Source organism: Phoxinus phoxinus, assembly GCF_949152265.1.
Source record: "Phoxinus phoxinus genome assembly, chromosome: 16".
Classification (NCBI taxonomy): domain Eukaryota; kingdom Metazoa; phylum Chordata; class Actinopteri; order Cypriniformes; family Leuciscidae; genus Phoxinus; species Phoxinus phoxinus.
In genome coordinates this window covers 16,439,691-16,555,942 of record NC_136891.1, presented here as the reverse complement: position 1 = coordinate 16,555,942, position 116,252 = coordinate 16,439,691, and the positions used below count along the sequence as shown (strand labels likewise).

Below are 116,252 nucleotides of genomic sequence, written 5' to 3'. Positions count from 1 at the left end.
GTAAAGTACTTATTTAACTATTTTTAAAAAAGGCTTATACAGAGAGATTTGTGAGATAGTATGCATAGATTCACAATGCACTTAAACAAAATACTGTAACTTCTACATAAAGGCATATTTGCTTTGGGGTCTTCAGCTCTTTTCAGGACAACATTTCTGTAAAATTTCAAAGGCATTTAATCATAATCATCACACATCACTGCAGTATCGCTGTGCACCCCAGGGGTCGCCAAATCACTTTCAATGATCGGACTTTCATTTCTCTAGTGGTCAAATCATTATGGCACATGCACATAGCTTAATACACGTTTAAATCTAAAAATAATGTCCATAATGTTAAACATGAATAAAGACATTAATCCATCGAGACTTATGATTTGTCCTACTCAATCAACAACAACATCAACATCACTTGAATGATGTTCATTTTAAATTCAAGAACATGGTTTCAGTGAAGCAAATGATTACAGAAAGGGAAATAATGTTCCATTATGCTGACATTAGTTAACTACATTAACATTAACTAACGGTGAAAAGACTTCTAAAGCATTTACTGTCTTAATCTTAGGTAATGTTAATTCCAAAATTTACTACATTATTACAGTAAAATCAAAAGTTGCATCAGCTAATATTATTTAATGGACCTGAGCTGACATAAACTAACAATGAACAGTTGTGTTTTAATTAACTTATGTTAACAAATATTAATAAATACTGTAACATCATTGTTATGATGTTAGTTAATGCATTCATTAAAATGTGTGATTTACTTCTAAAGAATAATCTCCTTTTACTTTGTGTTGCACAACACTTGTCATGTGTGTTTCACATTTAAAACAATTATATCAAACATTATTTTGAAAATTAGTGCAAGCAAGGTAATTTTTTTTGTTAAGAAAACTAAAATGAAAAGAAAGCAACATCAGACTGTTACATCTGTATTATTGGTACAAAGATCAACAAAGAGCAGTATTGTGTTATGAAATTCATGCTATTCATGACGGGAAATGTCCTCCGTCTGATTTCCATCTAATTGTCAAGTCAATCACCCTTATTAATAATAAGGGTCCACTTTTATTATTTTTATTATATTGCTGCACTGGCTGATATATATTAGATGGCATAACAGCAGAAAAGTCAAAACACTTATCTGATTTCCTCCCCAAAATGTTTTTTTTTTATGTTGTTAAAATCATAATTTCTATGACTTTTCACTACAAACACATATTTTACATAAATGCTAATGTTGTATCTAGATTTGAATAATTTCTACTTTTAGATATCATAATCATGATTTAAAAATTCTCTGATATAATATAAGGTCTATACTCGAACGAATACCGTATATATTTTTAAGATTTAAAACATCATGAAAGCACCAGGAACCAAAATACACATATTTCTGTAGTTGCCTTTTAATTAGGAAGAGTATAAAACAACACTCAAAAATATACTTTGCTTTAACATATATACATTTTACACATTTTATAATTGTCCATGTTGTTACCAAATGTGCATAGCTTGTAGCAAATCTTAGTAAAAGTGGGTAGCCAGTCCCATTTCACACGACAAATATGAAAACATGAAAAAATAAATATTATGGCCATGAATTAAAGGTACAGTTCACCCCGAAAAGTTGTCATTACTCACCCAAACTTGCTTATTTGTTCCAAACCTGTATGAGTTTCTTTCTTCTGTTAAACACACAAAATATATTTTGAAGAATGTTGGTAACCAGACAGTTTGATGGACCACATTCACTTCCATGGTGTTTTTTTTTTTTTCCTACAATGGTTGTCAATGGCTACCGTCAACTATCTGGTTAGCAACATCCTTCAAAATATCTTATTTTGTGTTCAACAGAAGAAAGACAATTATATAGGTTCGGGTGAACTATCCCTTTAAGAATTAGTACCCATGACTTTGTGGCCATGTTTTGTTCAGTTGTTCCACTTGTTCAGTTCTACTAATTTATTCCCTCATTTTAGTTAAATTGTGGCAATGCTGTACTAATTAATTCCCTCAGTTTTGTTAAATACTGACCATGATTTAACAAAAACAACAGAACGAATTACTACAATGTGACCACGATTTAACTAAAATGAGGAATTGAATTAAGTCATGGGAACGAATTCTTAATTCGTGGCCACAATATCCAGTTTCCCCCCCTTATTTCATGTGCAGGGCTCCGTACTTCAAGACAAAGTTCCTGTAAACTATTTTAAAGCTCCACAAAAGCTTTTTCGAGTTGAGGTGGGATGGCAAACTTGGCAACATCTGTTTGCTAATACTGGCTCAGTATAGAGAGTTGTGCTGAATGAAGTGCATGATGGAGTAGATAAACTTCTCACTTCTGTCTCACAGTGACGATCAGGGGTGGGAATCACAGGGTACCTCACGATATGATACACGATGCATGACTCACGATAATGATAATATCATGATACAGCAATTTTGCGATCATCAGTATATTGCTAGACAATACTTAATGATGCACGATATCGGTCTATAAAAACAAAATGCCTGTGAAAAGGTTGAGTGCAGGTTTTTTTCTCTTTATTCAAGTACAAACTGTTAGAAAACAGCACAAAAAGTTTTTCAGACTGTAAATTAAATTGGAAATTTTAAGTAAATTAAACATTTTATGCTTGTACTTTTTATAAGCTTAAACTTTTCTTTGTGTGTAAACTGACAAATTTAACTTGACTCGACTTGTTTTACATGGGTACATTTTAAAATTTCCCAACCTCTTATTTATTTCAACCTGGGAACACGATGACAACACTGGGAATAGTGTTGTCCAAGGTATCGACTTGGGTATTTTAAAATTTGAAAAATGTGACAATATCAGCATTTCCCCCTAGCATTTTGAGCACTGTTGAGCATTATTCTTAAGCACCTCTGATTGGCCATTGTGTTCATGTGCTCAACATATATGTCTCTGATTGGCTACGTTTATCAACACTTCCAAAACATGTTGTAAATAGACATCTTTGACGCTCTTCACCGAGCACTTACACAGATACACACAGGAGCGTTTGAAAGCAGGTGTCGATCAGTGGATCCCTAATATATCCACTGACAGACAGATCCACTAATAGACGCCTGCTTTCAAACGCTCCCGTGTGTTTCTGTGTAATTGCTCGGTGAAGAGCGTCAAAGATGTCTATTTACATCATGTTTGTCCCAGCAATGGTATAAAAACAGAAGTGCATCTAGACTTTTGACTTAAACGTAGTTTGGGCATTTATTATTTTACTTACACTGCTGTCCACCATTAAAAAACCTCTTTATCTTAGGCTTGTTAACTTATGTTCAACTTTCACTCATTCATCTGTTGAGCGCCGATATAACGATATATCGCCCTAGCGATATTTTGTCCCACCCCTACTAGTGATGATGCCTGTGAGAAGGAGCCATGTACCGTCCACACTGATGATGCCTCATTTAGATGCACTGCTGCTGCAAACAGGGATATTCCTCCAAAGTATTGGTGTCAACACATGTGGCGTATTGCGCCACAGAAATAGTCGGTCAGCACTGTGTTTGAGAGCAGGAGGAGTACAGCCAGAGCAGGATGAAGCTGTCTATGAGGAGGATGCAGTAAAGGCATCGCTGCGTGTGCAAACTCTGCGCCCTCTGGAAGCGCGTCAACAGCACGGCCAGCAGGACAAAGAAAGTGGCTATATTCAAAATGAGGAAAAGGCGAATGTACGAGGTGGTGCTAAACACATCATCACTCTCTGCCGTAGCCCCCACCCGCACTTCTTTGAATTTCCGGCCCTTTACAAAGCCCACTTTTCTGCCCTTTCGTAAATCACTGTAATCAATGAAAGCCCTGGAGTCCCCGTCCGCCTCCTCTGTAAGCTCTTCATAGACGCGCTTCATCGTCCGCTGCCTCTCCTTCTTCTCACTCGCCTCAATCTGAGCAAAGATGTCTGGAAGGCTGTCAGAAAGGCTTGCCTTCTTGCCTCCCTTCCCCTTCCCCTGCTTCTTAGAAAGGGAAAACATCTTCTCAATAGTCCCTGGTGCCTTCCTCTTGTCTGAGGACTTTAGGAGCCGCTCAGCAGTTTTGTGGAAACGGTCCGTGTTAAGAACCCGTGAAAGGATGTGCCTTTCCAGCTGTTGGAAGACTGGTTTGACATGCTGAAGATTGTCCTCCACAACATTAACATACTCCTCTACTTCCTCCAAGGGATGCACGTTTACTCCTGTTGTCCTTTCAAACTCCACTTCCTTTTGGTCCATCAACACCACGGCCAGGGGTTTGGCAGGAACCTCATCTGTGAGCAGACAGATGTTGTAGGTGTGATCCCTGGTGGCCAGATAGATGTCTAGTCTCTCTGAGTCTCCATGCACGCTGAAACTCTGCACATCCATTCCGGACCCGAAGAAGACGTAGGCCACTCTGCTGATCGGGTACCTCAGTGGCAAAGTCACATTCACATAGTTTGAACCATTATACGGGTATCCCCGGGGGTAGCTCCTATATCCCACTATTGCCTGCTCACTGCCACCCGTATCATCCAACCAGAACATCTTGTATGTTTCATTTCCATGTCTGATCAGAGCACCGTGAACTCCATCGACTTGGGTTTTCTGGAAGGGCAGGTCAGTGTTGTGGAAGAAGGCGCTCATGCTGTGTGTCGAGCTTCCTAAATGCAGATGAATGTGGTCCACCACCAGCAGAAGCTCAGGATGAAGCAGGAGTAAGTTCCTCTGAAAGTTCTTGATCTTCAGCTCGGGGTTGTAAGCTGCATGACCCTCCCCGCGAATAAACACCATGCCCTGCCGCTCCAGAGCTGCCTCCACCTGACCTTGGCAGTCTGCTGCCTGACCGTGCTTATACTTCAGCCATTTTGAGTTGCAAACTTCAGTAACTTGGCCTTCCCATGGTGCAAAGCAGCTCTCCGACACGGCAGGCCCGAACATGACGGCATTGTTGAGAGAGGTGTATTTGGGTCCATACAAAGCCTCTGTGATAAACGGGACTCCATTCGGAGCAAAGGTAAAGGAGTTCTGGTCCGGGTGCTCATGGCCCGCATTAAAGTTTCGCCACCCTTTGATCCAGTCTTTGTATTTGTTTTGGTGAACAATGTCGAAAATAGCACGTCCGCCAAGCTTCCCTGACTTAAAGGACAGAAATGTGTGATTTCTCCCAGCAGGAAGGGCACTTCCATAGGTCACCACTCCCCAGTCTTCGAAATAATGCAGACGGGATGTACCATAATCAGGAGGGGGGGTGGGTTGCAGACTGGCATCATACCTATACAGTGAGAGAGGCACATTTTAAACAACAATACACAAATTTCTAGTTCTTGGACAATCAGAACATTTTTCAGTTTGGTTTCAGCTCCACCTTTTCTCAACAAGTGGGATTTCAATCCCAAAAAACTAGGGATTTTTGTATTTGTAAAAGTAGTAGAAATTATATTTTGATATATTTAATTTTTGTATATATATTTTGCATAAATTATAGTTACTACAGTATATAATAGTGTAATGTAACAAACATTTGTATGGCAAGGAAAGCTTCTAAAGAAAGTCAAAGTACTTAAAAACGAAAGTATAACATCTATGAAATTTTGCAACATTGATGTTTCATTGATCAACATCGTGAGTTTCATAACTAATGGCTTCCCACAACCATGTTTAACTGGGAAAAATAATACAATCAAAATAAAAGCTTTAATCCTCTTTGAGGATTACATACACAGTATTATTTGATACCAATCTTTCATTTGAAAGCCACGTTTCTAGCATCTGTAAAACTGCATTCTTCCATCTTAAAATTATATCTAAATTACGACATATGCTTTAAATTAAAAATGTGGAACACTTAGTTCATGCATTCATGACATCAAGGCTAGATTATTGTAATGCTCTACTGGGTGGTTGCCCTGCACGCTTAATAAAGAAAGTACAGCTGGTTCAAAATGCAGCAGCTCGAGTTCTTACCAGAACCAGGAAGTATGACCATATTAGCCCCGTTCTGTCAACACTGCATTGGCTGCCTATTAAACATTGTATACGTTTTTTTATTATTGCTGATTACTTACAAAGCACTAAATGGTTTAGCTCCGCCCGCAGTACTTGAGCGAGCTCTTAACGTCTATTGCGATCTCAAAACTCTGGCCAGTTAATAATACCTAGAATATCAAAATCGACTGCTGGCGGTAGATCCTTTTCGTATTTAGCACCAAAACTTTGGAACAATCTTCCTAACATTGTCCGGGAAGCAGACACACTCTGTCAGTTCAAATCTAGACTACAAACACATCTCTTTTACCTGCCGTTCATATAGAACATTATACATATTATATTATTCAAATCAGTTAAATGATTATTAGGCTGCATAGATTTGGTCAGCCGGAACACTTCCTATAACACCCGATGTACTCGTTACATCATAAGAAGAATGGCATCTATGCTAATGTTAGTCTTTCTGTTTATTCTGAGCTTTACTGAAGTCAGCCGGATCTGGGCCGTATCCAGACCAGATGGTGGACCTGCGCCTGGACACGACAACAACGCATCCCTGAAGTGCCATCCTCATCAGCCCTGTGAAGGCCTCATTGACACGATAGCCATCGGCACTGATCCTCAACAAACTCGTCTCCATACCGGCGTGATGACTCCGACCTCCAACCAGATGGAACTAGATAAATATTCGGAATGTTCTGATCCAATCTGACTTCTGACCTGTAATGCTGCCCGAATCATAATCATACACTGTTCACTCATTGGCCAGAGGAGAACTGGCCCCCGACTGAGCCTGGTTTCTCCCAAGGTTTTTTTCTCCATTTTGTCACTGATGGAGTTTTGGTTCTTTGCCACTGTTTGCCTTGGATTTTGGCTTGCTTAGTTGGGGACATTTATTATTCAACAATATTATTGATCTGCCTTACTTAAGGTGGACGATTACACAATTTTCTTCTAGAAACTTTGTTGTATTATTTTTATGTTATTATTGTGAAGCTGATTTGATACAATCTGTATTGTAAAAAGCGCTATATAAATAAAGGTGACTATTCAAAACTAAAATCTGGAGGAATATTTAGAAAAAAGCTCTGTGCTCAGGAACACAAGTCTTACCAGAGGAACTCAGTGTGCAGTGTGCACCAGCGCTGACCCTTCCCCGCCTGTCCTGGGCCCTCCAGAACACGATTCTGTCTGATCACCTCAGCCAGCCAATTCCCACTGCCATTTCGCATGACGTACCGATCCAAAAACACCAGCTGACTCTCTGGCCCATAGAACCAGTTATAGTTGGAATCTGCGATTGCAACAGTTCTCTGAAAACCTGCAGGAGCAGAAAATCATACACTGAATCATTTAAAGCATAAAGGTCAACTAAAATCTCAAGTATTTGTTCATACTGATACATACCGCACAATAAGTAGAAGTAAACAGTTTTTAATGAACAAGGTTGGGTGAAGATTAAAGAAAGAGCAGCAGTTTACTGTCAAAAGGGATATTAAACCTAGCAACCACTAGAAAATATTTAGCCAGAAGGAATCACTTATGTGTAAAAGAACGACAGAAGTGAGCACTGTCTTCAACTAATGAGAGTTTGTTAGTATTTTCACCAGTTTGTTATGGATTCCACAGAAAACCAAAACCCTTGTTACATTGATATAAACACAGAAACGACTAAGAAGAGGCCATATGGTCTTGACAGTACTGCATCTGTGTGGATTCTCAGAACGACTGAGAGGGTGTATTGTGGCTTCTCCGTCTCCTAATTTTTTGCTTAAGGATTTGGTTTTCCGCTACAATAAAATGGCTTTTGGCAGGCGTTTGCAAACTGTCCAAACCTGACTTGTCTGTAGACACACACAAACAGCTTGACGGCTGTTAGCTCTTTGATGTGCACAGAGAGCTATTGTTGCAGTTACAGTTCATGGCCTGAGCTTTGGTTTGGCTTTGGCCAGGTTACCTGGTCATGGCTTTAAAGGGTTAGTTCACACAAAAAATTATCGCATAATTATCTCACTTTCAAGCCATCCTAGGTGTATGACTTTCTTCTTTCAGCCAAACACAATTGGAGTTATATAAAAAAATATCCTGGCTCTTCCAAGCTTTATAATTGGAGTGGATAGTAAAAAAAAGCGCATCCATCCATCATAAAAGTAATCCATACAACTCCAGGGGTTAATAAAGGCCTTTTTGTAAGAAAAATATCCATATTTTTTAATTTATAAACTATAATCACTGGCTTTTGGTAACAGCCATACTCAAGTCTAGTTCCGGCAGAAAATAGACCTCTGACCCGACGATGACGTATTGACGAATGGAAAAGCGCAGAGGATAGAGAAAAACAAAACACCGGTCACGAGTTAGAAGTCTAAAATGATCATTTTTAAAGAGAAATGTGCGAGGAGCTTGAGTTTGTTACTCAATTAGTTTGAATCGCGAGAGGCATCTACTCTCACCCAATTTTACAATACTCCTACATGCGTCGGGTCAGAGGTCACTCGTCATGCGTCGGGTCAGAGGTCACTCGTCGGTTCAGAGGTCACTTGTCATGCGTCGGGTCAGAGGTCACTCGTCATGCGTCGGATCAGAGGTCACTCATCCGCCGGAACTCGACTTAAGTACAGCCTTTACCAGAAGCCAGTGATTATAGTTTATAAAGTTATGAATGTGGATATTTTTCTTACACAAACCCATCGGCCACTTTAGAAGGCCTTTATTAACCCCTGGAGTCAAATGGATTACTTTTATGATGGATGGATGCACTTTTTTGGGCTTCAAGTCAGTTACTATTCACTCCCAATATAAAGCTTGGAAGAGCCAGGACATTTTTTAATAAAACTCTGATTGTGATCGGCTGAAAGAAGAAAGTCACATACACTAATTTTCATTTTTGGGTGAACTAACCCTTTAAGTTGAGACCAAGCAACTCATGTGTAAAAGGAGTACATTGCTTTGACTGGCATGGGAAAAGCACTTTATTACCACAATTGTAAGCTATTAACATTTGTAAAGGGGGTCATATCCTGAAAACTTTTTAAATGTACTATGGAGACATACTGTGACTTTTAAAACTGAAGATGCATTTATTGAAACCAAGCTGCGAATTTGTCAAAATGTAATGCAGGCTTTGCAAAGAGGCTGTTATTGAAAAATGGGGCAGCACAAAATAAACTGGACCCAACAGCAAACCCGCAGCCCACATAAAGTAAGCATTGTTACTTCAAAAGGGCGTTTATATACTGTGGGTGCTGTAGGAAGGTACAACAGTCAGCAGCAAAAAAAACTCTAAGGGTCAGAGAGAGGGTGAAAAATGATTATCAAATAAAATAAAATGTTTCCGATATGAACCTGTAAATGTTGTGCTTATCCTACACAGAACAGAGCAAGGCCTTACCAGGCAACAATGTCCTGTAGAGAAAGGCAAAGTGTTTGTGCAGCCAGGGATGACTGAAGTGGCCGATGTCAAAGTGCCTCTGCACCAAATACATGTACTGAAAGAGGGAACGAGTGGTGTACGTCCCATAGGCCACACCCTCATACAGTGAACCATCCGTCACATCTTGGAGAAGCACCATGGACTTTTCCATGATGGCAAGAGCCTGTTTTGTCCAGAGGTATGCCTCCTGGAGGTATCCTGAAATATACAGAAACATGGCAAATATTACATAGAGAAGAATTTGTTGTGATTAGAAGGCAGTTTCCTGAAGTGGCTGACCTTATTGCATATGTATGCATTTGTAGGAGTTTCTCTTTCAGACGGAAACTTTATGGGAGGAGAGTATTTAAATGAATCATGCAAGGTGATTTACTAAGGTTTGTGCTATAGTTAGCCATTGCGCTAGCCATTATTTACCACCCAAAAAGGAATGTCCTAAACCAGATGCTAATTTGCGCTGCTCTTGGTAGATTGTGTTGGTCATTATGGAAATGATCCGACTGAATCTGTGTACTTTAATTAGGCCTAGATCCCGCGGACAACTTCCCACTCCCATTTGCGCTTTTTTGGAATTGCGCTCTCATGCTAATTTGCCCTGTTTAGTAAATCTGGCCCTTAGTATTAGATAGTAAATGCATTTTTGTTCAGGATTATTTGACAACTTTTGAATGGTAGTGTAATTAGTTTTTAGTGGAAGAATGGTAGTTTTATTATACCATTTTCCCTTACATTGCTTGTCCCAACCTGTTCCCTAGTGAACTTAGTTTTGCAACCCTTTACTACCTACCTATTCTGCCATGTTTTAATTAATTATTATTATTTTATAAATTCTGTCTAATACATTTTTGTTTATTGGTAAAAACAAAAAAAGTTTTAAAATGTATTTACAAATTTTAGTAACAAGTCAAAATCATAGCTTTGCGGACAGTGCTCTGTTATATAAAATATACTGGAAACGTATACTTATACTTAAACTTCCACATCTTAATTAGTAATGAACCATAAAACAGACACAAAACCGTCCATAATTGTTTATCATCAACATCAGTCAAAACAGGACTAAACAATTGAATTCCTTAAATGGCGTAAAGGAAAACAGCGCTCATGTTTATAGAGTGCTGCTCTGCAATAACCCTGGAATAACCCTGTTTTCTAATGTGCACGTAAATGGGCTTGTGTCAGCAGAAAGCAGTTCTTTGCTGTTATAGCCAGCTCATTTCAGCATGTAGAGATCATACGGAAACCACACTGAGTTGTGTTTGGTGGTATAAATTATGAATTGAACAGTTTATATTTTTAACTCTGAGAAGCAGAAGGCAAAAAGCAAACCTTAGTAAACCTTCCTGTACTAATATGAGCTAAACTCTCAGTTAGCTCTCTTAATTTCAGGAAAATGTTTCAAATTTACCCCCAGCTCCTTTGCCCGCATGCCTGGGTGAGTCTGAGAAGAACCACATAAATATTTAGACCACAACTCATCAGTTTGAGTAATACTGCCACACCACAGGTTTCCTGGAACACAGTAGGTCCACCGACAAACAGCTACTGTATCTAAGTTACTCTTACACACACACACACACACACACACACACACACACACACACACACACACACACACACACACACACACACACACACACACACACACACACACACACACACACACACACACACACACACACACACACACACACACACACACACGACCACACACACCGGTTTACAATCAAGCAGGAATTACCCTCAGTGAACAACAACATTTACACAAACATGATATCACCTACTCTGTGGACTGCAGAAACCCAACAGCACATGAGCTGGAGTTATCAAATCTGTCTGCACCATATTAAGCAAACATTCACAGTAGAAAACACACTTCATTCCACAAAGCCCTTTTTCTGTTCGACTAAATAACTTCTTTAGTTGCTTTGGCATTTTTTAAATTGACAGTCTTTGCCATGATTGGCAGTCTTTTTCTAGTACAAACAGTCTATCAAGCACATAGTATGCTCTTATGTTCCAATTTTAGCCCTGCGATTTTTAGCTCAATGAAGGTACGGTTGAGAACGGGTGTGTTTGGAGAGTCAGACATCACACTACTGGTGCTATTTTTGCTGTTTGTGTACTGTGCACATTTGACAAAATATGCAGTATACAACCAGAGTACACAGCTGTGCCACACAGCACATGCACTTGCTCTTGATCTTGAATTTTAATTTTGGGTAAACTATTTCAGTAATAATCCATCTTTTCAAAGTTCTGTTACCACTATTAACATGGTCTACACAAAACTACATGTGTTATGGGCTGGATTTAGACTGATTCCGAGTGTTGTTGACATTATCTTCTCTAGTACAAAATAAATTAATTTAGCAAAATGTTTTCGGACACTAACATTGCATGTTTTTTATAATTAAATGAAAATGTATTATAGTTTAAATTTAAATTAAATACAGTTAAAGTGTTTTTTTTCATCCACGTATTAGTAGAACTTAAGTACATCTTTATATGTAATTTCATAATTCAGTTGTCTTTGAAATATGGTCAAAGTGTACTTCTGAATGTAAAGTTAAATTTATTTCTACTTTGTATATAATTGAATGTACTGACAAGCATTTACGGTAAAGTTAAATATACTTTGTCATTTCTATTGAAATTGATATCAATGGGACTATATGTAATAATTTTCATGTATTAATCGAGAGTTGCTTTTTATTGCCAATAAGCAGTTTGTAATTCAACTTAAACAAGACCTTCCCCGACTTCCTTGGTTGTCTATAAAAGCCTGTGGACTGATTTTATGTGAAGGACTTGGGACGTTTTGTGACGTTTACACACGCTCCCGAAAGCTTCTCTTCCGTTCAATGACACATGAAACAAATGCTTATACAATGTTCAGGGAAAATGCCAAAAGAGCCATTCTGTACTGTAATGTCAATTTGTCATGCAAAGAAAAGGGATTTGTTTAAGCTATCGTCTCACATAGCCTGATCCATAGTCTATAGTCTCAAATTTTCTTTATAATCAAATAATCAAAACAGTGTCATTTTAATGACCTCATCTGTCAACATGATGACGATAAATGGCAGAGATTTTGCAAACATATCTACATCGTTATGATCAGATGCTTGTTTAACTGCTGTTTTCTCACCACTGTCATTTTGTTGTGTGTTTATTTTGTTATTGAGAGCACAGCACATATTGATATATTAATCTAAACGTTGCTCTCAGCAGTGTGGACGGCGTCGGGATGTTCGTTAACACTATATTGCTGCAAAGGTATTTCCGACTTATTTTTACTTAAGCAAAGGACAAAAAAAAAAAAAACGTAGCCGTGAATATATCTGGGCCTTGCATCACCCTCAGTCTCTTTTGTGTTACGTATGCACGAGTGTGATCACGAGCAATAAGTTGCTGCCTGCAGTTCCATTAACGGCCACCAGTGTCGCTAATAACTTGTATAATTTCAATCAAGTACTTTTCTATGTGTTCGATGTTAGTCAACATCAAAACATGTGTACTTCTTTAAAGCAAAAAAGATAGATGACATCTTGTTCATGACAAAAAGATATTAAAACAATTATTTAAAAACGTTTAACTCTTAAAGGATAATTCCGGTATTTAGCACTTTGAGTCTATTTTCTAGTTTGTTTTGGATGAGCTAGAGTGGTGCACACAGAAATTTTGACGATGGGTCCTCCTGTCTCGACTTTTTGACTCTTTTAGAATCACTGCTTCAGAGTGGCTGCCTTAAAACAACCCTTAACCGTTGTTTTCAAAACTGTGCAACTCACCGAGTGGTTAGTGGTGTTCGTTGATGTTCCAAAACAAGTAGCGTAGCGAAATACAGTTTCTGTCATGTTTTATTTGGCATTTTGTAAAATCCCATTGATTTCTGTTGGAGGACTCATTGCTCGTTGATATTACTGCGCTACCAGAAACGGAAAAGGGGGCGGTTTACATTTGGTTGTAGTCTTTTCGCTCGGTTCTCCGTCTCTCAGAAGGCTAGCGTGAGCAGAGCAACTGTGCTCCCGGAGTAGCGAAATAAATAAATAATAAAGCGAAATTTTTATGTCTATGCGCTAGACACCGAGTTCCGTACAACGTCCTTGTACGGCAAAGTGGTTGTCGCCATCAAGTGGTCGGGAGTGTGCTAACGCTTCAGACTCAAATATCGAGCGGAAGTTTATACGCGGTTGTGAGGTATCTGAAAAAAATAGTTCCACTATAGCAAATAACACGGATTGAAATCATACATTGTGCCGATATATTTGTTTATAATCATCAACGAACACCACTAACCACTCGGTGAGTTGCAAAGTTTTAAAAACTAACGTTAAGGGTTGTTTTAAGGACATGTTTGTGCATGCCGGTAGACAGCCACTCTGAAGCGGTCAAAGGCGATTCTAAAAGAGTCAAAAAGTCGACACAGATTTTGGAATGATTCTAAAAGTAGAATACAAGTTCACACAAATGCATCAAATGCTCATTTTTCACGAAGGTGACTCTTCCACCCTCTTCATTTAACCCATTTAATGACTCAAAGAAAACCCAAGCTCAAGTAATATCATTCTCAGAAGTAAAAAGTAATCTCAAAGGTGTCTTCTTGAAAGCTGTAATGGTGTCAGTAGATCAGGTGAAGCTCATTCCACTACAGTAGAAATGAGAGAGAGAGACTTTATACCTTGTTGTGATGAAACCACCAGACGGTGGTAGAAAACAGATGCTTAGGAGTGTGGTGAGGTTGGGGAATGCCGTTCAAGTGGAACCCCGCATGGCCAAAATCATAGCCTTGTATTTTATATGAATAGCTACAGATGAAGCGAGACCAAAAGAGTGTGATGTGGGACGTTTTTGCTTGACTGAAGATTAGACGTGCCATATTCTGATGTTCTAAAGTGTGAAACTGCAAAACCAGGCAGCCATCAAAAAGTGCCAAGTGAAGTTTAAATGGCAAATTAATAATAATAATAAAACACTACAGCCAAATTCATGACTGTTCCAACTAGTGCAATGTATAACTGATGGGTTGGTTGGGATTACAAGGAGTTCTGTATACACAAAGTTAATTTTCTGAGATAGTTAACAAAAAAAAATCTGTCATCATTTGCTTCCCATTATATCGTTCCAAACCGATAAGACCTCCATTTATCTTCGGAACACAAATGAAGAAATGTTTATATTTGTGTCTATCCACTGTGTCACGGAACGCTCGACAACGCCTCCTCCTGGTTTCACTAGATCGCTCTCTCCTGCATATTAAGGACTGCATTTCCCATTATCCACTCCTGCTCATTATCTCCTTATTAACCTCCTCATCATATCATTGTTATCACCTGTGTACCCTCAGCTCCTCTTTATCTGGACTGCGCTGTTCATTATTCATTTGTGAAGTCTTGTTTTACCCAAACTCTGTCTCTAGCTTTTTCCCGTGTTTGCTCTTGTATTTTTGACTTGGACTCTGATCTCGTTTTTGAACCTAAGCTGCCAGCCCCTGACTCACGCCTGTTTGACCATTCTTGGATTACCCTTACCTTTGTGCTGTTTTGAGTTTTATGTCTGCTTATCTCTGCTGGCTTACCTGTGTTAATAAAATACTGCAGATGGATCCGACTGCCTCAGCCTCTTCGTCACACACTGAAAGCCCACACAACTAAAACTTTGTGTTTGACACATACAAGGTACAAAAATAATTAGGTAAAAGTAATCCATACATGTCTATATGTACTTACTGATGTATCAAAATTCTTACATGGACCTTCAATGGACAAAAGGAAGCCTAATGGGTTTGGAACAACATGAGGGTGAGTCAATGATTATTTTCATTTTCATTTTTGGATGAACTAACCCTTAAAGGCACCGTTCCTTCATCAGGGCCGATCTCCACAAACCCACATCATTTACTCTGTATCAATGATGTTATTTTATACAGAATCTTCTGCTATGAAATGGAGCAGCTTGGGATGGGAATACTGGGAAGAACGGGGTAGATATTTGGACAGATATGAGAGAAGCTGTTTCAAAAAGGCAAAATGACATATACTTTCAGGGCCAGAAACTACAGATTATGTTATGAATAGCTGCAGGGGAGGAATAAAGACAGAGAGAAACACAAAAGAGCAAGAGAGTGAGGGGGAAATATCAGTTCTGAAATACTGGAGTCATGTGGTGAACTGCTTCGCTGGAGAAATAATTAGGAAGGCTTAAGTTCAGCTCTGCAGAATGACCCTGAGCAGCCTTAAATTCCAGGCAGGAATGCTGAGCGAGGGGGCAGACCCTTCCTCAGAAGACTGCACTTTCTCCAAAAAACATATGTCAGTTTACTTGGGAGTAACATATTGTCCACAGATTGAGAGCACAGAATTTATGTTTCACTTTGTATTAAAATGAAATATTCTAATTTAAGAAGTGCTGTTACAGGAATTTTTGGGGGTTCAAAAAAAGGTGAGTTCGCCTATGTTGTCAATTATTAGAGAACATAATTTTGACTAGCCTTGAGTTTATAAATCAAACAGGCTTACAGTGATGCAACTATATATTGGGCAAGACATTCTTGTCACAGGGGTTGTTTCCACAACACCGTTTTCAACTAAAAACTTTTTATGCGTTTTGGCCATTCATTTACACGACAACAGCGTTTTGGGAGCCTGAAAACGGAAAATGTTGGAAACGGGTTTCAAAATGCAAGTTTTTGAAAACGGTCTCCTCCGTGTAAACAACAAAAACGTGAATCTCTGAAGACAATGATGTCATGCACATGCGTATTACGTGTTCAGTCTGTAGTGTCTCATCGCCTGGCCTGGCAGCAGAAACAGCGCTTTTAGCCGTTTTCCCGGATCAGTGTGAAAGGGGATCGGTTTAAATATGGTGTCATCTGTAGGCCTACGTGGAAAACTCAAAGGAAAAACTTCTCAGTTTTAAGCATATCGTTGTCGTGTAAACGTACCCACTGTCACGTTCCGTTTGTTTTGTTTTCATTCATGGCATGTGTTCCCTTTGTTGTAATTTCCCGCCATGGATATGCATTTCCCCATGGACTCTAACACCATTCTTCACAGCTGTTCGTCGTTTTAGTTAATCATCACTGTGTATTTAAGTTCCTCCCTTTGTCCTGTTAATTTGTTGGTTGATGTCTGTGGACTAGCACACGGTTTAGTTTGTTGGCTTGTTATTCTAAATTTATAATAAATCTAATGTTCTTTTACAATCATCTTCATCTTCTGTGGATCTAAGCATTGCAATTCTAGGAATCATATTTCTGTTCAATTTAAAATTTGTTCTTGGCGATTCGTTCACACAGTTTTATATATACATATAAGCCCACACTGCAGAAAAGCCATTCACACTCAGATCTCTATCCATATACAACACTCACTTTTCACAATCCAATCCACAACCAATGGAAAAAATCCAGTCCAGCCCTGAGCCCCCACATTAGAACTGGACCAGTAAAAAAAAAATACAGTTTTCAACATGACTTGATGATCAATGTGAAAAAGTCTCACACATAATCCCATGCAAATGAATTCACACTGTCCGGACATACAACGCTAAAGAAATGTTAGACTCACCTTGGTTCATGACCACAAGACTGCCAGTCAAAAGAGCAACACAATTGGTGGGTTGGTGGTTGTGGAGGTACTGAAATCCCCAGCCGCGGTGGTAAGATTTCTCATACATGTAGCGTGAAGCGTTCCCGATCACTTGCAGGAAACGCTCCTGCTGAACTTTACTAAGGTACTCATATAGGAAGTCGTATGCCGTAGCGAAGCCAACCAGAGAGTGGGCTATAGGAACTTCATCCCACGGAGCATCTTTCACCATCCTGAAACAAAAGAGCCATCTTTAAGATTTCGAAACATACTCTCACTCAACATTAGCCAGAACAATATTTCTGTTTCTGTTTAGAGAGCTTAAAAGAACAGCATTTGCAGAGAGGAAATCTGCTCAAATATGCTAACTAAACAGAGATTTGTATTGCCAGTAGGGATTTTTACATTCATAGAGATTACAAATTTATTGTTATGTGAACTGACCAAAAAATATCCTGATGTTGATTATTTAAACTTTTATCAGAAGATCTGTTATTACTGGCTATATAGAAACTCTCTGACTGATTGTTAACTGAATTTTATTTTTTGTCAAGAAAAATACTGTAGGTTGGTTAACAGAAAATCTAATTAGCAAAAAAAGTATAAAAAAATAGAATTCATCCATTTGTTCTGTCGAAGAAGTACAGAATTCACATATGGGTCGGGGGTAGGATTTATATTTATTTTATTATCACATTATTTCTAAGAATCAATTGTAACACATTAAAAAGTGCCAGCCCTACATTTTTCCAGTTTATTTTTAGCCGATATGATCGTTTTTCCATGTAAAGTGGACAAAAAAAAAAAAAAAAAAAAAAAACATACAACTAATTTAATGAAAATAAACAAAATAGTGAGATAATTTAAGTATTTAAGTGTAATAATATATAAAATATATTTAGCATTTTACCAAACAAGACAACAGACATGAAATTCAGCTCAGAATGCAAATATCAGTGTAATATCTTTGATACCATCGCAATAACTTTTAATAGGCACTAATCGATTTAAAAAGAGCTGATTTAGATTAACAAATGTCCACATATATTATTAATGTCAACACTACAGTACATTTCTTCTTTCAACTGAGCGTTTAGGAGACAAGTGAGCTGTATTTCGATTGCTATTTAGCAGAGAAATGGCAGAAAAAATATATTTAAAAATTTGTATGGCCTGCAAGTTTCATGTGTTTACAGTAATGCAATTTGAGACGTTAAGTTACTTTGGTAAAAAACCGTCTGCTAGTAGCAAATATGTAACAGATTTTGGCTTTGACAAAGCAATGAAAGAGCAGTGGTGGCTGTAGATCTGAATCAGTGCTAGCTATACACCTACAATATGGAGTGTGTGCGTAATAACACAGACAATGTTATGAGTTCCAGAAGCTGGAGGTTTGTGTTGGGCTGGTCCTGGTTGGCCACTACATGCTGGCGGCAGTGTAAATGAGAGTGCAGAACCGCAGCAGTTAACCCCAACCAACCAACCATCCACAGCAACTTAAACAGAAACATCAGCACTCACTCTGAGAACACACTGGAGGAGGTGAGGAAAAACTGGCACTTTGAATACTTGGACTCACAAATGTGCACACATATAAATATGAAACCAAAATATAACTCCAAATATTCAAGCAACAGATAACTTAAATGTATGGGTTGTGCATATAACCTTGGTCCCCTGAATGAAGGAACGTGATGCTTCAGTAGCCACTATGGGAGCTTCGTTAAAGAGTGAATTATTTCACAGAATCATCTCACGTTTTAGACATAAAGCCTGATGAATGATTAAATGACTCACTCGTTTCTGTGACTCAAGATTTGCCCAATGACTGGAGCTAACTTATAATTAAGAATAAATGTCATCCATGAATATTCGCAAGTGTGAAGACTTTGTCTTAGCTAAATGATTTAAGACACCTGGAGATGCATCCTAACCTACTGTAGTTAGAGCCATTTTGCAATTCTTGTTATGTAAGGTGGAAGCAGCACACTTTCCAAAAAAAAAGAACGAATGTGTTGGAATTAAATGATGACAGAGGAATCTGGGTCAATATGATTCATAGTTCAAGTTAATCCATAATTTTTTTTGCTAATATGGAATACACTGAAATTAGATATTGTGGGGACAGCAATAATTAAACCTTTGATAAATTTGATGGGCTAGGCCTACATGTCTTAGCTCTCAGAGGATTATGACAAGGGCTTAAACAACTAAAAATAAAATTTCTCTTTACAGAAATATGTTTTTTTTAAGCTTCTTTACATAAAGCTCTGACACCCTGCATTTTTTCTTTTAGGTCCTATTTTTGAGAATTTTTTCCCCCACATATACTGTAAGTTCAGCTCAAAATCTGCAGTTATTTTTTGGCCATCAAATAGGAACAGACTTATCTTAATAAATCAGTGACATAGAGCAAGTTATATAAATTCAAGTTTAGACACATCAGAGGCTGGTCTAACTGTCACTCACTGCATTAGAGGCTTTTGTGTTAGTAGCGTCAGAGGCAGGTTTGGCTGTGTCAACATTTTGGAGATATTATACAGGAAGGAATACGGTTGAAAAAGAAGCAAGTATTGTCAAGATAGAGTACTTAAGGTACAGTGACAATGAACACAGCAATCAGCAGTCCCGGTTCATGTAAACTCAAATCCCATGTTTCGAAAAAGAGAATCCTTGTGGCCTTAGAAACATGGAATGTGTTTAAATAACATGTTATAATAATAATAATGGTTTATGCTTATATATTAGAAATTGTGGCCATAAGTGACCTTACTTATTGCAGAGTGACAAACATGATTTGTGCTTATGCTGGATCTGGAATAGTTTCTGAACAATAACACATCCAATCAAGTGTAGGCCAATATAAAAGGTGTTTATTGTGTTTCATCTGGTTTTAAGAATAGCACACTTGGCTTTACTTGAAGATCTTGCAACACATCATTATAAAGCATAAGGAAAAATGTGTACCTTGAATGCAATGCAAGTCGGAAGCATCTGCCAAATGTATAAATCTAAATGTAAGGATACATCTGCAGAAAGTGACAAATGGCTTTATAGGAGAGGTTTGGCAGCAAATCCTTAACTACAGATTTGGAGAGTTTGGTGTGCATTTTATCAATTCATAACCACTCTCTCATTTAGAAAAAAGCTGGATTCATCAACATTAAAATGAAGATAATAACAAATTTGTGTATATGCACCTGTTTGAATCTGGTTTTCTAAGAACAAAAGTATGTATGTTCCTGGAACATATTGTCCAGTTGTCCAAATTGAAGTTCTAAGAAATTCAATATGCTTTTTATGTTTATACTTATGAAAACAAAATTGGTGTTTTGTGGCTTTTTCACTTAAATTTGTTTGTTTAAACTTAAAAATGTTGACCTAAGTGTTGTCTTAAATGACTTGAATACTCGAGTTTTCAAGTCTTGAAAATTTGAGTTTTCCAGGTTCAATCTAGGGAAATTCGAATGGAAAAGGTGTGTTCTGGGTTGTATTGTGAATATAGATGAAGGGAGAAGGCTCACAATACTGTGAATAAATACCTCCCAAAACCGTATCAGTTGTTGCTTAGGATCATATTAGTGCTCAGCCTTTACTAAAAAGATCTGAATGTTTTATATTAAAGCACCTTGGAGGTGTAACTGGTCATACTGGCATTTCACCAAGTGGGATTCGAACCAGCGTCAACTGGCATGGAAGGTGGGTGCTCACAAGAACGATAAAGACCATAGCCACTAGCGTCAATCACAAGTGAACCTCTTGAGGCCAGGGCAGTGAGGTTTACTTGCATAGCTCACACCCCTACACCTCACTCCCACCCGGGTCACGGCACCAATTTAACCCGTTCTACTTGCACCGCTCCGAGCGGGATTCAAACCTACTTGCTTTGAAGCAATCTATTGTATAAAGTGCTACATAAACAAACTTGACTTGACAAGCATGCAGGACATATTAAAACTAAATGCCACTCCAAGCCGTGTGGGTGGCGTCGGGATGTTTCCGCTGCTCAGGAATTTGTTATTAACTTATTTAGCTTTTAGTATGAATATGTTAGCCCTAAGGTTATGAATAAGCTGATGAAACAATGACAAAATTTGCGTTTAGGAGATATAAGCATTCAAAACTTACAGTCCCTCACTTCTGCTAAAATAGATAATGGATTTTGATGACATCACCGCGGACTTCTCATCACATCTTCTGTCCAATCAAATGCTCTCTAGAATATAAAGCGTCCCGCCCCTAATGTTATAAACACCACCTGGCCAAAGCGACCGTTGACATGTCACAGAGCAATATGGGTTGGAGATGCGTGTTCGGTTGCTCAAGCGCTCAAGTTTTATTTAATTTTCCAACTGTATGTTGGTTAAGAATGAAATGGCTAGAATTTATTCACACCTCTACTATTGAATCCAACGTATCATCAGCGCTCGGATTCACTTTCATAGTGCTGTCAAGTACGACTCGCAGTTTGGAGGTAAACTAAACGCTATTGGTTATTTGAAAAGATTCAATATGTCCTGCCTTAGCTTCCTATTTCAGTGGAAATTACGTCAACGCATCATACAAAGCGGTGCGTTCCAAGGCCTTTAAGAAGCACACCAAACACACAAGCTCAGACAAAAAATGTTTTACCAGTTGGGCTGCACAGCCATGCGCTCCATGTATTCCTTGGCTACATCCAGTGCACCGGCGCGGTGCGGGTACAGCATGCAGAACATAGAGAGCAGGCCTAAGTTGTTCCCATACACTTCATTCCAGCGGGCACTAAACTCGGCAGGGCTCCAGGGGGGCAGGTACTCCTCCGGTCGCTCCAGTATGGCCTCCCCAGCCTCCCGGATCTGTCGGGCCAAAGCCTTGTGCGTCCCCACTGCCGCCCGCTGCAGCTCCTCAACCTCCGCCTGGCCGAAGTACAGCATAGGGTGAGTTCCCTCGTAGTTCCCTCCAAGGAACGCAATGCCTCCGCTGGGGTCCACTTGAGCCAGAGCCGGGGATGCCAGAATCCACAGTGCACTTATAAAGAACACTGTTGGTGCACCACGGGTGTAAGTTCTCATTCTGGCATCAGAGAGTGAGAGACCACATCCCTTTGCTCCCTCTCAGCTGAGGAGACAGAAAGAGAGAGAGAGACGTTATTTTCCCTGCGTTACACTACAGGGTCTGAATGCCTGCAGTAATTAGACCCATCTGTAGGGCTGATCTCTCACTGGGTTTGTGCACTTTAAAAAAAAAACAGAGATGAAAGTTCACTATACTGTGTTTTTTTTCCGACAGGCTCAAGGAAACCCGCATGCCTGAAAGCTCCCAACATTCAGCACTTAGAAACACAATTAGTCAAAACTTTAAAGGTCAACATGTCTGTATGATAAGTGAGTAGAGTCTGAGGAAATGTAAACCACTGCTGTTCTTGAATCGCTTTCCTGAACACTCCTCCACAACCTTCCGTACATTGGCCAGACAAAACTCACGCCATCGAATTGAATCAATGATGTTGGTTGAAATGCTCAAACGAAGGGCTTGAGGATTGGCTGGTTATCAGGATCCAAGTATAAGCCTTGCTGGTAGATGCTGCACCCATTGATATATAGTACATAGATGTCTCATTAGCGTCTGTTTCTATGGGCCGGAATGCGAAAGTCTCACGCCATATTGGAACAGTCAAAGCCGGTCCGTGAACACTCAAGAGCAAATCTGCAACCGAAGTTAAACTCATGTATAATTATCTATATCTGCATTAGACTTTAGCAGATGATTTTGCTAACACAATACATTAAGATGAAGGAGTCAGCTAATACAACATTAAACATTACCATAGTTTAAAAACCTGTATTATTGAGTACATATAAAAAACACAAAACAACACATTCTCACCTGTGAAAGGTTATCCCTTTCCTTCGGGAATTTAAATCTCGGAGGTTTCACAAGCAGAAACTGCGCAATGTTGTGGCATCATTGATTCTTACATTGAGTGATGAAACGCTAACTGTTCCAAGATGGCGGGCGCACAGACATGGCATATGTATAGATGGCTGCACCATCTAGTTCTAAGAATCTTTTCCATCTTTCTCCATAAGAGTCCTGGAGGATCGAGTCCTAAAACCCGGAAACGAGTTAGCACACATTAATTTTTTAAGCTTTTATGCGTCTTAGAAAAGGTGCTTGCTAACAAGTGTCTAAATTGGACTACAGAGGTTGTCTGGGACATTATACATCATCACGCAGAACAGGTAAACTCATTTCAGTAGTTCACTTTTACAGCCTTGTTGTGTTTATTCTTGTGCTCTCGCAAACCATTCTAACTAAAGATTTCCAACTTGTAGATTTTAAATAAAGAATAGAAGATTTATCGGAAGTAGAATGTCTCCCAACAGACATTCTACTGACTATAAGTAACTTGGCAACAAGTCCACTTATTCTCCTAACCCAAACAAACCCTAACACCTAACCATAACCTAACAGTCTACTGACAGTCTACTTACCGTATACTCTAATGACAGTTAGTTGACATGTAGTTGAAAAGTTACTTATAGTTAGTAGAATGTCTAAAGTGGACTATCGAAATAAAAAGTGGAACCTCATGTTGGCCTGTGCACATTTTAATGTTTAACTATCTTGAAGCAATTTTCCTGTGGTTCCAGATTAATTATTCTTAAAATTAGTTAATTAGTCCATAAAAATAAAACATATCTGTGGGTGTCATTTGTTTGCCAAGCAATTGCTATTTTAATGTATGGGAATGCAAACCAATAGCTTTCTCCAGGAATCACAGACCTCCTTGGCTTGGACAAACAAAGCCACAGTGTTTACACTTTTGAGGAAGTCAACCTACGAATGGCTTACTTATAGCTGACTTGGCATACCAGCTGAGAAGGGGGAAAGTAAATTAAAGTTCATGGAACTGAATGACCTTCAACAGACGTTCAGTCCCATAGAATACTTACTATTTATTTGTTTTGATTAGCTGCTTTTAAGCCTGTTGTGCCTGAAAACACTTAGAACTCACTAATATTTAGCGAGTTCACCATAACCGCGTCTTTCCAACAGCTGAAATGTGAGCTCTCTGCTTCTCCTCCTGAATGACTAACACGCCGCTGGTCAAATGGAAAATTAGCTGGTCCAGTTTTATGGGGTGTCTAGACATGTGTCCAGCGCAGCCGGTATCTATTACTCTTGTCTTAAAACACACACACACACACACACACACACACACACACACACACACACACACACACACACACACACACACACACACACACACACACACACGTCTTTACTCCAAATTTTATCCTCCCGTTCTGTTGCTCAATATATGAGTGATCTAATCACAACTTTTGTGGTATCAAGAATGTATCACTTCCTTCAGTTAGCACTGTGCTTATTGGATTCCTGGTAACTCTTTAGAAAGCAAGGTGAAACCGCATAGGGCAAGTCACAGCAGTGGCCCTTGACCCCTTAACCTCTGCATTCCTGCTAAACACATGGTCAAACAACTAATACTTGCATTAGCTGTGTGTGAAGGATCTGAACACACACACGCACAAAGATGTAGAGAACAGGATTGTTTCAATCCAGTTTGACTCTTAAAGAGAAACACATTTGTAATGGACTTCTATAAATATACGATATAGAAATACACATCCTATGAGATATAGTGTATCTAACTATGTTCTACAGATGATCGAAATTCTGTATTTATTTCTATATTGTTAATTAAAACCCTTGGCCTTATTCATATAAAATAATGAAATTTCCAATGACTGGAAGTTACACTGACAATGGTCCTAAACTGAAAGATCTATGAAAAACATTAAGGCGCTTAAAAACTAAACTTGATTTAAATAAAGCAATTTAACATATAGCCGACTAATAACAAACTGTTGATTCTAACTTTAGCTGGGCAATAACTTTCTAGAGCTGAAATTACTTTAATTTCCTATAATCACTGTAAAGCTGCTTTAAAACAATCTATAGCCTACTAAAAGCGCTATAAAGGAAGGTGGCTTGGCTTGACTTGATTCCAGCGCTCTTTAGGCTAAACACATCGAAACTTCTATCAAATCGTAAGAAAAGTGGCATTGAGCTCCGTTACCTCTTAGATCCACTTGCGTTATCTTAGCCTTCCCAAAAAACGCCGAAGTCATGGGTCTCATGCCTGATGGAAAGCATCCGCTGGCCTGATATTGTTTGTCGTCAACAGCCTCGCAGAACCGCAATCATCTGCGCAGAAGAAAGTCAGCAAACCAGCGTCACATCTGCCGGAGGAGGAGCGGTTTGGAGGAGAGAGAGAGAGAGAGAGGGAGGGGAGATATTCATCATTTCCCCCCGTGGTTTTCTCTCTCTCTCTCTCTCTCTCTCTCTCTCTCTCTCTAGTAACACTTACACTTTCATTGCAGCCTGTATAATGCACTGTATGCACGCGCTTCTATCACAAAGTAATACAACCTTGAACAATTGTATTTGGTCATCAATCACTGTAACCACATCGTTGAATAAATACCCATGCATACAATGTGTAGCCTATTATAAGATATGGATACATTTATAATGAAGCAGGTTAACTACCTTAGTTAACATGACCTAAGAACAAATACTTCTTCAGCATTTATTAATCTTAGTTAATATTAATTCCAACATTTACTAATACGTTATTAAAATCAAATGTATTTGTTAACATTAGTTAATGCACTGTGAACTAACATAAACATACAATGAACTGTTTTTCTTTATTAACTAACATCAACAAAGATTAATAAATACTGTAACAAATGTATTGCTCATTGTTAGTTCGTGTTAGTAATAGCCTACATAAACTAATGTTAACTAATGAACCTTATTGTAAAGTTACACCAGATCATTTTGATTCTTTAACAGTTAGCCTTAGGCATCTCGTTTTAATAATATTTGAAATACTGCATGGAATATAGTTGTAGGCTACTTAAATTCTTTTTGTTACATGACCATTTACAAATGTAGGCAAAGACATGACATTTCCTTTTATGTAGTTTTTGTAAATGTGAACCCACAATCTTGATGTTAATTGTCAATTGATATTATCCATCCAGTCTACACTCAAAAAAATAAATTGTTGAATGAACATGATTTAATCGTATCACCCATTATGCATCTAAGCAAGATTTGAATATTTTATTTGAACACAATATTGGTTTGTAAATTGAACATGATTGTAATATGTCAATGCAACTTCTTTGCAACTAATTGAATCAACATGTTTGTATTGTGTTAGACGAATCAAATGTATTCTCATTCACTCAAAGCACAGGAAAGCAGAATCACCAAAGGAGAAAATCAAATTTTTAAGTCACCATTATGGAGATCAGTGTGTGTTTTAGTTGTGCTCTTCACCCTTAAATTATTAACTTTAAGATTTGTTTGACTGCTGTACATAAGTTATAACAGCCAGATGAACAAATAGGAATGGTGATCTGATGGTGTTGGTTGTGTATTAACATAACCATTATTTCACAATCATTTAGCCAGAATCACTGAACTCATATAGAGTCCAATTTATGAGTTAGGTTTAATTTATTAATTTTAGCTGCATAATAGGTTTAGCCTTTTCAATGAAATTAGCACGATCAAATCAATACAAATAAAAATATATATATACACATTTCTTTTTTGGGCACACACAGACATCAAGAATCAGTGTATGCATCTCAACAATGGTGACATTTATAAAGCATGTTGCAGTGCATTCTGTGTTGCACCAATCAAAACTCATTCATAGCTCCCATCATGCATTGCTGCATGAATAAATAATGAGCTTATGATCAGAGGTGATCTGTTTCTCACCATTGCTGAGATTCATACGTTAAATATTGATGTCTGTGTGTGCCTAAAAAAGAAATGTGTATATATATTTTTTATTTTTATTGATTTGATCGTTTAATTTCATTGATAAGGCTAAACATATTATGCAGCTAAAATTAATAAAATAAACCTAAATCATAAATTGGACTCTATATGAGTTCAGTGATTCAGGTTAAATGATTGTGAAATAATAGTTATGTTAATACACAACCAACACCATCAGATCACCGTTCCTATTTATTCATCTGGCTGTTATAACTTATGTACAGCAGCCAAACAAAACTTAAAGTTAATAATTTAAGGGTGAAGAGCCCAACTAAAACACACACTGATCTCCATAATGGTGACTTAAAAATTAGATTTTCTCCTTTGGTGATTCTGCTTTCCTGTGCTTTGAGTGAATGAAAATACATTTGATTAGTCTAACACAATACAAACATGTTGATTCAATTAGTTGCAAAGAAGTTGCATTGACATATTACAATCATGTTCAATTTACAAACCAATATTGTGTTCAAATAAAATATTCAAATCTTGCTTAGATGCATAATGGGTGATACGATTAAATCATGTTCATTCAACAATTTATTTTTTTGAGTGTATCAGCCTACAGAATAAAGCATTTCAGATGTTGTTAAATTAGATATTGCATAAAATATGCGATGGCATTCAGAAGATGCAATAACACACGAAATCTGTTAAACATTTGAATTTTTATTATATTTTATCTGCACATATGAACACTTTCCCTGCACTCGATAAACAGGCACTAGTGCTACTCACCACATACAGCAGAAGATACTTCTTTTTCATTTGAGAAAAGTAGGTCATGCTTATGATGAGGATTTCCACACTTCTGTACCCATGACAAAGTGTAACTCAAAACTCAGTTTTGGGCATCTCTGTCAAACTTTTGACATGCAGCACATTTTAACATTGTACCATCTGTACGTAAAACCCATTACATCCGAACACTGCAGAAACCTCATCAGAGCACTCGATATTAAAAAAATAAATACAAAACAAATACATCAATTCCACTTACAGTACATTGCGTTAAACAAATCATTATTAAAGCTCAGGGCCAGCACACACATGAAACAAATAACAGGCTTTAGGTGAGAGATGTGCCCTGACACATAAAATCACTAAATGGGCGGGTAAAGCTTGGCACCATTCAACATTGGTCCTGCGCAGGACAGAAATCGACTGTTTACACTGACTATCACCCAACAGCACAATATTTTTTTTACACAATGTTGCGATAACATTACATACACAGAAAAAAATATTCACCCTTCTTCATTCAATAACAAAGAAGACCTGAAACAAAAGGAAATTACAAGGAATAGTTCACCACTATCTTTACTCAACTTGTTCCAAACTGGTACAACTTTCTTCATTGGAACAAAATATTCCTAAAAAATACAAAATGTACATAGGACTTGCTTGCTTTATTTAAAATCTTCTGATTGATTAGTGTGAGGAACAGACCGAAACTTAAGTCGGTATTCACTGATTAACTTTCCAGTCAGTGATGTTAACTGGAGAACTGCTGTAACTGGAGTCCTTGAGCAACTTAATGGAGGGAAAATGATCAGTGAATGACAACTCAAATGTTCTTCTTGAGGCATCAGAAGCCCATGAGGCATATGGACTAGTTTTACTGTGCTTTTTATATTGAGCTTGACATATGTGGTCACTTTGAACCATATGGAAAGAGCTGTGTGAAGATTCTTCAGGAATCTCTTTATGTTCCAACAACAGCACAATGGTTTGGAACAACATGATGGCGACTAAATAACCTTTTTGTGGAACTATTCCTTTAATACTATTTTGGGGGTTGGAAGTATGAAGATCATTTTCTCATTTGAAACTTTTGCAGAATACAACAACTGGCCTAGATCTGAACCAATTACAGAACTTGTAGTTTACAACACTCAAAACATTAACCAATCACAAACGGAGCAAATAACTCATGGCTGTTTCTTGATTGCATGAATATTCAATATAATTTGTGCTTGCTTTCCAGCAGAAAGCATATACATCAGCTGCAGGAACAAATCCTCTGAGGTAACATTCCCTTCATAAAAACAAAACAGATCGAAAAACAAAACAGAAAATCACCCAGAGCTCATGGGAAAGCTTTGTTTTTTTTTTCTGTACACCATTACAATTAGTTTAATGGTAGTGAACGCACAACGCTGCATGAGACACAACACATTGTGACTTCCTCCTACATCCAATGATCAACGTATGGATATTCAGCATCTATACCGACACAATTGTGTAGACTGATTCAGGAAGGGGTGAGAAGATACACAGACAGTGCTCTAACATTCACACAGCTTTATCACTGATTGGACGAATGGATGGTCTAGCTCTGTGGTGAAGCTTGAGAACGTAACGGTGAAACAATCTCCCGGTCTATGCTGACAGGCGTGAGGGTTCAGGACGAGTTCTCTTCCCATTTCAGCAGCGAGTCTGGAGGTCTGGGGTAATAACCTGTCGTGACGGGCTTATCTGAAGAGAATCTCTGGAACTTAAAGTCTAGAGGAAGATCTGGAAGAGAGATTGAACAGGGGGTAGTTTTAAAGAGGGGACACCTTTTTTCCCTCCCGAAAGTCACACACCACTATAAAACTGCTCTCTTGTGGTATAAGAAACATTTATTTGTACAGTACCATAAAATATTTTCCCTGAAGAAGACTTGAAAAGGTTAGTTCAACCAAAAATAAAAAATTTGGTCATCATTCACTCACCCTTATGTCGTTCCAAACCCGCAAGAGGTTTGTTAATCTTCGGAACACAAATGAAGATGTTTTTACGGAAATCTGATGGATTTCTGTCCCTTCATTGACAGCTACACAACTACAATTTTGATACTTCAAAAAGTTCATAAAGACATTGTAAAACTAATCAATAACACTTGAGTGGTTTAGTCCAACTTTTCTGAAGTCTTGATCGCTTTATATGATGAACAAGATTGAATTTAGGCTTTTATTCACATATAAACATTCATCAACGCACACATCAGTTTTGGTAAACAGAAGCTCAAACATGTTTGCATGACATGCAAGAACCAATGAGGTTCATTCTAGTGTTACGCAGCACGTTTGAGCTTCTTCAATAACCAATGAGGTTAATTCTGTGTTATGAAACATGTTTGAGCTTCTTCAATAACCAATGAGGTTCATTCTAGTGATACGCAGCATGTTTGAGCTTCTTCAATAACCAATGAGGTTAATTCTAGTGTTACGCAGCATGTTTGAGCTTCTTCAATAACCAATGAGGTTCATTCTAGTGTTACGCAGCATGTTTGAGCTTCAGCAAGAGGTTTGTTCTCGCACATCAAGCAGGTTTGGTTGACCTTCTGTTTATGTTCGCTGATCAATGTTTATCTGTGAATAAAAGCCTAAATTTCAAACTATTCATCATATGACAGAAAACTCTCAGATTTAATTCACAATATATTCATTTATCTTTCAAGATCAACAAAAGTATTACGGATATGGAACAACATGAGGGTGAGTGAATGATGACAACTTAAATTTTTGGGTGAACTTAAAGAACCTTTAAGACTTTTTTAGAAGATTAAAATATTTATATAAAATATAAAGTACAATACAATATAAAGTATAATACAACTGCCCCATTACAGCTGGTTGGGGAACACTGTATCAACTGAAAAAAATCCCATTTTATGCCAGATAGGAGCATACATCAAAGAAATATAATTAATACTATTAATATTATTGAATAGTCATTATTTTATCTTTCAGAAATATGTGGTTAAATCTAAAATCTTTGAAATTGGCTAAATTATATATAATCAGATGATAATCTGATAATACGATCAGTCAAAATAGTCTTTAAAATGTAACATTGCATGCAATTATTTATTACACACAAAAAGTTATTTACAAATAGGGAGAATCACAAGAAATGAACAGAACAAGAGTCAAGACAATGGGTCTCATTCACTAATAATTGCGTGGATTATTTCGTATTTGTACGCACAGAAGTTCCTAATTCACAACACATTCGTACACACATGAATTTGTTCTTACCATCGTTCCGATGATAGTGAATTTGGAATATTCTAAATGAGTGGTCGCGTGCTCAAGGTCATTTGCATAAAACATGCCCAAACATCTCTATATAATGGCTTTCCACACACACTTTCCTTATAGACTTTCGTCACTCTCGTCAAACTTGCCGCTGTTTGCAGACGCGCTCTCGCCCGATCTTTAAACAAAGCCAAGTGTGCCCTTCTCACAATAAACAGCTTTTATACAGACCTCTCATTAGCCAGCTGTACATATGCATTTATCTGTGTTATTCAGAAAAAAACTAAATTGTATGATTTAACATTTTTATTATATAATTGTATACATGGATTATATAATACAATTAATGCAACATACTTCAATAAAATTATAGTCATGTTAGGATGAAATATAATGTCCTATATTTGTTCGTAAATTTAGAATATTTTTTTTGTATGACATTTTTGGTAAATTGTGATTTGTTCTTAAAATCTTAGTGAATGAGACCCCATATTTGCAGTATGCGAATATGAATAATGTCAGTAAACTAGAGCAAAAGCTGAAATGCAGAAGTAGAGAACAATAATAGTTTTTAGGAACTGTAGGGTTACAGATTCTCAAAGTGCCCCTATATTAAAGGTTCCTCATTTTGATTTGGAGTCTACTACAATAGATTTCCATGCATTCAAGGTCAAAAACTTCAATGTTTTCATAATATACATTGCAGCATCACCTCTTTTCTCAGTCTGAAATGGTTCGATAAAGGATTGGTCCAGACCCAAATGTCACCCTAAACACTCGCAGTCTTTTTTTATGAGTTTGTGACGTCGAGGCGTTTTGACTGTCTAGAAAAAGTCTCCTGCTGAGCTCGCTTAGGTGCATATCGACCACAAAGAACTCTTCTGAACCCTAAAATGACAAATGGGACGCCCTATGGTCCCGTGGACTTCCCGATCACATGCATACAGTGGCCATTGTAAGTCCACAAGACCAGAAGTATGAAGTGTGCCATTTAGGACAGGGCTATAGTCTTAAATAAGAAATGGAAGCATTTTCAGTCCTAATTTCAGACTTTCAGACCCTTCCCCCATTAAACCACAAATACCTGCTATAGCCTCGATGCTGGGTATAGCCATAGTGCTGTATGTGTGGATACTGTGGCAACACCAGGTGAGTCTCTGTGTCTCCTCTCCTTCATTCTTTTGCACATCTACGAAATATGAGCCCCACTGGTTTGATACATCAGACGGAGATTTCATTCCCTGATCCTAAGAGAAAGATTATACAAGTAAGACACAGAAAGAGAAAGAGCACAAAGTCAATCAACCTTGACAAACCACCACCAATGAATACAGAACATTATATTATATTGTTATATTACATTATATTCATATTCAATACACACATTGGATAGTGTGTAATTGGAAAGCAAAATACACAGGCATCAGGAATACTAAATTTTATGGCATTCTATGGTCAAACCTTTTTCAAAAATAAGCACTAATGTACAGTTTGGTAATGTACTTTGCATCAAAATCACTGTTGCAATTTTATTTGATGAAAACTGCTGCTGACTGTACATCATCACTTACTGTTAAGTTATATTTGTGGCCTTTCTGGCTTTATTTGATAGGACAGTCTGAATTGAGGAACAGGGTCAGGAAGTTGGGACTCGAACACGGTCACCAAATGACAAAGCGCTGCCACCAAGGCTAAGGTCTGTCTACTAAACAAGTAGGAAATGCTTTACACATGTCCACTTGAGCTCTTTGATAAATTCAGCCCAAATTAGGCAGATGCCAGTGTTTGGGTTTTGAGGATGAGTACAAGTCACGTAACCTGTCCAACTTGTGCCACAAAAATACACAAAGCAAAATAAAATATGACTTTATGACTTACCTTGCAATAAGGTTAAACGTAAAGTTTGTCAACCAGTGTTTTGTGCCATAAATTATTGACTTAAAGGATAGTTAATTTACTCACCTTGAAGTTGTTCCAAACCTGAATTAATTTCTTTCTTCTGCTGAACACAAAAGAAGACATTTGGAAGAATGTGGGAAACTGAACAGTTGATGGACCCCATTGACTTCCATTGTACCCCACAACTTGCAGGTGAGTAAATGAACTATCCCTTTAATAAAATAAATAATAATGAAATTAAAAGTTTGGGTCACAAATTTGATGTCCAATATAAAATCTGAGACCGGAAGCAAACAATTTCTCTCAGCATGTTTTCATGATGTATCTGAAGTGAAGGACTTCAATAGAATGAAACTCTCTGATCTGGTAAAAGAGGAAGTGTTTGATCAGAAGTTCCCACAGTTTGTCGCACGTATATACACACACACACAATTTTGCATAATACTGGCTCTGTGATTTTTTAAAGAAAAAACTAAATTTAATCATAAAATACAAAGGGATTCAAGACGGAGACCAGTAAATTTCCCAACAAAAGCTGATTAACCTCACATCAGCTCTACTTTTAAACAGGGGTTTTCAAAAATACCAGAATAATACAATTAAGCAGTGTTCAATAAACTGGAACATGATACACGTATAAGCAGTAGCCAAATATCATTGGGGTCACTGAAACAACAACACAAAAATTATAAATAAATGAAAAAATAAATAATGAAGGCTAAGATGTGTCAGTGGGTAAAAACTATAGTTGTTTTGATCTAATACATTACTGCACTCATATGGAGAAAATATTAATTTGGTAAAAAATAAATTGAAGTAGGTGCCAATAAAAAATAAAAAATAAAAATAAAGAATTATTCATGAAAAAATATAAATAATTCTACTAATACACAAATTCTCCTAATTTCAGTCACAGACATCCTGAAACATAACTAGTTGTATTAGTTTTGAAGTATTTCTAATTTCTTTAGAGTACAACTTAAGTGGAACATCTTTCCTGCCTTTCCAAAGAACAGTTAAAAGTATTAGAGAAAGTTTTCTGTTAAATTAATATACAGTTCGTTCATTTGAAAACGGAATCAAAAACACTAAATGACAATGAGGGGGTTGAGTGATGTTAGGTTTCTAAGAAATTTTGCTTCCTCAAAAATCATATTTCTGCTGTATAGACATTTTTTTTTAAAAAGAACATCCACTATCTTTCCTGTAATTCTCCACTTCCTCCTTCCTGCTGACTGCCTTTCCTCCCACTGGTTTCTTTGTAACTCAACAAGTGATTGAAAAAAAAAAATACATGCAGCTGTTTTTCAAATCTCTGATGAAACACTGCTATCTATCTATCTATCTATCTATCTATCTATCTATCTATCTATCTATCTATCTATCTATAAATGTTTGGCAGAAAGAGAAAAAAGGAATCGAAAAATCTATATTTTTTGACAATATTTGACAACCGGCCAAAGTGGCTAGTAAGAGTGACTGCTGATATACACCCGCATTTGGCTGGTTGCCGGGTGTTAATGTAAAGCCCTGGTTATATCATACATCGTGCAGCCTTAGAAAACGGTGTAATAATGCAGTTCATGGGTTCTCGTCCGTGGAATGCTTTGCTTCCAGTATTTTGCCGGTTATTTGACACGGGTAAATTACAATCAAATATTATTTTTTATTGAGTACTCAAATTCAATCGAGGAATCGTGACAGCCCTACATAGAACTGAATGAAGAATAATATACTGGTATTTAATATTATTTGAATGTATTTTTAGTCCAATTTTGGTGTGTTACTTTAAAGGTGAAGCATGTAATATTGACAGCTAGTGGTTGAAATAGGTACTGTAGTACAAATGAAAAATATTAAAGAGAGTTATGTCCCCTGCCCCCTCCTCACACTCGACGCTCACGCGGGTTGCCAGTTTGAGGACACGCAACAGGAGCGAGCGTAATTCACAATGAAGTTGATTTATTTTAGATGGATGCCGAGGCTTTTTAGGTCAGGTAGAATCTGCGATCTCTGACCCAGTTTGATTGTTGGCTTCCATAGCTACAATATGCTGTTTTTTTCCGACAACTGGCAACCCGGGGTTTCAGTTTTTTGGCTAAGTGCATTCAGAATTTTCGGTTTTGGACCAGAAATCTAATTTCGGTGCATATATATATACATACATAAACACACACACACACACACACACACACACACAGTAGTCAACATTTGAAGTGGATCAAAAAAGTCCATTAAAGTTGTCCTACGACACAGGAATGGGTATTGTTCAAAATTCATAACTTGCTTTGATTAAAGGTTTTGATCCACTTAAAATGTTGACTACTATATATATATACTGCCAAAGACATTATTCCAAAACATAAAAGTAAGATTTTGTTAAATATATCAAATGAGATTCCAATAATCCAAGATGTCCAATAGACAAGCACATGTAACATTCCAACACGTATGGAAAAGATCCTGAGCTTGACTAAACAGAAACAGCCTTTCAGTCCCACCTCAAACTTGCCCTTTTTCTCTGCAGGGCCTTCAGCCGGGGTGGGGCTGTTACAGGGGGTCGCGTTCGCACGTGGGACGCCCTCCCCCTCCATCTCCTCCACAATCATCACCGTCTCCCACTTTCCAAAGCTGCAGGCGGGGAACATGTCCGAGCGCATGCTGTCTCCGAAATACACCACCTGCATTAGAGACGACACACACGTGGACGCAAATCAATGCACACACACACACACGTTCAATACAGGCAGCATACAACATCTTTCAACATCTGCAGAAACACAAAATAACATTTAAATAAATTTAGAAATGAATTAAATTATTTTATTATTAAATATTTTTTTATAATAAATAAATTATAAACATTAAGAAATAATTTAAAGTTTAAAAGACTGGGAAATTAACAGTTGTCACAAACCTTTGATTTATAGATTTTCATACAGTATATAGTCATATTGGTGTACAGTACATAATCTGTTAGGCATTCCATAATGTAAAAGACTAATCAAAGATATACACACACATATACCTATAAAGATATACCAGCCAGCCAGCCAGCCAGCCAGCCAACCAGCCAGCCAGGTGGATGCTGCACATTGGTGGTGGTTGAGGAGATTCCCCCTTCTATGTAAAACGCTTTGAGTGCAAAGAAAAGCACTATACAAATATAATTAATTATTAATTAATTATAATTAATATATATATATATATATATAATATATATATCACTGATTCTTGAGAGTCGGGACAAAACATGTCCCACATAGAATAAGAAAGTCTAATTTATAGCAAAAATTTAAAAAATTCATCATGATTGACATACTTACAAAGTTAAATCTAAAGGAATTGTATATACCTATCTGATTTTTAGAATCAACTTTTTTATCTTTTTGGGGAAAATTTGTTTAAATGTATGGTCTGTGGATAGAAGGTCAATGTTATTTGCACTCTTCCTCAGCAAGAGGTCACAATATTAACCATCCCAAAAAACTCTAAAAAAGCTCTACAATTGTGAAAACATATATATCAAATACAAATTAAAGGGTATAAATATCAAAAACTATGCATGAAGTGAACATCAAACAATATTTTCCATAAAAATCTGGCTATTAAAGTTGTGTCCTCAGTTTCTGTCAACTCCGTCAGATTTTTTCATAAAGCTCTTTAAATCAGGAAATATCCCTGAGGACCCATTTTCATCTCCCTGCCTGTGGTGAATGCAGCACTACCACACATGCTCTGGTACGTTTTAATTTTTTTTATATTTTAGACAAACAATGTCAATATTCCTAATATGGTCACAGCTGCACCATGTCAAAACCTTTCTGTTAAGATACTTTTTTTAAACCATAGTGGATTGAATTTAAGCATTTTAGTGAGGTTATTGGGACACCTAGCAACTGAGGAAAAACTACCTGGCTGCAGTGTACAATACATGTTTTGGCGGGAAAATACATGCCCTTACGTCAACTCCGTCAGACGTCAACTCCGTCAGGTTCTATGTCTAACGGAGTTGACCTGTAAGCTGACGGAGTTGACAAATCCACCAATAACCTCTTAATGTGCGAATATAATATTATTTGTGAATATAGTGAAGGGTTAAACTGTTATTTCAGGGTTTTATTTACACATAAATGCACATACATAGCATGCATTACATTATTTAACTATACGCATCTGACTTGTAGAGAATGGGCAGGCAATGGTCTGCTTATTATTGTGTAACGTGTAACTTTGCCAGCACTTTAATATATATATATATATATATATTTATATATGTAAAGACAGAGAAGAAATGAGAAGCCAGTGTAGGGTTGGGCGATATGGCCCAAAAAAATATCACGCTAATTTTTTTTTATATCAGTCGATATTGATAATTATCATGATAAATGTCAAATCTTACATTTTTTCAAGTTTAAAGGCAGATTTTTGCTCCTAAGTGAAAGTTGTAGAAAACAGAGCGTTAATTGTGGTTTTAAACTACTCTTTATTGTCAGAACATATCATGACAAACAGGCTAACATTTCACAAATCTGAGGTAAAACATTCAAACATTTGTCATTTCTCCTTAACAAAATAAAAATCTTGATAGAAAAATGAATTTCTTAGTTTCTGCATAATGGGGGATATTGTTTCATGTTTTGAAACAGGTTTGTGTTGCCTGACTTTGATGGCACGTATCTTCAGCACAGTTTTCAGTGCAGGCTGCAATATTAATATTGCATGTCACAACATCTGGTTATGAAAACTACATACTGCACCTTGAGGATTTTACATCCATCCATTCATCCATCAGTCAATCAATCATGTCAAGTAAATAAAAATCTGATTCTATAGTCGTATTCAAGTACATTTTTCTTTATTTCAATTTGTATTGTAGGAAAGCATGGCTGGACAGAAATTGTCCGTTGAGGAGCAAAGGAGAAGAGAAAAATTAAACAGTGACCAAGAGAGCAAGCATGCTATGCTAGAGAAGGAAAGACAAAGGTGGAAGAAGAGAGTTAAAGACAAAAAAGTAATACAAATAGATGAGATGCAAGACAGGCAGTGCAGGGCAATCACACATCCAACACACCCAAACACCCACACACCCACACACACGCCACTTTAAAGTAAATGGCTACTTGCAAAGGAGGAAAAGAAGAGGAGAAGAGGTGGATGAGAAAAAGGAGAGGTAGATGAAAACAGAGGGGGAGGAGGGCCCCTGGTTTCCCTTATTGTTTTTTTTTATAGTTGGAAACGGTGTCATTTATAATAGTTGGAAACGGTGTATGCGCAATATTATAGTTTGCTTTACAGTAAGTTCAATACTCTAATAACAAGGAGTAGTTTTAGTAGTAGTGTTTAAAGAGCACATCTGTTCAATAATCAGCAATGCACACATATTTTTTTGTCAACACCGTCAGGTTTTTGTCAACACCGTCAGGTTTTTGTCAACACCGTCAGGTTTTTCGTCAACACCGTCAGTTCTTCGACGTTTGGATGTATATTTTTGTTAATTTTTTTTGGGGAAAAAAATATTCCTCCTTCAGTTTATGTTGTTTTTGTAATAAAGGACCATCTGATCTACATCCTCTTATGTTTTATTTATTTAAGGAATTTGTTTTTACAATATTGAAATTAAAATCAAAGTTTGAAAATGCAAATATTTAGAAATCTGAGTTTTCAGAATAGTGTGAAATCACAACTTAAGTTTATATATTGTATTTTTTTTACATATCAGAGTAACTACTAAACACTATTACAATATCCTTCAGAACTTTAGATTCTTGTTGGATTGGAATAATACAAATTGTATACTTTTTAGTGTGTCTGACGGAGTTGACACAAATCCAGTTCTCAGAAGGGAAATGTGTTTATTTGTTAAAAATGTGTTTTTATTTAGAACCTGTTCCTTTACATGGTTAAATAGTGAAGACCATTCTCTGCAGAAACATATAACTCTAATTGATATAGTGTGTATTTAAAAAAAAAAGTTTTTTAAAACGTGTTTTGTCCCGACTCTCAAGAATCAGTGATATATATATATATATATATATATATATATATATATATATATATATATATATATATATATACACACACACACACACACATTCTCACACACACACACACACGTTTCACTGTTTCCACAAATATTACTCCAGTCTTCAGTGTCACATTGTTGCGGCAAACGCCCGCTGTCACGCCCCTCGTTACACGGGAATGAATGCCAGGTGAAGCTGGTCTCAATCAGCGTGGCATGCACCTTGGGCTTTGAAATGGTGCTTGCACCGCTCATTTCATTGTGTACCGTGAGCAGCGTGGACGCAGTGGAGCGTTGGGTCAAAGACTTTTATTTAAACTGCACGGGATCATGTTGATTTCTGAAGAGACTGCCGGTAAGAGGAAATGTCTGCAGTGCGCTAAGCACTAACAACTGCATTTGGTGGCTTTATGTAAATATGCATGTTATTTACTTAAGTTATTTATAGTTGTTATAGATTCGGTATTTGTGAATTTGGATTTGTATTTAAATTGCTGAGCTAAGCGTGTAGTATTGTTAATAGTCATTTTAAGAGTCTATTATGAAGTAATTCATAGTCAATTTGCTCATTTTGATTCTGTCAAATTCACTGTCTTAATGTGTAATTAATTAGTTAGAATATTTATGGTAAACCTCGTTAAATCTCCTTCTAATGAAAATGCAAGTCTGGTGATTAAAAGCTACTTCTTTTAAACTTATTTGATTTGGTGTAAAATGGTATTAGTAAAAAGAAATAGTATTGAGTTGATGCTTACCAACTTAAACCTGTGTAAATTGATGTATGTACAGTGTGAGATTGTGGTGGTGTAATTATTGTGCATTGATGTAAATATTTACACTGGTTTCTGTGTGGTTTTAAAGGTTTTTCACCTACTGACTACTGAGATTCTACAATAAATTAAAGAAAGGCAAATGAAGTCTCATTCTTGTGAGTGGAACCCAGTGTTCAATTCAGGAGTAAGGAACCCCTTTTCAAGTGTGGGGCCCGTGCAGATTAAAAACACTTGCCAGTGAAAAACCGCGTCGAGGCTCCAGGCCCCAAACGCAACGCACGCTCCAGGCCCCAACGCAATGCACGCTCCAGGCCCCAACGCAACGCACGCTCCAGGCCCCAACGCAACGCACGCTCCAGGCCCCAACGCAACGCACGCTCCAGGCCCCAACGCAACGCACGCTCCAGGCCCCAACGCAACGCACGCTCCAGGCCCCAACGCAACGCACGCTCCAGGCCCCAACGCAACGCACGCTCCAGGCCCCAACGCAACGCACGCTCCAGGCCCCAACGAAATCATGGCGGAATCAAGAACTCTGCAGGAATTGAAAACGGAGAGAACGACCGCTAAAAGACTGTTTTCTCGGCTGGCTAACTCTACTGTTAGATCATGTAAGAGTATGTCGGCGGATGAACTCAGGGAGGCTCTGAGTAAGTTGACACTAGAGTCAGTCAAAGTAATTGAAGTAAACGATGAGTTGGAAGCTGCCTACATTGAGGCGGGGGTTGGAGAGGAAGAGTCCACTGTAGCAGAGGAGCAAAGGGGAGACATCAGAAAGACAACAAAAGAGTGTGAACAGAAGCTGGAGGAGATGGAGGGTATTATTTACAAGGCCCTTTGGGAAAAGTTTGGTAACCCTCAACTTTCCCTGGCGTTAGAAGTGGCTGAAGAGGAATGTGAGCGAATTTCAGCTGTCCAGCCTGGAGTAAAGCTAGACGTGTACGACTTTATGCTTGGACACCTGGAAGGACAAGTTAAAGCTGCAAAAGAAGCTAGCTGCCAGTGGATCCGGTGGGCCCCACCCGAAGAGCAGAAGGATTTGCAGTGTCGGCTGAGGGAGCTGGAGATCAGTGTGCCTAGATTGATATCAGGGAAGGCTGCCCTAATGCAGGCAAAGATCGAACAAGAGAGGCAACCTGTCACAACCCACTGTCCCCAAGTGGCTAGCATCAAATTGAGACCGACGGCGCTCCCAAAATTTGATGGAAACAAGCGGAACTTCCACCGCTGGAGAAAGGATTGGGAGGCACTCCAGAGGCAAGGAGAGCCTACCGGTTCCAAAGAGGTCAGGAAGTTTCAGCTGCTGGACAGTCTTGAGGAGAGAGTGGTTGCAGATTTTCGCCTCTCAGACTATGGGACAGCAGAAGAGATCTTCCAGATTCTAGAAAACCGTTTCGGAAATAAAACAAGAATAGCTCTGGAGATCATTGAGGAGTTACAGTCGTTACTTCCGGTAAAAAGCCATCAGCCCAGAAAAAATGTGGATTTAATACAGATGGTCGAGAAGGCTTTACACGATCTGAGCGAGCTGGGAGATACGGACGCTCTAAAAAATCCCCTTGTCACGAAGTCACTGGAGAGTAAGCTGCCAGAGGTCTTGAAAAAGGAGTGGCTGGTTTACGCAGCAGAAAGAAAGGACGAGGCTGGACCTAAAAATCGGTTTGACAAGCTCCTCACATTTTTGAGAAGCCAGGAGGAGATTTATGAGCAACTGGAGCAATTAAGGGATGATGAGCCCAACAGGAGTGAGCTAAAGATCCCACCAAAACATGCCCGGACGAAGGCCACCAAGTCCATGGGTCCCCAAATGGGCTGCGTCGTCTGTGGAGAGAGCGGCCATAGAAGGAAGTTGTACTATTGCAAGAAGTTTAAAACTTTGAACCCTACAGAAAGGAAAGATGCAGCGAGTAGGATTGGGGCCTGTGGAAGATGTCTTGAGGTCCACACTAATGGGGAGGAGTGTAAGACCACTTACCTGTGCAGGGGTGAGGGCTGTAAAGACAAAGGGCCAGGTCATCATTACTACCTGTGCCCCAGGTCTGGAAATAAGGGCCCATCCCAGAGGAGGCCAAAGTCTAGTCCAGAAAGACGAGGAAGCAGAAAGGGTACCGATGCCCAGGAAGATTTCCTGATTAAGCTTCCCCCAGAGTTAGCCCAACAATGCCGAGATGTCTTCTGCAATTCAGTATCAAGGACACTCAACTCGGCAGGAACAGAGTGTGGTTTGTTGGCAGAGAGTGGTCTTCAAGAGTTCCCTGTCATAATGATGATCCTTGAGGTCACTGCAAATGCCGGGCAGAAAATCGGGACATTGATAGATCTGGCATCGGACACTAACTACATCACTCATGATGCAGCGGATGAGTTAAACCTGAGGAGTGAAGACGTGACGTTGATTGTTCATGGAGTCGGAGGGATGCAAGTCACGGTGAAAACAAAGAGATACCTCCTGAAGATCCAGGTCAATACACCAAAAGGCACCTTGAGATCTCAACTTGTGTGCTATGGGCTTGATAGTATTGTGGAGGTCCATCGTCATGTGTCACCTAAGAAACTGCAGAAAATCTTTCCTGAAGTCCACCTCCAAGAGTTGGTTAGACCTTCACAAATCAAGCTCCTCATCAGTCACAAGGAAGGCCAACTTGTACCTCAGAAAGTACGCTCCATTGGGGACCTTGTCCTGTGGGATGGTCCTCTAGGCAAGACGGTGGCAGGTTCGCACCCGGACCTTCTGGAAAAAGTTACTGTCACAGCCCATGCATCCAGGACGCATTTCGCACGCTCTATGCGGGCGGCAGCACCGGGCTTCCACAACCGAGCTTCCACATCAGCTGTCTGTCGGGACTTCCTGGAATGGTGGAGATGGGACAGCATCGGTGCTGCCTGTGAGCCTCAGTGTGGTGGCTGCCGTTGCGGAAAGTGCCAGCCTGGGGGAAAGGAGATGACTCTCTCAGAGGAGCGGGAACTGGAGCAGGTGAAAAGTGGGCTGACTTATGTAGCTGGAGATCATCACTGTGAAGGGCCTCACTGGCACACTAAGTACCCTTGGACAGAGGATCCAGCCTCTTTACCAAATAATAGGAGGGCTGTTGAGGCGACGTTTCTAAGAACTGAGAGACAATTAGCCAAGGAACCGGAATGGAAGGTTGCCTATGGAACGCAAGTCCATGAGATGGTTCAAAGGAAAGCCGCAATCAAGCTGTCAATAGATGTGTTGGAGGGCTGGACTGGGCCAGTGTGGTATATTAGCCATTTGATTGCACCAAATCCCCACTCTGTTACTACTCCAGTCCGCCTTGTTTGGAATAGTAGCCAAAAGTTCAGGGGCCAGAGTTTAAATGACCTCCTCATCAAGGGTCCAGATGTCCTCAACAACATCCGGGCGGTCCTCCTGCGCTTCAGAGAAGGTGTTTTCGCTGCACTCGGTGACATCAAGATGATGTATAATTCAGTTTGGCTCGAAGACCGGGAGGTGCATCTTCATCGCTTTCTCTGGAGAGACTTTGAGGGTGACGACATTGATGAATATGCAATCACAAAAGTCAATATCGGGGATAAACCAGCTGGTTGCATTGCTCAGGTTGCTATGCGAGAGACTGCAAATCTGCATAAGTTTAGCCACCTCAAGGAAGAGCGTAGAATACTGGAGGAAGACACATACGTGGATGATGTTCTCACCTCCCATAATGATCAGGGCCTACTTAGACAAATGACATCTAACGTTGAGCAAATCCTTGAGGCCGGTGGGTTTCATATGAAGCCGTGGGTCTATTCTGGCCAAAGTGGGAGGAAAGAACCCAAGGGCCAAGAAAAGAGAGTATCTACGACTATGATCCTCCCAAATCAACTTACTGAGGAAGAAAATAAAGCACTTGGCCTTGGCTATATCCCTGAGGAGGACAAGCTCCACTTGATGGTGGCCGTGAACTTTTCTAAGAAGAAAAAGAAGATGAGGCTGGGTAAAGATCTGCCGAGGGAGGAAGTAAGAGAGCAGGCACTCAACCCGCTCACCCGAAGAGAGCTATTAAGTCAAGTCTCTGGGTTATATGATCCCCTCGGTCTCGTGACTCCTGTTAAGCAGAGGGGAGCCATTCTTGTGAGGAGGGCATTTCAGGAAGCGAGAGTAAAGTACAGTCCAACTGAAAATACCTGGGACACCGCTTTGTCCGAGGGACTTCGGCAAGATGCTATCTGCCTCTTGGAAGATTATGCTAACCTGAGCCAGTTAAGGTTTACTAGGCCCCTGACACCTCCAGACCCAAGTGGCGAACCTTGTGGCGTCACATTCTCTGACGGCAGTGAGCATTCTTATGGAGCTGTATTATATCTGCGTTGGCGTTGTAGACAAGACATTACCATAAGGCTAGTTGAATCCAAGGCCAAGCTGACACCACTGGACCAGAAGGGAGATGCTGTTAAAGCAGAGGTCTGTGGAGCTGTCTATGCGGCCCCGCTGAAAAAGTATTTCCAGAGGCACAGCCGGATCCGTGTGGAGAAGTGGTATCACCTGGTCGACAGCCAAACGGTCCTGGGAGTAGTTCAACGGGAGAGCTATGGCTATCAGACGTTCTTTGCCAACAGAATTGGGGAGAGTCAAGGGAGCACAAATGTCCAGGACTGGTGGTGGATCCCCGGGCCACTTAATATAGCAGACATCATCTCGAGAGGGGCTAGCCCCAAGGCTTTGGAAGAAGGCTCTGAGTGGCAGATGGGCCCCAAGTTTTTAAGCCTCCCAGAGAGTGAGTGGCCAGTGAAGTCTGCTAAGGATGTTGCTGTTGCAGCCAGAGAGAACATACTAAGAATCCAGAAGAAAGCATTTGTTGCTACACTTACCCGGGCCGGCACAAAGCAGGAGCCGAAGCAGGACCAGAGTCAAACTCCAACAGACCTGCATAGACCACCTGCAGGCACTGCGGTTACTATACTTGTCGATGTCGAGCGGTTCAGCAACCTAAGACAGCTTACAAAGGTAGTAGCACTAGTCTGGAGAGCGGCAAAGAAGCTTCTTCGGGTCAAGGCCGACGGAAGACCAAAGTGGGAGGCAGTCCAGTCAAACGGGGTCATCACAGTGATAGAGAGAGAGGATGCTTTCCGAGATCTCTGCCTTGCGGCTCAAGAGGGGGTAACCTTTAACAGCACCACATTGAACCATCTTGTTGTATACAGAGATGGAGCTAGTGGGCTGCTGGTGTGTGGGGGAAGAGTTCAGTACTTCAGAAAGGATCACACGGCTGTGCCATTGATGCCTTTTGATACCTGGCTTGGCACTTTGGTGGCGCGTAAGAGTCATCAGGAGGGGCATGAAGGGGTTGCTGGAACCCTGTTGAGGATGCGGCGCAAGGTTTGGATTGTGCGAGGGAGAAGACTCGCTCAGAAAGTTGTCAACCAGTGCATTATCTGCAGGAAAGCAAGGGCTCGAGTATGTGGGCAAGTGATGGGTGACCTACCTGTGGAAAGATCAAGGCCTGCTGCACCGTTCCAGTTCACTGCCGTTGATCTGTTTGGACCATACCTTGTGAGAGACGATGTTAAAAGGAGGGTGTCTGGGGGGTCCTTTTCTGCTGTATGGCAAGCAGGGCCATACATGTGGAGCTGGCCAACAGTATATCTACAGAAAGCTTCTTGATGGCCTACCAGAGATTTGCCGCTATCAGGGGGCATCCCCTTAAAGTTTGGTCAGATCCTGGGACCAACTTTATTGGCGCAAGGCCCGTGTTGGATGAGCTGTATGCCTTCCTGCAAGACCAAGAGACAGAAAGCCTGGAAGAGTATGCAGTAAAAAGTGGTACATGCTGGGTTTGGAAGGTGCTCCCTGCTGATTCGCCGCACCGTAATGGAGCTGCTGAAGCTGCAGTGCAGATTGTGAAGAGAGCCCTTCAAAGTCTGGGAAAGTCAGTTGGCCTTACATTCAGTGAGTTCCTCACAGTGCTTCAGTTGGCGGCAAACTTGGCAAATGAGCGCCCGATCGACGCAAGGATCCAGAGTCGGGAGGACCGCATCCAGTATGTGACGCCAAATGCACTTCTTCTTGGGCGTGCGTCTCAAGATGGAGACTTTAAGACCTTCAGTTTTACCAACTACCCCTACAAGCGTCTTTGAGAAATCCAGGTCCAAGTCAACAGCTTCTGGAGAGCCTGGTGCCAGCTTGCCGGACCAAATCTCTTCATCAGAAGCAAGTGGCATACTACAGAGAGGAACGTGGCTGTAGGAGACGTTGTCTGGCTTTGTGATCAGAACGCGCTGCGGGGTCAGTTCAGGCTCGGCAGAGTTGTCGCTGTTGCTCCAGACTCCAAGCGTGTTGTAAGGGATGTCGACGTCCTAGTCACTCCGGGCCACTGTGTTCCAGTCCGATGTCCAAAGGCTGTGGACCTGAGCTTAATGCCTTCCCGTGACAAGAAGGGGAGCTCCAATAGCACTGTGCTGCGGAGAGACGTCAGACGCCTCGTTGTTCTCCTTTCTGTTGAGGAGCAGACCATCTGATCAGGTTTGCCTTGAAGTTCGGCGACCTTTCCGTGGTTAAACGGAATGCTCGAGTGGGAGGTGTTGCGGCAAACGCCCGCTGTCACGCCCCTCGTTACGCGGGAATGAATGCCAGGTGAAGCTGATCTCAATCAGCGTGGCATGCACCTTGGGCTTTGAAATGGTGCTTGCACCGCTCATTTCATTGTGTACTGTGAGCAGCGTGGACGCAGTGGAGCGTTGGGTCAAAGACTTTTATTTAAACTGCACGGGATCATGTTGATTTCTGAAGAGACTGCCGGTAAGAGGAAATGTCTGCAGTGCGCTAAGCACTAACAACTGCGTTTGGTGGCTTTATGTAAATATGCATGTTATGCACTTAAGTTATTTATAGTTGTTATAGATTCGGTATTTGTGAATTTGGATTTGTATTTAAATTGCTGAGCTAAGCGTGTAGTATTGTTAATAGTCATTTTAAGAGTCTATTATGAAGTAATTCATAGTCAATTTGCTCATTTTGATTCTGTCAAATTCACTGTCTTAATGTGTAATTAATTAGTTAGAATATTTATGGTAAACTTTTTTAAATCTCCTTCTAATGAAAATGCAAGTCTGGTGATTAAAAGCTACTTCTTTTAAACTTATTTGATTTGGTGTAAAATGGTATTAGTAAAAAGAAATAGTATTGAGTTGATGCTTACCAACTTAAACCTGTGTAAATTGATGTATGTACAGTGTGAGATTGTGGTGGTGTAATTATTGTGCATTGATGTAAATATTTACACTGGTTTCTGTGTGGTTTTAAAGGTTTTTCACCTACTGACTACTGAGATTCTACAATAAATTAAAGAAAGGCAAATGAAGTCTCATTCTTGTGAGTGGAACCCAGTGTTCAATTCAGGAGTAAGGAACCCCTTTTCAAGTGTGGGGCCCGTGCAGATTACAAACACTTGCCATGTGTATATATATATACACACACACACACACACATTCTCACACACACACACACACGTTTCACTGTTTCCACAAATATTACTCCAGTCTTCAGTGTCACATAATCCTTCAGAAATAATTTTAATATGCTGATATGCTTTGCCATTATCAGAATGATTGAGGATTCAGACCTACCTTGGGCTCAGGTTTGTTGGTCATATTCTTCAGTAGTTCGTGTAGATGAGGCCAGTTGCCCTGAGAATACCAGCCAGGCTTTTCCAGAGACGGCAAGCCTTCACTATCTTCAACATCATCCACTATTGAGAGAAAGTGGAGCATACAGTAGGTAGTCAACCAGAATGCCTATTACTGCCGCGGCAAAAATAAACCAAAGGTGGCGTAAAGGAACATTGTGCAAAACAGCAGCAATTGCCGTATTTTTTAATGTAAGTGGGGTTAATGTCAATTACAGTAAGGATGAAATACTATAGAAATTTTTTTTAGGTCAGAAAAATAAAATCAAAAGTTAAAAATAGAGACAAGAACAATATAGCCTATATTTCATATTGTATGCCAGACGTCGGTGGGCGACATAAGCCTATTGCCCGCGGGGAGCAGCGCGAAGAAAAAAAAAAGAGTTTTTTATATTAAAATAAAATAAAGATTAATAACAAAAATGAATTAGGTGCAATGAAGCTGATTATTTTTACTATTCTATTGAGGAATGAGACGAATGAAGAGCGCTTCTCGCTCATGTGAGCGAACACACACTGGAGAAACAAACGTTTGGCAAATGAATTCATGGCCAAGAGGTAGAACTTACGTTTCGATCATTTAGAATGACACGGGTTCAAATCCCGAACAAACATGGACTTTTGTAAATTTTATATTAGCCTATTAATGCATTTTATAGCCTATTATTAATGCAGAGAGATTTGACTACTTCTAAACCTCTGTTACACCATATCGTTTGTTGCTTAAATATTCATAAAATAAAATTACCATGCATTTCCATTTTACAGGAAACAAATATTATCCAACAGAATGACTTTGCATCTGTATAATAATTCCAATCGTAATTTAAAAAGCAGTTCTGTAATATACCGGTATATATAGGGGGTTCCCTATAGCCTACACTGTAAAAAAATGCTGTAAAAAATGGCCAATTTTTGACAGTAACATGCTGTTTTCCATTAAAACATCAATATACCGTTGAAAAAATGCATTCTGGGTGATAATGACGTTTTCGAGAAAGTAGCCTACAGGAATATACTGTGAATTAACAGCGCTCAAAGTCATCACTCAGAGGCTGTGTTCCAAATCCCACCCTATACCCTTATTCACTATTCCCTACATTAGTTCACCAATATAGTCCACTTGACTGAGTGAATCATTTCATAGTTAATTCACTTCCATTTCGAAGTTAATTCAGACACTGATGAACACCTGCTGTTAACAAGCAGAATCACTGAAGCAAAGATGAACAAGAAGAACAGAAAGAAAGAATAAATCAACTGAAGATAAAATACATTAAATCTCTGAAGATCTTAGCAGAGGAGGATTAAACGACTCCGCAAACAGCATTACCAGCCTCACTTATTACTAACCAGATATTTTTGCTGCACTGATTTCAGAGTCATGGGAAATATGTGTTACTCACCCAGTGTTCTGAAAGGTCTTTGCTGTGGAACCAGAGAGAAGAAGCCAGGCTTCAGAGCATTAGTGATAATGATGTCAAACAGCTCCTCAAAGTCCGTTCTGCAAAAATGAGAGTGTTTAAATTATTTGTAGGGTGATATTTTTGTGTATATGCTGCTGGCTCCACTGTAGAAATAGGAATAGGGAAACACAAATTAAATTTAGTCAACTTTATCAAAAAATAAACAAAATAAAATAATTTTGTTTTGTAGATTTCTGAATGCCATAATTCTCCATATTGCCCAGAATCCGACACTAAATGCAAAACATAAAGTACAGTGTGATGAGGAATGCTTAGTACTTTACATCAGAGAAACTAAGCAAGCAGAGATAGATAAATGTTTCTCACTGTGTTCTCCTCAATATACATATGAGTTTATTGCTATATATTATTTCTTTTTGTGTGTGTGCCTTGTTGCACCAGTATTACACAATTCAAAACAAAACACTGGATCTCAATTTACAATCGGATTTGGACTGACATAATGAACTAAGTCTAAATAACACTTTTAAATCAAAAGGTTTGATTCTTTTATATTGTAAAACAACTCAATGTTATGTTGATTAAAATAGTTCTTATGTCTCTTATCATTACTTTATTGTTAGGTTATGTCTGTAAAACTCACCCCAGTATGTGCTCACACACCAGTCGACAGTAGTCCGAGTGCGAGCTGGTGATGAGCAGCAGGATTTTCCCGCTATTTTTCATGCTCCTCAACCATCTCTTGACTGCATCCGAGCAGGGCTGCAGGTAACGCCCAGGACAACGCTTCACACTGGGGAAATACGTCCCTGTGTCCTCTAAACATGCAACAACAAAATTATTTCTTAATAAGGTAAAATATTCTATATAGATGACAATTTAGGTTTCAAATATGGGGTAATTTTATTATTTATTATTTTTAATAATGTTTTATTTTATTAATATTATTTTATTATAATTATCAGTGGCGAGCGGTGACTTCTTTAAACAGGTATGCTGGGTTGGGCATGGCGTCAAAAAATACATTGGATGGGTTCTTAATAAGCAAGACACTCGCGTTTGCTCTAGACAGTGTTATATCTAAAGTATTTGGTGTTAGCTTCTCGGTTGCTTACTCTCATGACACATACAGTAGCAACACAGCTAAAAGTATTCCTAATATGTTAGACCTTATATTGAAGGTAGCTTACATTTATCCATCCTTTAATCTATCCATTCCATTTATCTCTGCCTTCACAAGCACCCGTAAGAAATGTGATTGTTATGTTTGACTGAGTTGAGGGAAGCGCTACACACGAAAGGGCATTTGCAAAATAGGCACAAAAAAAGCTTTTTGGCAGCAAACACACCATGGGCCCTATTTTAACGATCTGAAACGCAAGTGTCAAAGCGCAAAGCGCAAGTAACTTTGTGGGCGGATCCCGGCGCTGTTGCTATTTTCCCGGCGGATAAATGACTCTTGCGCCCAGCGCAAATCTAAAAGGGGTTGGTCTGAAGTAGCTTCATTATTCATAGGTGTGGTTTGGGCGTAACGTGACATAAACCAATCAGAGCGTCCTCTCACATTCCCTTTAAGAGCAGACGCGCTTGTTCCATGGTGGATCGCTATTATAACGGCGGATTTGCCGGCGCACACCAGGAGCGGTTCACAGCCGAGGAAACCGACGTTCTCGTCAGGGCGTAAAACACAGAGAAGTGACATTGGGGATGATGGGAGAAACCCACCCAAATTAGCTTCGGTTAAACAGGCGTATAATTTGGGTAAATGTGTAGCCTAATCTAGATTTTTTTTTTTTTAATCTAGATAGATCTTTTTCACATCTTCACGGACACAACGTCCCTCGTGTGTTAATATTTTTCCTTGTAATAATGTATGATTTGCAAAAATGAAAACTGCTGCGTCTGTTTATAATTATTAGAGAATCAAAGTGTATGCGCGTTAACACACTGCATTATGGCCAAGCACGCGCCCTTAAAATACCATATCACTAACGCGCAACGCGCCACTGTCTTTAGACTGTTTTTTTCCTGGTCTGTGGCGCTATTGCTTTCTAAAACTGGAAAATAGCACCAGGGCAGTTTTGCGCCGGAACACGCCTCCTCTTTGCGCTGAACCGCCCCGGCGAGCGCAAGTTCATTCCCTAATTTACCGACGTGCGTCTGTGGAGGGAAAAGTCCGCTGTGCGCGGGTGCAAAATAGGAATGATACATGCGTCGGTGTTCAAAGTCAATTGCGCTGGGTGCAAGATAGGGCCCCATATGTGTTTGGTGCAAACACAGGGATAAAATGTGTCCCAGGCCCACGGTTCAATATATTGCTGGATCTTATATGTTTGTTGGCCTATTGTTTGCTGGAGGTCCTAGACATCTTGTTAGGATACATGGTATCATGGATTCTAGAAAATACCAACAGATAAAAAATCAAAACCAGATGGCCTCTGGTAAACATCTTATAATGGGCCGTGGTTGGATCTTCCATCAGGACAACAATCCAAAACAAAAGTCAAAATCAACACAATAATGGAGCTTCTGCCATGACCGTCCCAGTCCCCAGACCTGATGAGCGGAGTGAACTGAAGAGGAGAAACGCCAACATGGATCTGGGAATCTGAAGGATCTGGAGAGATTCTGTATGGAGGAATGGTCTCTGATCTCTTGTCAGGTGTTCTCCAAACTCATCAGGCATTATAGGAGAAGACTCAGAGCTGTTATCTAGTCAGAATGAGGCTGCAAAAAGTATTTAACAAAAGGTTGCCAATAATTATGGCCAATACTATGTTTTGGAGAAAAGCATTAATTTCATGTGATTTCCCCCCCACTTTCAATGCTTCTAGATTTTTGCAAATTTTGAATGAAAGATCAAAAGGATAAACAATGCAGATTTATTTTTACTGCCATCTTTGATTAGATTTACCAGGGACGCCAACAATTCTGATCACAACTATATATTCTCTCTCTCAGACGCACATACACATATTGTTTTTAAAGACATCTCTTCTGCACACCAAGGCTGCATTTATTTGATTAAAGATACAATCAAATAATAATGTTGTGTTAAACAACAAATAGTATAGTAAAAATAGTAAATTCAAAATTTTTAAATAACTACTTTTCTATTGTAATATATTTTAAAATGTAATGTTTTCCTGTGATAGTAAAGCTGTATTTTCAGCATAATTACTCCAGTCTTCAGTGTCACATGATCCTTCAGAAATCATTCTAATATGCTGATTTGCAGCTCAAGAAACATTTCTGATTATCATCAATGTTGAAAACAGTTGTGCTGCTCCATAGTTTTGTGGGTATTTGTTTTCCAGAATTTTTTGATGAATAGAGTTCAAAAGAACAGCATTTATTTGAAATAGAAATGAATGCTGAATAAAAGTATTAATAAAAAAAAATTAAAAAAAACTTTGAATGGTTGTATGTTCTCTTTAGTAGACAATGTATGTCTTGACTCAAAATGCCATCAGAGAGCATCAGATTATCATTATAGCAATTCCATTTAAATGCTGCATTATGTTGCAGTTCTTAATAATTTCGCTCCAACTGTTTTTTATTTACTTGCCAATCAAATTTCCACACGCACTTGCCATTTGGCGTGTTGATTTTAGACCCCCCACTGCCAGCACTTTTTTTTGTTATTTATATCTTATTTTCATTTCTTATCCTGGCTTTCTATCTGACCTACCTAGCCCATATGGTTCACATCAAACAGACACACACCCCTCATGACTCCAAAACTTTTCCACAGCCTGCATGATCGCAGACTCGAGCATCACACAAGATCACGTTCGACCCTCAGCGTAAGCCATACACACAAATACCCCTGAAACACTCATAACAAAGATTCAGATGTAACACGTCAAATGCAGTCTGATCCAATCAGAATTCACAATCCAAACAAACACAAGTTTCTTGAGAACTAAAACCAGGACGAATGGAAAACCAGAGCCACTGGAGTGTGTAGATTGGCGAGTTGTTAGTGAAAGAGTAAAAGTATCAGTATACGCAGGGTGGCCAGCTTACTAAAACAGGAAGTGGACTGTGTTTGCCTGGAGTGAAGGAATGCGCTCCATATGTGAGACGTACCGGGTCTTCATTTCATGAACAGCAGAAAAGGAGACTTAGGAAAACAGGCATATTCATAGTCTTCAGTTTATATTGGCAAATACTGCCGCACCACGTACACACAGCCACGTCTCCGAGCCCTAAAATCATCTCACACATTTACACGCAGAGATGTCTCAGCCTACGACACACATCAACACTGGGCTCTGCATAAATACAAGCTTTTACACCAGTGGCCTATTCCGAAAGCACATTCTTTTGCAAAACTATTTTTTTATTTAAATGGATAAATGTTTGTTTGCTTATATGTGCAGGTCCGTAAGAGCACACATGCATATCTTGTGCATTTTGGAGTGTGTTGAATAACACACAATCTTAGCAGAGTACTTCTATTACATATAAGAGTATATAAGAGTTGTAGACATTATAGACAATATAGACATTAACCTTTAAACTGACTTTTGTCAGACTCAAAATATGTATACAAGAAAAGGTTCACACATTAAAATCTAAACAAACAACAGCATGATAATAGAGTTTATATTGCTGTGCTGCCCCCATGTGGGAAACGTCACGTATTAGTCCCACTATGATTTAGCTTAAACATGATACTTTTAGTGCAAGTATATGAAAAGGTGTCTTCAGACCCCCATTACAGACCGAATTTCTTTTTTTTTTTTTTTTAATAAAAGTTTGGTTAAATAAATTGGCAAAACAACTAAACTTTTGTCTATGATTAAGCTAGTTGCCAAGGACCTAAAATAGATAGATAGAAAACTAAGGTTTTATTGGATGCACAGTTAGTGAAACTAAACTGTCAGAAAGCATTATAATTAACACACAGACCACATCTTTAAACACACACCACTAATAAAAATAATTGTCATAATAATTCCAGTTCACATGGATACGCGGAACTTGAAGCGATAAAACAATTCTGTATTATGAATTTTTAAGGTCAGACAAGTAATTTGTTGAGGCCAATTTGTAAAGAAAGACTATATGCCTGTGCACATATATATTCAAACGCGCATATCTATAGACTAAACACGTCATACGCATGTGCACGCCATCAGCGTGTTTCATAGATTTGAGTTTTTGAAGTTTAAGCGGAGATGAAAAAGTTTTTCAAAAAATGTCCAGGCTTGCACCTTTGAACCTATTTCATAGTTTGCGTTCTCGAGCCACCAGGCACTGTTGTTGTGCGGTTGAGCAAGTCGGAGCGCGTTAAGGGTTTTCTGTTAGAACGGTGTCGTGTAAGCGGCCCCTAAGTTAATAACTAATGATCTTTGCAACTAATGATCTTTGCAACGGAAGTGAATCAATCAAAATTAACTTTAGCTGGACAATAACTTTATTCTAGAGCTGCTGTAAAGCCACAACAATCTCTGTTACTTTAATTTCCCTTTTATCACTTTAAAGCTGCTTTGAAACAATCTGTATTGTTAAAAGCGCTATATAAATGAAGGTGACTTGACTAATAAAAAAAAGTTGAAATAGCAAAACTTTGTCAAGCAAACATGTCAAATCAGCTATATACTGTATTTACATGTGTACAAATTTATGTTGTGTGGGTTTGCCATTTGCCATTATACTAACAGACCAAATTATTAAAATATCATCTTAAAGATAATACTTTGGTTGTATTAAGCTGTATTAAGACAGTGAATCCTTTTGAATGATATTCTAGTAAATCTGAAGACATTTTCAATTTGAATTTGTATAGCATTTTCACAATTTTCAACAGACATCCTGGCGCCCCCTGGGGGTATGTGGGGTCATTTTATCTACATAAACAAGCCACACCACAAGACTCCTAACATGCATTAACTCTTAAAAAGTTGCCAGCCAGTCCCAGCATTTTGTTTTTGCCATTTTCATAAAATGATCATGGTCCCAGAATATTTGTTGTATGTATGTCTGAACAGAGTGTATCAAAAGAAACAGTCTCTGCTTTTAAACAACAACAAAATGTTATTCTAGCTACATTTACTCTTTATCAACACTTTATTATGGCTTTTTGTTTTATATATTTTTTAAAAAGCAAAAAAAAAATTAACTAAAAGCTTAAAAAAATTGTTATTGTCAAAGACTGCGACCAGATAGGACACTCCCAAAGCTTCACAGTCCTACACCTCCTCCTGGGTCGAAATTACCGCAAAATATATAAACATACTAAAATATATATAAATATAATAATATTAATTCATTAATGTAATAATGCATAAATTAATAATGTAGACAACCAGTTATTTTCATTAAAACAAAACAAAAACTAGGCTACTGACAGGAAATAAGGATTATCATCTGATATTTAAGCTACCTCTAATAAAACATTCAGCCTAGCAATAAGAACACTGCAACAATATTGATAATATTGAGAGAGCAATTATTGTTTTCTTCTGAATTAGTTCCCTTGCCATCTCAGAGAAAACGCCTCTAGATCTCCAAAGAGACGCGTTCAAATGAGCCCGATTGGGTTTGTGATTGAGTCTGGAGTCCAGTAGAGGGCCTCAGAAAGCTGCAGGATGACTTAAAAGTGTATTGACATTAAAATAGTCAAAGACACTCAAAAACAAGATTTTGTTTTTCTCCATCAAAAACCGATTGTTTTAATCAAATAACATACAGACACTTGAAATTTCTGGAACCACAAAATTATTCCATGGGGGCCTTCGAATCAAAAGGGTTGAGAATCACTGTTTTAAGCAATGATCGGTAGAGACGATATGGAGCGCTATTGTTTGATTAGAAACACACTCACTCCTGCAACCTACCAGCTCAAACACACACCACTGTATTCAGGAGCCATGGGCATTGATGCACATACACACATGGGTTATTATCTGCTCATCTAAACAAACAGTGCACACATGACATAGCTAAAGACCACCCGAAGCAAGACAAACAACAATGCTCTGTAGTTTTGATGACTGAGCGCAGTCAGCGACCACCCGCACACACGACGATTACGATCAGAGCTCGCATTCAGGGCTTTAATGGGTCATGCAACATTTTCTGAGATTTTAACAGAGTTGCACATCACAGATTACAAAGGTTAGCTAAAAGGTTAAAAGGTTAGTTGTTGGAAGAAACTGATGATACATTTTTAAGTTTAACTGATTAAGTTTTTTGTTATTGTTTTTGGTTTAAAACCATTGTGTCAATGTCACAGGATGTGGGTTTTCTTACAGAACATCGATGACTCATCATTAATTATTTATAAAACTGTGTGCTTATCCTATGAAAATATGCTTCTCTTAAATATTCATAACAGCATGAGTTGCTTTCCTATGATAGAACAGAAATGAGCAAATGAGAGTTTGTTTTTGATTTGTATTGTAATATGTAATTCATGGCTTTCAATAACCTGGAAATCCAGACCTAAATCTGAAAGATTAATGGTCTGGTGTCGATTAATGAAAACCGGCCAGCTCGAGGGACGGCACCAAGCATGCATTTGAAAATCTCACTGCACGATTTCAAATTTATCATGTCTACTCTGTTCCCCGCCTCTCGTGTCTGTCTTCGGGTTCGAACTTGAGCGGAGCTAACTGGTTGATTATACTTTTGCTATATCAGATAACCCGATGTGATTGGTGCAGCTCAGATACAGGGGCATATTTAATGAGCATTATTATTCGACACCAGAGTAAACTCGCTGAGTAAATTCAAATTGTGCTCTCGCGAGAACTCTGGATTTCCAGGATAGGCTTTCAATAGAAATTAGTGGAATTTTGCCATAAAAATCTTTAAAGGCCGTTTTCTCAAAATGAGTTTTTTCTCACACTCCTAATGATGTTCCACTTCTGTAGCACCTACATACACCAAACTTCACAGTCGTATTCCATTCCTAACTATATTGTGAAGGTTTGTCCAGAGGGATTGGTTGATATATCATTCTTGTCCTGATTTATATGACAATTTATGCCTAAAAATAGGGCGGAAATAAATTGTTTAAGGCTATTGGCAGTATTTTCTGATTTACAGGGTAACAAAAGGAAATATTCATAATCCCTTATGGTAATGTATTTTCATTGAATATATCAAGAAAATGCAAAAATAATTTTTAACCTTGTTTTTTTTCAATGGTCAGATTTGTTGCTTCAAAATATATGCAAATTAGCGCATATTTAATTCGATATAGCCTGATTAGCATATTTAAACATTAAATTACAGAAAACTTGCAATACATTTTTTTCTCCTATTCATGCGAGTAATCAACTGGTAAAGTTTCATGGTGACAAATGTAAGTTAAAAAATGTACCCTATTCACCTGTAGTGTCTCGCCTTAAAGAGCAAAATTTGGCGGCCATCTTGAATTTGAAGGTCAAAAATAGGTAAAATCCAATAAATCTACATAATTTATGAATTTCTTGACCCAAATGGTCTCAGAAACCATGTATTATGCAGCACTGTTGGCAAAACCATTAAAAGGATAATTTCCAGCTTGGCTGACGGCAGCCATATTGGATATAGGGCTCTCACAAAATTTCCCCACATTTTTGTGAGGGGCACCCCGACTAATTTTTTTCTTTTACCTTTATAGATGACAAATCCAGTGAGAAACTAACATTCGCTCTCCACGGTCACGGAACTGCTATAGATGACCCAACTATTATACTGTGAAAAAAAAAAAGAATACAAATGACTGGTTATTGTTCAGCAGTGTGTTTGATTTCTTAGCCAATTAACTATTTCCCCGCTATTGCCGGAAAATTTTGTCTTTCCATGTTTTCACTGTTATACGGTAGGGGGCGCTATTACACATCTTCTGAAAGAGTACTGAATCTCCTGAATCTGTTGCTCTGTCTGTCTCTTCTGCTTCCACTCAACAGCTCACCACATCCACTTTTGTAGCATTTTTCAATACTGCGGTGAGAATTAACTGCTGCTGAAAAAGCGGGTTTCATGACCCTTTAAATGGACTGCATTGTGCTTTACAGGTATGTGCTTAACAAAAAAACGGTAGAGTTCTATCATTTTTTCCTGCTCTTATGCTATTTTAAAACACTTAAGAACCTCTTAAAGGTGCTATAAGTGTTTTCAGATGTTTTCAACTTCAACTACACACCCTTTTCTTCAAAACATGCCACATCCAGTTCATGGCATCCAGTCATTTATTGCGTCATTTGTATACCACAACAGGACACTGAATTAATAATGAAATGATTAAATTCATAATCTGTCTGACAGACACCTGGGAACAAGTACCAAGTACCTCCAAAGCTCACCCTCCAATCCTAATCGCACTGCTCCGAGTCCGTCTCGAACCCCGATCGCTGGCATGCGAGGTGACTGCATTAGCAAGGACACTAGTAAACAGTAAACACAGCATTCTCTAGCAGTCGTCAGCGTGCACAACTCTAGTTAGCCTCCATGACACAAGTAATGCAAGAGTGGATGTCTATTTATCGTATTAAGCGTAACAAAATAATGCTTCATGAAAAATAAAGTGAAGATGAACGAACGACAAGGAAGCACAAAAAAATTAACACACACAAGAGTAAAGGTTCTTGCACAGTGAGTCCAAAATTTTTGTATGCGTTTTTTTGTATTTATCATTCGGTGGTTCTGAATTGTCAAAACAACTTGTAGAATGCTTGCTACGGGTGCAAATAACGTGGAAAATCAAACCCGATCCAATTTTTGACGGACTAAAGTTTCGAAGGCAGTGTGTAAACGTGATTGACCACGTGAGGTCGTATTTATTAAATTGTGAAAATTTCAGACTCGGTGTGCAAGGACCTTAAGAGTTGGCTGTTAATTGCCAACAGCACAGCAGCTCCAGACAAACAATGACACTCAAGCCCAGTGTACACCCAAGGAGCGAATCAACGCAACAACTGGTTTCAGGCCGTCCTGCTTCTCTCTCTCTAGCGCTGGAAAGCTTTTCTAATTTTAACACGGGTCCTAAAGCTCCTTCCTGATCATAACCCTTCATTTTCCAGTGATATTCTTGTTCTTTATTTTCTTTTTTCTTTTGTAATGTCTCTCAGCCTTCACCATCATATGCCCCCTAATGCTGATTGGCCACACATTTGTTGTGTTTGGTTGTGTCGGTCCGACCAACTTTCAAACTGCGTTTTTCTTTTTCAAATATCGCTTACCCCACCTTTAAAGTAGCTCTACTTTCACCACAAGGCAACTCAAGAACATAATGAGATAAGAAATCAAGTAATTTGTTTTATCTACATTTTTGTAAAAATGTATAAGGTGGCTAGGGGCATTTTTTACTTTTACATATCCTTGAACAAACCAGGAAATCATATACAAGACCTTTGTTGCAAATCATTTTAACAATTCTCATTTGCTTCATACAGCACATACAAAAAAAAAATAAAGATAGGCTATATATATATATATATATATTAGATCAATTTAGCGAAGAATTGACTTTGCATTGCCGCTTGCAACCACATCAAGGATCAGCCAAATTCCCAGGTGCACAGTGGACCGAAGATGTTTAGCAAAGTGCAGCGGGGAATTTTGCAATCTAGTGGTTTAGATGAAAATCTAATTAAATTCACCTTTAGCCATGTTGTACCCTATATCTAAATGTGTTTACTCATTCTATGCTTTATTATGTGTCAACTTCGTCTACTGTGTTTTAGTGCTGGGCAGGGCTGGCACTGCAAGAGTGCCTGGCACTGGAAGAGAATCTGTGAGAAGCTTGAATTAGATCCTCAAATACTTCAAAGACTAAATGCAAGATGATAAAATAAGCTGTGCCGCTCCATTTAGAAGCACCCACGCCACAGTTTATGGGAAGAGAGAGCTCAGTTACCTCCTCATAAAGAAATTATTCAAAGAGATACTGACCATTTAAGACTGAAAAGCACACACGCCCAGAGAGACATGCTATTCATCGCTAACAAAAAGCTATTTGTATTTTTACAGCAACCAGCCTCTGTTTATGACAAGTGGGAAAAGGCCATACCTATTATTTTCTGCGGAGTCAGTGTTATCTGCACGATGCACATCTTATTGTATACTATTTGCATGAGGATGCAGTGACCTTATTTGACTGCATTACTGTACACCTGTTTGAACTTTGGAAAAACAGCTTAAAGAAACCAACCCTCACCATTTTTAGCAGCAAGGCCACTAATGGGTACATGTGTCCCATGTGGCATTTTTCAGTGGTTGCTAAAAGACAAGAGGGGAATTAAATGTGCAGTCCCAAAGGGTCATCAAAAAACACAGCTGAAACTACTAAACACAGGATGTGAAACTCTTTCTGAACATATAAAGTCCCCTAACACTATATTGGAGAGTGCTGAAAGCAGTGCCACTTTTTTCTTTGTCCTCTTTTTTATCCTCCATGAAAGGATAAATGAGACTGAGGTAAAGCTAATTCTCCAAATTATATTCCATTATGTCAACTGATGTTAACAGCTGAAATTAGAAGCTCCAATAACACAGGGTTAAAGACATATGCAACTTCAAATTAAAGGCAAGAAGACTTTGTGTTGAGTTGTCCTCGCAGACTGCACACATAAACAAACAGACAGCTTGACCACAAACAAATAAATCCAACACATATACTCTGTAGTGCCTTTACAAATCCTCCCCTGAAAACAATTCATGCACATCTTCAGTGCCATTTGGCTGTACATTATTCAAATTTTCATTAAAAAAATTAAAACTGCAATGTTGGCTTGTTCAGTGAGGACTTAAATGTAGGGGTGGGGGAAATCAATACAGCATAGTATTGTAATATTTTGCATGATATTGTATCGATACACAGATGGCCAGTATCAATATTTCCATGGCCTGAATTCCGGCTCGCAATCACGAGTATTGTGCATTTTACCACAAGTGCCATGATTATAATGCAGGAAATAATACTTTTAAATATTTGTTTCAGACTGTAATTTCACAAACAGCGCAAGTGAATCAGCGCAACCGTCTCTTTCTCTCTCGGACACGCACAGTGAGCTGTGTGTATCGTCCATGTTTGTATGTTAATTAACCCTTAAATGCATGAATGTTTCAACAATAATTATTACATATTAGCGACTCGGATCTATTTCTGACACGGATGGATCTCTACCTGTCGTGATAATATAAAACTCTCCTGACATTAGAGAAACAATTATAGAAGAATAAAATAAAGCATATTTTGTTAACTATTTTGTTAGCCTTTGGAGCTTGAAAGAGTTTGAGCTGATGTTTTATACCATCATCACTGTCCTCGTCAGTGTATCAGATTTCCCAGTACATTCAGCATCTGGCTCATATTCGCCATCTCAAACATATTCTCAAAACAAGCATTTTCAACATCTTCAAAATCAATATTTGGATCGCTGACAGCTTCACCAGATCCACAATCAAGTGACAATGATATTAATATTTGATTGCGTTCAGTACTTGCTCTGCAGTAAATCACTGAGGCATTTCAAGTTTTGCTGATGATACTTCCTATTCTTTTGTTTTATACCTGCAGTAACTAGTAAGATGTTACTTTATCATTTTGTGTTCCAGCTTGTGGAATAAAAGTGAATTGCACTTCCTTAGTCATCAAAGATTCAATTATTGTTGTGCAGAAAAAAATATACTTACAGCCACTGGTGTGCCACTTATAGCCACATCTAGCCCCGGTTGTGCCTCGGGGCTCAGTGCTTGGACCACTTCTCTTCTCAATCTACATGACATCACTAGGATCTGTGATTCAGAAACATGGCTTTTCCTACCACTGCTACGCTGATGACACACAACTCTACCTCTCATTCCAGCCTGATGATCCGACGGTAGCCGCTCGCATCTCAGCCTGCCTGACAGACATTTCTGGCTGGATGAAGGACCACCACCTTCAACTAAACCTTCGAAGACAGAGCTACTTGTAATCCCAGCTAACCCAGCACTTAATCACAACTTCACCATTCAGCTAGGCTCGTCATCCATAACTCCATCAAGATCAGCCAGGAACCTTGGAGTTGTAATTGATGACCAATTGAATTTCACAGACCACATTGCTAGCACTGCCCGGTCATGCAGATTTGCCTTGTACAACATCAGAAGGATCAGGCCCTTCCTATCAGAGCATGCTACACAACTCCTTGTTCAGGCGCTTGTTCTATCCAGACTGGACTATTGTAATGCTCTCCTGGCTGGTCTCCCAGCTTGCACTGTCAAACCTCTACAACTGATCCAGAATGCTGCAGCTAGAGTGGTCTTCAACGAGCCGAAGAGAGCACACGTCACTCCTCTCCTCACGAAATTGCACTGGTTGCCGGTTGCCGCTCGCATCAAATTCAAGTCACTGACGTTTGCCTACAGAACAACCACTGGCACTGCTCCCCTGTACCTGAACTCATTACTTCAGACTTATGTGCCATCCAGAAACTTGCGCTCTGCAAGCGAGCGGTGTCTTGTGGTGCTATCTCAAAGAGGCACGAAATCTCTCTCTCGGACCTTCACCATGACTGTTCCCTGCTGGTGGAATGATCTGCCTAACTCAGCCAGAGCTGCTGAGTCCGTAGCCATTTTTAAGAAACTGCTGCAGACGTATCTTTTTCGGCAGCACTTGAGCACTTGATCCAGTACTACTAACACTTTATCATCTATTCTAAAAAATAAATAAAAAAATGCGTTGGATTGTACTGTGAAGGGTCATAGCACTTACATACTGTTGTCCTACTGCTAGTTTAATTGCTTCTATTGTTTCTCATTTTTAAGTCGCTTTGGATAAAAGCGTCTGCTAAATGAATAAATGTAAATGTTATAGTGTTACACACCACGGGTCGTTAGCAACAACAAAACATTAATGGGAAAACAGGCACTCTTTAATAATTGTATTATTTTGTACTTGTTTGTTGTTTCTAATGAATTGATTGAGGAATATTAAGAAGGTTGATGTCTAACTTGAAATGAGGAGGAGGGTAGTGAATGACGTCCCGGGTCACCAAAGACCTGAGGTATGCATTTAAGGGTTAAACATGATAATTCAACAAGTAAATGCAAGCCAGCTGTGCGTTACAACTCAACAAAATGTTTGCTTGCAATTAGAATGAAAGGAACACGCCGACTTTTTGAGACTTAGCTTATTCACCATATCCCCCAGAGTTAGATAAGTCCATACATACCCTTTTCATCTCCGTGCATGCCGTAACTCTGTCTGATGCACCCACCGCTAGCCTAGCTTAGCACAAAGACTGGAGGTAAACAGCTCCAGCTAGCATACTGCTCCCAATAAGTGACAAAATAACGCCAACATTTTCCTATTTACATGTTGTGATTTGTATAGTCACAGCATGTACAAATAACAAGGTCACATGAGACACAGCCATCTTCTAACCATATACATACTGGGAACTATTTTCACAGTCACTGGCAGCTGTACATGATAGACCTTTGTAAACTCATGGTTGGTAATGTGACAAATATTATGTGCGTTTGCTAGATTAAAAGGATGTTACTGCTAACTCATTGACACCATTTACTCCATATATTTATTAATTCTCCACTTTTTCCAGCAATTGAAACACGATCAAAAGACAGACCAGAGATCCATGGTCAATGTAAAGGAGTAGATAAAGTTCAAATAAAGATCATGCTTGGTGACCACAAGTGCTCAACCATAAGTTCTTTCTCTGAAAAGCTGTGGGTTGTCTTTGGTTTCGTATGTGTGCATGTGCTATTTTTCCTCAGATAAAAAAGAAAAAAAGATCTTATGTCAAGCAGAACTACACATTGTATGAGAAGTACAATTAAAAACTGAATGGATGGGAAATATCATAATAGAAGAATGAATGGCAAAATATATAAACAGGGCGTTGGGCTAAAGGGTGGGATTTGGTTAAGATTTAAGAGCCTCAGACGCCAGTTCCAAAGTAAGTCTTCCCTTAACTCGTCCCCGGAGGCTGTGGAAAACTGTAGACGTAACAATCTGTCATTACAGAAACCCCAACCAAGCTTCCAAATCTCTGGGAGTGAAGGAAAAGGTCTTCAGATTCTGTGCTTAGCTCAAAGACTTTCAGATGTGGAGAATACTATAAAATAACACATATACATACACACATGCTCTGAATCATGCAAAATAGGTTAGTTGACAAACCACTCTTAAGAAAGTCTGTAAAATTAGACTGGTTTACCTCCTTTTGACTGGATATGTTACGTAGGAAGCGTTTAGACAACAATCGAAGGGCTCTCAAGATGTGTTACTTTAAAAGTTCAGCTTTTTAAAGGATATACGGTATAGAGTTCACACATGCATCACATCTAGTCCCATCCTTTTTGTGATTACATTTTACTGTGCAGGTCCACAACCAACAAACGATTGGGTCAAATAATATTGTTTTGCAGATAGTTTATACATTGCATTTTTTAGTCTCTACATTCTGATTCAAAAGCTCTTCATGCCTGAACTCAGATTTTTTTTGAGAGAGAAATTAATATTTATTCACCATGAACGCAATAAACTGATCGAGAGTGACCGTAAAGACATGCATTAATATAAATAAATAAATGTTGCTATTTTGAGATTTCAATTAATCAAAGAATACTGAATAAAAGTATCACGGTTTCCACAAAAATATTCAGCAGCACCTCAAATTATGAAACAAGTTTTTGTCCTCATAAAATAGTGTCAGTGCAGTTAAATGCAGTATTATAAAATATTAAGTACGGTAACTACTATTTCGGTGAGTGGCTGTGATGTAAAACTTAAAGTTTAAATGTTTTGGACAACTGTTTATATTGGGACTCCAAATTCCTATACAGGTATTGTTCAGAAAGTTCAGAAAAGTAGGTATATAAATAAGCTATATCACATGAGCGATATTGTTCAGAATATCAGCACTGTTGTGATATGCAGAGCATTATAAATTGCCTTTTTTTTTATTTGAGAATGTACCCATATTGAAAGATTGAAACTCGGAGAAAGACACTGCATGCAACATTTCAAGTTGATCGGACAAATCAGATTCTGACTCGAGACAGAAAAAAAGCTCTTTATGTCCGTTTTCTTTTACTTTGTGCTTGGACTCCTAACAAACCCCACTGTGCCATCCAGACAATCATGTAAACAGTGATCAGCAGTCAGGGAGAAAATGCTGACAAAAATAAAACAATTAGATTTAGGAAAAATAAACTGGTATACTGGAGCCTATTCAGATCTGGCACACCTTCACCATGGATTGTGGCAATCCTTCTGAAAAATTACTCTGCAATTAAACCATATATTTTCCCAAAAATATCTTTCAGAGATTGGAGTGGGTAACCCTCCCTTAAACCTAACCAGTGATGATTTTAACTGTTGTATGAGTCAGTACGATGCAGAAGTCAGTAATTCCATTTAAATCAAACACTTTCACTCTCTCATGGTCATTAAAATGAAGATGGGAAAGGCAGTACTTAGGTTGATGACAGGCAAAGGAAAATACATCCAAATGGAAAGGATTAACTTCTTTACAGAATCATCTAGATTTGACATAGGATTTGAAATAATGCCGATGAAACATTTAGATCCAAGTTAGGTTATTCCCTTGAATAGTTTGTCAGCAGTAACTGTCAAGTAATGGATAACATGGGCAACTGAACAGTTTGCACTATAATAAATGTATTGACTTAAAACAGGAGATACAAAGACAAATGTTTTGGCTGTTCTGCCTTCGTCAATGTAACAATTCACATTTTACATTAGTGATTATATCAAGAACATTAAATATCATGGTATGATAATCTTAATAGATTGATTCACAGACTTCAGATACTGTAAATGCAATGGGAACATTGCCCGGGTGTATGATGGGAACCGAAAAATTAATCACTTTCTCAATACCTATGCATTTTAGTTGTTCAATGTTGTGATTATGATCAATGAAATGTCTGACAACTGGAGAAGAGACATCGCATATTCGAATGGCTGATAGTTCACCAATTCTCATCCTGAGTGACCTTGACAGTTTTTCCGAAGTATATCTGTGGGCACGGGCATTGAAGTAAATCATAAAAAAATGTGTAGAGCATGTTTTTGTGTAGAAAAGCATGTAAAGGTTTTACATTGTGATATAGAAAAAACATGTATATAGTTTCGACATGAAAACCAACCTTGTATGTATGCTTTTTTTGTCAACACGCACGACATCTGATCTGAATAGCATATTTGCCAAGTTTTGAGATCTTTGATTTATCATGGTTCTTGTAGTTTTTTCCTCTCTCTTTCTCTCTTTGGGCGCAATAAGTATGAAGGGTTGTTTTCAATATAATCACGGAGTAAAATGTGAATTGTTACACTGACAAAGGCAGAACAGCCGAAATGTTTGTCTTTGTACATCCTGTTTTAAGTCAATAAATGTATTTTAGGCCCTGTTTACACGAAGGGAAGACGCAGATATTTCCCTGCGGTTTGGCCTCTCATTTACACGAAACCCCCGTTTTTATCACAGAAAACTATTAATTCTAGCCAAAGTGGAGATTTCTAAAAACGCCGGTTATTTGTTGCCGAGTCAACTGGGAGAAACGGGGTTTTAGGGTCTCTCTTGTCGATTCTGAGGATTCTGATTGGCTTGCATGGCTTTATCCTTCTCCCTACACTGCCGCCCATAGGTTTGGCATAGTTATGATGGCGCTCGACAGCGTATTTATGCGGGTTGTGTGCACGATGTTATTATTTAAAACGGAGGGGGGGAATATTAGTTTCTCTAAATACCCGTCTATGTGTAAATGTGGCCTTAGAGTGCAGACCTTTTGTATTGTCTGACTAAAAAAGATAGGTCTCAGCACCTAATTAGCTGAAAGAGCACGGTGAGTGTTTTGATTGGACAACTGAACAGTTTTAGAAAAATGTCCAGCCCACTTTCAAAGAAAGACATCATCAATCTGCCCTGTCCCCGAAACAAAAATTAACTTTAATTTCCAATTGAGTCATTGTTGAAACCATGGATCCATGATTTCCAATGAGGCAACAGACTTTCCTTAGAGCAGAGGTGTCAAATCAGTTCCTGGAGGGCCACTGTCCTGCAGAGTTCAGCTCCAACCCTAATCAAACACACCTGAACCAACTAATCAAGGTCTTTAGGATTACTAGAAAATTTCAGGAAGGTGTTCTGGAGCTGGTTGGAGCTAAGCTCTTCAGGACAGTGACCCTCCAGCCCCCACCATCTTGAAAGGTATGTAGGAGACACCTCATGAAAAATGTATATATATATATATATTTTTTTTTTTCATTATATTTGGACAGTTGTCAACATTTTCAGGTCACGGACCACCTGCGAGGCAACTCCAAAGATCTAGCTTGAGTTGAATAACTGTTGAGAGTTAAAATTGCCAACTTGGGACAAGAACAGAACCGTCGCAAGGGCTGTGCCAAGTCTGTGCCAAGTCTCGCGCCAAAATAAGGTGTTTGTCATGTTCTGACAACAGAGCAGTTTAAAACCACAATTAACAGTCTGGTTTCTACAACTGTCACTCAGGAGCAAAAATCAGCCTGAGTGAAATTAAGATTTTACATTTATCGTGATAATTATCGATATTGACTGATTTAAACATTTTTATTGTGATATATTTATTTTCATATCGCCCTGCCCTATGCTGCGGTCACGAAATTATCTGCTTTGAAATTCGTGCCCAGGGTCAAGGTCCAGATATTGCATGACAGAAGCATTAGCTTAAGTTATTTCAATATATAAACACATTCAAACACGGCCCAATTTGATAAAATAAGCGCTTCACCCTCCCCACAAACAAATATTGCCAAATATGTTTGCAAAAATGAACTCTGTTCCTGTTTTACTTTGACTTTAAACACTAGGTCCTCGGCCTGCGTTTGATCGAACAATAACAAAGCTGACACACTTATCTCATAGCCAGTGCTAAAGAGACTAAAGCCCAAACAACATCAACCAGTATTTACATTAACTGTAATGCTGTGTACGTTCCCACCCAGAGCCAATTACTGCCATGTTGAACTGAGGGACCTTGACATTAGTTCACTTCACTAACATTGAGTGCATTTATATGCACCACCCTATAAATTTGTGCAAGGTCATGTAAGCTCATGCACTTATGTAGAACTTTTAGCAGATACAGTATATGCATTTAAACTTTGCAGTCTTTCTCCAGTAAGAATTACCAAATTAATTGATGACAGATTTGTTTTCTCTAATATGTGAAATGTCCCTCCCTTTAATGCCACCTGTAATTGACAAGCAAGTAACAAATCACGGTTTGTGACTGTGACATCAGTAAAGCCTAGGGCTGCAACAAACAATTATTTTGATAATTGATTAAGCTGTTGATTGAAAAATCATTAATAAAAAAAATTATTAATGGTTAAAATAATCATTTGAATCCAGTAGTCAAAATTGTTATTCCACATCTTATCCTATGTTGTCCGCAAAACAATGAATGTGCCATATGATGATATTGATAACAAATATATGAAATGTATCCATGTAGGCTATTTTCATATCCTTTACTATTTTCAATACAAATAAAATTGTAAATGTACATTTAATATCTAACAATAAATATGCTAGACAATCATTGCACTCTGTCTGTCTGACATGCATACGCTCTGGCACTCGTTCTCTAGTGTCTGTGAAGTTTAATGAAGGCTTGGGATCAGGATAAACCTTTATGCTCACATGATTTTCTAACATTTATGAATAAAGATACAACAATAAGAGGTTGTGCACTAAAAAAAACCCTGTATCAAATCCTCTACTGTTTAAGATCCATATTGTCCATATGCATCATTCACTATTGTGAAGTATCGATTATCATCAATTATTATCAGTTGTATGTATTAGTTGTTGCAGCCCTACTAAAGTCTATCGGCGATTAAAACATTCTTTTTACCCGTATCCAAAGCCTACAGATACAGAAAGATGGTTCACTCCTATTACTATGAATGTGAGAAATTGCAACACGCAATATGGCGGAATAAGTCCCGCCTTCTAAGTAAAAGAGCCAATCACTGATTGGTAAAGTCATTGTGTCACTGCAGCTGCTGTTAGACTATAGAAACCAGAGACTCATGCTTAGGACTGAACTCACGCTTTCTGCCTGAAACATACACTTTTGTAATGCAAATTGAGCATTTCATTTATGTTCATGTCAGATTTTGTTGCTAATTTGAAATGTGTTATTTGTGAGTTCGGCTAGCAGTTTTTGAGATTTCAGGATTTTTGAGATTTCAGGATTCCCTCAGTCAAATAGATAGGACTTGGTCTTGGATGCCTGAAATACGTAGCTGTCCAGAGGCGTTGCAAATATGGCCACCTTTGACGTATCCCACCTCAATAGCTGCAAATGTGTTTTGCAATACAACATCAACACAATAAGTACATCATACTTTTTTGTGCATAGTAGTTAAGGACACCTAATATAAAGTGTGACCCAATTTTTTTTTTTATATTTGAATAAAGGGTGAAAATGTTAATTTTCCTAGGCCAGATATCAGTTTTGGGCACTACTGTATATTATTATTTTTTTGTAGTGATTCAATAAGGGACACAGCATTTTATATTTCAATATAGGAGGGTTGGCAACCCTAGTGATTAGTGTAACAGTACAGTTCATTTAACAGCACTATAGCCAAGTTGTATTTATGTAGAATGTATGCATTTATGTTTTGTATTCGTTTTCTTTCTTTAATGAATCCAGACAAAGTGGAGACTAACAACTTTTCACTGTTAAATTACTAGGGTCATAAAAATAATTTCATAACGATTCCATTGCTTCATGCAGCAAAACATAAACAGTGGGAAAGTTGCCATGTCAACTTGTTTTGGTCACATGATCACTTTCCACATCTACAGCTGAAGATTGATAGAAGATACACAAACGTTCAAAAGTCTGGGGTCTGTAATATATATATATTTTTTTTTTTTTTTTGAAAGAAATAAAAACTTATTCAGCAACACATTAAATTGATCAAAAGTCATAGTAAAGACATTTACTTTACAAATATTGTTAAAAAAGTTTTCCATTTCAAATTTACATTTCATCTAAGAATCTTAAAAAACATGCATCACTGTTTTCACAAAAATATTAAGCAGCACAGAAGTGATAATTTGAATAATATTCAACATTTTAAATTGTAATAATATTTCACAATATTACTGCGTTTACTGTATTTCTAGATCAAATAAATGCACACTGGTGCATGAGCAGAGAGACTTCAGTGTTCAGAAGAAACACTGAACAAATCTTACTGACCTCAAGCAGATTTCAGAATCAAACTCAACAGTTTATTACAAGTTTACCACGTGACTTAAGGTAAGGCAAGAAAAAAAAGAAGATTATTTTAAATATACTAGTATATTTGGTTTCTAATGAAAAATGTATTGTAAAAAAAAATGCAATTATAAATAAAAGCAAAAGATGTGTGTGCAACATTTATTACACACATTGCTTTTTTTTATAGACCTAAGGCTTTGTAATGTGCGTGATAAATATGTACTATTAACGTATGTGTGGATGCAGTAACCCAGTGCAGTAACTCTGTAGACAATCAAATGCAAAGGTCTTTTTAGAAATAACTGGTGTGGCCAAATAGAAGTAGAAACAAGCATTGTGGGTAATGCTTTTACACAGAAGCAAACATAATTGTCTTCATTTAACAACATCAAAGTCCTCCTGAGAGACAACAGGCTGACATTCATCAGGCTGATGACTCATCATCCTCTCGCAGAAAATGCTTCAATGTGAACAGAAGTAGAAAATAAGGATGTAAACAAAGCATGCCATAATTATATGTTCTCCCCACATGTGATTTGGGGTGGAACATTTGGCTTTAAATAGAGAGGAAAACAGGGTGACAACTGTGCAGAGCTCTAGAACAGAACCACGACTGGCCCGACAACTCAGACACACACAATATAATTTAGATGAAAACCTTCAGCAAATCTACACAAGTGGACCGTGGCCGTCAAAATATACATATAAAGAAATATTGTTCTCTAGAAATTCACCTGACAAATAAAAAGCATGCATGTGTATCTTAACTTTTTATTATTATTATTTATTTTTTTACTTGTCATTATGATGTAGTAAATACCATGGATGTCATGATAAAATCTAGGTTCAGCCCATTTCTCCAATATGTGTTTTTAGGTTAAATCTACAAGGTCTAACAAACACACTATGGAGAACATAAAAAAGGCTTCTCTGAGCATTATGGGTAATTTGTTAAATCACCAGAAACTCAAATTAAGTTATTTCATCTGTAATGGACATCATGTTTTAAACCCTAAGGTATAGAGTAAAATAGAGTAAATCACCCTTTGAAAGCAACTTGGGGCCCTTTTGAGCTCCAGGTAACAAAAGGCATTCTCATTCTCCAACTTGTTAAAGCTTTCAGTAATGTTTGCATCACTTTTACCCTGGGTTATGAAATCCTCTGGAGCAAGTTTAGCACTGCTTTTGCAGGAATAATCCCACATTTTGGTGTCAGTGTGCTATACTGCAATAAACAATAAGTCTTAAACTGGACAGTGATTGCCTCATTAAATATTAATGTGCTTTGTTCATTCACAGAAACATGCTTTTACATGCTGTATTTTCTTTTCGTCTTTGAGAAAAAAAATATCTAAATGTCAAATGGTTTCTATTTCTGCAACGTCGTGGCTGGAACATCAACACATAGGTACCAATTTTGTGCTTTATTTAATGTTAAAATATTTTAATGGGAGTTTGAATATAATTTTGCATGACCTTTATAGCCATACTAAAAGCAACAATGGATAATTAGCCTAGATAATTCAGATCTTGAAAATGTAAAGAAAATAAGAACGTTCAAACTGTCAACTCAGTGTTTCACTGATCAGTATGTTTTTATAATGTTAAAATTGTGCAATATGTATAAGAGCTCCTCCCACAGGCTGTTGTTATTGGCTGTGATTTATCTGAATGATTTTGTCATGTCACGTCTAGTGTGGACAGGCAAATTCCTTGTCACTGAAATCTTATCGCAACACATCTGGTTTGGACACTGTGTGATGTGGAAAAGAGAGACAAAGTGTTCAAGTCACATGCTGTGTTCATCCAATCAGCAAAAATTCAAATTAGAATGTGAAACATGAATATTTAGGGCCTCACTCACGAATACATAAACTCATGAATACATTTTAATGATCTGAAACGCAAGTATCAAATGCGAAACGCAAGTAAATTTGTGGGTGGATCCCAGATGTTGCTATTATACCGACGGGAATCACGGGATAAATGACTCTTGCGCCCGACGCAAATTTAAAATGGGTTGGTCTAAGTACTAGCTACATTACTCATAGGTGTAGTTTGGGCGTAACGTGCAATAAACCAATCAGAGCGTCATCTCACATTCCCTTTAAGAGCAGGCGCGCTTGTTCCATGGCGGATTGCTATTATAACGGCGGATTTGCCAAGCACACACCAGGAGTGGTTCACAGCCGAGGAGACCGACGTTCTCGTCAGGGCCGTAAAAGACAGAGAAGTGACATTGTATGGGGATGGGAGAAACCCACCCAAATTAGCTTCGGTTAAACAGGTGTATAATAATTTGGGTAAATGTGTAAGCAAGATTTATGCCTATTTTTTTCACATGTTCATGGACACAACAATGATTTCCCTCGTGTGTTAATATTTTTCCTTGTAATAATGTCAAGTCAAGTATCTTTATTTGTCTCCCCAAGGAGAAATTTGTTTTGGATGTAAGGAAAAATTGCTACAGAACAATTAAAACAGAGACAAAACACAGATACAGGATTAAAACAGTTAAAAGACACAAAGTGTCAGAGAGCTGTGCAAATTGCAATCCACCATTTTCTAAAATCTGTTTGTGCGAAAAGTGATATCATATCATGTCCATACATAACATTCAATCACAGATCTACAGTACATGAATAAATACATGATAGCACATTCATCGCTGCTGATTTATAAGCTTAATTGAAAGAGGAACAAATGAGCGCTTATACCTGTTGTATTTGCACAGAGGAACTCTGTACCTCTTTCCTGAGTTCAAAAGCTCAAACTCTGAAAAAAAAAACATGAGAGTTATCAGATATAATGGTCCTAGCCTGCCTGATTGTTGTCTGGTCAAAAAGCTCCTGCAGGTTGAGGGGTGCTGGTGTACCCATAATTTTACCTGCCGTCTTGACCAGATTAAAAATCTGAGTTTTTGATTTAACTGTCAAATTACCAAACCAGCTGGTGATACCGTACCGAAGAATGGACTCTATTGTTGCTCTATAAAAGATTAACATAATATTTTTACAGACCCCAAACATTCTAAGTCTGCGCAAAAAATAGAGGCGCTGATGGGTTCTGGCACAGACATTTGTAACATGTGTACGCCAACTCAAGTCATTATCAATAAACACTCCTAGGTATTTAAAGGATGTCACCTGCCTGATGTCATTACCATGGATGGCCACATGGCTCTGATCTCCAACTGATTTGGGGTCTACCAACATTTCCACAATTTTTCTAATATTGATATAAAGTTGGTGTGAATCGCACCAGTTGACAAACTTGTCCACAGCATCTTGGTGAATGTTCATCTTGGTTTCTATAGTAAGACTGAGAAGAACAGTATCATCCGAGTATTTTACTATATATTGGTTTGGCTCAGAGCTGGTACAATCATTGGTGTACAATGTAAACAGGAGAGGTGAGCTGACACACCCTTGGGGGGCGCCAGTGCTGCACACCATTGGATCAGACAGAGAGGAGTTAAACTTCACCTGCTGTGGCCTGTTTGACAAAAAGGAGTGATACCATCTGATTAAAAAAGAATTTACTTTTAACTGAGCTAATTTCCTAAGAATGATTTCTGGCTGGACTGAATTAAAGGCAGAGCTAAAATCAACAAAAAGCAGTCTGGCAAATGCAGCAGGACTTTCGAGGTGCTTCAAAGTTAGATGCATTATTGTTGATATAGCATCACTTGTACTATGATTTTTTGTGTAAGCGAATTGGTATTTATCTAAATTTTTTCCCACATCTGTGTGGAGTTTCTCTACCATAAGCCTCTCTAAAGATTTAAAAACATTGGAAGTAATGGCCACTGGCCGATAGTCATTATTCTCCTGGGGACATGCCTTTTTAGGTACTGGAATAAATGATAGATTTTTTCCAGAGTTTTGGTACTGTACATGTATCTATAGAAAGCTGAAATAATTTATGCCAGGCTGGTGATAGTTCTTCTGCAAAAGTTTTTAAAAGAAAGGCAGACAGGTTGTCAGGGCCTGTTGCTTTAGTTGTTTCTATATTTTTAAACACCTTAGTAACAGTGTGTGGTTCAATTACAATTCTATCCAAGTCAACATTACACAATACATTCTCTAGCACTGCAGCACATTCCCTGGTATTGTCTGAATCAAAACGCATATAAAAAGTATTCAATTCGTTTGCCTTTGCAATGTATGATTTGCAAAAATGAAAACTGCTGCGTTGTTCACACGCTACATAATGGCCAAGCATGCGCCCTTAAAATAGCATATGACTAACGCGCAACTGACTTTGGACTAGGTTTTTCCTGGTCAGTGGCGGAATTGTTTTCTGAAACTGCAAAATAGCACCAGGGAACATTTGCGCCAAAACACGCCTCCTCTTTTCGCTGAACCGCCCCCGGGAGCGCAAGTTCATTCACTAATTTACCGACGTGGAGGGAAAAGTCCGCTGTGCACGTGTGCAAAATAGGAATTATACATCCGTCGGTGTACAAAGTCAATTGCGCTGGGTGCAAGATAGGGCCCTAAGGATTAATTCCTAATCTAGGGAAAAGATTGAAGAGAGAGAGAGGAACATGGAAAGAGGGAATGACAAAGGTTGAGCACTTTCAGTGAGAGAATGTTTAATTTGGTTAATGTACATATGCATCAGATGAACATCTTTATTAAAATGGCATTGAAGCATGTGCTGATGTCACATATGTAAATGCCCTTACACACAACTTATTGAAATGTTGTTCTATTCAAAACAACAGATGCTACATATTAACTGAACTTGCTCTCCAAACCTTTTTTTAATGACTTCAGATCTTACTTTCAAAACGAACCGTGTACGAACAGAACGTCAAAGGCCACCTTATCTGCTGCTGTGCCAGAGTTAGAGACAAATTTCAGAAAATTAGGTAGCCTTTCTTCTTTAAATTCTGCTAAAACTGATGTTGGATCCACCACATAACCAACGCCTTTACCAATGGTTATTACAGGACCATTTTAGAGTCTATGGCAATTACAGCATTTTGGCTAGCCAGCTATTGGTTTATTCAAGGAAGAATAATTCAAGCCTTCATAGTGACCCTCACATCAGTGAGCTGGGTCTTTCCATGGTGGCCTGACTCAACTGAATAGCCTCTCATTAACCCTTTCACATGTACATTTAAAATATTCTGGCTGACCCCCCAGCGTGAGTTTTTCAAGGTGACCGTTATTTAGAACGTGTCACTTTATGGTTTCCATGGTGACGCGTCATTGCTTGCCACGTGACACACCGCCAGCCGCAACAGTGCTGAATGATTGATGATCTGCTTTTTCCTTTTTTATTCAAAATATTCACAAATTTGTTAACTATGGCATGAAATATCTGACATTCCGATTGTCAAATATGTAAGTGGATGTGTTTTGTTGTTTAAACACCTGTATAACGATCACGTTATTTGAGCTGTATGCGCGATGGGCGCTGCCATGTTAGTTTGTGCCACAGTTCAGAGAATCGGATCTGTTGGATTTACAACACGTCAATTCATCCACTTCTCCCGAAATACATGAAAGTTGGTTGGGAGTTGGGAAAGCTGTCCCATCTAAATAAACAGAAAAAAAAGGGAAAAAAAGTAAGTGGCCGGTGAACTGGGAGAAGAATAGAGTAAACTTTAAAGTTACTTACACAATGTGTGTCTGATATAAATCGTGTCTAATTATAATGGAAAGGATTATTATTGCCGCTTACATAGACATCAGTATGTATTTTACAAACTCTAAATGTATTGTTTTTTTAGTACTTATGTGAATTTATATGTCTGAAACCTAAAATTTTAGCGTTAGTTCTGACAGGTCACGTTAGTCAAGCTCGCATCAGCTGACTCTCAGCTGATCCACGTCTACCTATAGGAATACGACACCTATCACTGTATACATATATAAGCTCCTTCAGAGTATTATCAGCAGCTACCGCGTTTCTCAGGAGCTAATTACCTTCCGCCATCCCCAGCTCCTCCTCTCACCCAGTCAGGATTTGACATTCTGATTCCCCTTGAATCAAAATAAATTCTCGAATTATGTTGTACTTCAAAAATCTTGAATTAGTGATATCTGCAATACATTCATGTTGGTTCTGTTCTCTTTACCCTAAGGGGGGGTTATTGCTCTTATCCATGCTAGGCTGCATGGATGCGCAATGAGTTCTCGCCCAGAACAGAACCATACCGCCAATACAAACTATATGCTAATTGTCAATGGTATTTGACGATAGTGGTCTTGACATAAATAAACATTATGTGGTTGAAAACACTGAAAAGTTGTGATATATGACAGCGCTGAGCACGTTCGTCAGCGCCAGCCAACACACGAAAGCACATTTGAATTTAGCAGTTGATCACGTGATGCACTGACCGTTCTAATCTCACCGCTGTGATTGATCAAACATGTGTGATCGTACGTGCGAAAGGGTTAAGGGTCAAAGTCAGCTTCTCCAACACCATGATGGTCATTGTAACATCTCCATATACATGTATACATCTCCATGTAGAAAGACCAAATGGTCATTGCAAGACAATCATTAAGTGACTGGACACTATAGGGCAAAATTGTTTACTGACAACCCAAATGTAAACAAACACAAAAAACTTCCACATTTATTCAAGTATTCAACACAGTTAATAGTCCCAGGACACAAAAGCAGCACATCAGCCAGCAACAACCTTGGCACACGAAACAACTGCTGGAGATATGAAGTATCCATTTTGGCAAACAAGATGCGTCAACACTAACTTTAAGAGTTCTCGACTCCAGCCCAACATACTCTCAATCATTATTTTTTCAGACAAGTTTTCATTTATGCAGTCTCTGGACTTTAGAAGCTGGAGTGCCGGTCCAAAATAGGAGAGGAAAAAAATGTTTACCTTCACCTTTTTAACATTGTTGACTTTTCCAAAATAATCACTTAAGTGTCTCTTTAAATAGTAGGTCTAAGTAAGTCAAAGTAATAGCCAAAAGAAAAATAAATCATTGACACAGACAATTTAACCCCACTACTTGTGTAACAGATGGAAATATAGAAGTTTTTTTCTTTTCTTTTTTACTACTTCAATGAAGATAATTTCAATCTGGTCAGCGATTTCAAGGTTTACAGAGAATATATAAACACGCACACACACATCCATCTATATAGTGAGTGTGTGTGTGTGTGTGTTCATATCTCATTATCTTAAAAATTTACTCATTTTTTTCAAAACTGGCCTTATTTATAAAACAGGAGCAAAACAAGTAAAATCATTTTTACACAAACTTTTTCATCCATTTTAGTGGACCTTAATAATGAATCAGAAATCCATTCTGCTTGTGTTTCATGAATAAGGTCCATTCAAGTGTTTATTTGAACATGAACCTGTGCTTTTGTGCAGTAATGTTTCCTCTGCAGTCTGAACCGCTACCATGCCAAGTAGCTCCTAGGATGAATGAACATTTATGTTTTGAGGACATGTGGGTCCTCTTTAACTTGGGTGGGCATGGCCACGTGTGTGTGGCAGCCCAGTGTTTAGGAACTGGACGAAGAGTAAAGACAGTAAACCGTGACACTGTGGAAGATGTACCATTGGGTAACCCTACAGAAAGATGGATGATTCTCTACAGTGTCTAGTTTAGTTCCTGGTTTAGCATAAATCCAGCCTATTCTGGTCCCTGTCAATGCAGAATATTGAAAAGTATGCAAAGTAAATATACTAGGGCTGTTTTCGACTAAGGATTTTCATAGTCGAATCTGATTCGTTAGATTTTGCCGTAGTCGACTGATAGTCGAACTTTTTTTTTTTTTTTTGATAGCAGCTAGTTTTTTTTCCATGTCAGAAAAACATGGTGTGTAACAAATACCTTTTATTAATTTAAAGCCAGATGAACAAAACCTATCACACATATATCAAACATCAGAAAAGTTCACATAAAATAGGAACAAATTGGATTAAAAAAAAAACAACGTGCCAAAACATGCCTTTATCTCTCAATTAGGAACCTATTTCTTGGCTTTTAATTCACAGTTCACACTCGGGAATCGGGATAAAATAAATAAATAAAATTAAACTCATAAACATTTTTCAAAATACAATAAGCCTGCCTAAATAAATAAAAACAATTACACAACAACGAAAATAAACATAGGCCTAATATAAGTTATAATCGAATGGGCTTCAGAAAGTGCACATGCAGCAGAAAAAAAAAAAAAGAAAAGAAAAAGGAAAGGATGTATTCGTTGCTGAGACGCTTTGAGCGCAGCCTTCAGCTTGCACTTAACTTTCTTTGGGTCATCTTTAACCTTCTCCCACACTTTTGATGATTTTTTTAGAAGCCATTGTGAGCCAATAAATCCGTAAATGCTAACAAATGCGGTCCGGACGTTACAGGCATGTAGTGTGCTGCTGCTCATTGGTTACATAACACTAAGCGCCGCCGCTCCCACCACGCGCATCACGCGCTGTGCCCAAGAGCTGAGGTGAGGGGGCACCAAAAAAATAGCCTAATGAAAAATCAATAATTACAATGCCGATATTATTTCAGTATAGAAATACAGACATCCCAAAGGAAGTTCTGGGAGTCTCCCGCATTTTGATAGCGGCTCACTGTTGCCCGCGAAGTAGCCTAGTTAAAATCTCCAGAATCTACAGCGAGCGCGCCCGCGAGACGACACTGTGCTCCAAACCGCGTAGCGCGTGCACGGCAGAGAGGGAGAGAGAGCAAGTCCGCGCGCGTGTTCCTCATGAAGACGAAGTTTCACGGGGTAGTAGGGGGCATCATAAATAAATTATGCAATTATGCTTAGGGCACCAAAATGGCTAGCAGCGGCTCTGATAACACTTCCCTAATATTCGACCATGAGGTTCATAGTCGAATCAGACCTCTCCGAATCGAATCGTCGAATCCTCGACTATTAGAAGTCAGCCCTAAAATATACATCTGATTAAAATGGCACACCCTGATAAATGCAAGAGCTTTTCAAAATAATGTCTGAAAGCCATGAGTGAATGGCACATCTGAGCCTCATCTCCTATTCTGAGTGTCTGTATTGCTGGGTTAAGCTTCTTCCGGCTGTGATTTGGCACAGTTTGTCTTTTGATCCCTGTAATTGCAACAACTCTCTGCCCGAAGCTCTTCCGTCAATCCCTCCATCCATACAATTACAAATACCTCAGTGGCACACTGGGTGTATTTGAATGTTAAATTTATATAAATTTATAAATCTATCTTTACCTTTTCCACTATCTTTAGATTTCCCACACTCAGCAGCCTTTCATTAGTCTTTCTTTTTTTTTAGGCATCATCTGCCTCCCAGCACTCTAAAAACAGCCAGCCAGCTCTTTTTAAATGAACAAACAAATAAACATTAGACATTTTCTTGGATATACATCACAAAGGGAAGAAAAGACTATCACAACTTCCATTTCATGCCGACTTTAGCCCTTTCACGCATAGTGGTCACTACAGTGGTGAGCTAGTTAAAAAGCATTTTCTTGAATTTGCACGGGTTTTGATGGCAAAGTTGCACATCAATCTCTTCAGTGGACCCTGGTGCATCATCCTACATCATCACATTGCAACTAAGTTGTAAGCCGTTGTGTTTCGATTTCCCCCCCTCCAAACCAAGATGGCCGATGGTCAGTCAGACCTGCCAAGTTGCTCCGGAATATCCACCCATTCCTTCTATCCGAGGAGCCTATTGTAGGTAAACAAAATATTGCAGCATCAAGCAATATCTAATGAGTCATATCACAGTAAAATTTTCCAAGTTTAATTTTAGATTGGGAGAAAAATTTGATTAATCACCTGAAGTAATTTCATCAAAAGTAATCTAATTACGTAATGCATTACTTGTTGAATAAAAAAGTAATCTGTTTACGTAATGAATGTTGCTTGTAATGCATTTATTTACTCGTAACATCAAAAAGTAATCTGATTATGTAATGCATGTTACTTGTAATGCATTACTTTACTCGTAACATTAAAACAAATCTAATTATGTAATGCATGCTACTTGTAACACATTACATTACTTGTAACATCAAAAAAGTAATCTGATTACGTAATGCATGTTACTTGTAATGCATTACTTGTTAGATCAAAAAGTAATCTGATTAGGTAATACATGTTACTTGTAATACATTACTTTACTCGTAACATTAAAACAAATATGATGATGTAATGCATGTTACTTGTAACACTAACACATTACATTACTTGTAACATCAAACAAGTAATCTGAATGTGTTATGCATGCCCCAACACTCATTTCAGATGAGATTGAAAAAAAAACGTATCGCTAGGTTTTCTCAGAAGAGGGCTATGCTAGAAATGTGTCCATCTTGAACATAATCAGAATTATCTCCTAATAAGTGCAAATTGACATACTCTGGTACACCGGAGGAAGCATCTGAGTGGTTTCCACAGTTGTTGCTTGACAGGCTGTAGAAAATTCTGATTGAATCATGTCCTCATGTTCTGATATCACAGATAAGCGAAGTGCAAATTGTATGAAGTTCAACTGCCTTTGCAATATTTCGGATTTATATTTTTTGTATATATTTTATAGTTTTCACATGATTTGATATAATTGTATTGATTAGATTGTTAAATACAAATACTTTATCAGTTTGATTATTGTATTATGTTTAATACAGTATATCTTCAGTTTAAACCATCTGAAAATCTCTTAAAAAAAAAAAAATCCAATCAAATCTTGTTTTTCATGCCCTAAGAGCAATAAAAAGACATAGGAAAAAAAATCCTGACTAAGGTTATCATAAGTATTGCATGAAAAGTTTTTAAAGACTAAAGACAAGATAAAAAAATATATAGTACAACCGCCGATCAGGTGGTGATATCCACTAAGAATGTAAATCGCCGTTAAACAAAATAAGTATGGTGTGCTTCTTAGCATTTTCATGGTGACTCCTGGGTTCAGAGCTTCATGTGTTACCCTTGAATTAACTTGATCCCAGACAATTTTTTGGAACTGATAACTGAGCAACCCTTTCATTTCTAATCTGCCAAATCTAGATACTGTACCAACAAGATACTATCTGAGGGTTGTTCCATAAAACAAGATTAGAATACAAGCCAGGCTTATTTTGGTTAGTCAGACTTATTGTCGGTTGATTCTGTTTCATAAAGCAATCTTAAAATAGTTCAAACTCAATTACTCTGGCAACTTATGCTGGGAAACTAGCCTGGTCCAGGGCAGGCTAACTGTCAGGCTAAGCCTCAGTTGTTACACAGATCCTCTAACACTGAACAATAGGAACACAATGATATTACCACTGACACTCTCTCATACCATTATTGGACTTTATTAACCACTATTAGTCCAAAAATAAATATACAGTAAAGAAAATCAACTTAAATAAGGCTACAATGATAAATGAGACAATATAGACCTACAAACGTGTTAAATTGTAAAATAAATGTTTGTTAATGTTACCCAATATATATCCTACAGGTTTTCTTTTCTTACTGGCTGAATGTTTTGTGATTTATGAATACATTTCTCTCTGGTTTTTATTTGGCAGCTGTAGTACATTGTGTTATGGTTATTAGAAGAACATTAGAACATTACAATCTAAAATAAAATAAAAAAAGCATATTAAAGCAGAAGTTAAAATCACAAAATGTAAAATAAATTATTACAAAAGCACAGACTACATTTTAACTGGTAAGATGAATCTGAGCTTAGTAATTGGCTATGTTGGCTGACACTTGATTTACCCCATTACAATAGTCCCTTTACAGTTATTTCTGGTTGGACCTAAACTCTGGAACGCTCTGCCCCTCCATGTTCGAACTGCCCCTACAGTTGAGTGTTCTAGGGCTCGTCTAAAGACTTATTTTTATTCTTTGGCTTTTAACTCTGCGTGAGTTGTGTGGTCCTCTGTGGTGTTTATTCTTTTTATCTTTTATATATTTTTTAAAACCTGATGTTCTTATTTTGTTTTAATAATTTTATATTAATTGTTTTGTATGCTTTGAGTCTTCTGTGCAGCACTTTGGAAACTTTGTGTTTGAAAAATGTGCTATAGAAATAAAGTGGATTGGATTGGATTTATATCATAAAAAAATACATTTGTAGGTTTAAAATTCTAAATAAGGCACATCTAATGTCCAACAACAAATATTTTAGCATATATATATATATATATATATATATATATATATATATATATATATATATATATATATATATATATATATATGCATATATAAAATGCACTTTATTATGTCTTTCAATTCAAACACATTTAACACAATTATACAAATGGACAGCTCCTTTAAAGACATAATTCCCCCCCCCCCCCCCTCCCAATAAATCTTATTTTTCCTTCTACTTTTTTTCTTTTGTGACAATACCAACCAACACAGCCTAAAACACACATAATTAAAACAATAACCAATAAGTACATAGTTAGACACTTTTACATATGAAAAAAGGGGGAAAATTAAACATTCACATATTTATATCAAACTCTTATAATGACACATAATTCCTAATAAGTTATTCAAGTAATATTATTTAAATATCAAATAATCAATATTAAATAAGTAGCCTAAATAAATAAAATAACAAATAACTAGATTTAAAAGGGAGGGAAGGTTATTTAGTTCATGTAGGCTAATATGTTTTCCTTTATTTTATGGAATATTCTTTGATTTTAGAGTTGCACATATCTTTTCAAAATGTATACTTTTGCTCTTAATTCCATGCTATCCTCTCCATAATGTACTGTATAAACTGAATCTAACTGAATCTAACTAAACAATGTTGCTTTCTTCAAAATAATAATTATTGCTTTTAAAAGCTGTAATTTTCAGCATTCTAATTAAGCATAAGCCATCTTTATTAAGTAGCTTAGGTCCTAAACCCAAAACTATATTTTGTATATTTATTATATATATACCGTTATTTATATATATATATATATATATATATATATATATATATATATATATATATATATATATATATATATATATATACAGTATATATATATATATTATTTTTTTTTCCTACATTATCTGTTAATTTTTTTTCCATTATTTTAAGTATAAAATATATAAGTGTAATGAGCTATAAGTTCACTGCAACTTATCCAACATCCTAAAGATAAATTATTATAATTAAAATATATTTTTGGTGTTATAAAATATTGCATAGCCTATTTATTTTCCAAGCAAAATGTATACATTAGTCAGAATTATTGCGCTCTATCTGCCGCGCAGCAGCGCTCATTCAATGTGAAGTTTAGCAGCAAAATGGAAATATTTGCACGACTTTCTAAGATTTACAGATGGAGATTATACCTGTGAAATGTGAAAGTTTTGCAAACACCATGTCTCAAACCCATAAAACAGCACAAAATATATGCTGTTTGATGGTGGATCGATTTGATCTATGATCGACCTCTAGGGCTGCTTAAGAAACGCGTGCACACGCAGTTATCTAGACTAGATAAACCTGGATCGAATTAGTGGAATTGCGTGAACTTGAATTACCTTTTATGAAACTGCTTTAGCCCCAACTTATTTGTTAGGTTCATTCAAGTCGGGCTTTGGAGTTTAATCCCCGCTTTTCTTAACGTATTTTATGGAACAACCCTCTGGTTCTATTTTAACCACGTTGACAAACAACCAGATGACATGTAAACATGAGACAACACATATTCATAAATCACCCAATACACTGATTTGCATTGTTCATTTTATGCAGAAAAAGCATCCTCATGCTCCATTGACTTGTAATGGCTTGTGCTTTGTGACTGCTGAAATCATGAGCTTTTTTTTCTGTTTATTTTATGTGAATATGGGTGGTACAGTGCTTGTAACAAATGGCCTGTGAGATCATTTTATACGAGACACTCCTATATGTGTGGACTACTGGTTTGAGGCATTTTTTGTTTTTGTTCCATAATGGTTAAATTAGACAATGGGCTTAAACAGACGTACTGTAGCTATGCAACTGTGCAAGCACACATATGGAAATCACATGGTATCACATATGGAAAGTGACAGTGGTGTATTTTAATATATATATATATATAGAAGCTTAGTAAATGAGCATTCAGTTTTTCCAGCACCACCTCTTCACTCAAGACAGAAGCTCAGCGGAAGACCACATCAGAGAGGAGATTACCTCTCCAGACAGCCAAACTTAAACTCTTGACGGCCCTGGGTGAACCACAGCAGAACTCATTATGGAAACCCTGTCTGGTCTGCTTCTGCTTCTGCTTCTTGAATCAGTCAAGAGATTATCAAAGTTTTGGTATCAATATTTAGGGAATCTTCAGTGTACATTTATATTATGGGTGTAGGGCAGAATTCGATAATTCTGAATATTTTTTTTTTCATTTTTTTATTCAAGAGTTTTCTGAATTTTTATCTGATGTCGTCCCTAAGTGTGACCATCTTTTTATTTGTGGTGATTTTAATATCCATGTTTGTTGTCCGTCTGATCAGTTGGCCGCTGATTTTAAGCGACTTTTGTCATCTTTCCATTTACAACTGGTGGATCGATCCACACATCTTACTGGACACACTTTTGACCTTATTATTTATCATGGGCTCTCTATCTCCCTTACTGAAATATCTGAGACCGCTATCTCAGATCATTTCCCATTATTGTTGAATTTCCAGTCCCTCCTCCAATAGCCAGCAGGTCTATTGCTTCGCCATGTCATCGCCGTATTCTCACTTCCTCAACAGCTGAAGAATTTACTGCTGCTTTTATGGACTCTGAACTTTATGCCATTAGTGAATCTGTCTCTTCTACATGCCCTGATGCCTGCTTTCATCTTTTAATTCCACCTGTTCTGAAATTCTGGACATTATTGCTCCTAAGCTAAGTTAAGAGCAGATTCCTGGATAAAGGTTTTTACCACAGTTGGGCCTTTCCTGTTGGTTTTTATTAATAAATGTATTAGCTCAAGATATGTCCCTGCTGTGTTCAAACATGCTGTGGTTAGGCCTTTTCTTAAAAAAACAAATCTGGATCCCTCAGTTTTGTCTAATTTCAGACCAGTTTCTCACCTGCCTTTTCTTTCAAAAGTGTTAGAAAAAGTTGTTTTTGTACAATTACATTCTTTTTTAGAAAATAACTCTCTGTTTGACAAATTTCAATCAGGATTTAGATTGCGACAGTACTGAGTCTGCACTGTTAAAGGTGCATAACGATATTGCTTGGTTTGTTGATGTCAAGAGCCCTGTTATTTTAGTGCTCCTTGATCTCACGGCGGCTTTTGATACAGTGGACCATGCAATCCTTCTGTCTCACCTTAATCACTATGTTGGCATTAAGGGTACTGCGATTCAGTGGTTCTCGTCATATTTGACCAACATAACCTTTTCTGTAGTGATTGGGAACTCGTCCTCATCTACTACTTCTCTCTCCTGCGAGGTGCCACAAGGCTCTATTCTCAGACCGGTTTTATTTTCGCTCTACATGCTGCCTCTTGGGCCCATCATAGCCAGGCATAACATAGCTTATCACTGCTATGCTGATGATTTGCAAATTTATTTGCCTATGAGTCCAACAAACACTGATGCAGTTGGGTCACTAATTGATTGCATTGATGACATTAAATTATGGTTTTAGTGTTAATTTCGTCAGACGAGACGAAATATGTTCGTCAACGACCTTTTTTTCAATGACTAAGACGAGACTATGACGAGACTGCACTACTGTTCAAAAACGCTGACTAAGACTAAATTAACATGCATTATTGTTGACGAAAAAAGACGAGACGAAAATGTTTTGCATAAAATAAAAACTAAGATAAAATCTCACTTCATTTTCGTCTACAATCGTCTCTGCTTTTTCATCAGCTGTACGCCTTTAACATATTCCGAATGAGTTTGCGCTGTTGCTCAAGTAACATTACGAAGCTATGGTGTTTGTTTTGGCACATACATTATGCAGGTTACGATTGTATTGCTTCCACTAAAGAAAATAATGCGCTCCGTCTCTACGGTTAGAATCCTGTGTGTGGCAACGATCCATGGCAACGCTCTGTTTTTCATGGCAATGGTGTGTTATACTTAGAAGCGCATTCTACATCAGAATTCGACCAAGCCATTTAAAAAAAAAAAATTTAAACATACGCACAGATTGTTACATAAAATGGTGTGTGTGCGTAGTAAGAATTCGTCCACAGGCCACTCAAAAACAAAAACAAATCCTAAACGCAAGTCCACCGTCTAACGTTAGCACTAGGCAGGCTTTTTGTGTTAAATTATATTTCCTGTCGCTGCGCTGGCTTTTTTATTGTATATGACAGACTAATAACCCTTTAAAGGCTTAGGTTATGTCCTGTTGACCGGTCCGTTGCATTACGATTAAAAGCAGTATCAATAAAGTAAAAAATGTGATGTGCAGTCAAGTTCGAGTGTATGCACTGTTTAAACGATTGTTCTCACGATACACTTGTTGTGATTCGCGGAGTTTTGACAAGTTTTATAGTCTTGATATTGTTTCTTATTCAAAAGTGGTGACTCAAAAAACTGAAACCTCTTTCCGCGCCTTTGTAACTTGTCAGTCGGAGTCTGTTGGGCCCCAGCTTTTGAATTGTGATGGTTAAAATAAAATACAGAACAGTTTCATCATTTGTAAATGTGTCTCCTAAATCAGAAATTGAAAACCAGACATGTTTAACAGTTGCATTCAACAAAAATCATTCAACAAGTGTATTTTGTCAGGTAATTATGACATTTTACCAATATTTGAGATATGTGAAACACTTTTTTACTGAAATGTTAATCAGAAATAATCTCAGTAATAATGTGTTATTAAAAAAAGAAGACAATTTTTTGACTAAAACTTGACTAAAATGAAAAGACTTTTAGTCGACTAAAACTTGACTAAGATACCTTAAGTTCTCTTTTGACTAAAACTTGACTAAAATGATGAGACTTTTAGTCGACTAAAACTAGACTAACAAAAAAAGATATGTGAATGACTAAATATGACTAAAACTAACAAGGACATTTGGCACAAGACTAAGACTAGGTGACAAAACTAACACTAGGTTAGAGCAAAATTTCCTTAATTTGAATGAAGATAAGACTGAATTTATTTTATTTGGTGAGTCTACAACCTCTGACCCTAATACGCTAACTTCGAAGCTTAAACCGACTATCAGAAATCTCGGTGTGACTTTTGATAGTAGCCTGAAATTTGATAAACAAATTGACTGTGGTTAAAGCTAAGATGAAAAGTTTTTTTCAGCATACATTTTTTTTTTTTTTTTTGGAAAGCACTTTGGTTCACCTTGAGTGTTGTAAAGGGCTGTATAAATAAATGTTAATTGATTGATTGAATTCACAGCTTGTGGTCGATAAAGATACCGACAATTTACTTTTTTACTTTTAACCACTACAATGAAGCTACTATCTTATAAATGGAAAAACTACTCAGTGGGACTGTATTACCGATAATATGCTGATTTAAATGGAAGATATATTACATTAAACTAGCATAAATTGTATCATGTTCATTTCTCCCAGTATTTATAATCATTAAAGCACTAAACAGAATAGAATAGAACTTAAAACGCATTTAACAATAATTTAAATCTGGTAAATGTAACATAAAACAACAGCCCACACACAATAGAAACAAAGTTTGAAATCAAGACTTTTTAAAAAATGTTTTTGAAAAAAATGTTCACCAAAAGCTTTATTTGATCAAAAACACAGTAAAAACAGTATTAACTTGTGGAAAGTTAATACAAGCGAAAAGATGATTTTTTATTCCTTTTTAGTCAACTTTAGCAAGGGTGTGTTCACTTATTCTAGGCACTGTATATCTCTAAATCTAGCACATCTGCCAATTTTTTATATATATATATATATATATATATATATATATATATATATATATATATATATATATATATATATATTTATTTATACCACGGGCTGTTTAAATACTCGATTCTGATTGGCTAGACGGTGTGCAGTAAAACCGTTTAATGCACAGGTAGTTCCAGTCAGTTTGATTACAGTTAGAAAATAATCCGCTACTATAAACATTGGTAACCATAGTAACACAGTTACACTTGCAAACAGAGTGAGAGACACATATGAAAACGTTTATTTAGGTAGGCTAAATGGATGATTTTTGCATATTGTTTAATTTGTATGGTGAATATGGCAATTTTGAGACGAAATAGAAGACTTGGAGAAGACGTTGAATGACAAAAAGCGGCACAAAGAATTAACACCGGCAGAGCTAGATAAGGTCGAAGACGACAAAGATGAGGTCAATACGAAAATAACAACTATGGGCAGTTAACACTTTCAGTGACAAAGACAGAACAATAGTAATTTCGAGACCTACTCTGATTCTCTTTTAAATTAGACATTGCGGGAGTTTTATGCCTCTGTTCAGTCTACCGCTGGACACGAATACAGTGTTGCAAGTTTGATGTGTCTCAGGCAGGTATAAACTGTCACATTACAAAATACAACATCATAAGTGATAAAGACTTCAAGTCAAGCAATGACGTTTTAAAGCGCTACAGGAAAAATGGAAAAGTTCCCTGCGTTCATCATCCGCGTATTACTGAGTCTGACTTGGAGAAAATTAGAAATGCACCTGCACTCTCCCCTTTCACACCCACAGGACTTGTCAGAAAAGTTTGGTTTAACATACAGCTGTGTTTTGCATGGAGGGGAAGAGAAGGGAACCGTAACCTATCAAAAGAGTCTTTCGTTCTCCGGCAAGACGAGAATGGGAAAGAGTACCTGACCCTGGCGTATAACCCAGAGACAAAAAAACACAAGGATCCCACTGCATTGGATAGGGAAAATGTATGAGGATTTATGTTTGCGAGCCCCGGCGACCCACTTTGTCCCGTGGACAGCTTTAAAAAATATCTGTCAAAGTGTCCAGAAAATGCCGGAGCGTTCTATTTGCATCCGCTCTGTGCAAACTCGAGAGCACCAAAGTGTGGTTCACCAGGGAGCCGATGGGGCACAACTACTTTGGCAATATGCTAAAAAGTATTTGTGAAGAGGTTGGTAATAGACATTTCGTTTTTGCCCATTAATTTAAACTGTGATTATATTATTTTCCAAATCTAAATTGTATACTTTAAATTCTTGTTGCAAAATTCTTTGTCTGCTTCGCGTCGGGTGGTTCTTCGCCTCTACGTCGTGCATTAAAATCCTTTAATGCATGACTAGCCGTGGATTATCCCTTACATATACAGTGGGGAGAACAAGTATTTGATACACTGCCGATTTTGCATATTTTCCCACTTACAGAGCATGTAGAAGTCTGTAATTTTTATCATAGGTACTCTTCAACTGTGAGTGACGGAATCTAAAACAAAAATCCAGAAAATCACATTGTGTGATTTTTAAGTAATTAATTTGCATTTTATTGAATGACATAAGTATTTGATCCATCAGAAAAGCAGAACTTAATATTTGGTACAGAAACCTGTGTTTGCAATTACAGAGATCATACATTTCCTGTAGTTCTTGATCAGGTTTGCACACACTGCTGCAGGGATTTTTGGCCCACTCCTCCATACAGACCTTCTCCAGATCCTTCAGGTTTCGGGGCTGTCGCTGGGCAATACAGACTTTCAGCTCCCTCCAAAGATTTTCTATTGGGTTCAGATCTGGAGACTGGCTAGGCCACTCCAGGACCTTGAGATGCTTCTTACGGAGCCACTCCTTAGTTGACCTAGCTGTGTGTTTCGGGTCGTTGTCATGCTGGAAGACCCAGCCACGACCCATCTTCAATGCTCTTACTGAAGAAAGGAGGTTGTTGGCCAAGATCTCGCGATACATGGCCCCATCCATCCTCCCCTCAATACGGTGCAGTCGTCCTGTCCCCTTTGCAGAAAAGCATCCCCAAAGAATGATGTTTCCACCTCCATGTTTCACGGTTGGGATGGTGTTCTTGGGGTTGTACTCATCCTTCTTCCTCCAAACACAGCGAGTGGAGTTTAGACCAAAAAGCTCTATTTTTGTCTCATCAGACCACATGTCCTTCTCCCATTCCTCCTCTGGATAATCTAGATGGTCATTGGCAAACTTCAGACGGGCCTGGACATGCGCTGGCTTGAGCAGGGGGACCTTGCGTGCGCTGCAGGATTAATTCATGACGGCGTAGTGTGTTACTAATGGTTTTCTTTGAGACTGTGGTCCCAGCTCTCCTCAGGTCATTGACCAGGTCCTGCCGTGCAGTTCTGGCCGGATCACACACCTTCCTCATGATCATTGATGCCCCACAAGGTGAGATATTGCATGATGCACCAGAGGGAGATTGACCGACCTCTTGAACTTCTTCCATTTTCTAATAATTATGCCAACAGTTGTTGCCTTCTCACCAAGCTGCTTGGCTATTGTCCTGTAGCCTATCCCAGCCTTGTTCAGGTCTACAACTTTATCCCTGATGTCCTTACACAGCTCTCTTATCTTGGCCATTGTGGAGAGGTTGGAGTCTGTTTGATTGAGTGTGTGGACAGGTGTCTTTAATACAGGTAACAAGTTCAAACAGGTGCAGTTAATACAGGTAATGAGTGGAGAACAGGAGTGCTTCTTAAAGAAAAATTAGCAGGTCTGTGAGAGCTGGAATTCTTACTGGTTGGTAGGTTATCAAATACTTATGTCATGCAATAAAATGTAAATTAATTATTTAAAAATCATACAATGTGATTTTCTGGATTTTTGTTTTAGATTCCGTCTCTCACAGTTGAAGTGTACCTATGATAAAAATGATAGACCTCTACATGCTTTGTAAGTAGGAACACCTGCAAAATCGTCAGTGTATCAAATACTTGTTCTCCCCACTGTATGTATGTATATATATATATATATATATATATATATATATATATTATATTATATTAGGGGTGTAACAGTTCACAAAATTCACGGATCGGTTCGATACGATACACTTGTGTCACGGTTCGGTACAGCAAAAAGAAAGAAATGCCAGAGAAATTTCCTTGATTTAATTTTTTTAATTATATTTATTAAAACTAACATCATAAAGTATGATTCTTTTTTTTACTTTGAGCAATGATTGAGCTTTAATTGTATTCATAATGTCAAAATAAAACCGACGTAATGTTACTTGAAAGCATTATAGCATACTATTCCTGCCAAACTTCCATGGCTACAGTTAGTATTGTTACTACAGTAAATCCATGGTGAATGTTGATGATCTGTGGACACTGAATAGTTCATTCATGGCACAATGTTTCTTCCTGGTTTCCACGTCAGTGCTGTTTGATCCGTTAATAACGGAGAAATGTGAATGTTTCTCACTAGATCTTGCAGCGATGTTATCACACTCAGTGGCGAATTCAAAATGCTTTCTTTACTGGATCTCGCTGTGTAGTAACAGTGCTGCTTGATCAAGATCGGCTCGCGCTGCATTGGTCCAAACTGATAAACGGTCTGTCAACCACACAATAACGAGTAGCTCAGTTTCGTTCCGCTTACATTACAATTGCCATTTGATGTTGGGCAATGTTGTGGTCGCGCCAGTGTCTCTTACATTATGAGCGCGCTTGCCACGGGCATTCATTTATTAATGAACGGCTCATTTTAAAGGGGTGGTTGAGTGTGATTTCACTTTTCTAACTTTAGTTAGTATGAAATGTTACTGTTTGAGCATAAACAACATCTGCAAAGTTCAAAGCAAAGGAAGATATTTGCTTTTAAAGAAAAGGACAACAACAAACGTCTGGCAGGGACTACACGACATTCCTCCCGGGTTAGTGACATCACCAACCCTAAAATGTACATAAACCCCACCCCCGTAATGTATTTGTACATACATTATGTACAAACTTTAACATGATGTATAAAAATATCTGTGGGGTATTTTGTGCTAAAACTTCACACACACACACACACTCTGGGGACATCAGAGATTTATTTTACATCTTGTGAAAAGGGAATTTTACCACCCCTTTAAAAACTTCCTGGTCAACTGAAATTTGTTAAGACATCTTGCTTTAAAACATTACAATGCTCATGATAACTTTCGTTAACTCTACAGTAAGTACATCCACTTCACCAGCTAATTATTCTTTGATAGCGATGCCATAGAAATACAGAACTACAGCAAAAACAGAAGTTAAAAGAAAAAATTCTAAAGATGGCTGAGCGCACGTTTCTCTGGCACATAAGGTCTATAGTATGTTTACTAACTTTTTATCTTATAACAAAAAGAGGAAAAATACCATATAAATACAATAAAGCAAAATATTTATAAAAGAAACTAATGTTTCAAACAGATTAAAATGCAAAATAATTGTAAAGAACAATAGGCGACACTTTACAATAAGGTCTCATTAGTTAACGTTAGTTAATGCATTAGCATTAACAAATGTAGCTATAGCTAATTGTTACAGAAGTTATTATTATTTGTTAACATTAGTTAAAAAAAATAAAACTGATAATTGTTAGTTCATGTTAGCTCAGGTCCAATAAATAATAGTTAAAACGTGTCCAAAAACAATATAACATGGTGCAAAGGTGATGACTCAGCTGAACGCTCTACTAACATATGCTTCGATGCGACCATCTTAAAAGGAGAAAAGCCGCAAATAAAAATATATTGTCTTGCAAATATACCAGAACTGGTTATCGATGAACATTTTGGTCAAAATTATCGGCATGATATAATATTACTACCAAATAATCACCAGCAAATAATATTACGGCACTTTAATTTTCTAGTTATCGACCATAACGTGACACCCCTACTTATGATTATTATTATTCTGACAAGAGCTATAGACTTGCAGAAAGCATTATTGCACAAAACCATTTTGAGGTACTTTCATGATCCTGTTCCCTTCACTCCTGCTTCCTGTCTCTCTCAAACTGTCCTATTTAAAAAAAGCAAAAGCCCCAAAAAGAATAATAATAATAATAAGAAAATAATATATATATATATATATATATATATATATATATATATATATATATATATATATATATATATATATATATATTGTCTACAAAGTGTTCCAGAACTGAAAGTTAAGGAACACAAATAAACAAACACAAACACACTCCTTTCAGATGCACAAGCAAATGCTTCTTACTTAGAAAAAAACAACAACATTATTTTTAATTTTTAGACTGGAATGCTTAAATTGATAAGCCAACCAAAATTGTCATCAAAAGAAGTAAACATGAACGCCTCTCTGTGACTTCCAACTTCAGATCTATTATTTATTTTCAGATCTTCAGATCTATTATTTTACTAAATGTGGTTGTCAGAAGGACCATAGTTCTGCTGGTGGTCAGCTTTGGGTCGTAAAACTGAAAGGCTTCTAAATCAGATACTGTGTATGAAATGTGTATAAAATATACTGGATGCATAGAAAACATGCCAAATGGCAAACCTTTTTTCTTCAAAATTACAGGTTTGAACTTACTGATTATTAATAAATAAAAAAAAGATTCAAAATAAACTAGTGCGAACCAAAATTATCATCATCTGCCAATTAAATATCATAAGACCACTAAATTATTCCACATTTCATATTAAAATAGTAATGAATGGTGTTACTGTAAATCCTTATGGTCTGTTTAACTAATTTTAAAACTCTGCGAAAACTCCACAATGACAAAAAGCACAGGAAAATGATTGGAACGTGTGATTGACAGCTATGTATTAATCATAATGACAAGGATAGAACTCCACTTCACCAGTTTTGTTTCTCTGACACTTTTTTTGACATCAAAATTCTAAAAATAACCATAATCAGGACCCCATGGCTGGTGCAGCCCACTGTTCCCACATGAGGACAAAGGGGACTTCAATTCTGCCCTCTGCTGTTTCAGAGTAGAATTGACCACACTTCCACGCATATACTAAGCTGTGGTTTGACACTGATCTTGAGATGTTTTTTAATAGAATAAATCTAGTAAAAACACAGACAAAGGCTATTCTTCTAACAAGTTATCTTATTTTTTTAAAGGTTCAGCAAAATCAGTTTTAATACCCATTCTTTTTTTGCACCCTACCCATTTTTAAGGCACACATCTTGCATAAAATGTGCAAGGTCTGAGTTTCACAAAATAACTCGGTTAAAGTTTTACAAAATATTATATGCATAGCACACAACACACGCACACAAACATGTGCCTATAGAGAACAGCGTTTAATACAGTGTAACATCCTTTACTTATTTGTATTTATTTAATAAAGTTACACTTTACAATAAGGTTCATTAGTTAACATTAGTTAAATACATAAGTTAGCATGAACTAATAATGAACTGCACTTATACAGCATTTATTATTCTTTGTTAATTTCAACATTTACTAATACTTTATACAAATCTTGTTAACATTAGTTAATGCACTGTGAACTAACATGAACAAACAGCTGTATTTTTATTAACATTAACAAAGATTAACAAATACAGTAACAAATGTATTGCTAATGGTTAGTTAATGTTAGTTAATATATTAACTAATGTTAACTAATGAACCTTATTGTAAAGTGTTACCATTTTGCCTGTATGGATCGAAAGAAAGCATGACCACAGATAAAAATGATGGTAACTACCGAATTATGCCGAATTGCCATGCACTCACAAGGGACACCATACCCTTCATTAAAACTGACATCACACGAGGAGGGAGGGAGATTTTGGGTGCTGCTGGAGAAGCAAATTTGGTATAAATAGAAGAATTCACTTCTGTGAACAGGAGTACCACGGACTTATAGGAGTAGGAATCTTACAAATATACAGATTGGTCGGGACAACAGCCTGACCCCCTCTGACTTCTGGAGCAACTGGTGGGTACAGACTCGTGCCTCTATGGCTTTCTGCGGCAGCATAATGCTGGTTTGGGACTGTGTGGTATTGCAGGAATGGGTGTGAGGAGAAGATCTTTTAGATGCTACTTTGTATGCGTGTCAGTGAGCTCCTGGAGCACATTTATTAAGTCTGCTGGGATGTTTTCAGTGATTACAAATGTACTTGATGCTTGTTATTTATGTTAATTTTATACAGCATGTTTAGATATACTGAGACAAAACGCGTCTTTATAATGCCCATTTTAAATGCTATGAGGAGATGTTTCTGTGTCACTCATTCATCATTGCTCTCATTTCATAATTTCTTTACAGGCTTAGCTTCAGAAAATGGACCTCCGGGTAACAAGCATTTTCCTTCTCCTTGTGGTACTGGCTGAGGCGACCCCTGACAGATACTATCATGTGAAGAAACAGTCTTATCCTACAAAATCTCAAAGTGAGTTTACATTTGGTCAATATATACTTAATGTATTTCATAATTGTAATGTGGAATGAGTCCGAATATGTATAGTAACAGCAGAAGGTACATTGAGACAGTACACTGAGGGAGCTTGAGGTATAGGGTGCCTAATATGTACATAAATGAATATGAAATTGGATGAGCCTCTTTGCAACAAATTAGATGAGCTTCTGTCACTCAGGTCATTTATGCGTACACAAAACTATTTTCAGTCAACATACATCAAACAACTCTTTAAATATCTAGCCCCTCTTTAATTGCTAAGCTGCATATATTGCCCAGAATACATTAACTTTACCAAATAAAGTTATTGTGCAAAGACTACAAATACTGTTAGTTAATTACTTATTAATTAATTTTAATTTTTTTAAACAGGCTATTCCCTGCATTTTCTAGATTATCAAACAATCTAATCCAACAGTGCAGCACCAATGACTACATATCATTAATTAAACAGCCTATTTTATAACAATGGGGGGTTTTATATCATGATAATCACCACAAAGTTAAAGTTGTCTCTTGTTAATCATTCTTAAACCAAAGTGGGCTGCACATTACAAACATTATCACACATACACACTTTCTTTACTATATTAGTGAGTATATATCCATTATTTTTATATCAGTTGAATGTTTTAAATGGACTAACTTGACCCCTACATTTTTTGCAAAACACTAGATTTAAACAAAAACATGATTTGCCCAATTTATAGCCATGATAAAGGGATAGTTTACTTTAAAATGAAAATTCTGTCATATACTCACCCTCAAGTTCTTTCAAACCTGCATGAATTTCTTTCTTCTGCTAAACACAAAGGAAGATATTTTGAAAAATGTCAGTAACCAAACAGTTACCAGGTCCCACTGACTTCCATAGTAGGAAAAAAAATACTATGGAAGTCAATGGGACCTGGTAACTGTTTTGTTACTGACATTTTTCAAAATATCTTCCTTTGTGTTCAGAAGAAGAAATAAATTCATACAGGTTTGAAACAACTTGAGGGTGAGTATATGATGACAGAATTTTCATTTTAAAGTGAACTATCCCTTTAACTATTAAGGTCAAGCTGACTATTCAGTGTTTAACAGGTGTCAGTATTTTTTCAGTAAATATTTTAATAGTGAGGACATTTTGGACTTCACAAGCATAGTAAAACCAATAATAACAAACATAGAGAGATTAAATCAATTTTAAATCAACTTTAAAATGAAAACAATATACACTTATTATTCTAATTAAAATATATATCCTTTTGGTCTACACATGTCCCTAAATGCCAGTGAGATAGCAAACAGATCAATCAGATCAGTCTCTAATTAATAAAGTACTATTTAATTCTAATTAAAAAAAATTAAATGTAGCTTGAAATGAATTGTAGCTTGTCAAATGCCAGATTTAAGTCAGTGCCATGAAACTGAGCCATAGCTGTATGTTAAGGAATGTCTTACAAGCAATTTTAAATTTTGTATTATATTTTTTAATTTTCTTATGTTGTGTGTGAATTATCTTATATTTTGTCTTATTTTTAGCTGTTGCTGGTGAACCTGGTATTCCAGGTTCCCCAGGTGAACCTGGCCCCCCCGGCCCACCAGGAATGCCTGGAAATAATGGTGTTGGACACACCGGTCCGATTGGTCCACCTGGACCACCAGGTCCAGCAGGATACTCCTCACCTGGTAAACCTGGAAGCCCAGGTTCATCTGGAAAACCAGGTGCATCTGGATATCCAGGCGAGAAGGGACACCCAGGGCCTGCAGGACCTCAAGGTGCAAGAGGAGTGCCAGGATCACCTGGAAGCCCTGGACCTGCTGGCCTTTCTTCTACTGGAAAGCCTGGACCACACGGTCTTCCAGGATCAATGGGCCCACGTGGAGAAACTGGCCTTAAGGGTCATCCTGGAATTCCTGGACTGCCAGGCCAGAAAGGAGAACCTGGCCATGGTATTCCAGGAGGACCTGGTGGCCCAGGTCCAATGGGCCCTCAGGGTCCTTCTGGTCAGCCCGGTCAGCCTGGAATTGGAAAACCAGGACCAAGTGGATTTCCTGGAGAGCCTGGAAAGTCAGGAATGCCAGGTAGGGATGGGTCACCAGGTCCTATGGGCATACCAGGCCCAAAGGGTCATACAGGGGCACCTGGAATAGGAGCACCAGGAAAACCAGGTCAGAATGGCGCTCCAGGAATGCCTGGGTCAATGGGACAAAAAGGTCCTCAAGGACCAGCAGGACAGCCAGGCGCTCCAGGTCTGCCAGGTACTGGCAAACCTGGATCACATGGGCTGCCAGGAGATCGTGGAGTGCCAGGAACCTCAGGTACAACAGGTCAAAAGGGAGAACCAGGGCCAACAGGTCACACAGGTCATCCAGGTGCTATTGGCTCTATAGGTCAACCTGGTCCTCAAGGTTCCAGGGGATTCCAAGGAGAAGCAGGTCCACAGGGAGCTAAAGGTGACATTGGCATGGTTGGGGCACCAGGCCCAAGAGGTACAAAGGGTGAGCAAGGGGCACAAGGCTTCTCAGGAAAATCTGGTATTCCAGGTGCAGCAGGTCCTCCAGGCCCAATGGGCCATATGGGACATCAAGGTTCCAAGGGCGAACCAGGATTTACCGGTGCTCCAGGTATCCCCGGTAGCAAGGGGCCACCAGGTGATAAGGGACATCCAGGACTTCAAGGCCAACCAGGTGGAAGGGGTGAAAATGGTATCACTGGACCAAGAGGACAAACAGGTCCAGTAGGACCAGCAGGTCCATCAGGGCTTAAGGGTCACCCAGGACTTCCAGGCCCCCCTGGCCCTGCAGGGCTCACATCCAAGGGAATTTCTGGACCTCAGGGTCCTCCTGGTGCCAGAGGTCATGATGGTCACCCGGGTAAACCAGGACCTCCTGGGGCACCTGGCCCCCCAGGCGAGATTGTTTACCACCACGAGAAAAGCATGCCAATTAAATCCCATGAGATGCCTGTTAGTCACAAGCTGATGAAGGCACCCATGTCAGCATTCACAGCTCTTCTTAACACAGCTTATCCTAATGCTGGAACACCAATTGCATTCAACCAAATTGTGTACAATGGAGAGAACCACTATGATCCTAACACTGGCATATTCACCTGTCAGGTTCCAGGACTTTACTACTTTTCTTTCCATATGCATGTCAATGGAGCAAATGCATTGGTAGCACTTTACAAAAACAGTGAGCCAGTCATGTTCTCTTATGATGAGTACAACAAAGGTTTCCTTGACCAGATGTCTGGCAGTGCTGTCCTCATGCTGCATTCCCATGACACAGTGTACATCCAGGTTCCAGATGACCAGTCCAATGGCATTTATGCTGATGAAAATGTTCACTGTTCTTTCTCTGGCTTCTTGATTGCCACAACGTGATAAACGCACTCAAGAAAACCTCAATCTTTCTAATTCAAAAAATGTCTGCATGTATACTCATGTTTATGTTTCCCTGAGATAAAGTCATGCAGAGTAGAAAATGAAGACTAATTTGTTTGACCTAAACTTGTTGCTTGTTGACCTAAAGAAGACCTTCTTGTATGAAAATATCTTGATGATGTCAATTATTTAGAAACGCCAATAAAAATTATCCAAGAAATTAGATCACAGACCTATTGCATTTGCCTAGAACCTAAACTGATGGTTATGTATTGAATTTGGCTATGTGTATGACTTTTTTCTGTGCCCACATTTTAGCATAAATTTTCTATGTTGAGTATGCTTTTTAAGACAAATTAAGTGAGCCAGGTTTTGAATTAAATGGATTTCAAAGTGAAATTCAAAGTTTGTTTTTTCCTTTTAACTCTGTAATGTCACAAGGTGTGCATCATAATAATCAACCCAAATAAAGTTTCAGTGCCAGTGTTGCTGTTTGTGTTTGACTGCAGCAAAAGGATAAAGTTTTCCCAAAGAAAGTGCTTACCTTGACCTTATCTTTGTACGACATAAGCAACAATATCTTAGGCTAACTTTAAAATGTTATTCTGATAGCAAATAGAACCCATTATAATCAGTGATGCTGTCTACACTGGATGAGGCACAGAACGACATGACAAATTCCCAACTGTAAACTGATACCTCGTTTTATTTCAGATAAACTTCAAGTGCTTGCGCTACTTCTGACACAACAAGTGGATATGCAACGGTTGCTTTGTCGCGTCTGGTGTAGACATGGCATAAGACCTTTATAGACCTATACATTATACGATTTAAAAACTAAATTAAATTTTAAAATACTTATTACAAATAGTAAGAGGGTTTTTCTACATACCCCGAAATGCAGATGTGTTGTAATTATGGTCAATTGCCGCAACAATGTCTTTCCACAAGTCAGATGTGATTTCGACTCCTTGCTAGGGTTAAAAAAAATCATTTAATTAATTATAAATGAAAACATAAAAAAAAACATACGCTTTTGTTATTCAATTTAACAGTCACAATACAGCTAAATTAACAGAAGTAATGATACTTCTAATTTGAAATAGAAATATAGCATTATTGAAAAGCACTGAATTAATTAAATTGGTTTTACCTTATGCAACATGTCCACCACTCTTGCACAGAGAAGGGCACCAGGGAGGTCAAAATAGTTGTCATAAAAATAGTATTTTGCTGCAACAAATGAGTGAACTAAATCACATATTTAGGTAAAGACAGTTATTTGAAAATATGATAAAACTGGAAAAACTGCAATTGATAATAAATATAATAAATAATAATAGTCCAATATATTTTAAAGAATGTATCCTCAAATTTAATAAGCGAATGATTGTTATATTGTCATCAGAAATTATAAAATAAACTAGCTGAAAAAAAGCAGCCTTACCAGATCGTGTGTACGAGGTATTAAGGCTATTAAAATGCTTCCATTCTCTTTTTGGACCATAATGCTTTATGATGTCATCAGTACTCAGGTTTTTAGTGCCATGAGTTGCCCTACAAATAAGAGTGTTTTAAATAGATTAACAGCTTAATGGGATAGTTCACTTTGAAATTATTTTTTGATATGTTTTAGCTTACCTCAAGGGCATCCAAGATGTAGGTGTCTTTGTTTCCACAGTATTTTCAATTTTTATATTTTTAGGTCAAACCGTTGTTGTCTGACAGTCATATCATGTAGGTCTATGGGGTCCACCTCAAAGAGCATGCACAGAGAAGTCAAAATTAAACATGATTTAATGACTCGTAAATGTAAGTACACATTGATGGCCTAAGACACGAAACGAGCGGTTTGTGTGAGAAAACGAACAGTATTTATATCGTTTTTACCTCTTGTAACACAGCCACGTCCAAAGTGATCTGAGGGCGCGAGCGCATCCTGGTGTGTGACGTGCGCAGACTGGTGCATAGATGTACACTAGATGTCGCCTTGGCTACGGCAGTCCATTGTAACAAATGTCTTTAATGCGAAATCTAGTGTATATATGTCTATGCACTAGTCTGCGTACACGTCACACAGAAGGAAGCGCCCGCGCCCTCAGAGTACTTCGACGTGACTGATTACAAGAGGTAAAAACGACATAAATACTGTTCGTTTTCTCACACAAACCGCTCGTTTCGTGTCTTAGGCCATCAATGTGTACTTACATTTACGAGTCATTAAATCATGTTTAATTTTGACTTCTCTGTGCATGCTCTTTGAGGTGGACCCCATAGACCTGCATGATATGACTGTCAGACAACAACGGTTTGACCTAAAAATATCAAAATTGAAAATACTGTGGAAACAAAGACACCTACATCTTGGATGCCCTTGAGGTAAGCTAAAACATATCAAAAAATAATTTCAAAGTGAACTATCCCTTTAATCTAACAGGTTAGCAGTTTAGATATGTCACTATGCACAGTACAAATTACCTGTACCCTTTTTTTTTCTTTAGAAAAAAGCTATAAAATGTACTGCTGAGTACCAGTAATCATTGAAATACATCACACGCCATATTAAAGTTGACTCACCGCAAGACAGTACCATCCTCTGCCAGCTTGACCAGGTTACCCTCCTCAAGGTCCACCACAAGACCTTTAAAACTGGTCACATGACAACAAGCAACTGTGTTTTTGTACTAGAGACACAAACAAGCTCATACAAGGGTAAAAACTTATTTGTTTGGAAACAAACAGCTTACATAAACGACAAGATTATGGATATATGAATACCCAATTAATATAATTTTCACAATTTGTATTAATTACAAGAATACCTGCTTGAAACTAAAATCAATTTGTTCGTATTTCAATTTTGAACATAAGCCATGACCTTGAGATGTTTAAATTTCCAGTCCACACAGCTTAAATGGTGCTGACCATATGAAAAATGGGCAAACAAGGTCATTATACCAAATTGTCATGCTTTAGATATATTTTTTTAGATATTCTGACTTTAAGAATACAAACTCACTAGGGGTGAAAAAGGTGAGGCCATGATACATGAGGGAATACTTCACTGGGAATTTCTTGCAGGAAAAAAAACAGGTATGCCTAAGCATTCTGTTTATATTAGGGTCGCATCTTGTGACATCATGTCCGTTTTTTGGTTTGTTTACAGGTCTTTGGATTCATATTTCAGTCGAACCACACCAAAATTCGTCTGAAAGCGGACCGAGACCCATCTTTTCAGCGATCTCGGTCCACTTGATTGGTGTGCACCAGGGTTCACATCGATGGGGCCACACTTATTCAAATAAACCGCACTAACAGAGCAATCGCACCAGGGTTAATTTTAATCCAACTAAACATGACAAGTGTGAATTCACTGGCTCTTATTTGTTTTCATACATCAAATAATCATATTTACAATAAGATTACATAACTTAAATCATATTTTTATAACACCTTATAAGAATAACAAATATTATTTTTAAAGCATTCACATTAATAATTGTTTTCTTCATGTAACAGTCTTAAATATAGTTAACATCCAGCTGTATGCTGCTGTTTAATGTATACATAGTATTTTGTATTTACATCTTCAAAATAATAACAAATACATTTATCATAGAAAAAAAAAGTTAATCAAAATCTGCAGGAGCCCTGCTGCTGAATTCAGACGCACAATTTCAGTTATGTAATTGGACCTTCTTTAATACACAACTGGCCACTATTGTAACGTCCGTGAGTGAAAAGATGAACACATTGGAGGGGCTGCTTTATGGTAGAAAATGTTGTACTTCTGTTGAAATGAGACACTGACACTGTTTTTCATGTTTAACACGGTAAAGCTGCTTGATTTCAAGTAATCTATTGTATAAAGTGCTATATAAATAAACGTGACGTGACTTTACTAGAGTGCTGAATTGCAGAGCTCAAAAGCGCAAAGCACAGATTTAGGCTGCGTTTACACTTGGCATTAACATGCAACCTGTACAACGACCTGTGGATGTTGTCCACATACACATTGAAAAGACAAGTGTAAACACGCTTCTGATGGGAATGTTATCCGATCAGCGTGTCCAGGTTCGGAGGTACTCGAGGACGCATTGTGATGCGCACTGGGACGGATCTCAGTGTAATGTAAACACAATCCAGCCATCATGCCTGCATTCACAGGTGGACGTCACACAAAACCCCGCCCACTGTCATTATTCCCCCTCCTATCTCCAGGAATTGCTGCACGTAGCTGTGTAGTTTTGCGATACAGTCGAGTGCAAAGTACATTGGAAAAAATATACTGAAATGTTTGCTTTCGCACCCTAAAGTTGCAGAACCATTCATTTTCTGTAATGCATTTTCCCCACCACAGCTGGCAACGTTCTCGGACCCATACGTGTCTCTGTACCGTTTCCATTACTGCATCTATCCACATTATTAGTACTTGCAGCATCTATCCACATTATTAGTACTTGCAGCCTCTTCATTCTCCTCATTTTGCGTGATTTGTAAAATGTACCCTGACTGAAAACGAATCTCAAGAATGGCCTGTGACGGGGTATGAGCTGGATCTTAAAGTACACGTCTTTCAGATCGAGAGAAATAAACCAGTCCCTCGGGCGAATTTGCGCGAGGATTTGTCTGGTCGTGAGCATTTTGAACGGTCTTTTCATGAGAGCTCGGTTTAAATGTCTCAGATCTAGTATAGGTCTGAGAGCTCAGTCTTTCTTGGGCACGAGAAAATAACGTCTGTAAACGCCTGACTCGCTCATAGAAGGATGTTTTGCTATTTCTGCGCAAAGTAGGTGTGCTACTTCTGGGTTCACGCTCGTCACGGTCCGGGCTCGAAAGCGCGGGGAGCGGCGAGCGAACTGCAGCGCATAGCCCTGCTTTACAACGTTCAGCACCCATTCTGACACGCCCGGGATCGCTTCCCATATCTCCCATTCTCACGTATAGCTAGGGGCAGAATGGTCTCCGTGTTCTGACCACCGCACTGCGCAGGTTCGAGAAACTGAAACGGAGGTATCAGCACGGCGCGCGCGCCCTCATTGTCTGAATAGTGCTGCTCGCCGAAGACAGCGGCCGGCAGTTTCACATTCAATGACTCGGGTCACTTGGAACGGAGAACAATTTGTGGCTCGAACAGCGGGGCGCGTGAGCGATATTGGGGTAACAGTGTTTATCAGTAAGCGTTTATCAATTACACTCTTTTTGAGATTTATCTGGGTCGCCGTGAAAACAGCGTTTGTGTGCAGGCGAGCGGGTTGCGTGATTGGCTCGTTGGCTGCTGAATACACTGCTGCAGTAGCCTTTACTAAAGGGACTGTTAGAGCGGGTAGCTTTGATGGCGGGCCGCCCTGTCGTCGCTGCGAAGGTGGCGGAGGCTGAGACGGGCGCTGTGCGGTGCTTCGTGCAGGAGGCCGTGTCTGAGAGCGGCCTGCAGAGGAGCTAGAGCGCTGTGGGAGAAACAAGTTCATGGCCCGAGACGTTTTCTGAACCTCCGAAAACCGGTCCACAATACCGCTTACCGCTGGGACGAAAAGACCGGCGTGAGAGAGCGGGGCGTTGAGGAACATGGCGCGTTCAGACTCGCTCATGTCGGCGAGCGTCAACCAAAGGTGCCTCTCCGTATCGGTGAGCGAGGCCACGCACCTTCCCATAGCCTGGGCTGCGGATTTCGTGGCGCGGAGGGAAAGGTCCGTCGCGCTGCGCAGATCCGTGACGACCTCCTGAACCGGGCCTTTCTCGTCCATAGAGAACAGCCATAGAGTGCAGGGCGGAAGCGGCGGCAAAGGCGCGGCTGATAAGGGCTGAAGTGATCCTGCAGGCTTTAGACAGGAGGGCAGACTTTGAGCGCCATTTTGCTGATGGCGGGCAAAGGTGCACTGCGACCGCCTCTTCCACAGGGGGAATCCGGCTGTAACCTATTTCGACGGCTCCGTCCACGTGGGAGAGAGTCGAATAGGCAGGAGAGCGGAGTCTCGCGGAGAATGGAGCGTTCCACGATTTAGAAAGCTCGGCGTGGAGCTCTGGCGGGAAGGGTGCTGACCTAGAAGCGGGCGCTAGGTAGAAAGCACCCGTCGAGCCTGTTGGGCGCGGGCGCTAGGTATAATCTAGGTAGATTCCTGTGTCGAAGAGGAGGCGGAGCGGAGAGATCCGGATCATTCTTCACTGTCCGACGCCAGGAGAGAACAGCTGTCGTCAATGGCGTCTTCACCCGCCTCGTCCCCTGGGTCGACGGCAGTGAGGGCCGAAGCCGGCATCTGCGCATCGGGAAGGAGGGGGGGTGAAGGGGAACGCGAAGCTCGAGGGGAAGGTTTCGGCGAGCGTTCGCGTGTGACAAGCTCCGGGAGTCTCTGGGCACGGCGCTTCTTCTTCCGCGGGCCACTGGTGAGAGGCGGAGCGACAGCTTCGGATTTAAACATGGCAAGTCGAGCCCGCAGGGTCAGAGTCCTGGCTCAGAGTCCAGCGATGCGTAGAGCTCGCTGAAGAGATGAAAACCAGTGGTAAGCAGCCTGAGCCATCCTTTTATATATTAAGCCACTCCCATTTTGGCGGGCTTTGACACGTGAGGCTCAGTGGTAGGCTGCTGCAGTTGCCGCGAGGCAGCCAATGAGCGCGCAAGACAGCCTGCTGCTGCACTGCGTTGACAATATATACAAATTTAAGGATACATTTTTGGCTTCAATATCTCGAGCAAAGAGACTTTACCCGGTGCGTAATTTTACATTACGCAGTACGAGAGAACCTCTTGTAAGAAAACTGTTTTTAAAAGAAAACCCACCACTTCAGATCAACGTTGCACCGGAGCCATTCTTTTTTTTTTCTTTTTCTTTTTTTTCTTCACGGGAATGTGAGATCCGATCTGTTATCCAGATACAGAAGCCACTTGATGTGAACAGGTGTAAACGCACCATGTCCTGATTGGCTTATGATCCGATCTGCTTGATCAGATCATGGTGATCGCATGTTAATGCCAAGTGTAAACGCAGCCTTACTCATCTAACCGCTGTGAGAGAGAGAGAGAGAGAGAGAGAGACAGAGAGAGAGAGAGAGAGAGAGAGAGAGAGATTGATTGATTTGCACGTGTGTCATAGTTAATGATATGATTTCAGATTATAACCTAGATGTGCTGTGTTTGACAGAAACCTGGCTAAAACCAAACGATTATATTACTTTAAATGAGTCAACCCAACAAGATTACGGTTATAAACATGAACCTCGTCTGACACGCAAAGGGGGAGGTGTTGCTGTAATTTTTAGTAATATTTTCAAAACCACTAATGGTGCTTTTCCACTACACAGTACACTACACAGCCTCGCCTCGACTCGACTCGCCTTAGTTTGGTTTTCCACTGTGTAAAAGTTGTACCGGTACCTGCTTCCAGATACTTTTTTCGTATCACCTCAGGCGAGGTTCTGAGCGAGCTGAGGCGATACTAAAATGTGACGTGAAAACACGGCAGACTGCTGATTGGTCAGAGAGAATTGTCACTATTCACTGCGGCATCATTGCACGCGCCAGATGGAGTATCCTGAATAAGCCCGACATTTTTAAATAGTTTGGCCAGAGATTGCGTGATATACCCATTACTAATATTTTGTAAAACAGCATACACTCGATTTCCTCCATTGTCCTGTGTGTGTGGGTAGCGGGTGTGTGTCGCGAGCCGAGACGAGGCGAGTCGATCTGGTACTGGTAATGGAAAAGCGCCATAAGAAATCTAGTTTTAAATATACTTCTTTTGAAGTGTTGGTGCTGAATGTAAAAATAGTGTAAACGATAAATCACGTTTGAGAATTCTGCTGGCTACCGTATACAGGCCACCAGGGTACCATAAAGATTTTATCAAAGAATTAGTATTGGCTGCAGATAAAGTACTAATTGTTGCCGATTTTAATATACACATAGAATAATGAAAACTTTTTTTTTTTTTTGTCAGGAACAATGCAGCGCACATTATTACATAATTATCACAGTCAGAGCCATAATAATGTTTGTAGATGTGTTGCATAAAAGGTTTCTAGCCAATAGGCTAATCTGCAACCCCATGCATTTCATTGGGATTGGCATTTAAAGACATTGTACACTCAATTGGAGTTAGACAACGCGTGTCAGGACCTCATTGTCGTAATCATACTCTAGATCTAATATTATCACAATAGATGTTGATGCCATTGAAATACTGCAGCAGAGCGATGACATCTCACATCATTATCTAGTCTCATGTAAATTACATTTAGCCAAGGCTGCAAAGCCGACTCCGTGTTATAAATATGTTAGACGGACCGATCACTTCTGCCACTAAAGATTGCTTTATCAATAATCTTTCTAATCAGTTTCATCATCTCAGCATCCCGGATAGCTTAGAAGAACTTGATAATGCAAAATAAACTTTTAACTCTCTCTTTTCCAGCACTTTAGACACAGTTGCTCCGTTGCGCTTAAAGAAGATTAAAGAAAATAGTCCAACGCCGTGGCACAACGAGCACACTCAGGCCCTTAAGAGAGCAGCCAGAAAAATGGAGCGCAAGAAAACAAAACTAGAGGTATTTCGGATTTCATGGAAGGAGAGCTCGATTGCTTACAGAGAGGCTTTAAAAGCTGCTAGATCTGCTTATTTTTCAACCATATTAGAAGAAAATAAACACAATCCTAGATATTTATTTGAAACAGTGGCTAAACTAACGAAAAAGAAAGCTTCAAGCCCAGAAGTTTCCAAGCAATACAGCAGCAATGACTTAATGAACTTCTTCACTTATAAGATCGATAATATCAGGGACAAAATTATAACTATGCAACCGTCTACTACAGTATCGCATCAGCGAGAGCATTGTAGACTCCCTGAGGAAAAATGTTATTCATTTATTGATATAGGAGAGGAAGAATTTTGCAAACTCGTTAATTCATCTAAATAAACTACAACTTGTATGTTATACCCTATACCAACTAAGCTACTGAAAGAGATGCTTCCAGATGTCATAGATCCTCTTCTTAATATCATGAATTCGTCTTTGTCTCTAGGATACGTACCAAAAACCTTTAAAGATGAACTGAACTGGAATTTGAGTAAAGGTGATATAACAAATATATTTTATTTATTCTCATTGGTACAATTATTAAAATGGCAGAATTTGTTAAAAGGGATAAAATGGTACATTGAAAATGTTGTTGTTGCACGGGCGGCGCCATATTGGATTTCAACATTCGACTACGTCACTGGCATGGTATAGCTACTCCGTTCACTGGTGAACAGACTGAAACTCCTATGCGCAGCTAACTTTTTTGCCCCCCCCAACTTTATTTATTTTGGTTTTAACACTTTGCGTGCAGCTAACTTGACAAGCGATCCCATTGGATGAATTCGTCCAATCAAATTTCCATCTTAAAAATATATCAAATTTCTATTTATCTGCCTCGATTTTCTAAAACGCACAGGACCTCAAGCATGTTTTTGTATTTTCTCTAAATGCACACGACATATATAAGCAGTTTCTATTTCCTAAAATGCATAATGTGCTTGGATACAATAAATGAGAGTGCATGACAGGCTACAGCCCTCCAATGCTCCATTCATAATTGACTATGTACATTGCAAATACAATCTAATGCATATTTTAGAGAAAATTTTGTATTGTATGCAATATTTTGAGACACAATTAATTGGTACATAATAATATTAAATCAAGTGATCAAAAGTGCTCATTGCTGCTGCGATCAGCGGTGTGGATACAGTGTCTCTTGTGGCTGGCGCACACGCCGCAGTCTTCACTCGGCGGAGACTCTATTCGTTCCGGTGAAATTAGAAAACATAATGCACACAAACATGTCCCTGCTTGATATACAACCACTGATGAACACATTCGGTTTTGATCAAATAAAAAAAAACTATGGGACTGCGGATTAGAAAACAAAACCTCTAACACGCGTGGCGAAAGATCTACCACTGGACCATTACGGCACATGTTAAATGGGCGGATCTGTGTATTTACTCACGCGAAAGTTCTCGGCACTGACAACATATATTACATCTCATTTAAAGGAGAACTCCGGTCAATTTTAACATTGAGCTAAATTTTTAGTAAATTTGGAGTGCTGTCAATACAGAGAACAACGTCAAAAAACGGTGTTGCCTACACCGTGTTATCCTCTTTTTAAAATTTGCACCCTATTGACTTGAATGGGGTCTAATTTTAAACCTGCTTTTATTTCTCTTATCATCCTTGATGTGTCATACAAGTGCCCAGCCATGTTGAGTGATTCCTTCAGAGTGAACACGAGTGAATCTGACTGCAGTAGATGTGAAAGATATTAATAAAAATGATGTTATATCAGCCAGCGCACATACCTGTATTTAGTTCCTGTTTTCGGTCAAAGTCCAAAGTAGTCAATTGTCGAGTTCACGCGCATAGGTTTAGTTACCTATGATCACGCGCGTGAACTCTACCAGGTTTAAAATTAGACCCTATTCAGGTCAATAGGGTGCAAATTTTAAAAAGAGGATAACACTGTGTAGGCAACACCGATTTTTGTTGTTGTTCTCTGTATTGACAGCACTCCAAATTTACTAAAAATTGAGCTCAATGTTAAAATTGACCGGAGTTCTCCTTTAACGACAAATTAAACCCCATGTACTATTTAGATCGATTGCTGGACATCGTCATGTTATTATACCTGATTTAGCATTGTATTAGCAACCCCTGTCCCACCCACTTTTTAAAACAAAGTTACGCCACTGATTAGTTCGTAAATGTGTAGTCAAAGTACTGGCCTAGTCCCTCACAGGCACAACTACGTAACCCATGCCATTAAAATGACTAATTTCCCTGTGTATTCGCTCTGTGCATGTTACGTTCCACGTGTGTTTTGTCTTGTTTCACTGGGTTGCGCACTCTATTCGCACGTGTCGATTGTTTGTGCTCATTATCCTTTTCTGTTTCTAGTTCGCTCGCCGGCTGCTGTGATTGGCGTAGCGGGACGTCACTCATCGTGGGGCCGCGCCCGGGAGCCAATTAGAGTTGTCCAGCTGGGTTCAAAGGGATGGCGTGTTCATTCATGTGGTCTCTCTGAAGCGACTATGAGCTCGTGTAGCGTTTTGAGTGTTGTGACCTGGGATTCATACCGTGCAGTCTTGCTCTTTGTAGTGGAATGAGTTACAGTGAAGTCTTGCTCTTTGTAGTGGAATGAGTTGTGTGCTTTGTATATGTAGTAATTTCGATGTGTGTCCTAACTTCAATACTATGAGGTTCTGCTGCTTGCCTACTGTGGGAAAGAGAACGACAGGTCAGTATGCCGCGGTGTACACAATTCCCGTAGTGTTTACTTGTTAGATACACTAGGATAGAAGCGAGCGCCACTCTGTGTATGTTTTGTTTTGATAGCTAGTTTATTTAGGTGCCGTATGCACCGAAGAACTCGGTTTTCTTTTCACCTTTTTCTTTGGCTAAGTTTAGGTTTAGCGTAAGGATTATTTTGGTTATATTCTGTTCTTTTCTTTGGCGCCACTTTTTGGTTCTCTTCCCCTTGTACTAAATTATTTTTACTATCCATACATTGTACATAGCGCACTTCCTTATTGTTATCAATAACTGGATCTAGTGGCTTCGGCTTTGTGATAATAAAACTCCAGTTTATCTCTATAATTTGGGTCTGTCATGTGTTCGTTCCACTTCATTCAGCCACCAGCAGTAACATTAAAATAAGTGTTGCGAAACCTCTCCTAGACTCTAAAAGATCGTAACAGTGCAACTAGTGAATATACAGGACCGCAGGTCCTACCATGCCAGGCAGTGACGTCATCGAAATTGCCAGCGTTCTTATACTAACAAACGCAGGTTTTGTGTTGCTTAAAAAAAGCTATATTGATATTTGTAATTATAATTTTTTTGTGTAATTTACTTTTAACTGTAATAAACAACACGTTATCAACATTGATTATTTTCAGTTCAGTTCATCTTTAAGCTGGCTATGTTTAAACCGCTTGTTAAAAAAACGCAACTTGATCATACAAAATTAGTCAATTACAGGCCAAGATATTAGAAAAAGCAGTATTCTCACAACTGTGTTCCTTTCTAGAAAGAAATGATATCTGCGAGGATTTCCAGTCCGGATTTAGACCGTACCATAGTACCGAGACAGCTCTTGTTAGAGTCACAAATTATTTGCTCTTATCATCCGATCGTGGTTGTATCTCTCTTTTAGTGTTACACGATCTTAGTGCTGCATTTGACACCATTGACCACAACAACCTTTTAAATAGACTAGAAAACTATGTTGGCATTAGTGGAATTGCACTAGCATGGTTTAAACCATACTTATCTGACCGTTATCAGTTTGTAGCAGTACATTAAGTTCAGTATGGCGTACCACAATGCTCAGTACTAGGACCGCTGCTGTTCACTCTGTACATGCTACCATTAGGAGATATCATTAGGAAACATGGAATTAGCTTTCACTGTTATGCCAACAATACTCAGCTGTATATTCTTCAAAACCTAACGAAACCTACCAATTCACAAAATTAACGGAATGCATAGCCGATATAAAAAATTGGATGACTAGTAATTTCCTACTACTAAATTCTGAAAAAACAGAGATTCTAATTATTGGACAAAAAACTTCCTCAAGTAGGCTAATAACCTAGAATACTGTCTAACACTTGATGGCTGCTCTGTTAAGTCTTCGTTGTCAGTTAGGAACCTGGGTGTGCTCTTGGATACCAATCTTTCTTTTGAAAGTCACGTGTCTAGTATCTGTAAAACCGCATTTTTCCATCTTAAAAATATATCTAAATTACGCCATATGCTCTCGACAAATGCGGAACAATTAGTTCATGCGTTCATGACATCAAGACTAGATTATATAATACTCTACTGGGTGATTGCCCTGCACGCTTAATAAACAAACTACAGCTAGTTCAAAACGCAGAAGCTCGAGTTCTTACCAGAACCAGGAAGTATGACCATCCCCCGTTCTGTCAACACTGCATTGGCTGCCTTTTAAACATTGTATACATTTTAAAATATTGCTGATTATTTTACAAAGCACTAAATGGCTTAGCTCCGCAGTACTTGAGCGAGCTCTTAACGCATTATAGTCCTTCACGTCTATTGCGATCTCAAAATTCCGGCCAGTAAATAATGCTAATATCAAAATCGACTGCTGGCGGTAGATCCTTTTGCTATTTAGCACCAAAACTTTGGAACAGTCTTCCTACAATTGTCTGGGAAGCAGCCACACTCTGTCAGTTCAAAACTACACATCTCTTTTACCTAGCATTCGCATAACACATTATTGACTTCTATAATTCAATGTTAGGCAGCATAAATTAGGTCAGCCAGAACTGGGAACACTTCCCTTAAATCCTGATGTACTCGTTACATCATAAGAAGAATGGCATCTACGCTAATTTTAGTGTCTTTGTTTATCCCAATGTTTTCCCACAGCCTGCCGGATCCAGGCCGTATCCAGATCTGACGAAGGACCTTCGCCTGGACCCGATGACAACGCAGTGCTGAAGTGCCAACTAGCCTCTCCCTATGGACGATCCCTTTACCACTCTACAGATAAAGCTTTGTGGGAACATTTGGTTTGCGTACCCCCGAAGTGATAAAATAAAATAAAATTCTGTATAAAAATTTGTAGGCAAGACAAGTATTTTGTTTAGGCATGGTTTGTAGGGAATTACAAACCTGCGCACATAATGTGCATAACTATAACTAATTAATTCTTGATGCGCATGAGAGCGCCATCAGCGTTTATCTCAAGTTCGCAAATAAAAAATCTGCTTAGAGAAAACAGTGTCGTCTTAGCGGCCCCTAAATTAATAACAAATTATTATTTCGACGAAAGTGAATCAATCAAAACTAACTTTAGCTGGAAAATAACATTATTCAAGAACCGCTATGAAGTCAAAACAATCTCTGTTACCTTAAATTATCCGTTTATCTCTGTAAAGCTGATTTGAAACAATCTACATTGATAAAAACGCTATATAAATGAAGATGACTTGACTTGACTAGTAGGCTAAATGTCTAATTGTTAAGTCTGGGCATTAAAAACATGGTTTCATACAGGTATTCTTGGCCATTTTAATGACTTTCTGTGTGTGTGTGTGTGTGTGTGTGTGTGTGTGTGTGTGTGTGTGTGTGTGTGTGTGTGTGTGTGTGTGTGTGTGTGTGTGTGTGTGTGTGTGTGTGTGTGTGTGTGTGTGTTGCTGAAACAACTCACCAGAAATCCCAATCGGCAGGTGTTAAATTAAGTAGATCTTTATCATATCCCTTGTGTTCCACAAGATACCCTGCAAAACTCTCATAGATCAGCTGCACACAGACAGAACAAATAAATGTAAGTATATGAGGTACAGTGACATGAAGATGTCAGGCCTAACCATAAGAAGCATCATCTCGAACTATTATAGGTAAACTACGTCAGACGCGATGCATGAAAGTCCTCCTATAATGACAGATAGAGTAGACACTCCAATCCTCTCAGTGTTTTAACGAGGCCTGCCGAACAGATCGATATTTTAGATCCGCACATCAACATGCGACTGTTCCAGTAATGTAACGCAAACGGAACACATATTTCCGATTCTGACCATGTGTCAGCCATATTCTGCGTGTAAGGTCGGTTGTGTGAGGAAATGCATGATGCCAGCACGACTCACCCTGGAGGTCTCCTTCAGATAGTATCGGCAGAGCGTGTGGTCCAAATCAAAGCCGATCACATCACACTCCGACAGCGAGAAGTATTCGCTCATTGTACAGCCTTTAGAAGGAATGGCTATGTGAACTGTAAGATTACAGAATCGTGATGTCTTGCGATGACTTCCAGCTATGCAGCTCGCTCGGCGGCGGCAGTCTGCAATGTATTTGTCTGTTCTGCAACACGTGGGCCAGCGGCGACAACAGTGTCACAAAAGACTACAATCCCCGTTTAGAAACGGCTCAAGGAAGGCGCAGTCTCCTGCAAAACGCGTACCGGCATTTAACGCGGAAACACTTCGGTGCCCGTTATTACATTGCATATGAGCAACGGGTTTTTGTATCTTCCTCGCTTACACAAGACACGAACGTATGAATATCTGAATATTCGCGCATTTCCGGGTGTTGTTACCGTAATAACATGAACATAATGGACAGTCGCACCCTATTATGAGGACATACCCACAAAGACGACAATATCAGAAATCCTTGGGGACATGTGTTGGTCCCCAGGAGGAAACAATAAATCGTAGGCTACTAAGTGATTTTTATTTTATTTATTTTTTATGTAAAAATGTAGACATTTTTCTGTGATGGGTAGGGTTAGTGTAAAGGTTATAGAATACAGTTAGAACAGTATAAAAACAGGTCAAGTCACCTTAATATAGCGCTTTTTACAATACTGATCAAAGCAGCACAGTGATTTTAAAATAATGCAACAAAGTGTGTTTCAGCTGTAGGCTACTGCAGATCTAGAAGAACTTCGTATTGCGTAGTTAATACGCAGTGGGGAAACTCATTTTCCTCGATAATACTGAAGCCTAAAATCAGGGTTCTCAAGTTTTATCAAAAGCTTGGAGTGAGATCACATGCGGTTAGGGGAGGAGCCCTAATGGAGCCCCGCCCCCACCCCTCAATTTTACCCATTGTTCATAATTAACCAGCACAAATAGAAATTTTAACAATTGGTAAATCTGATAAATGACAGAGCAATTTATCACATCAAATATACTCTTTAATGTTATATTCAAAATTACAAATATATAAAAATGACAAAAATATAACAAATTGCTCCAAACTGTTTGGAAAAAACAAATATTTTTGCAGTGTGTGTGTGTGTGTGTGTACATGTACAAGAGTACACACTCCAGCTTATGAAATGTGTTTTGTGTTGTAAGTGTTTGTTGCACATTTTGATGCCTTGATAACAGGGGTAGGGGGCTCCCACTTGAAGCACTGTGGCTCGATGCCAGACATTTTCACTGTCATAATGGATGACAGTGTTCCGTCCAGAGCCAACCTGTTTCTAGTTTTGGTTTTGTTCAAACCTACAACAGAGAACACTCTCTCTGCATCTGCATTGGAGTGGGGAAGAATTAAAACCAGTTTGGCTATCTTTGACAGCCGTCCAAATTGGCTCAAACCAGTCACCTTTGGTGCCCAGAATGATAAAATATCGTTTTGCTTTTTCCCTGACATCTTTGAAAAATACAAATGCAATGGCAATGATTAATGTATGTTTTGACAGGATATAAAATATTAACCAGAGCACTCTGCTTTAATACATGTAGCTTTGGCTTAATGTAACTAGAAAGACTATTAATACTGTATAATATACAATTTAAAATAAAATGAAGAAATACATTCACTCCTTCCTTAACATTTCCCTTAGTTTCAGATAACGTAAGCTAGCCAAACTGAGCCAAAGCTTCTGGCCAGGTTGCAAAGTAGTTGTAGAGCTTTTGACTGCACCAATAATAATGTATATGGGCTATATATTAAATGTTCTAGGCTAAAAATGTTACACAAGCTTTCTTCCAACTTACCTTCTCCATCACGTGTGTTCGTGCGATGTTGTTGGTTACCTAGTAACGAATGTACGGTAGCCGAGAATGTTCCGTCAACTTCCGTGTGTTCGCGACTTCGCGCATCCATGTTGCCTAGTAACGAACGCAATCTGGCCGAAATACGTGCGGGCGGCAGGAAACTTCACTTTGTGTGTCTGCGCCTTGTTTACAGGACAACTTGGTTGGCATTGCTTTTTCAGCGTGAGAAATACACGGTGTGGCGTGTGAGCGTGTGAACTGGTTGAATTGCGTGTGTCTCACGGCCAATGCGTGAGACTTGAGAACCCTGCCTATAATGTAAAACGTACTTCTAACGTAACCTTGATCGGGTTCTCTCTAGAAGAGGGAACGAGTATTTGCGTAAGTATCTTACGCTTCGGGTAAAGTCATCTTTTCTCGAGATATGAAGCCAAAAATGATCCTTAATTTTGTCAACGCGTTGCAAAGTTGCTGGTTTTCATCGACTGAAGCGAGATCAGCTCGGGGCGTGAGCACGGCAGCTTACGCAAATACTCGTTCCCTCTTCTAGAGAGAACCGAGGTTATGTTAGTAACCAAGTACGTTCTCTTACGAGAGGTTCTCTCGTATTTGCGTAAGTATCTTACGCTCGTTGGCTGCGAAATACACATCTGCAGTCGCCTCTACTAAGGGAACTGACAGAGCGGGAAACTTTGATGGCGGTCCGGCCGCAGCGGGACTCAACCACCTTTTCCTCCTTGCGGCTGCTAGGAGGACTTTGCGGGCTCAGGTTTCAGCGCGATCCTCGGCCGAGGTCCCCGAGGGGGAGGCAAAACGGAGCGGCTTGATGAGCACAATCTGTGGCGTGCGCCCTGGCGTGTAATGAAATCAAAAGCTGATTTCATTACATCTATTTCTAGTCATTCAGGTCTCAGCCTTCTGGCCCTGACTGAGACCTGGATCAGACCTGAGGACACTGCCATACCAGCTGCGCTCTCCACTAACTTCACTTTCTCACACACCCCTCGTCTGACTGGAAGGGGTGGAGGTACCGGTCTGCTCATCTCAAACGATTGGAAATTTAATAATTTACCACCTCTGCGTAACAACTCATTTGAATCCCATTCTATTACCATCACTAGTCCTATTAAAATGCATTGTGCAGTTATATATCGTCCC

General features: G+C 38.6%; 3 protein-coding genes across 3 annotated transcripts; 1 reads left to right on the top strand and 2 right to left on the bottom strand.

The window, feature by feature from the left end:
- Positions 1 to 1,402: 1,402 nt before the first annotated feature.
- Positions 1,403 to 25,241, bottom strand: dse (dermatan sulfate epimerase). The gene is made up of 7 exons (XM_079638984.1): positions 25,094 to 25,241; positions 21,640 to 22,107; positions 16,987 to 17,240; positions 9,374 to 9,613; positions 7,096 to 7,303; positions 3,229 to 5,266; positions 1,403 to 2,999 (listed from the first exon to the last, which is right to left on the bottom strand). The coding sequence occupies exons 2-6, from the start codon at positions 22,059 to 22,061 to the stop codon at positions 3,535 to 3,537; spliced, it is 2,856 nt and encodes a 951-aa protein (XP_079495110.1). The 5' UTR covers positions 22,062 to 22,107; positions 25,094 to 25,241; the 3' UTR covers positions 1,403 to 2,999; positions 3,229 to 3,534.
- Positions 25,242 to 27,529: 2,288 nt separating this feature from the next.
- nt5dc1 (5'-nucleotidase domain containing 1) lies at positions 27,530 to 113,804 on the bottom strand. Its single transcript, XM_079584141.1, has 12 exons — positions 113,232 to 113,804; positions 112,793 to 112,884; positions 101,149 to 101,220; positions 100,019 to 100,128; positions 99,725 to 99,804; positions 99,464 to 99,545; positions 49,319 to 49,493; positions 48,655 to 48,752; positions 47,190 to 47,311; positions 35,306 to 35,485; positions 31,990 to 32,152; positions 27,530 to 29,397 (listed from the first exon to the last, which is right to left on the bottom strand). The coding sequence occupies exons 1-12, from the start codon at positions 113,322 to 113,324 to the stop codon at positions 29,285 to 29,287; spliced, it is 1,380 nt and encodes a 459-aa protein (XP_079440267.1). The 5' UTR covers positions 113,325 to 113,804; the 3' UTR covers positions 27,530 to 29,284.
- col10a1b (collagen, type X, alpha 1b) lies at positions 94,587 to 98,791 on the top strand. The gene is made up of 3 exons (XM_079584140.1): positions 94,587 to 94,713; positions 95,047 to 95,170; positions 96,725 to 98,791. Exons 2-3 carry the CDS (start codon positions 95,062 to 95,064, stop codon positions 98,569 to 98,571), a joined length of 1,956 nt encoding a protein of 651 aa, XP_079440266.1. The 5' UTR covers positions 94,587 to 94,713; positions 95,047 to 95,061; the 3' UTR covers positions 98,572 to 98,791.
- Positions 113,805 to 116,252: the final 2,448 nt, after the last annotated feature.

Coding starts and splice junctions, on each gene's coding strand:
- dse (XM_079638984.1), bottom strand. CDS start 22,061: ATGAGAACTTACACCCGTGGTGCACCAACAGTGTTCTTTATAAGTGCA. Junction 17,241..21,639: donor ATGGCTGTGCAGCCCAACTG/GTAAAACATTTT, acceptor CTTTTGTTTCAG/GATGGTGAAAGATGCTCCGT. Junction 5,267..7,095: donor CTGCACACTGAGTTCCTCTG/GTAAGACTTGTG, acceptor CTCACTGTATAG/GTATGATGCCAGTCTGCAAC.
- col10a1b (XM_079584140.1), top strand. CDS start 95,062: ATGGACCTCCGGGTAACAAGCATTTTCCTTCTCCTTGTGGTACTGGCT. Junction 95,171..96,724: donor TTATCCTACAAAATCTCAAA/GTGAGTTTACAT, acceptor TCTTATTTTTAG/CTGTTGCTGGTGAACCTGGT.
- nt5dc1 (XM_079584141.1), bottom strand. CDS start 113,324: ATGAGCGAATACTTCTCGCTGTCGGAGTGTGATGTGATCGGCTTTGAT. Junction 99,805..100,018: donor TACCTCGTACACACGATCTG/GTAAGGCTGCTT, acceptor CATTTGTTGCAG/CAAAATACTATTTTTATGAC. Junction 47,312..48,654: donor AAGACCTTTCAGAACACTGG/GTGAGTAACACA, acceptor TTCTCTCAATAG/TGGATGATGTTGAAGATAGT.